A 144,179-nucleotide genomic window follows, 5' to 3' on the forward strand; every position below is an offset into this window, starting at 1 on the left:
GATACCTAGGTACGTAAGGCTCCTATAAAGGAACCTGAGTTTGACTTGGAATATGTAAAGGAAATTTCTATGGAAGCTAAGAAGAGCCTCGTGAACGTCTCTACTTCAGGTAATAAGGATCAACCAAAGATGGGCCTGGGCCCTTTTATGCTAACTACCTTTTTAGAGACATGTATGAAACTACTGCGTGACAATAAGGCAGTCAAAGGACTACAAGACTACAAGAGTTGATCGCTAGATGCACAGGATTGGGTGAAGCACGCAGAGTTCGAAAAATGGGGAAGCATGCTTTGTGCACCGGAAGGGAAATGCGGTTGACAACACAAATTGGCGAATATGAGATGGATTGGGTAATCTTAGACCTAGGTTTGGACGTGAATGTGTGACCAAAGCAGACTTGGGAATGCATGGGCAGGTCCGTGTTGCAATGGTCTCCTATTCAATTACGGATGGTGAACCAAAAAAAGATCTTGCCCATGGGGAGATTACAAGGGGTAACAATGGATATTGAAGGTGCGAGCACATAGATAGACTTCAAGGTAATAGAGATTGTAGATGAAAGTAATCCTTACCCCACGTTGCTAGGAATAGACTGGGCCATGGATATGAATGGAGTCATCAACCTAAAAGAATGGATTATGATATTCGAGAAAAGGTCCCTACGCGTAGTAGTTTCACTGGATCTCACTGAAGGAGAACGCTACACTGAACCCGTGCATGACGATGGAGGCGATGAGGAGTTGGATTGTATCTACAAAATAACCACGGGAAACCAGGATTGGCTAAATCCGACTGCAAATGGAAGAGTCTCATGGGAACACGCAGAGTCCTACTTTTCGGATTCAGACGAAGAAGATGAACAATGGCACAATCGGTTGAGTGGAGTGACGATGCTAAATTGTAATATGATGACCAAATCACTGCATTGCATAACAGTTATTGGGCCACTAGTTTGTCATATTATTATCACTCTTTAACGCCTATTTCATCAATTTCTACCATTATTTATCACATCATTTATCATACTTTATCATATAATTCCATTTTATAATTATTTATGCTCTTATGGATAAATATTATTTCTTCTCCTTTATTTTTAATAAATTGATTATTATGCATGTTTTTACCAATGATGGTTTATTAATAAATTTGTTGTAACTTCACTCACCATTTCAGCCTCCAAGATATTTTCCAGATTGCAGATTTGATCTCCAACTCATCATTACATGTGCCAACTCAGAAATTCGCTGGAATAAGAAGTGACAGTTTTTCATTGGACATTTCGAGAAAATGGAGAAGAATCTGGAAAATCCGAAACATGGGTTTTGTTCACAATGGACCAAATTAGTTTTGTGATGACCAATTTTCCCAAATATGGCCCATATTAAGAGAAACAAAATTTTCTTTGAAGAAGTTTTCCTCAGATTAGTTGTTGCGGCCAGTTTCCAAATTATCCTAGTTGCAATACCAAATTCGACTTGTTCCTGTTGAATGCTGATGGAAAGATATTTCAGATATGATCTTGCTGATCAATTTTTTGTGAACAATACAATTTGTAATGGGAATCATATTGTAATCATATCTTTTGTAACTTCTATCTGTTCTCTATGTATTTAAATGAGAATAGAGATCAAAGAGGGGGATATTATTATATGGATTATTAGAGATTATTAGAGATAGGATAGGAGGAAAGGGGATGGATCTCTGTTATTTCAAATTATAATTCTAATTTACAGACTTGTGTTGTGAAGAGAATGTGATCATATTGTAATGTTACTCAACTCCAATGATTAATGTATAATTTGAGGTTAGTTCGCCTTATCTGAAGTAAACTAGTAGTGTTCGCTGGCAGCTAAGGGCCTAGCCTCTGGTGGATTTAACTACCTCCTTTGCGCCGTACATTTATGATTCTCGCAAGTGCGATTGTTTGATAGTTTTCTTACTTTATGTGATTTGATTTCCTTCGCTGATTATTGTTTTCTAGTATTGACAGGATATCTCTACTTTATATGATTTACAGCACTGTTGATTTCGTTTACCTTCATTATAGTTTGAATTACTTTCGAATTGATTTAATCAACTGTAAATGGTTTAATTATTGCTATTGGACTCTCAAATTGATATCATTGCTATTTAGATTATTTAATGAGGATTGAGTTTAACTTAGATTAAATTAGTTAAGAAGAGATGAGTTATCACTATTGTACTCTCAACTGATGTTGTTGTTACTTGCATTGCTGTAAGATTTGATTTTGTTAGAGGATTGAGTTTTCTTTATTTGCAATTGGAATTTATCAGGTGCATCCATTTACTCTTGTATTTAAAGATCTATACTGCAATTTAGGAAACATTACTCTTTTGGATTATAGCGTGCACATATTGTGTATACTCTTCAAATAAGAGGACTTGCCCAGGTTGATAATTAATGTGGGATAAATAGGAGTTTTAAAAGGCACCTTTTAACACCCAACATTTTTCCGGGGAGAGTGTTACCATGTCATAGAGAGTGATGTATGTTTTGTTGCTGGGAAAGATTTGGGTATTAAAAATGGAAGGTAAGAACCTACGTAACGAGCAAGTAAAGTGCTTGCTCCTCCGCCCACTTTTCAACACAATTGCATAGAAGTTGAAGTAGGTGTTTGATGTTTGTCTGCAATGAAAGAATTGGGTATTAAAAATGGAAGGTATGAACCTGCGTAACGAGCAAGTAAAGTGCTTGCTCCTCCACCCACTTTTCACCAGAATCTCGTAGGAATTGAAGTAAGAAATTTAGAGGTAGGATTTTTGAAAAAAAAATCTCATAATTCCACTCAAGTGGTGATGTAAGCACCACCCATTTCACTAACCAGTTGACAAGAACATTTGAAGGAGGAGCCTTAAAGAAACACATGAATAACATCTTCTATTATGGTAAGAAATGCTTCACATTGCAACTTTTGAATTCCCTATCAAAGATCTAGGAGGAGTGACAAAAATGCACATAATTCCCCCATCTTCTCTACCAAATTTTCATGGTTTGACAAATGAAGATCCAGATACATTCCTATTTGAGTTTGAAATACTTTGTAGAGGATATGATTATTGTACTAATGATCAAAGGTTGAAAGTGTTTCCTCTTACTCTAAAAGGAACAGCTCTCCGATGGTTCATGAGCCTAGGTGGGAACTGCATCCAAACATGGGAGGACATGAAGAACATATTCTTGAAGAAGTGCCAAGACTACTGCAAATCCAATGAAGATATTTTCGATATGATACAAGGGGAAGATGAAAGCCTAGAGGACTATGTGGGGTGATTTTGATACAACCTTCAAAAATCAAAGCATAAGTATTTGGAAAAAGAGATCTTAAAAACACTCCTTCTTAAAGGAATCAAAGATGAATTTTCAGAACTCTTAAATCTGATAGGAAAAGGTGATGTTTTCTAGTTATCATATGATGATGTTTGTGAATTGTGCATAAGGTACTCAAGAGTAATCTCCAAGGCTGGTAAGAATTCTAGAGACATTTGTTCTTTCTTTTCCAAATCTGCTACAAGAACAGGAGATATATGAGCTGAAGTCAATTTTTTATTTGAACATTTTAAAGCTGATTTTATTAGCTCTCCAAATTCACAATTGGATGTTTTGCAGGTTCAGAAAAATCAAGAATTTGATGAAGTGTTTTGCCCTCATTACCGAAAGTAGCATCCCGTAGATAGTTATTCTTCCTTATCTAGGATGGAAGTAGCATATCAAAGAGATGAGGAAGCTGCAACAAGGTCAAAATCATGGGAAGCATGGCCTACAGGTATGATTCAAAACACTTCCTCTCCATTCTCTTACTTGCATAATCCATTATGGAATGCTCATGTGTTAGGGCAGCCATGTCAATCTCAATATAACCCCCACAAATCTTGTCTACAAGTTTGGCATGGTTCATCTTATGATTACATGACTACTCTCCATCTTCTTGTAGCATAAACACATCCTCCATATTCTTCACCAGCTCTTCCAAAACATTTTGCTTGCCTATCAAAATCATCCACTCAACCCAATCAACTACATCATCAAAATGCTCCATTCTGTACACAATTTCCTTCTCAACTCATTCCACACCCTCACCACAATAAACCAGTACAACATGCTTACAGTGTTGAACTGCAAAATTTATCCACCCTTCCCACCCATTCTATCTCACATGTACCATTGGAGAAAACTTACAATGAGATTCAGAATGTTTCAAATTCAAAAATTGTAGAAGTTATGGAAGAAAATGAGGTTTCTTCTAGTCTGCATCAACAAGTCGTTTTAAAAGATCAAGAACTTCATGATATGATGGCTATGGGAAATCAAGAAAGTAAAGGATATATTGAAGATTGGTTTCACTCCATCATTTGTTTGCAGCATCACTCCATACTTCAACAATTTTTGATACCATCTTTTCAAGGGAAGTTGGCTTCTCATACCCTAATATTTATTAACATGCATTTTTCAAATTTGGGTATGTGCATACTTGAAGCCTTATTTCGAAAATGGCTCCACTGGAAGTACACTTATATGTAATCATATTAATTTTTCAAATTAGAATATGTTAGTGTAGAAATTAAAAAATAACAAATAAAAAATAAAATAAATGAGGACATAATTAAATACATTTTGTTTTATGTAAAAATAGTTGTTTTTGTTGCAACATGCTGTGTAAATCAACATCGGTGATAAATATTTTAACTCATTTGTGTATGTAGATGAATTATAATGGAAATAAAAATTCTACAAACATTCATATTCAATTTTATCACCGATTTAAAAAAATTCTTGAATATCATATTTTTTTTGCTTGTGGGCTTGATGAAATTTCTGAAAACACAATCGGGATAGTCATGTTTTGAGGGACGAAAGGGGAATATTTTAGAAACATATTTCTGTCCTAAGTAGCCCTTGATGTCTAATTTCCAACCCAATTTGAATCACTCAATTTGGATTTGAAACGAAAATTTCATAACCAAAACATTGACAGGGTGTCTAGTAGGCAGCTTAGGAATAGAGTTGGGACAGTTAGTTTTTGGAGTTCTAAATGACTATATTTCCAAAAAATATTTCTATCTTAAGTATCCCTTGATGTCTAATTTCCAACCCAATTTGAATCACTCAATTTGGATTTGAAATGAAAAGGTTATAACCAAAACATTGACTAGGTGTTTAGTAGGCAGCTCAAGAACATAGTTGGAACAATCCATTTTTGGAGGCCTAAATGACTATATTTTGAAAACATGTTTTTAAGTTATATTATCATATGAATATAGTTTACAAGGAAATTTGAATCACTCATTTTCGATATCGTATGAGAAGGTTATGACCAAAATACTGACTATCTATCGTAAATCAGCACTCTTAAAACTCTATTTTTCCGGCTGTTTATTAGAGTATTTGACCTATCAATTCTTCTTGTTTTCAAAAAATGTTTCTATTGGAGATAAATAAATGAATATAATTTCATTTCCAATTTGAATCATTCGAATCCATCATCAAACAAAAAAGCTATGCTTAAAATATCCACTGTTGGTCTAAGATAAGTAATCGAAAATGACTCTGTTATGCAGGTTGTTCTAAGTAAAATTGACATATCATATCATGGAATTAAAAAAAAATATTTCTATTGGTGATATGAATTTTAATTAGCTCTCATTTGGCTTTTTAATCACTCAAATTAGACCAAAAACAAAGGAGTTGTGATTAAAACACTGCTGGTTAGTATAATTGGCCACTACTCTCCTGCAGGTAATAAATACATTTTACTTTGTTATTTTTTCCGTGGATTTGTTTTATAGAGTAACTACTTGTTAGTTTTTTTCATAATTCTTGGATCAGGGGAGCCCGATCACCTCTCTTTCTCCATGATTTAATGTTTTATTTCAGGTAGACACTCGTTTTTTGCAGGTCTTAGGAGAATAAAGAAGGTCAATTTATGGACGAGCGATTCTTGAAAGAAATTTGAATGAAACAAGGGCATTTCATCCAATTCATTACCTAACAGGTTCATACAAAAGAAATGAATAAATGAATTCCATTTGAAGATTCATGTCACTACTGCCAATACATTTTTCCAAGAGATCATCTTTTTCCATTGACAGATTGATATTCCCTTAAGAAATAACATCGTAGTTGTTGTAACTTAATTTATTTATTTACATACTATTTTAAAAAAAAATGTTGTTTCTTTTCTAATTTGTCTTATGTTTTTGTGTTTCAGTTGTTGCTTACTTCAAATTGTAGTTTCCGCTCCATTGGCAATTGAATGACGAGGACCCCACCATGCAAATTCTTGTTGCAGAAGGTCACTCTTTGATAGCACTAGTCCCATAAAGAATTTATTTTTGAAACTTGTACATACAATTGTTTTTTCTTTCTATTTGATTTTATTTGCTTTTTGTTGTTCCCTATAAGGAACAGTTGTTGTTCCCTCTAGGGAACAACAGTTCCGTTTGGATTTGTTTTCTCGTTGTTCCCTCTAAGGAATAGTTGTTGTTCCCTCTAGGAACAGCTACTGTTCCCTCTAAGGAACAACTGGTGTTCCCTCTTAGGAGCAGCTGTTGTTCCCTCTACAGAACAACAGTTTTGTTTGGACTTGTTTTCTCATTGTTCCCTTTAAGGAATAGTTGTTGTTCCATTTAAGGAATAGTTGCTATTCCCTTTAAGGAACAGTTGTTATTCCCATTAAGGAACAACCATTGTTCCCTCTAAGGAACAGTAGTTTCGATTGCATCTGTTTTTCCGCTATTCCATTTAAGGAACAACCGTTGTTTCCTCTAAGGAATAGTTGTTGTTCCCTCTAAGGAACAACAATTTCACGTCCAATTATTTTTTCTTTTCGTTGTTCCTTATAAGGAACACCTGCTATTCCCTCTAAGGAATAGTTGTTGTTCCCTCTAAGGAACAACGGTTCCGCATGCATTTTTTTTATGTTCCCTACAGGGAACAACACTTTTTTGTGTGTTTTTTTGTTGTTCCCTATAGGGAACAACACTTTTTCACATGCATTTTTTTGTTGTTCCCTACAGGGAACAACATTTTTTTTGTGTATTTTTTGCTGTTCCCTATAGGGAACAACACTTTTGTGTGTATTTTCCTTTGCTATTCCCTACAAGGAACAACCTTTTTTCGAATTTTTTTGTTGTTCCTTCAAGGGAACAACACTTTGGGAGTATTTTCGAGAACAACCCTTCCTTCCTCTTGTGGGATTATTCCTAGTTCATCTCAACCACATTTTACTGATTCCCTTTCATGGCATGAAGTACACTACTTTTATGAGGACAAGAATTATGGATTTTATTGAAGCGAGTTAATATCATTCACGTTATGATCTTTAACAGGACAACTTCTTGATGATAGATTATTTTCAAAAGGGACACAATTATTTATATACTACTTTACTGCATTGTTTTCTGTTGTACATGACATTGATTGATCATCTTAATACCATGCTGGTTCCACCCTTCCTGGTTATAATCTTCTCAGTCTGTAATAAATGAGATTATGAGTATATTTTTTTCTATTGACATATTCAACTTCTTCCACCATCCCTACTCTTAAGGCGTACTGATGCTCCCTCTATTTATCATAAAAATGTGTAATAACAACAAAATTTTGCCTACAGATAGAGGATAGGGGATCTCATTAAGAGCCAACCTACCATGTTCATAAGGTTGTAACAAAATGACATTCCCATTATGGCCACCACATGAGGGTTATGATCCATTGGATAGCCAAAATATCCTTGGAACAGGAGGTATCATCACAAGCCAACCTGATCACTTTTGCTACATCCCAGTGAATGGTAGTGTGTTTATCTGGTTACCACCTCAGCACATTGACCTCTTTTGTAAAACAACACTAGAACTCTCAATTTATACATTGAGGATCCTGGCTCATACAGGTTAAAAAGCAACCCTGCCAAGGCTATGGATGTCTGCTGGTAGCAGAGGCTCTGCTTATGGTATTGAAGTTATATCTTATCATCAATTATTACTATAATACCCTTTTCTTATTCTCTCTTTGTATCGAAGAAGTTATTTCCTTAATTTTTTTACCTGTTTTGAACCTTTACGAGTGAGAAATTGTTTTTCGATCAATCGCATCATTTTCAACTAGAATACCGCCAGCAAAGCATCTTTTTGGCATGTTGTTGTCCTTTTTTTTCGCATAACTTATCAACAATACAAAGCATCTTATCTCTTATTCATAACTATGTTTACACACTCTGGTCTCATTATAACCATACCTCTCGCCGTCCTATCATTGATATGTGTACTATGCTTCATTTAATGTCGTATTGTTCATTCCTTTGCCTTGCTATCAGCACAACACCTTTCATATGCTTTTTGGTCATGGAATCCATTTTCCAATTGGAGGGGGGAACGTATGCATTATGGGATAGCATGCGATATAATTGTTGAACTCTGCCATAACTTGATGACTTGATAAAATATTAGTATTACATTTATACAAAAGTTTTTCTGATTCAAATTCTTGCATGCATATTCTCTATTGCTATTCAAAACTAACACAATGGATTCAAGAAAATTGCATGCCAAATAGTGAATTGTTTATAGGAGAACAACAAGTATGGGCGGAAACTTTATTCGCAGAAAGGCCACACTATTGCAACTGACAGAATAGGCTCTAGAAACTCATGAACGCAAACAATTGTTCAGACATGATGTGCTTGCCTGGATTCCACCTTTTGCATCACTTTCACTATCCGCTCAGCCTACATCAGCTTCAACAAATGCCAGTCCATACATGTCATTCCACATTTTTCTTTTCGGAGGTAAAACTTGAGGTAAAATAGCATAATTTTCAGATTTATTATGAATTTAGGAGAATTTTATGAAAATCCATTGAGCATTATTTACAATTATTCATTCCACATCTTTACCAATTCCCATTTTTTAAAGACATAGCTTCTTTCAGTTTTAGGGAGTGTGCCTTTCATTTATTTATTTATTATGACCATGCCATTCATATTTTTTTATCATCCATTGATCTTCTTATTCATTCTCAACACCTCCCTTATTCCGTGTTGTTTTACATCAAGCATAGATTTCAACAGATGGTCGTGACCATATCAATTTGTTTTCTAGAATTGCATGAGGGCATGCTAATTTTCCAGTTTGGGAGAGGAATTGCTACACATGATGAATGTTTTCTACTTTATTTCTCATTTAAGGCATATAATTTCATTTTTATATAGTTTAGAAATTGATTGGCATATATCTTTAAAACTATGAAATAAATTCTTGTGATTTCTGGATAACAAAGATGTATCATTAAAATACACAAATCCAGATAATTTCAAGTTAAATTAGTTCATAAAATTTCAGAAATCATGCACTATCACCTACAGCCATTTTGTTTATATCTCATGATCCGTGCATCAAAACGATCTCATTTTTGGATCATAGAAGCCTTAATATAGTAGAAATCTACTTGCAAAATTTCAGCAAAATCTGGTTCGTAGTTTTTGAGAAAATGGTTAATGGAGTTTGTTGTTACCTATATCATATTTTGCTACAACTTCATATACATATAGTTTAACGTCAATGTAAAAATTGTTACGAATTCATCAACATTGCTAAAATTGAATATTCATTATTTGAGGAAGAATTCATTTGTTCCATCCATTTCATGAGTTGGGATGAACAATTTTTGTATTATTGCTTGGTTAATACAGAGACTTTCAGTTGCATGAGGACATGCAATATATTCAGTTTGGGGGTATGTTGGGCTCCTAGTTTGTCATTACTATTATCACACTTTAACACCTATTTCATCCATTTCTACCATTATTTATCATGTCTTTTATCATACTTTGTCATATAATTCCGTTTTATAATTATTTATTCTCTTATGGATAAATATTATTACTTCTTCTTTATTTTTAATAAATTTATTATTATGCATGTTTTTACCAATGATGGTTTATTAATAAATTTTTTGTAACTTCACTCACCATTTTAGCCTCCAATATATTTTCCATATTGCAGATTTGATCTCCAACTCATCATTAAATGAGCCAACTCAGAAATTCGCTGGAATAAGAAGTGACAGTTTTGCATTGGACGTTTCGGACAAATGGAGAAGAATATGGAAAATCCAAAACATGGGTTTTGTTCAGAACAGACCAAATTAGTTTTGTGATGACCAATTTTCCCAAATTTAGCCCATATTAAGAGAAACAGAAGGTTCTCTGAAGATGTCTTTCTCAGATTCGCTGTTGCGGCTGGTTTCCAAATTATCTTAGTTGCAATACCAAATTCGACCTGTCCCTGTTGAATGTTGATGGAAAGATATTTCAGATATGATCTTGCTGATCAATTTGTTGTGAACAATCCAATTTTATAATGGGAATCATATTGTAATCATATCTGTTGTAACTTCTCTCTATTCTCTGTGTATTTAAATGAGAACAGAGATCAAAGAGAGGGAGGTTATTATATGGATTATTAGAGATTATTAGAGATAGGATAGGATAGGATAGGAGGAAAGGGGATGGATCTCTGTTATTTCAAATTATAATTCTAATTTACAGGCTTGTTTTGTCAAGGGAGCGCAATCATATTGTAATATTACTCAAGTTCAATGATTAATGTATAATTTGAGGTTGTTGTTCATTCGCCTTATCTGAAGTAAACTAGCAGTGTTCGCTGGCGGCTAAGGGTCTGGTCTTTGGTGGATTTAACTACTTCCTTTGTCCCATACATTTCTGATTCTCGCAAGTGTCATGGTTTGATAGTTTTCTTACTTTATGTGATTTGATTTCCTTCGCTAATTATTGTTTTCTGGTATTGACAGAATATCTCTGCTTTATATGATTCACAACACTGTCGATTCCATTTACCTTCATTGTAGATTGAATTACTTTCGAATTGATTTAGTCAACTGTAAAGGCTTTAATTATTTCTATTCGACTCTCAGATTGATATCATTGCTATTTGGATTATTTAATGAGGATTGAGTTTGACTTAGATTAAATCAGTTAAGAAGAGATGAGTTATCACTACCGTACTCTCAACTGATGTTGTTGTTACTTGCATTGCTGTAAGATTTGATTTCATTAGAGGATTGAGTTTTCTTTAATTGCAATTGGAATTTATCAGGTGCATCTATTTACTCTTATATTTAAAGATCTATACTGCAATTTAGGAAACATTGCTCTCTGGGATTATAGTGTGCACATATTGTGTACACTCTTGAAATAAGAGGACTTGCCTAGGTTGATAATTAATGTGGGATAAATAGGAGTTTTAAAAGGAACCTTTTAACACCCAACAACTTCCCAGGTTCGAGATCTACCAACCTATAATGGATTGATAATGGTGGATGAATTCTTGAAAAAGTTTGAGAGTGTAGTACAAGAGCACCAGAGGTTCGATGCATTAAAGTGGGTGTTACTCGCAACACCTGCATGTTGGTGGGGAACACATGAAGGAAATTTTGAAAACTGGTGCGACTGTAGAAGGATGATGCAGCTAAGGTTTGGGAATCCAGAACTATGAATAACAAAGAAATATGATGGATGCGATAACCTGCGCATACACCTCACAAAATGGACCAAAGCCTATGGCGAAGAGCCCCAGCTTGAATGGGTACACTTATTTCATCATACCCTGGATGTCATCCCAAGAAACTGGTATACTGAGACAGAAGTCTGACATGGTACGGAGAATGGGATACCTTTCATGAGGGATTTTTATTAACATTCTTATTTGAAAACCAATGGATGGATACTATTGATGATGCACTGCAAGTTGTGAAAGCCACCATTTTCAAAATACCACAGGAACCAGAAGAAATAGTTCAACTAGTATGGTCACATCAGTTAAGCCATGCCCTAGAATGTTACAACATGCAAGTTGAGGATGATGATGATGACCCCCGAAACATTAATATTCCGAGAACATAAGGGAGTTGTGAAATTCAAGGACCATCAATTGAGGACCCCGACATCACCATGCCACTGCAAACGAAACAAGTGAACATTGGTACAGATGCAGAGCCAAAGTATGCAACAGTTGGGAACTATTGGGATGATGCGACGGTGGATAAGGTTGTCGAGTTACTTCGTGAATATCAAGACTTATTCCTGACAAAAATAACAGAGTTAAAAGGGATCCTTGGCAACCTAGGGATGATGAAGATAACTTTGAAACCAGACGCAAAGCCAGTTAAGCAACATCCTTACCGTTTGAATTCGAAGTATGAGGAAAAGGTCCATGAAGAATTGGACAAAATGCTTGCAGCAAGAATTATTGAACCAGTGGAATATTCGAACTGGGTGAGTCCTATGATAGTGTAGGAGAAAAAACAGAAGGGTGAAATTCGAATCTGCATGGACCTCCAAAAATTGAATGATGCCTATGTTCACGATCCATTCCCGACACCATTTATAGATGAAGTCCTGGAGAATGTTGGTGGATAGGAAGCATACTCATTCATGGATGGGTTCTCAGTGTACCATCAGATCAAGATCATGCCAGAAGATAGGAACAAGACAACCTTTGCGATTGAATGGGGATGTTTTCAGTACATTGTTATGCCCTTTGGGTTGAAGAACATGCCAATGGTATTTTTGCGTGTAGTAGTGGCAGCGTTCAAGGAATTCATCCATAAGTTTTTGGAGATTTATTTTGACGATTGGACTATATTTGGTCTAGTCAAGAAACATACAGTGAGCTTATGATTGGTGCTGGATACTTTCCGATGACACCAGATTGCGCTAAATCTTAAGAAGTGCACCTTCCTCGTACCCTTTGGAAATTTGCTCAACCATGTGGTCTATATACAAGGCATGATGGTGAACCCGGTGAAGATTGTTGCCATACTCAATCTGCAAGTGCCACAAAGGGTCAAACAACTATGCACCACATTGGGGCACACTGGCTACTATCGAAAGTTTATTAAGGGCTATGGACAAATCACGACACCAATGGAACAATTGTTGAAAAAGGACACTACATATTATTAGAATGATGATTTTAAGAAAAGTCTGGAGATTCTCAAGGAAAAGATGGCATCCGCCCCCATTTTGGTTTTCCCAAAATGGGACATTGAATTTCATGTACATGTTGATGCGTCATATATTGTGTTGGGCGCTGTACTCACGTAGGAAGGAGCAGAGACATTGATCACCCGATTGCATTCGCAAGTCGACAATTGTTCAAAGCCAAAAGGAACCACTCTACTACTGAACATGAGGGATTGGCAATGGTATACGCGCTCCAAAAATACCGCCACTATCTACTCGGGGGGCACTTCAAGATGTATACTGATCATTCCGCGTTGAAATACTTGGTGAACAAGACTGTGTTGGGGGGGGTGCATTTGTAGATGGTTGTTAGTATTTCAAGAATATGACTTCTAAGTCATCGTAAATCCAGGACACCTAAACACAAGCCCAAATCACCTGTTGTGAATTGAGAATGGTGAGGAACCAACCAATTTGGAGGAAGGATTACCTGATGCACAACTCTATGCAGTGCGTGTCGCGGATGGCCACTTTGAGGATATAATCCACTTCTTAACCACAGGGACCGTGCCACAGGGATATTCAGTTCAACAGAAGAAAGAATTAGTGGTACACGAGGTGGATTTTACTGTTATCGCAGGGAACCTCTACAAAATGGGAAACGACGAAATATTACGAAGATATGTACCTGAATTTGAAAGATGACAGATCCTCACAAAAGCACATGGGGGGCTGCAGGAGGACATTATGCGGGACGGGTGATAGCACAAAAGATTCTTTGCACCAGACTATGGTGGCTAACCCTACATCAAGACTCGAAAGCATACTGTCAGGCCTGTGACATATGTCAATGGACTAGGAAACCATCGCGAAGGGATGAGATGCCACTCAATCCATAGATGACACTACAACCATTCGAAAAATGGGAAATAGACTTTGTGGGGCCTATCACCCCTTAAGGGAAGATGGGTGCATGCTACATCATCATGGTGACATAATATTTGACTATATGGGTGGAAGCACAGCGGGTTAAGGGCTGCACGGCCGCTATAGCTGGGAAATTTTTATTCGACAATGTCTTGACACAGTTTGGATGCCCAAAAATTTTAATGAATGACCAAAGAACACACTTCCTAAATGAAACTATCAGTGCACTTAGTGAAGAATTCCATGTGTATCATCAGCAAAGCATGCTATACCATCCACAAGCAAACAGGACCGTAGAAGAATTCAACAAGATTCTGGAGACTGTGTTGACCAAAGTATGTAATGCGCAGTGAACCGATTAGGATTTACGTATATTTGCTGTGTTATGGGCATACAGAACCACATGCAAGAAATTGACGAGGCAAACACCGTTCAAGTTAGTCTACAGCAAGGAAGCATTCATGCCAATGGAATATATTGTACCCAGTTTACAGATAGCAGTGATGACCAACATGGTAGACCGCGAGGCATTGGAAGAGAGACTCGCGTAACTCGAAGAACTCTAGGAAGAACAGTTTTTGGCAGGATTCCATCAACAGGTACAGAAACAGCGCAAGAAAGCTTGGCACGATCGCCATATCAAGTTGCATATGCTCAAAGTAAACGATTTAGTAATGTTGTATGATAGCAAGTTCGAAAAATTCCCTGGAAAACTCTGAATGCATTGGTTGGGACCATATGTAGTTAAAGGGCTCAGAGATGGAGGTGTGGTTCAACTCTGTAAGCTTAATGGGGAGCCCTTCCCAAGAAGAGTAAATGGAAGTTGCATGAAGCTCTACACGAGTGGGCTAGTTGTCTGATTAACCGACCGATGTACTGTCTCAGCTCTCCAAGTGGTTGAAAGAAGGTGCGGGACTATAAACGAGTCTGTAGGAGAGCTGCATAGAAATAGGGTTCCATGTAGGGTGGATTTATCACAGAAATCGTGGTCACGCATAAAGAGATGCACTGCTGCGCAGAAATGTGGGAAGGTGACCGTTGAGGTCACTGTTCATGACAAGATGGTCAATCTGAGACAACAAGGAGTGGACGGTGGAAATTTAAGACACGGAGTCAAAACTGGATTTGAAATGATCTCCCATGAATATCACATTAATGAGCCAGAAAAGGAGGGAACGACCGAATTTGAATATCAGTCGGCCTATAAATCACAGCTGGTCGTCCACCGAACAAACCATGGCACCTTGAGACTTAAGTTATTAAGCTATCTGATAGATATGGACCTATCCAACTTTGATGCTTTGAGAATAAACCCTGTGATTGTAACATTGCCAAAAGAGATGCAAGACCTTCGGGATAGCATAATGCCTATAGCCAAGGTCACTTTGCCGAGCCCAACGCCAGTGGTGGAAGATATACCATGAAATCCTAGAAAGATAATAGGATTGGTCCAGATGTCGCTGCGAAACCTGTGGTCTAGTAAGAGATCTATGAAAGATAAGGGAGAGATGGTGAATCTTGGGATAAAATACAGAATTCCATTGAAAAGTGCACCCTGAGTCATGTGCCCATGATGAAACTTGAAGATTGGGACCTCGCGGGCAGCAACATCTCTCTTGCAAAAATGCAACACAAACTTCAGCAGACATTGAGTATATGGGACCAGAGATCACAAGATTGTTGCTCTTGCACACAGAGTTCATGGTTTTGGCATCTCAACTAGAGCTAAAATCCTATGAGGGGTTGCTTTGTGTTAACCAAGCAGAGCAGAATGAGCATTATCGGTTACGCAATTTAGTAGGGACAATGGAGTAGGAGCTTGAAAAAGTGTTGCAGGAGGCAACGATAGAGCAACAAAGCATAGTGCGTCACTCACAGGGATGGTGGTCCATGAAGCCTTAGCAGTGTGTCTCGCTGCACCAACAACTGACTTGGGACGAATCATGATGGTTGTGTTGGGAGCCCGTTGGGCAGCAGATCCCCTACGTAACAATTTTGGGGCTTAAAGCCCACATTTTTGGGTATTGGTATTGTAAAAGCTCCATGAAGTGCATAGAGTGCAAATTTTAATGAGTCAAGTCTAAGGGTAGTCTGCCCTAAAATATTATAAAATAATCTAGAATGTATAAATAAGAGCAAGGCTCTAAGTGTAAAAGGTAGCTTTTTGGAATGAAAGAAGTAATATGGGTGTTTGAATGCGGTATTAGATTTGAGTCTGTAAGTCTGAGTTTTGGGTTATAGTAGGAGATAGAGGCTCCACAGCTGTGTGCACGGACCCCTGCAGCTATGTGCACAGAGAAGGAAGTGGATTGTAACTGAGAAAAGGTATTAATAAAGATAAGTTGGTTTTGGAATATTTCGTATCTGTTCTATATTCTGGCTTATGTGTCTATTTACAGTTTAATTGAATGCATGTTTGTTTATGTTAAATAATAACTGAAAGTATTGTGCCTTAGTAAGTTAACTCAAGATTCCAAAGTAATAATTAAGCACGGAAAAGGTAAATTGCACTGCACTCGTCTTCCAAATCATGAGAAGGCAGATACTCTGAACGGATGGTTGCAAGGAAGTAGTGCAACACGTAGGTTCGGTTCACAAACTTCCAGACCTCATCAGGACATTGCTAGGGTGTAGAAACCTAGTTCTAGTACCCTCCCATACTACCTCAGGTGAGACCTCAGTCCGCGCTCCGCAGATTGTTGCCGAAAGGGCTGGTAGTTTCGGGATTTGTTTGGCTAAACATTTCTGAACCTGGGTTAGGCCTGAATAAGCCAATAGAACAACCTCTCTTTCCCTCAAAAAATACTTCTTTAAAGAATAAACCCTCCAAAAATTTTCATACACTTGAAGTTTTTAGCCTACTTATGATCCCATGATCTGTCACCTCAAGTTATTCATAATCACTTCATGGTCAGTTGATGTTTCCTAATATTATAACTATTAAAGTCTCTTACTTCCACATTCTTATCCTTTTGATGTATCCTCAAGCGCACCCTCTTCTAACAGGCTCACTAGTCAATGTTTACCCTTGAAAGACAAGCTTTGTGAAATCCTTGAGAGTAGCTATTTCACAATCTCTTAAAGTAGTGTTCACGTAGTGACTAGATACAATGACTACATAATGCCTACTGATAGTGATTGTGCAATTCATAAAGACAATGATTGCAGAGTTCATAAACATAGTGACTACACAATTTTTTTTTATAGCTAATGTGAAAGAGCATTCAATCCTATGAGTCAGTCATTCTCTTTCTCTTAGTTACAATCCCAGTAAGTTTCCTCAAACTACAATTTTTGCATGATTTTTCTTTCATGAGTGTTGCTTTCCCTTTCACAACATTCAATTTTTCTTTCTTTCACTTTCACAAGTGTTTTTTTTTCATTCTCTTCACTATAAAATGTGCTACATTCATTTTCTTTAGATTTTGCAAGTGTCTTTTTCAATTTTCTTACTGTCGTAAGTGTTACTTTTGATTTTTTTGCTCCTACATGTGTCACACTTTGGCACATCACTAGAGGTAGCTATAGAGAAATATTATACATTATTTCATCATATATATTATAAGAATATGTGTTGGACACACTCCCATAGCTTAGTGCACTTTCTAGATGCAGTTGAAACTCCCATCGTAATTTGTAATCTAAGTTTCACAAATTGAAGTTTCAACGGTCGCACTTAGAAATAATTGTTGCTTTGTTATTAATTCAATGTAGGCATGTGGATTTTGAGTTTTGTAGCATGTATTGATGTTATTTGAGTGTGATATCATCATTTCATGGCATTTTTGTTCTCTCTTGTCTCAATAATACCACACCCATCCATTTTTGGAGCTTCTATTATCTTTGAAAGTTGTTTAATGATTGACCAATATTTATTCCCCTTAGAACTATGAATTGCATAGTATTATCTCACATTGAAACACCCTTGCCTCTTGGAAATTCTCATTGTGTAGTCACTTCCTCCAATGATCGTGTATTGTGTAATCACAGTGCACAATCTCTACATGTTGTCTCCCAAAACTGTGAAATTCTCTCTCCTAGTGAGTCTTCCATTATGCACTGTGAAATCTTAGTCAACAATTATGCCTCATTGTCTCCCTGACCTATGCATTATTCAATAACATGGCTTAGTCTTCCCTAAACTATGCATTGCACAATGACAGCGAGCAAGTCTACCTCAATACATCACTGTCTCCCTCAACTGCACAGTTTTTTCTTCTAGTCCCTTAGCCATTGCGCATTGAAAAATCATAGTGAGAAATCATTCCTCACTATCTCACTGAGTTGTTGAACTACACGGTCCTTTGTTTCTTGTCTTCCAAAATTGAACACTATGTAATCACAGTAAGCAAGCCTTCTCCCTTGCCTCATGATTTCCTCAACTGTGCAGTTATGCTTCCTTGTCCCTTAGTTACTTTGTATTTCATAATCACAATGACTAGAAATCCATTACTTCCTTCTAGAACTGTGAACTACGCAATCGCTGAGCCTCCTCCTCAGTCTGGCACTCTTCCTAAAACTCCATCAAGGAAATGCATAAAGAAAAAGATAGAATAGGAGAGATCCAGGTTGATGTCATCTTTTCATGAGTGAATTCCATCACCAGGTATTATATCTTGACATGAGAGGATGGTACTAAAGGAGGATTCCAAGAAGATCATGAAAGAACCCACTTGTGAATTTCAAGAGACAAAGAGACTATTAAGCAAGAAGATGAAGGGACACTAGATCATGATGGAAGATTGAAGGTAAAAATCACAAGGAAGGCTCCATATCATCTAAGCTCTAGCAGGATGAATATGAGAAACATACAAGTATTATCATGAAGATACAAGGTAGGTCACCAAGAAGAGGCTACAAGAGAACACTTGCAGAGAAGAAGCACTAGAAGAACCATCATGAAGACATGAATAAATATTGGAGTATGAAATAATGGTGGAAACTCATGATGAATTGGAAGGTTCTAATACTCACCTAAATCCTTTGGCAATTTAAGATGAATACAAGTAGAGATCCATCACCACGGAGTCAAATGTATAATAGCATGGAGAAAGACATGGGCTAGACACATCAGAATGAAGTTCCATATCATCAATGCCAAGTCATGGCTTGTCCAATTTTTATCACAAATTCATATGTGTCAATGTATCTTACCACATAATTTGTGGAATATAATTGTTGTAATTTCAAGAATGAGAAAATATAAAAGATGTGGAATACCAAGGGTCCCACATGGAATGTGAAAAGTCACAAGAAAGTTCTAAAGTCATGTAGAAGCTCAAAGGTCACATAGGAATTTAAAAAGTCATGATAGGAGATCAAGAGTCATGAGGGAGGTCAAGAGTCACATGGGAAATTAAAGTTCACCTGATCTGTTATAAATAAATTCTCATAACCCAAGAAAATGGAATTTTGGCACTGTACCTCTTCACATTGGCATAGGAGAGAAGATATTTCTTTGGAGGAGCAAGTAATGACTTAATGTTCCACTATTGGTACTAGTGTGGTAGTATTGTAATTGTGTATCTTGGGGATTTCACTTAATATATGAATCTATCAAAGTTATTTCACTTTCATGCATATGTCGTGAGTGATTTTGAGACTATTCTTTCATTGGTTACAGCGTTTGTTCGCTTTGGTATGTATCTTGATTAATGTTTCTTGTTACCTGTTTTTATGATGATATTTGTCTTGTGAACTTATTTGTAGGTTAATTAACAATCCTCTTATTCTATTTTGTGTCTCTTTTATGATAGTACTATTACTTTTCTTCTATAGGCTCACTCTGTCTTTCTTAGCCATGAAAGAACCTTATATTCATTGGAATTTTATGCCTCATAGTGTCAACTTACTTGATTCTTTCAAATATTTTTTTTGTATAATCTCTTATGTTGATAATTGTAGTCAAGGAAAATTCCTAAGAGTAATGGCAACTCACCGTATTTCCAGCTAGGGCTCCTACTCCAATTGGTATGAGGTCTAATTCAAAATTCATATTGGGGGGCCCCCTTTGTTGATGGCTTTCCAACATTGTCAACAAATCCCTATATATAAATGAATCGTAATGATGAAAGAATTTGAATTTCTATTTTTCAATCAAAAGGAACCTTTTTCACAATCTAGGATCCTCTATTCCTAGAAAAATATAGGATTATTTCATGAGTTTCTTCCTATGGATGAAGGAAATTCCCAAGGTGTGTTTTCAATAACATTGACAAGAACATCATAAGTCACATATCATTGAGAGTACAACACAACTTCTTCCAAATACGGAATCCGAACAGAGTCTAGAGCACAAATATAAATCCATATTCCCACTACTAAAACCATATGCATTCCATTTTCTTCCACCCAATTATTAAATGAATTCAAGAAATTATTTTGTATACACCTAATGAAGACATTGTTGCAATATTTAATATTAATGGTTGCATGAGGATCTTGTATGTGACCTATTGACGGTGCTAGAAAGTTGTCAACCAAGGGGATCTCCTTGATATGAAGTCCCAATTATACCTCACACAATTTGGTATAGGAGTCTCATCTAGTATATAGGCCTTGTTACCAAATACTCAAAGATCTTCCTTGGCTCTAGCTGTCAGCACAAGACAATGATGCAATGGTATCTTTGAACAACAAGGTAAGTGTGCCTGGTGAGTATGCATTGAAAATGTGTCAATGTTCTCTTACTACAAAAGGAGGGAGAAAAGTGAGCCTCTAAGTGAGAGGAAGAGACACACGCAGACCAGGGAAGTCTTTCCAACATCCAGTGAAATAGTCCACAATGGATTCGGAAATCATTAAAACCAAAGTACAAGGAAAGATCCATCCACCATCCAGCAGAATAGTCCACAACGGATGTGATGGTCATTATAACCAATGAGCGAGAAAGGTTTGTCTAGTATCTTGGGGAGTAGTCCACAAGGATGAGATAGCAATGATAACCAATACAACACATTCCCAACAAGGTAAGCACTAAAACAACCAAAGTAGTTCAAATATCTTAGTACATGTGAAACAAACATGAATAACAAATGCTTAAAGAATATTATTACAAACATCCATAAGTTATGCATTCAAACATGTTGGCCTAAGAGGCTTCTGTATTAAGAAAAATTTCCAAGACACATATTTACATCATACATCACTAGCCCTGGGAGTGGGACATTGGAGCCACTCCTCACTCCTCAAAGAACTCACTGAACCTCTCTATACTTTGTGTGAGGAGCCAAGGTGAAAATCCCCTCTTCATACAATGAGGCGGTTATATATAACCAAGGGTGATGCTTGACCCTTCTAATTTTTGGAATACCGTAATGACTATTCAACTTTCTATAACTCTTCAACTCACATGAATCTTCATATTCATGTGTGTCCATTAGACTTCCACTTTACATTACATTCGGTTTACAATAGACATAGCCCATAATAGTGATGTGGCCTTTGACGACTCATGACATGACTTAACATGGCACTACTGACATGGACTACCTTCCTGAGGTGGTGATGTCAAGCCGTTGTTACTACTGAGTGATAGATGTGTTCTTGGATGTGCTTTCTCTTCTCCTCCACATAGCTTGATGACGCATGGTCTTCAACGATCCTTGTTCTTGAGAGGTGGTTGCATGCATGTGTTACTTTTTCTTGTACTTGATAAAATTCTTTGTCCATCTAGTCGTAACTGAGTATTCTAGCATGTTCGCTCCCTCTTCTCCTTATTAATCATCTCACCATGATCTAACAGTGTAAATGTTCCTGCAATTCACTCATGGGATGACATCAAATCCAAAAACTCCCTAGTCTAAGATGATGCACTGTTATCCATGGACTGGACCCGTGACAAGAGAAAAGCTCAGAAAGAGGCCCAGTAACTATGCCTTACGTAGTTCCAGGTGATAGGGAGGGACACTGGTCAATGAGATTACGCAAATCATAGCTCAGGCTTGGTTGAGGAACTCCTAACCACAATCTTTACTGTCGAGAAAAATTTCAGAGAGGCCACTCGGAGACATGATTACGCAGTTGATATCATCAGTGGCTACTACAAGATGGGACCCTAGGAGGCAAGTCTGCATAGTTTTTAGAGGCAGGACTGGGTAGTAGAGGGGTCTCGAAGACTGATTTACAAATTTTTTGAGATCAGTGAGTTCCAACTAAGAGATGACACTGGGGAGAAACTTATGTGCATTTATGGGAGGCAAGGTAAGCTTGGTCCTCTATGCATTGTGGGGTTCCAACAGGCAGGGAAGAACCTTGATGATTGGTCTTGCAAAATATGCAGTTTAGGTCAGGCTAGGAGAAGTTACCGTGCAATTATGTGGATGAAGGCAGGTTGCTCAGCTCTCAAATTGTGCAGTGAAACTGACCTGGGGGATAGTGACTATGCACTATGTAGTTCCAGGCAACAAAGCTGCATCATCAAGGGCTGAGACTACATAGTGCATAGTTTAGTCGAGGTTTGGTGAAAAAGAGTTTCCCGATTGGAGGATTTTCGAAAAAAAAAAAAAGCGAAGTGTGGGTGGCAAGTGAACTTATGAGGAACTTGAGGTTGTGATCACACACTTAGAACAATTCAATGACACAACAACATAGACCACCAAAAGAAAATACAAAGCATTATCCTCTGCAATACTTTCTAGAACAAAAAATGATAGGTGCAACACTTGATATAGGCCTTAGGATGATTGTGACGACACTTGTGTGACAATGCTTAAAACTTTATATATGAGTGCGAAAAGTGTTTACATGGATGGGAAAAATTGTATACACAAATACAAACCTTCAAGGTCACTAGAAAGGTCCGTAAACATGACATAGCAACCAAACATGCCCAAAATATGTGGCCCAACAAGCGAAAGGGAGCAAGACACTTAGCATAAACACATGGAATGGTTTTCAGTGCTTGCAACAATGCATGCCATTGAATACAGAGTGATATGAAAATGATAAGTGTCCTTCATGCTACACTAAGAGGTGTATTTGAAAAGTATGTGATTTTTTTTACATACCTACCCTCCAAATGGTTATGCATCAGATGGAGTTTTCATGCGGTCCTGATCTTCTATCATACCCTAGGTTCTTTGGTATCCTTTTATTTTCTCCTCAGTTCCTTGAGAGTCATCTAGCATATCATCCATCTTTATGTCCACTGAGAGACAAAATTTCACAGTTTAAGCGTTCAGTGACTGCTTTAGGATGAAGCCCTGGGAGGACACATCTGCGCAGTTCCAGGAGGCAAGGTGGATTGGACATTCGAGATGCCTGAGGAACAAAACTGCACAGTTTCTGAAGAAAGTGGGTTATGGCTAAGGGAAGGACACTGGACGAAACCACTGTGTAGTTTTGGATACCAAGGGAGGCTGGGCTCTCTGCACATTTTGCAATTCCAACATGCAATGGAAAAGCTTCAAGGTTGCAGATGCAAAGTGCGTAGTTCAAGAAATATGGATGTGGCTAGGTTGCTAGGGAAAATATGGAATTAGCTAAGTTCGGGATTAATGGAACTGATGTGAATAGTGATAGAACTTGACTATGATCACACACATGAATACTTAGTGATACAACATAGACCATCCAAAACATATAAAGACATACTTCGCTTATTGCAACAACCTTTGTGGCAACTTACGACAAGTGTAGCTCTGACAATAGACTTCAGGAGGGTAAAGGTGAAACTTGTGAAAGAGTGCGTGAAATGAGTTTGAAACACATATATGTGATGAGAACAACTCATTCTCACAAATATTTCCCCTTGAAGAAAAACAAACTTCCCTTTGCATGACAAGTGATAATCCCCATGCCCGAAGATGACACATGTTATATAAAGATGAAAGCATAAACAACTCTTAAGATTTAGAATGGGATCTTGAAATCATGAGCTTACCAATTAGGGACTAAGGAATGAATGATCATAGGATCCACAGTAAGCTCCAAAATTCAAGTCTAGGCCAAAATTTTGGAGGGTGTTATAGATGCTACAACATTTGGTGACACACTAGTTGAATCCAAATCCTTTGTCTTAGTTCCCTTTCAGTGTAGGGGCTTGGTCCTTAAGGGATTATTGATTCATCATGCAGATTACTTTGGCTTCCCTAATTACCCCATGGGTAGACATGGTCCCCTTTGTACCTTATGAATTGAACACAGCATAATATTCAGCCAGATCATAGTGTTTCAAATTCTGAAGGGTAGTTTAGCTCGCGAGCTTAAGATTTTCAGAGCATAGGTTTTCATCTCTAGTGTCGATTTGTTGCTAGTAGGCCTAGACAGTACCTCGATGGAGTCATGTAGGAATACAAGCATTTATCCACTTCCAACGAACTTGGATAGTACCCCAGTGGAGTTTCCTTATTCACCTCTCTACGCAAGAATCCTTTCCCATCTTTCACATTTATTTATTTATTTAAAGAGAACTTTGCATCGACACTTATTTATTTTGGGGTGGAAGAGGTATCCTCACTTATTGAGAACAGGAGGGTTTTTCCTTCAGATAATCATATAAATACCTCTTATTTAGTTTTTCTCATTTATCTTTTCCCCTCCATTTCTATTAGTTAGATAAGCTTGAAAACACCAAAGCATAAAACTAAGTATAGGCATGAGGTTCCCAAACTGGACATGAGTTCATGGTTGGACCAAATCTTTCCTTACAAATAGATTGTATTTTCAGTCAGAACTTCATCATCCAAAAGATACAACCAATTACAAGGAAGACGGACACAAGTCTAGCCAAGCACTGTTGTGTCACAAGACTCTTTGAACTTCAGCCACACACACACTTGGAAGCCACAATGTAGCAAGGCATAACACTTATTCGTGTATGATGAAAACCAGAAGGAAAACTCAACAAGGAAGAAAATAAAGAAAAAAGAAAGAAAACATGGAACCAGGAAACAAAATCAAAAGACAATAGAAAAAAATGCCGAAAGAAAATGTGTTGTAGTATTATAACAAGGAAACAAGGATGGACTATGGATAATGAGTGAAGAATGAGTGCAAGAAAGGGAAAGTTAACGATGCATCTAATCCTACTCCTAACCTAATAGCTAGATGGTCAAGTTTACGTGTAACAAAATCTACAATGAAACCACCATAGTCACTCCTCATCTGCATCCACAAGGATATGAATGATTAAAACAAATATAAAGTAATGTGCAACATAAGATACAAAAACTTGAAAAAATTTCACAGGAAATAGAAGGTCCTACCTATGGGAAGCCAAATGTGTCATAAACATTACTTTCATCCTATCCACATGCTTACCTTTTCGATGAATAACATTTTTCAACAAACCTCGAAAGCCTCTTGCATATGTCTCCTCGTCTACACCGATCTTCTTAGCAAGAGCGAGGAAGGATTGAAACTTGATGTCTGCAATAGAGCTTTCCAAGTAGGATTGTTCCATCCATTCAACAATTGGATTGTAAAATTCATGATGGCCCTCTTGAAAGCCTCATGATCTTTGAAAATATGAATTTTTTATTTGAGAAGCCGGATCACAATGGGAATCTTGCAAGGGAAAATGGATCGGATCATTCATAGCAGTCATGCCAAGACAATGAGGACCTACCATAACCATCAGAGAAGGCTGAAGTGCCTCACCTACTTGATAGAAATATGAATGGAGAGATGTTGAACAATGATGATCAAAGAGTGTGAAACAAATATCATTAGATATGCGGATGAGAGAATGATAAGATGAATGACAATCACCCAAGATAGAGAAATGGTTAGATGAGCTTATTGAAACATCAGATTCCCAGTTTGTGATGAACAAAGAAAGATCAATTTGTACAATCTTGCAAATGCTCCGAACAATCGAACCAAGTTCCTTGCAAGCCAAATATGACAGACCACCTTCTTACAACTAGTGCCCACTTGTATAAGCATCATAGTCATTAAAAGAGTTTAAAAAGGATGCTAGCACCATGAATGCATGAAATTGGTTGAGGCATGGTGAATGGAGAAGAACTTGATTAATGTGACAACTTGTGCATTGGTTGTCACTCAAGAGGATTTATGGTGTGATGAGAGGACGTATTTACAATATAATATCCGCAAGAGGACTGGGGAGCTGACCATTAAGGGAGAAATTCAATAAGTATAATTCTTGCAAGCAAAGATAGTCATTGAGATGATTAACTTCACAATTCCATGACTTCATGAGAGATGGAAATTCCCAACCTGAGTTTGATGTGAAGGATTTGAATGAAGGAAAATGAACTATAACAGATTCTTGAATTTGGTGAAAAGTAAAATCTTGAAAATTCAAAAGATTGCACCTGAAATACAAAAAAAAATTCATGCAGAAATCTACATCGATTGAAACCATGCATACTGACAAATTGTGCAAGAGAAACCAGATCTAATTTAGTTCGTGGGGATTACTAGAGTTAGAACATTCTGACATAACCATAAATTAAATTTGAAGTGCCTCAACTCCCTCGTAGGTCCTGGAGCTTTCCTGGATTATAGCATCACATTTTGAAGCTTGAACCATATCATGCATGATTTAACGGTAGTTATTGTTGCTAATTTGAAATTTTCTTACTCGATGGAATCCATCTCTGTCATAGGTATCACTAGACTTTTTTACTTGAACAATAAAATTACTCAATTGGAGAGGCTCTTATGATAGTACATTCAAAGATAAATTAATTGGTGGGATCTCATGACAAAAATTATTTGAAGAGTTGTCTTCATGTAAAAGAAGAGATGATGAGGGGTGGGAAGAGTTTTCTACGATTTGACTATTTTCAATTTCATCATGGACAACCTCACTAGCTTGTGTCAATTGAGGAGATAACTCATCAGATAAAGAAACAAAAGAACATCGAGTATCCTTGTCACAAGTGAATGTATTGGGAATGGTAAGACACAAAGGATAGTGAGGTGAAGGGGAAGTTTTGATATGAACATCTTCTTTGACCGAAGTGGATTCTAGATCCAAATTAAAATCTTCATGAGGAACTGCAAGATCATATGATATGCTTGGGCATTCTTCATGACATACAGAAATATAGTTACCATCATTGGGATGATTACTGCCCAAGGCTAGGGGTTGATTGAAAGAATTGATTGTATTAGCATATCGAGCGTCATTCAAGAATCGAAACTCATTTTTTTAACACAAAAGATTTCGAAATAGAGAGAAAGTTCCTTCACCTTTCTCCTCCTGTACCTGCATAATGTGACTACCTTGTACCTGATCGCAATTTGAGCTAGTAGATTAAGAATCAAGAGAATGTGAAGAACCAATTGGTGAAGAAAATTGATCAAGTAGGTCATGGTACAAAGGTTCAAGATGTGAAGAAGATATAGGATAACAAAAATATGGATTAGCCTTAAGATTAGATATGTGAACGGTAACATGCTCTTGCATAATTGTTGTGGGGAAAAATGCCTATTTAGGACGATCCTATCCACCTAAGGTGTGACAGCACCTTAGCAACAAACGAATACAGCTACTATGATTTCTTCCTTTATGAAATGTGAAAGAGAGGAGATCGGCAGACTTACCGTTGTCTTGCGGTTGTCCCTCGAACTAGATCCTCTTTCCTTTGTGTGTCCACAGCTACTTGCCTCCTCGCTTGATCAAGAGAACAGCTACTTGAAGCCCACAACATCACAAGAGAACAACTACCTGTGACAAGAGAACAGCTACTTGCAACAAGAGAAGAACACAATACAAAGGCAAATACACATATTCATAAATGATTCAGGATTAGAAGTAAATCAAATATACCAATGCAATCATACAAAATACACTAGCATATAGGAAAGAATCAAGATAGCTTTATTGAAAGTAACAGGGTTCAGGAAGTGATACAACCCATAGGGCTCCAATCCAGCATCTCCTTCCCAGCAGAATGGAATTCCTTCTTCAGCTCCTTTCAAAGCATAACACACCCAATGTTTCTAGCCACAAACCAATAGAAATTCTTTACAAATACCAAATTCTAGCCTCCCTAGACCTCATGAGAGAGATCTATATATAGGAGTTTTAGAGAGAGGATGAGTCAGCTTGAGGCTGGCATGAAGCTGACTAGTGTCCTCTCCCACTTCAGTTCTTGAGTCCACTTGGAGGTTCTTGCTTCCACTTGGAGATTTGGAACCTCTTAGTCATCACCAGTCGAATTCCCTGATCCAAGTGTCATTTTGGAAGCTTCCTGGGCATTGACACCTTGAGAAATGACTCTGCCACTTGTCCAAACTCGCTCAGCGCAGGTAGCCTTCTTTGCAGTTGACATTCAACGCAGGTAGACAGTGGAGCAGTTGACATTCAGCACAGATGCTCAGTGGAGCAGTTGACATGATCCAGAATTGCCTTGTTTTTGAGTGTTTTCAGGTGGAGAACTTTTGTGAATTGCTGTGGTTACTTGGCCTTGTTCCTCTAGGGGTAGGAACAACATGTTTAGGGACTTTGGATCCCTTGATTATTGACATTTCATGCTCAGTGATGCAAGGCACAAAAATGTCTATAACAGTTGCCCCCTAAAGTATGAGGCTATTTATCAGGTGAAATGCTTTATCCAGGAGGGTCCGAAGTTCATCCATCTGCTGGGAGGAGACCTGTAATAAAATACAATGCAATACATTATGATTCATACTGCTTTCATGATCTAGCTGAGGCAGGCATTCCCATGCTCAGCTTTATAAATTCATTTTAGTACATAGAACAGACGATCGTCTGATGGTAGACTGATAATTTTGGTGAAATTATCATCCTTTGAATAGGATGATCATCTGCTGCAATGATGTACATGTCAAATGTCTTTATTTTTCCTGAATATATATCGCAGCCCAGATGGATGAAACTAGATCCGGGGTCTTCAAACTCGTTCGATCTTCACTCTAAGTACAAGTCGATCCATGTGAGAATTGCGCTGAAGTCGAACATGGAAAGACCTCACTTGATTACCGGTCAATGATGTAAACCGTTAACAAGTGCGAGAGGAATCACCGATAATGATAATGACCCTCAAGGTACTGCAGTACAATTCACGTGGTGTGAATAAAGGACTTGGCGTCGAACACCACGCAAAATCTTCTGGTCGAAGGTCATTGATGTATACCTGTCGCCGGAAGTGAGAAACTTGCCATTGAGGCATGCAAGCTTCAAAGTACTGAAGGGGTTGTTCCTAGATCAACTCCTTGGATAGTGAGATGATGTCGACAAGGAGCGATCCGTCAAAGGAGGGCCTTAATGAATCCCACATCAGTGACACGGAACGGAGCTAATGATTTTAGTGGAGGTGAAAACAATCTGTGACATATGATTCAGGGTGGCGGTCATGAATGGATGAAGGATAATGTATGGCAGTGGATGGGACCCGGTTGACTCTTTCTGAATGACTTCTCTTGAACATATGGTGACACTGATACGATGGATTGGTAGCATTACCCCAAATATGGATGGTATGGTGAGACCATGGTGATGTGACTGGTGAATGAAACAACCCAACCCGATTGTGGTACGGAGGAAAAGTGTCATGTTCAAGAGCGACCTGCTACCATCAAAGTTTTCTTGATCTTTCCCAATTTTTCCCTAGTCATTGCTGACCAGTACCTCTTTATTTTTGTCAAGCTTGAGGAGGATAACATATGCTTGTTCTATAACCTGCCCTTCGGGCAAGCCCATCGCTATGTTTTAACGAGCCTAGCGATAGGGAAACGCGTTCTCGTCCAAAGACAAGTTTGTCGCTATTTAATCATTTTAACGAGTCTAACGACAAGGATAACTCGGTCCTTTTCATTTTTAGAGAGTCTGAAAAGGTACATAAAGTCAACTCCAAAATTCCTTTTTCGTCATCTAATCCCTTAAGTCCGAAAAAGTATAAAACAATACAGAAGGGATGAGTTTTTGATAACTTTAATGAGCCGAATAAAACAAGCACTCGACCTTTTTGTGCAATAATCCCTCAAGTCCAAAAAGATTAAAATCTAGAGGAGGGATAGCTCTTCCGGTCACTTTAACGAGCTGGAAGGCCAAAACTCGGCAATCTTTTCATATTTTACGAGTCAGTTGAAAAGAGCTTAAAGAAGACTCGTCTTTTGAGGAACGAGTGATAAACAGGGATAGCAACTGATTCCAGGTACAGGTTGGAATTTTCCAATCACGGTAGTGTCACAAGGATGGCTAGGTGAAATCACTCTTCGCAGCTGTTCCTCAAAATGGGTAAACAATCATATGGAGGTGAACGATCGGCCAAATGAAAAGTGGAGGTGGTAGGTGCACATACGACCAAGGCTTTTATGGCTGATAAATTTACGATCACAGTGGTTATTTACCAGGATAGGTTCATTTTTTAGTTAAAAATGAGCTTAAACTCTGGAGGAAACATTGCTCACTGCTTATATTTATTTTTTAACGAGCATGAAGACCGCGTTAAAACTGCTCGGATCTTGCGTTTATTTTTTAACGAGCATGAACTTTATGCTAAAACTGCTCGATTACCCAGTCATAAGATAAGAGTGTCTCACGAAAGATCCCATTTTTTATAGAGCTTGCGCCTTACCGAAGCTATGCTCACTCTCCTTTCTTTATGCAAGTTCGGAAACGGTTAACCAAAAAAAACAGATAAATAACTGCTCTTTCCTTGCACTCCAAAAGGTTTGCATGCCCCCAGGTATAAAATACAATTTCAAGGTTGCCCCTCCTCCTTCTCACCTCTGCTTTTCTTTGGGTGTTCACAGCTACTTGTCGTCTTGCTAGTCCAGTTTTAACGATACTTGTCTTCTCGTTAATTTTAACGGGTCTATACGGTACTTGTCTTCTCGTTAGCCCAACTTTTAATAGATTTTTCACAAGATCGCAAGAGAACAACTACTTGCGACAAGAGAGCAGCTACTTGCGACAAGAGAAGAACACTACTCAAAGACAAAACATTTGTGTTATGGAGGGAGGCTTACCTCTTTCTGGTTACCCAAAGATTGTTCTGTTATTTTTCAACAAAACACTTCTTCGGTGATGTCTACCGAAATAAACAAAGGTGAGTGACGACCCTCGCCCTCTCACATAACTTTGACAAGAGAACCCTATTCTAGAACAACCCCTGTTCCAACCACGGACGGGGTACGGACTAGTCATATTCTCTCGCGGAAACCTACCCTATACCCAAAGTTTCCCTACCGAAGCAGGCCAGGATGCATGCCCCCTGGGTTCCAGTCATATCCTCCCGGATTACTCGCGCTCATCAGGAGGACGGACCGTGGGTTGAGACACTTCTTGCATGAATAGACCATTTAGGGATGGCACATGACTATTTGCGATGTGTGATCCGGGAAACGAAAGTTGGTCCACGAGCTTGAGCATTCTTCCTTCATGCGGAAAACACATTACTCTAAAGAGTGAGGAGACTACAGCTCCCATGCAATATATATAGTCTCGTCCAAGGAGTAGGTTATAATCCAAGGGTCCTTGAACGACCATCACGTTCATTTGAACGGTCTTCCCTTTCAATGTTATAGGCACATTGGGGAGGATCCCTAAAGGTCGACTGGTTCCTTTATCAAAACCTGATAGATTTCTCATCTCAGGTAAGAGTGCTGGCAAACCAAGCGCTCTCCAAGCAATAGAGGAAAGGATACTCACAGATGCCCCCTCATCAATGATAGTGCCAGCCATTACCATTCTATATATTTGACAAATAATTTTGAATGGTATACTCGCTGGCAACCGGGGTCTGCCTAGTTGGTTCCAATCGAAGGACACAACCAGGTTGCTTGGTGGTGGGACCGAATATACGACCGGATAGCGCTCTGATGAACTTCCTTCCTGCGATAAAGGAATGGTGGCATTGCCCCTTTGATCATCAGAGTTAGTGCTGATGAAGAGAATCTGGACAGTGTCATCTTGATTCTCCTCTGTGACAGTGTCATTCGAAGATGGAGCCTTTGAAGGCAAAACCGGGTCAACTGCCGTATCAACCTTTTGACTTTCGTCAGGCATGGATCCAGATGGTTCTTCTTCAATGACAGGCGCTTCGGCTGACCACCTGAGTGGCTCAGCCGGATTCTCAACTAGTGAGGGACTCGGCAGGAGTCTTTGATATCCAGGAGGAAGATTCGCTCGTAAAATCGGGCGATCTTCCAGAACTCTTTTTGCCTCGTCTAAGAAGGGACAACGGTGGATGGCGTGATCGCCTTCACACAGTCTGCAGGGAAATTTAGTTTTCCCGCTCTGTCCTGGAGCTTCACTCCCACTAGTTGACGGTGAGCAGTCGACATGACTATTAGAGGTCGATGCTCCCGAATTGTGCAGACGGGGGGACCAGTCTCTTAGTATCCGCGGGATACAGGGACAATCTCTATGGAAGTGGTCTCCCCTGCATATGATGCATGGCGATTTAGGCCTTACGAGTGCGGTGTGTGGATTTTTGTTAGATGACACTTGTTTGCCCCCAGTCGCCTTAGGCTCCTTCTTCTTCTTTTCTTTCTTCTTCTTCTCCTTCTTCTCCTTAGGAACCCGATTTTTTGATCGACCAGTTCCGTCAAGCGAAGAGGAAGGAGGGGAGGAAGATGAGGTGGAAGGCTGGGAGGCAACTCTTGTCTGATCTAACTGTTGACTCGACTGTTCAGGAGTGGTGATATTCTGAACGACATTGGTCGAAAAGAGCCAAACTGGTAGGCCAATTGTTAGTCCTGGAAGCGACAATGTGGCCATGTGGGGCGCACCAACATCTCCCCAAGAGGAGAAGGGACTAGGATTTCCACCCAAGGGAACTCCTTGGTTGGTGTGCTCCATCTTTTCAACCTAAAGATCAACGCAGGATTAAAGGGTGATTGTTCCGTTTAAAATAAATTGTTAACGACACTTTTTAGACACAACTTGCTTTTTCAGTTTTAAAGAGTCGAGAAAAAGCTAAAGATGACTCTAGTCTCCTTCGATGTTTTAACGAGCCCGAAGTTGCAAATGCTCGGGTGGACTTTTTCTGTTATAGAGTCTGAAAAAGGCCAAAAGAAACTGCTCTGGAGATCTAGGCAGAGGGTGTGCCAAACTTTTCGCAAAACCACAGAATACGTTTTACGGTACGGGTGGTCGATCTTCGTGAATGCTGTGTTCACTGCATTGCGATCAGTAGGGCGGCCGACATGGATTCCTAAGGATAAAAGATATATACCTATAGGGGTCTCCCAATATATACGCGACGGTACGTGGGAGCACAATCCGTATTAGTGCCACCGACTCTCAGGAGGAATCACCCACCTTCTTCGAGATCGACAGTCACTATGTTTAACGACGCCGGAACACGTCTCTAGCCTAGACCTCTATGTTGTGCATTATGTTACAAAGCGTTGTTAGGTTCATTCAGTTTATTTTAGGTTGATCTTTTTAAAATTTGCCTTTCAAGGTTCACCACGAGATGTATGATACAAATTCCTAAATGCAGTCTAAGATGATAAGCAAGCTTTACAATCTTTCAACTTTGAAAATCCTAGCTACTAAGGGAAAAGAGAGCGACTATCTTTTGTCAAAGAGCAATCAGCACACTCTAATGCACTTTCCCTAAATCCAACATGCAAACTTATCAAATGCAAAATGCACAATGCAGGTGTTTGTTTTCACTTTCTTAGTATAAATGCCTACAAAGAAAGCTTTTTGCACAAATCTGAATTTGCTTTTAAAATGATCAATACCAACAAGCTCACTCTTTTCGAAAACAACAAGGGTAGAAGAGATTACAATCACTTTGCTATTTTTCGAAATAAAGACTTGTTTTGACACTTAAAAGACACAAATTCAAACCAATAAGCAAAAGTAAAACTATAATCAATCTGAACAAACAGCCAATGAACTCTCTTCTAAGATCACTCTCAATCAGATCTGAATCAAAGGCTACAGAAAGACTACTTTACTCATGCAAAGGAAGACTGTAAATGACGCCACAAACACATAAAAACATTCACAATCTTTTTGTACAAAAATGGGGCGGAATTCAGGCAAAGAAAAGGGGTTATCAGGCTAGTACCTATGCTGGTTAAAGGCTGCAAAAACAGAGATCAAAACAGGGCAAGAAAGGACAAAGAACCCCAGCTGCACAAGGCCACACTGGTTCAGCGCAGGTCCAACACTGTCAGTTTGACATTCAACGCAGGTAGCCCCTTCGGGACCTGCGTTGAAATGCACACTGCCTTCACAGTGCCTGCGCTGAAGAGAGAAACTCTCGTTTCTCTTGGTTTCTGGGTCACAAAATGCTCAAAAATCAACTGTTTCGGGCCAAATCAGAAACACAAGCAAGGTATAAACAGAGGGATGCTTTGATAGGGTACTAAAGACTATCACAAGGATCAATCAAATTGTTTGTGGATCTAGTTTAAATCATAGACAAGTCCAACCACTGGCTCAAAGCAGCAACTTTTTACTCTGTAGTTCAAAGTTGCTGTCAAGTCTATGAAATAAACAAATGATGGAACACAAATGAAATGAATAAACAAGTTCTTCCCCAGTGGAGTCGCAAATTTGTTGTGGGGAAAAATGCCTATTTAGGACGATCCTATCCACCTAAGGTGTGACAGCGCCTTAGCAACAAACGAATACAGCTACTATGATTTCTTCCTTTATGAAATGTGAAAGAGAGGAGATCAGCAGACTTACCGTTGTCTTGCGGTTGTCCCTCGAACTAGATCCTCTTTCCTTTGTGTGTCCACAGCTACTTGCCTCCTCGCTTGATCAAGAGAACAGCTACTTGAATCCCACGAGATCACAAGAGAACAGCTACCTGTGACAAGAGAACAGCTACTTGCAACAAGAGAAGAACACAATACAAAGGCAAATACACATATTCATAAATGATTCAGGATTAGAAGTAAATCAAATATACCAATGCAATCATACAAAATACACTAGCATATAGGAAAGAATCAAGATAGCTTTATTGAAAGTAACAGGGTTCAGGAAGTGATACAACCCATAGGGCTCCAATCCAGCATCTCCTTCCCAGCAGAATGGAATTCCTTCTTCAGCTCCTTTCAAAGCATAACACACCCAATGTTTCTAGCCACAAACCAACAGCAATTCTTTACAAATACCAAATTCCAGCCTCCCTAGACCTCATGAGAGAGATCTATATATAGGAGTTTTGGAGAGAGGATGAGTCAGCTTGAGGCTGGCATGAAGCTGACTAGTGTCCTCTCCCACTTCAGTTCTTGAGTCCACTTGGAGGTTCTTGCTTCCACTTGGAGATTTGGAACCTCTTACTCATCACCAGTCGAATTCCCTGATCCAAGTGTCATTTTGGAAGCTTCCTGGGCATTGACACCTTGAGAAATGACTCTGCCACTTGTCCAAACTCGCTCAGCGCAGGTAGCCTTCTTTGCAGTTGACATTCAACGCAGGTAGACAGTGGAGCAGTTGACATTCAGCGCAGATGCTCAGTGGAGCAGTTGACATGATCCAGAATTGCCTTGTTTTTGAGTGTTTTCAGGTGGAGAACTTTTGTGAATTGCTGTGGTTACTTGGCCTTGTTCCTCTAGGGGTAGGAACAACATGTTTAGGGACTTTGGATCCCTTGATTATTGACATTTCATGCTCAGTGATGCAAGGCACAAAAATGTCTATAACAATAATGTAGGAGTGAGTCTTCATTGTAGGCTTCCTGAGCCATTCTGGAATTTCCTCCATTAAAGCAGGAGAATAATGAGAAGATGCGCTAGATATTCGGTTCGCATATTTCCCAGTTCAACAATCACCGCAAGGAGGCACCCACATTGGGACTAAAAAGTGAGGAAAAAAGAACAAAAGGGGTAGTAGGCTCCTCGTCTGTGATTTGAGGTGCCTCATGATCCGTAAGAGCTGGGGAAGAAGGGAAAAAAAGATGTTTAGGCTCACTGTATAAGGAGACATGAACCAAGAATTTAAACTCTTCTCTCAAGAAATGTGAGTTCAATTTTTTTCAGGAATTTCGCAACAGAGGTGAAGAAAACAATCAGAAAAATATTCAAATGACTTGTCAAGTTTCATTCTTAAATGATGGATTATTTAACAAACATCTTGGTGGTCATACTTATCGAAGGCTTTGTGAAGCTTCTAGAAAATATGAGTGCATGAATGGATAGAAGTAATGGGTCATGTATGACACCATTAACTAACATGACCTTTAAATGTGAGGGTAAGTAATCTAGCTATGACATATTTGGAGTCTATTTTGTGCAAAGACATAGATGGATAACTTGAAATAGATGTTCACAAAAGGTTGATGCACCCTCACCATTGAGCTTAAGTTTGGAGAGGTCATGAATAAATTCCATGGGGATGGTACAATTAAGATCTTTAGAAAAACATCTTGGAAATATGGTTCCAGGAAGAGTCATTTGAAAATAAGAGATTCTAATCATACTCTATGGGCACAACTTATCATCTAGCCCTTCTTCTAGCACCATTTTGTTGATGGTGTTGGAGATCAGTCGACCAAGGGGATCTCCCTGATATGAAGTCCCAATTATACCTCACACCATTTTGTATAGGAGTCCCATCTGGTATAAAGGCCCAATTTCCAAATAGTCAAAGATCTGCCTTAGCTCTAGCTATAGAGCCTCTTTCCTATGCTAAGACTCTTCGCTCTTAGCTCTCACAGACCCATTACATTAATTACTCTTCAAAACATATCTGAAATGAACTAAGAACTGCCTCAGACTCTTCTAAGACTTCCCTTTTTATACAATCCCATCGTCTGCAGACCAAGGGTGGATCTCATACAGCTGACACAAGTTACATAAACTAAGGGTGGAAACCCTTGATTACTCTTTACATCTTCGTGCTTTGTGCCCACAAAATGTCGAGACTTTGCATTATTTTTACAAAACTTTGGCCTTTAACCCCAAATCTTGGGCTTTTAACCCCAAAATTGACCCTACGGGACCCCTTCCCAATAGGCCCCCAACACAAATCTGGTGACTCACCCCCAAGTCACTCTACTGGTGTGGATATCTTGTCATGAATACCTCCTGGCTCCACCTATAATATTGCAACCTTGATGGTACACTACATCACCACCTGCTTAACCTGCTCAACCAGCTGCTCTGTTGCTATTCTTATGCTATCTTCCTGTATTTTTTGTTGTGTTTCCTACAGACTAGACAATTTTCCTTCAATGGAGGTTGTGAGCACATAGGCTTCATCTAGATAAGGTCCTAATCTGGCCTTCAATACTGCCTCCTTGCGCTGTGCTGCGTCCACCTGTTCCTTCAGTGCCTTTGCTTCCTACAGCTTCGCCAACCTCTAAGTGATGGCGACATTACACATCATTGCTTTGACCTCTTCATATCTCTATCGTAGATCCCTTGCATTTATTTCTAGCCGCTACAGATTGGGATCTTCTTGCATGTTGGTAACTACTTCGAGTGACTGCTTAAAGAGCGAAGTGAACTCCTTCATTATGACATCTACTACAACAACTGCATCCTTGACAGCCGCCTCGTGCTGCTCTCTGACTTTTGGGGGATTCAAAGGCTGGGCCCTCAACTCGAGCTCTGTGATCTTAAGGTTCAGCTCAAACTGAACCTTAGCTAGCTCTATCCTTGCATCATGTACACCTGCAGTGAGCTTCTGAATTCTTGCATTGACTGGCGCATCTTCTGGGATATTCAGCTCTAGAACAGTTGGCATGCCTCAACTACTACGGTTGTGGTGCACTCATTCTTCTATGTGATCTTCTTAAGGAGATCAAGCATGGTCGTCTTCTTAACAGACATTTGGGCATTTTTTACCTTCTTCTCGTTGATCACATTCAGCATGCTCTGCTCTCTGGCCTGAAGTTTCACGATCACATCGTCTTGCAAGGTGTGAAGGGCTTCACTTGGTAGCGTGGCCAAGTTCAACCCAACCTTCTTGAGAGCGCTGATAGTGGCCTTGTTAGCTTCCACTTCTATAGTTAATGCTCCATCCAATAGCATGACGACTCGGGGATCCAAGGAGCAAACCAACTCCACTACTTCTGAGCTCCTAGGCACCAAGCTAGTTGACGCCGTGCTGCATAGTCCCACACTGGTCTGCACTTGAGTGGCCTAGATCTATAGCTCATGTAGACCTGTATGAATGGCAACCAAGGCTTACTTCTACTACTTCTTGAACTGCTGTAGCAATTCCGCAGTTTCGTCCCTCACTGTGTCCCCGATATCATTTAGATCTCCTTCAGTCAAAGTGATCAGGTCAAGTGATGATTTACTGGCCTTAGACTTCTTTCATGGACCTACCTTTTCCTACTCCCTAGTGCGCTTAACCTAAAATGGCATTGTCTTCAGGTCTACACCTCCCTATTTGGATTACTACTCTTCTTCCTCCCTCTGTGGCGAAGGAGATTTCTGACTTTTGTCAGAGTCATGCTCTTCCTCTTATTCCTCCTCTTTGAACTTCCCTTTTCCTCCTATCGACCAACTACTACATCTTCAGCCAGGCGTCTTCCTTCTTCTGCTTCGTGGCGGACTTACTAGACCCAGATGACAAGTCTGAAATCATGCACCACTCTGATAGCCAACCCTCCAGGATTGCTGTGATTGCATCGTCTATTGCCAGGTATGGAAGATCATACCATTTTTGCTCAGGGTCCTTCCGCATCCGAATGGAGACACAGTGGAAGTTCACTTTGAAATCCACATATCCTGACAACTGCTCAAATACAATTGGGGAAACCTTAGTTTGCAGTTTATCACGGCATGGATGCTTGCCTCCATCAACACCCAAAAGATTTTAGCGTACTTGACCTTCACGGTGTCCTTGGTGGCCTAGAGCGAAGCGAACTTTGCTGCTTTAGGTAGATCTCATTCAACCGGAGGAAACTGGTTGTCCTCCGGTAATTCTTATGCAACCAACACATTTGAGAGTAAGATCTAGGCGTAATGGAAGGTCTTAATCTTGTCTTGTGCTTCTCTACAGTTGGCGAGGAACTCACGGCAGACGTAGTGCGCCCAATTAAATTGTATGCCCTCTGCGTGCTGGCCCACTAATGACAACAGGTGTCGGCACTTCATTTGTGCTACACTTCCTCATTATTTTCCTAGCCAAAATTTGGCTAGTGAACTTCATCACAAGGTTGTTTATGCTAGAAATTAAGTATCCATTCGGTTTCTTAGTGAGCTTGAATTTGTCCTTCATTCTCACAGCGAGGTCGCGCTCGCCTGTCTTTTCGCCAAATGCCATGGCTAGATTCAACCCTGAATATAATAACAACATGACCCTATGGATCAACATATTTGTGATGGGTATCAGTTCTCCTAACCACAGACACCCATTGTGCACTAAGCATAGCAACTGTTTGATCACCATCAAGGTCATGGGCACGCAGTGGTAATAGGGCACCCATAGCAAGTTTAATAGTCCTTCCCTGTCGACCCCTTTTATCCATAGCCGCAGCTCCAGCGTGGTGACACCTGAATCTTTATAAAACACACAGTCATAAAGATATCAGTTGCCATGTGGGGGAACCTCTCTGTGTCTTCCAAGTCCCAATCCTCCAGCTTGAAAGTGGGAATGCGCACCAAGCGCAACCCTTCGAACGTGATCTAATCTAGCAGCAACAAGGTATTTAGCAGAAATTTCATTACATCTAGGTCCTTCGGGACCTTCACCTTACCTTGGCGTGGAGGGATGTACTCGAGTAGCTTTGAGATAGGGTCTACACCCTCTACGTCAATGTCCTCTATGCCCATATCCATATCTTCGGTGCCCTCCTCAGATTCTAAGTCTACCACCTTGCCTTTCTCCTGCATGGTGATCTTTCCCTTCTGGTGCTTTCTTGGCAACTCATGTACTGGATATGTTACTTTTTGCTTATCCTTCTTTATCTTGGGACCCTCTTTGGGTGGTGTAGGCCTTGGCCTAGGTGACCTTTGCGATTTTGGTACTTCTGCGGGAACTTCTATACTTGCAATCTCAGGGGCATCTCCCTCAAATGCCATTGATCCCCTATCACTTGCGGTTTCCACAGGTGCCAACATGAGTCCAGTAAGAATCTCCTGGGTTGCTTTAGGAAACTTGTCAGATACTAAACTAGCCACCAAAGCCTTGAAATAGTCAAGGTTCATGCACTCTTGATAGCTCAACACCTCAATTCTCAGAATGCAAAGTGTTTTTCATTGGGTGGCCATCTATAATTTATAGGAAAATTCGAATTTGAATCTGACCGTTCCCCCCAAAAACCGCTCATAAATGCTATATTGGTAGAATATTTTCACATATCTCGCTCTTAAATTCCGACTTAAATGCCACCCCCGACTCCACTTAGCCATTTTCCCATTTTCAACTCATGAATAGTGACCATAATGATCACTTTCTGGCTACCATGCACAATATCTCCTTTTATAGTGTAGCTCCCTTCGTGCTTCTATCGACACTGTGACATTCCTCCCTTCTATGTAGTTCCCTAGTCACGCAGCTCTATAACTGAAGCAGTGTAGTTTATAGTCCCGCGCCTCCTTTTAGTTGCCTAGAGTGCTAAGACTGTGCCTCCACCATATAGTCATATGGCCAGAGTGCTAAGACGGCTAGAGTGCTAAGACTGTGCCTCCACCAGCACAGGCTTGTTAACCAAGTATTTTACTGTAGAATGGTCTGTATACATTTTAAAGTGTCCACCTAGCAAGTAGTGTCTGAACTTCTGGAGCACGTACACCATAGCCAAACCTCCGCGTTCTATCGTTGAATAATTCTTCTCAACTTTAGAAAACTTCCTACTCACAAACGCTATAGGGTGATCCAACTCTCCCTCACCAACATGTGTCAGTACTGCCTCGAGTGCAATACATGATGTGTCCACATGCACATGAAATTCCTTCTTCTAATACGTGAAGACTAGGATTAGCATGCTAACCATATTTTCCTTCAACACATCTAAGCTTTCCTAATAGTCTTCATTCCAACAAAATGTAGCATCCTTCTAGCTTCTCCATCGGTGTGGTAATCTGGGCATAGCTTTTGATTAACTTTCTATAGTATCCTATATGCCCCAACGTTGCACGCAAGTGTTTCACACTTCTTCGTGCCTCCAAATTAATTGTAACTGTGGTCTTAGTAGGGTCTACCATCAATCCTTTTCTGCAAACCACGTGACCCAGAAAGATCCCAAAAGGGACACAGAATAAACATTTCTTCAAATTGAGCATGATCTGCTACCTCCGACAAGTATCCAGCATCAAGCATAAACTAGCTACATGGCATTTCACCAGCCCAAATACCGTCCAATCATCAAAATATACTTCAAGAAACTTGTTAATGAAGTCCTTAAACACCATGATGACCACGCACGAAAAGATCGCCAATGTGTTCTTCAACCCAAAAGGCATTATGGTATACTGGAAGCACCCCCACTCCATGGCGAAGGTCATCTTACTTCTATCTTCTAGCACAATCTTGATCTATGGTACCCCGAGAACCCATCCGTGAACGAATATGCCTCCTGTCCTCCTACATTATCCAGCACTTCGTTAGTGAATGAAGTTGGAAAGGGATCATGTATGCAGACATCATTCAAATTCCTGAGATCTATTCATATCCTTATTTCATCCTTATGTTTCTTGTCCTAAACTACTATTGGGCTTACCTAATCAGATTCTTCAATCGGTTTAATAATACCTGCGGCATGCATTGTATCCAACTCTAAGCCGACCCTTTCTTTATACTTCGAATTGAGGCGGTAAGGCCTCTGCTTGATTGGCTTTGTGTCTGGTTTTAGTGTAATTTTCATAACCCCCAGGTCCCCTATTATCCCTTTTAGGTCTAAGAACTTCGTAAGGAACAAGTGCTGGTATTTGCAAGAAATTCAACTACTTTATCTACTATTGCATCATGCTAGTAGTCCCCAATCTTTCTAAACTTCGGCTCCAACTCTGTCCCAATATTTACTTGTCTTGCTTTTAGTGGTGCATGATATCAGGATTTTTAATTTATGGTCCTTCAACTTCGTGGTGACCTTTAGTCTCTGGGATGTTAATGTTCCTCAGGTCCTCGTCCTCTTCTTCGATAGTCACATTGTAGCACTCTACCACATGGCTCAGCTAGGTGGTCCAATCTGATTGAATTAAGTCCAAGGCATCCTGCGGTACTCCGAAAATTTCTGCCTTAACTTCCTACAATGCCTCATTAATATTTCCAAACCCATCCTCAAAGCTAAATGTCATCAAAAATCCCCATCGCAAAATGTCCCTTTCTTTAGTGCTATGGTAGAGTTCTGTCTCCAAGTACCAGTTCACCGGTATTACATCCAAAGTATGACAAAATAGGTGCACCCATTCAGGTTGAGGCTTCGCTCCATAAATGTTAGTCCATTTGGCTAGGTGATCACGTGGGTCATTACTTCCATCATACTTCTCTGTTAGTTGTACTTGTGGGTGGCCAAAGCATAATCTCATCATCTTTCTGTACACGCGCCAATCATAAAAAATGTCTTTGTGCATACCCCACCATCTCACAGGCATAGCACATAGTACCTAATCCAAGGCCTGGAAGCGATGCTTCTCTGGCACTTCCCTTTCTAATGCATCCAAAAAGTTATCGACATCAGTTAGACCATCATAGTAAGGTAGATTTCTTACCTCTTACGATACATAGTGCAATGACTTGGTCATCATAGTACAGCGTAGCGTAGATACTTCATGTAGTCGATTTTACTAGTGTTCGAACTCCTCATCTAAATCTGATGTGTAGGAACTTTCATGGTCCCAAGCAATGCATCCATTTGATGTTGGATTCACCCAATCCTGATCTCGTGTTGTTATCTTATAAATCTGGTCCAAATCATCATCACTTTCATAATCGTGGACCGGTTCAGTATAGTGTAGTCCTTCTGCAGGGTTTAGAGGCATTACTATGCAGAGTGATTTCTTCTCAAATATCATCTTTTGCTTCTTCAAATTGATTACCCCATTCATTTCTATGGCCCAATCAATCCCAAGGAGTGCAGGGTAGGGATTGTTGTCATCCACAATCTCTATCACTTCAAAATTGGCCAATGCACTCGCACCCTCAATATCAACTGTCACTCCTTGCAATCTTCCCATGGGGATGATTTTCTGCTGATTTTCCATTCTTAACTAAATCAGAGACCACTATAGTGTAGGTCTCTACATCCTCTCCCATGTCTATTTAGGCAAGACATTCACATTTGACCCCAGATCCAAAATTACTTGATCCATATCATATTCTCGTATATGTGCAGTGAGCCTCATCTCATGCCCTATTCTTGCCTTATGCTTACCAATCTTCCTAACTATGTGCAGTCCATCAGGAGCATTTTCTTTCCTGGCACACTTATTTATCAGTTCCTGTAGTCCTTTCACAACCTTTCTATTGTGAAATAGCTTCATACAGGTCTCCAAGAAAGTAGTAAGCATGGAAGGGTTCATCTCTTCAGCTGGCTTGTCCTGACTTCCTGAGGTAGAGGCCTCAATGAAGATTTTCTTTGCTTCCATAAATGTTTCCCATGCACGCTTCAGGTCAAACTCAACCTCCTTTTCTGGAGCTTTGCAGATCCACTCACTTTCTTTAGGATGCTTCCCCTTATCTTCGCCAGTCATCATCCCACTCCACAACAAAATATTTACCTTGGGATCCTCTTTGCGAGACTCGACCCTCATCATATGCAGGTTCTTAGTAAGATGCCGAGGCTATGCCCCCTTTCCACGTATCTTAGCTAGCAATACTGGGCAATATTCAGTTGCGTGGTTAAACTGAGTACAATAGAGGCATGGCAGACATGTTGGATTTAGGAAATCTCGCATGTAGTGTCCTGGTCCTCCATAGTTGCAATAAATGACTTGTCCCCGACCTCTACCAGGTCCTACTCCACCTTGGCCTCATCAGCGCCCCTGATATTCACCTCGCGCTCCCCCAACACCTTGGTTCGGAGGTTGTGTTTCTACCTACACCCTATATGCAAGTGTTCTATCCATCATTAACTCGTAACTATGGCAATTGCGCTCATCATGACCCACCGATTGACAGAAGTTGCAGAAGAGTTGTTGCGGTGTCTGTACGAATTTCTGCAACAAATGGAAATTGTCTATCACATGTATTCTAGCTACCTAACAGATAACACACCATAGTTTGGACCCTGTACTTGGCCTTGTTGGAGCTTCCGGCCTCAGAGGCATTGGTCCCCCTATTGCAACATAATTTGCAAAGACTGGACAATGATATTTGTCATGCCCCTAACCTTTGCACTTCAGGCACCAAACTTCTTCGCACACCTCTGGCTGAGTTATTCTATCTTTCTTCAGACTCTGGATTTCTAGGCAAAGGTTCTGCAATTACACATGAATCTGCTGAACCCACAAATTAGCATCTTGCATCGGTGTCTCAGGCAATCTCATCGCAATTTCCAGAGCTTCTACCTGGGTCCCAATCTTTTGTTGTGATAGTGCAACCCTTAGATGAGGTAGGAGTGAAGCCACAAACCATTCGTGGTGCAACCCATCTGTCAGATTCATGTTGGCTTCATGGATTGTACACTTCAATATTTGATCCAGATCCTAGGGTGTCTCGCTAGGATTCATCATGATCTCTTTGAATCCCACAAATTATTGTAGTTCAGACTTAGGTATACTAAATTCCTTATTCAGCAGGATCTGAATATTTGCTAACGCAGATGTCAGGTTATCAGTGCAGTGCTTAATGTACCACATTAGCGCTTGTTCCTAAAAAGCACTAACCAACACTTCTTTCTTCATTTGATCATATGTGATACCCTAAGCTTCCCATACAACCTTTGCAATGAACCAAAATTGGTCCGGATCCTCATTTCCCAAGCCCTTAAACACAGGTAGCTTTATTGAGTTCGCCATACTCAACGGTGGTGTTGGTGTAGGCAAAGTGTATGCGGTGGAGGTGAAGATGGAAGCGGTGTGGGTGGATGGGGTATTCGTAGGAACCCTTACTTTATCAACTGAACAACGCTCTGTGGGGAAGCCTATTCTACTTCCTCATCATCACTTAGAGGAGGTTCAATCAACAGGCTATATTCAGGGTCTGTTTTGCCTCTGTTCCTGAAGGTCTTTCCTCTTTGTGTAGCCCCAAACATCAAGGTAGCTGCATAACCTTATTTTCACACAAGATCATCTTAATCTAGGTATTTAAAGACTTTAAATACTTACCTTGTGACCCCTTGAAGAAGTGACGCTCTGCTTTGCTGTAACTAACCAAGGTATCGACCGCAAACTCTATCATGAACCCTCATATGATACAACTGAGCCAATGATAAAAAACGTGTGTGATCTTATCTTTAGAGGCTTCTAATCTTTACACTAACTCCAAGATCTAGACTATTAGACCATCAAGCCTCTACCTTCCTTGGCCATCTACCAATTTCGCGACCCACTCATACAACTCGACTGGGAAGGAACAGAAGAAGATCTTGTGCATCTATTTGTACATATATATGTCCAACCACTATTCTTTCATCAATCACTGATTATTGTTCTCTTGTGCCGTGAATTTGTAGATCTTTCTATCCAACTAGTCTTTGATCTCCTTCTTAGTTGATTCCAGTGATGCAACATCACACATCTCTTTATGCAAATCCTGGTCCCGGCAACTAAACCAATTTTTGGCTTGATGGGCCTTGACCCAGGTTCAACGTTAATTAGCCAAGAAAATCCCTACACTATTGGCCCTTTCGACATCAATCCATGGAGCGTGGACTGAAGTCTCACTCAAAGCAGTATGGGGTGATGCAGGAACCAAGTTTCCACACCTAGAGATGGTAGTGATGTCATTTCTATGCTAATCCTTCCTTCACACAGATCGATAATATTTTTAGGGCTTATCGATATACTTCTCTTATTCGGCTTTGAGGCCTTCATGAAGGTCTGCGATCGTCTTTTGCACACCCTAAACATGCAATTACAACACTTACGCACCTCTGTAATTACTCTTACCACTGTATTTACCCAGATTAGCTTAAATAGTGGATAAATTCAACATGCATTATGATTATCTTCTCATAAACAGATATTCCTACTTATGTTCCTATAACAAATTAAAACACATAGATTTGCGCATCAATACAAAATTAAATCATAAACTCAATATTCAACATAACATAATCGCATGCATTCATAATAGGAGTAAAATAGCTCATACAGGTAATTCCAGAATAATTCTCTATTGATGTTTAGATCTCCTTTACAGACTCTAACTACCATGCACACACAACTACAGGGGTTCACGCACACAGCTATAGACTTCTAACCCAGGCCTCTACGCACACAGTTGCAGAGCCTCTTTCCTATGCTAAGACTCTTTGCTCTTAGCTCTCACATGCCCATTACATCAATGACTCTTCAAAACATAACTAAAATGAACTAAAAATTGCCTTAGACTCTTTTAAGACCTCCCTTTTATATAATCCCATGGTCCGCGGAACAAGGGTGGATCTCATACAATCAACAAAAGTTACATAAAATAAGGGTAGAAACCCTTGATGACTCTTTACATCTTCACACTCCATGGCCATAAAATGTAGAGAATTTACATTCTTTATACAAAACTTGGGCCTTTAACCCAAAAATTTACCCTAGGGGACCCATTCCCAATAAGACACGCGAAACAGGACGGTTTGTCCAACATCCAATGGAATAGTCCACAACGGATGTGGTGGTCATTAAAACCAAACTATAGGGAAATATATGTCCATGTTCTAGTGAAATAGTCCACAATGGATGTGATTATCATTATAACCAATGAGCGAGAAAGGTCTATCTAGTATCCCATGGAGCAATCCACAAGGATGAGACAATAGTGATAAACAATACAACACATTCCCAAAAAGGTAAGAACTAAAACAACCGAAATAGTTCAACTATCTTAGTACATGTGAAACAAATATGAATTAAAAATTCTCAAAGAATAGCCTTATAAACATCCATAAGTCATGCATGGAAATGTGTTTTCCTGAACATGCTTTTGTATTAAGAAGAAATTCCAAGACACATATTTACATTATACATCACTAGCCCCAGTAGTGGGACATTGGAGCCACTCCTCGCTCATCAGAGAGCATACTGAACCTCTCTATGCTTTGTGGGAGGAGCCAAGGTGAAAATTCCATCTTCGTACAATGAGGGGGCTATATATAACCAAGGGTGATGCTTGACCCTTGTGATTCTTGGACTACCCTCATGACTATTCAACTTCCTATGAATTTTCAACTCACATGACTCTTCATATTGATGTGTGTCCATTGGACTTCCACTTTACATTACATTCGGTTTACAATAGACATGGCCCATAATAGCAATGTGGCCTTTGAAATCTCATGACATGACTTGACATGAAACTGTTGACATGGAATACCTTGTTGAGGTGTCAATGTCAAGCCACTATTGCTACTGAGTTATAGATGTGCTCTTGGATGTGCTTTCTCTTCTCCTCCACATAGCTTGATGATGTGGGGTCTTCAATGATCTTTGTTCTTGAGAGGTGGTTGCATGCATGTGTTCCCTTTTCTTGTACTTGATAAGCTTCTTTGTCTATCTAGTTTTAAGTGAGTCTTCTAGCATATTCTCTCCTTCTTCTCCTTCTTAATCATATCGCCATGATCTAACAATGTACCTAATCCTGCAATTTTCTCATGAAAAGACTCCGTCAAATCCAAAAACACCCCAGTATAATATGATGCACTATTATCCAAGGAATGGGTCGTCAATGGGCCACAAGTTGGGAAAGAGGGCCCAATAACTACACATTGCATAGTTCCAGGTGACAGGGAGAGAGATTGGTCACTTAGACTACACAGAGCGCAACTCAGGCTTCGCTAAGGAACTCCTGAGAACAACCTTCACTACCAGGAAAAATTGCACAGAGGTCACTAGGAGACAAGATTTCATAGTTGAGACCATCAGTGGGGGTTACATGATGAGACTTTCAGAGGCAGGTCTGTGTATTTTTTAGAGGTAAGGCAAGATTGGGTAGTAGAGTGGAATAGAGGACAAATCTATGCATTTTTTGAGATCAGTGAGTCTCAGCTGAGGAAGGACACTAGGGAACAATTTTGTGCAGTTTTGGGAGGCATGGAAGGCCAAGTTCTTTGCACATTGTGGGTTTTAAGCAAGAAAGGGAGGAAGATTGATGATTTTTCTTGCAAAATGCACAGTTGAGGTCAGGCTAGGACAAACTACTACTTAATTCTAGGGATGAAGGCAGTCTGCTCAGCTATGAAATTGCACAATACAACTGTACAGGGGTATAGTGACTGCACAGTTCATGGCAGTAGAGTTGCATCACTAAGGGCTAAGACTATTCAATGCACATTTCATTCAAGATCTGTGTCTAGTGAAAGAGAGCTTCCTAGTTAGGAGAATTTTCGTAAAAAAAAAAAAAGGGCTAAGTGTGGGAGGAAGGTGAACTTGTGAGGAACTTGAGATTATGATCACACACTTAGCATTCTTTGATGACATGACAACATATACCACTAGAAAAGAAATACAAAGCATTATCCTCTGTTATACTATCTAGAACAAAAAATGACAAGTATGACACTTAAAATAGGCTATAGGACGACTGTGATGACACTTGTGCGAAAGTGCTTAAAACTTCGTGTATGAGTGCGACATGTGTTTACATGGATAGGGAAACTTGTACACACAAAGACCAACCTTCAAGATCACTGAAAAGGTTCGCAAACATGACATAACAACCAAACATGCCAAAAGATGTAAATTGGTCCAACAAGCAAAAGGGAGAAAGACACTTAATGGAAACACATGGAATGGATTTCAGTGCTTTCAACCATGCATGTCATTGAAGAGAGAATGATATGAAAATAATAAGTGGTCCTTCATGCTGCACTAAGAGATGTACTTCAAAAATATGTGCTTTGTTTTCCATACCTACCCTCCAGAGGGTATGCATCATATGGAGTCTTCATGCAGTCCCAATCTTCTATCTTACCCAAGGTTCCTTGGTCTCCTTATCTTTTCTCCTCAACTCCTTGAGTGTCGTCTAGCATGTCATCCATCTTCGTGGCCATAAAGAAACAAAATTGCATGGTTTAAGCGAGTAGTGACTATTGTGGGATGAGGCCCTGGGAGGACATGTCTACATAGTTTTAGGGGGCAATGTGGACTCGGCAGCCGAAATTCCCGAGGGAAAAAAGCTACACATTTTCTGAAGACAATGGGTTTCAGTTGAGGGAAGGACACTGAAGGAAACCACTGCGTAGTTTTGCATGCCAAGGGAGGCTAGGATTTCTGTGCATTTCATAGTTCCAGTAGGAAAGGGAAAGGATTGAGGGTTGCATATGGGCAGTGCACAGTTCAAGAAAGCTGGATGAGGCTAGGTTGCTAGGGAAACTTCAGAATTGTCTAAGTGTGGGATCAGTGGAGCTAATGTGAATAGCGATATAACTTGACTACCATCACACACTTGAACACTTAGTGATACAACATAGACCATCCAGAACATATAAAAGCATACTTCACTTAATACAACAACCTTTGTGGAAGCTTACGACAAGTGCAACTCTGATGACAGACTTTGGGAGGGTAAACACAAAACTTGTGCAAGAGTGCATGAAATGAGTATGCAACACATATATGTGATGAGAACAACTCATTCTCACAAATATTTCCCCTTGAAGCAAAACAAACATCCCTTTGCATGAAAAGCAATAATCCCCATGCCCAAAGATGACACATGCTATATACAGATGAAACTGTGAATGAATCTTAAGATTTAGGAAAGGAGCTTGAAATCTTGAGCTTACCAATAAGTGACTAAGGAATGACCGATCATAGGATCCATATTAGGCTCCAAAATTCAAGTGTAGGCCAAAATTTTGGAGGGTGTTGCGACCGCTACAACATGACCTCAACACCTGGGATTTTTGTTGGATGATTTTTATTAAATTCTCTTATCTACAATCAATATGCATATGTATAAGAGTATATATCCACTCCTATGTAAATCTTGTAACACGTCGCTAATTTTTTCTTCTTAAAAAGTTGTGAGGGAAATATCAGGTTTTTTTTTATTGAATTGCAAATTTAAATGAACCCCCTTCCAATTATAATAACCAAATCCTATGAACAACCTTATAACCTACAATCTCTCATCTTAATATCTATTCAAACCAATAGTAGAATATCTAGGTAACCAAAAGGTAGAATAATGTTGTGGTTTGTTAATTAGAACTTGAAGATTCCACAAATCTATTTTGATTCTCAAACCACAGCTGAGAAACATATTTAATATAATGAGTAAGTCGAATAGTATCAAGCTCCAAATCACAATGATATTTGAGAATCATTGGCCATAATTAACTGGGCCAAGGTGCGATGTGATTGGGAATACCAAAGGTAATGAGATCACAAATTGCAGTTGCAGAAGGTAGAAAGGGATCCATTATTATTTGTTGTAATGATATGCAATAAGAGGTAACCACATATCAAAAATGAGAAAAAAGCATTAGTGAGGGGTAAGAATATTTCTTTGTTTTCAACTGATGTGATTGAAGGACCGAAATTTGGTGAGCTAGATCACATCTCCATTTTTCAATATCACATGCATAACTTCCTGGATTTTTTATTAAGTGAAAAGGATCCTTCATTGCTGGAAATGAATAGTAATATTGTTGTTTCTTAGTGATGTAGTGTGATTAGCCTCCAAGGGTCTATCCATATCAGGCCATACTTATGTTGTTCCTGCAAGTCTTTCAAATAAGGAGTAAGGATGATTCCCTTTATGCATTTGTCTAGAAGAAATCAGAGAATGAATTTTACCTCCACCACCCAGAACTACATGAATTGTGGCATGAAAGGTTCATGAATACTAAGATTTTTATTGAATCACACAATAATTCTGATAAATATGACAATGATCTCTCATAGTTGTGAACATTGGAAAATAAATGAATGTAGACCTTATGCCTCTGCCAAAGTTTTCCGTAAATCCCTCTTCCCATTAGTTCTTTAAATTCTCCATGAATAACAGTCCATGAATTTGAGGAATAACCAAGAACTCAATGTGAAATCAATATTATCCAAGCTTTCTTTTATCTTCCATCAGAGGCTAAACATTCCTCGATAAATTTGTATTGTTATGATACTTATCACCAATCATGTTATGAATCTCCAATACATAAATGGAACATGCCATAGTAGGTGGTATACCATGGTTTAACATCATTAGTTGTTGGTATATGAAATGTGGTTTCAGCTGGCACACCACATTATCCCCCTTAAACTGTGCTCTTATATAATAAACTGGAATCAAGGAAATCACCCTCATGGTTGAAACTAGCTAATGTGTGTGGACCATGTGATTATGTTGTGCAGTGATACCATTGTGACAGGTATCCATTTACATAAGACAAATTTCTAATATGAAGCACTATGTCAATATTTACCAAGTCCTTAAGGAAATAATTAGTAGTATTTAGAGTTCTTGGTTGGTACTTACTATATGCATTAGAACCATCATTCTCTTCTTTCCCCATGTCACCAAAAATGATTCCAAGGTTCAAAGACTCCTAGCCAAGATATGAAGATGTTTTAAAATATTTTAGCTGGCCCCAAATATATGACCCATTGACTAGCCTATGTCTAATCTTGTAGTAGTATTTGGTGTTTGGCCATAAATATTTCAACATACCATGTGTATGAAACCATGGTCTTTTTGACCAATTACACTCAAGTTGACCTACAAAAGGAAAATGAATATGCATCCAACATGTTGCAGGTGTATGCCAATTTTTAAGTTACTAGAATGAACTTTGACACTTCTCCAACAAAACCCTAATCAATAGGTATTTCTTCTTATTAATGGTGTTGGATCCACCAACGTTTAGGAGATATCCATGATATGAGGTCCCAATCAGACCTCACACCGTTTAGTGTAGGAGTCCCATATGGTATGATGGCCTGGTTGCCAAATAGTTAGGGATTTTCCTTAGCTCTAGCTTTTAGCACAAGAAAGTGTTGCAATGGTACCTTCAAAAAGCAAGGTGAGTGTGCCTGGTGATTATGCAATGTAACTGTGTCTAGGTTCTCTTACTGCAAAAGGGAGTCGAGAAGTGAGCCTCTAAGTGAGAGGTAATAGTTCCACATAGAAAGGGACACTCGCAAACCAGGAAGAAATGTCAAGCATCTAGCAGGATAGTCCATAATGGATGCGGCAGTTGTCAAAACTGAAGAACAAGGAAAGACCCATCTACTATCTAGTGGAATAGTCCACAATGGATGTGATGGTCATTATAATCGATGAGCGAGGAAATGTATGAAGAGTATCCCGCAAAGTAGTCCACAAGGATGAGACAACAGTAACTAGCATTACAACACATTCCCAACAATATGAGCACTAAAATAATTGAAATAGTTCAAATATCTTAGTACATGTGAAACAAACATGAAATATAAATTCTCACAGAATAGTATTACAAACATCCATAAGTCATGCATGGAAAAGTATTGGCCTAAAAAGGCTTTTGTACTAAGAAAAAGTTCCAAGACACATGTTTACATCATACATCACTAGCCCCAGTAGTGGGACACTGGAGCCACTCCTTGCTCCTCAAAGAACTGACCAAAACTCTCTTTGCTTTGTGGGAGGAGCCAAGGTGAAAATTCCATTTCTCATACAATAAGGGGGTATATATAACCAAGGGTTGGTGCTTGACCCTTGTGACTCTTTGACTTCCCTCATGGCTATTCAACTTACTATGACTTTTCAACTAACATGACTCTTCATATTAATGTGTGTCCATTGGAATTCCACTTTACATTACAATATACATGGCTCATAATAGTGATGTGGCATTTAACAACTCATGAAACAACTTGACATGACACTGCTGACATGGACTATCTTGCTGAGGTGGCAATGTCAAGTCGTTATTGTTGCTGAGTTATAGATGTGTTCTTAGATGTGTTTTCTCTTATGCTCCACATCGCTTGATGATGTGGAGTCTTCAATGATATTTGGTCTTGAGAGGTGGTTGCATGCATGTGTTCCCTTTGCTTGTTCTTGATAAGCTTCTTTGTTGATAAGTATTCTATCATGTTCTCTCCTTCTTCATCATCTCACCATGATCTAATAGCGTACATGTTCCTGCAATTCACTCATGACATGATGGCATCAAATCCAAAAACTCCCTATTCTAAGATGAAGCATTTTTATCCATGTATTGGGCCCAAGCTAGGTGATAGGCTGAGAAATAAGGCTCAATAACTACACATTGCGAAGTTCCAGATGATAGGGAGGGAGGTTGGTCACTGAAGTTACGTAAAGCGCAGATCAGGTTTGGATGAGGAACTTGTTGTGCTATCCAACAACCCCCCATTTATTAATAGTGATAGTCAATATTATATTAATAAATGGGGACCCTTCAAAAAAATCCTTCCAAAAATAAGTTTAGCATTTAGGCATTTTTCTTGTTAATTTTTGGAATAAATCAAGATATCAAGATAAAACCTTTTGAAAAAGATAGCAAATCCTCGCCTTTTCGTGTATCATGTGATCAAGCATGTCAAAAACCTTGCTATCCACCAAAACTAGTGAAAAGGAATAAAAAATGAAAACCGCACCAAAAACCTCAAAACTATCGAGTTTCCCATGTGAACTAAGTTCTAAAGCATTTCTTAATAAAATAAGGTCCACATCACAAATCACTACTTACAAAGGGTGCGCCTTAACAAAGTATCTTAAACCATGCGATATGCAAGATTGCGATGACGCAATCTCCGTTATCGCATCACATTAGAATGCTTAAGAGGAACCAGAAGCCTTATCACCATGCGAGATTGTGAAATGCGATTGAAGACCCGAACCCGATTCCGAAATATGTTATAAACAGGCACTCAAGTACGCTACTTAAGGAAAAAAGCGATTTACATAGAAAATCCTAACAAATAAGCTATGCTTTGAAACCAATAATGAGTGGCCCACATTTCACATCCCGCATAAACTAAATAAATGTTAAATAGAGTACAATAATCACAATGCGATAATGCGATTTGTGATATTGCATCACAATCACAAAATCGACATTTTCGTAGTTTAGAGGCTTGCCACCCTAAAAATTTCTTCCCTGACTTCCAATGAAAAGCATTAATGAGCAATAAAGCCAGGGATAAGAAACCATTAGTGGGCATTTAGTAATGGTTAATAGCATTTACATTTGAAAGAAAGTTCAACGTGATACGATATCTTCTCGCCTGCATTCAAATAAAATCTCCTTTCTTGTCACCTTTTCAAAGTTATCTGTATTATTCATTCTTAGGTTCATTCTTATCTCTGTATATCAGATAGCGTCTGATTTGCTCCATTTTCAGGAAAAATCCACAAAAGAGTCATTGGGAGAAATGGAAAAGAGGGGCAGGGTAGCTGCATCTGAGAAATCATAAATGACTCCCTTATTCTCTGATACTACATGCAGTAGAGATGGAGGAACCTCTACGTTGGAAACCATGTATGATTTATTAGAAGAAGAGCAACCAAGACCTCTGGTAAGAATGGCCACAGTTGATGGTCATCCTTCCTTAGACACCTCCACCTTTGAGATGGTGTGCTCATTTCTACACCACATAGCCGCGAGACCAAAGATAATTCTGTATACAAATATGGTCAAGTGGCTAATTAATCAGGTGGATGTCTCAGACAGAGAATTTAAGAATAGCAGGTAGGAGGTTATGGGATATTTTTCACCAAACAACCTGTGACTTATGTACAATCTACCAGGGCCACAGATGTTCTACAACAAACAGTTCCTAGAGAATTTTCTTAAGGAGAATTAAGGCCCAGCAAACGTTATGCAAACCTGGGCGTAAAATGAAGGAAATATCAAAAAGGATAAATCGGTTATGTATTCTATAGCATCTATATCTCCCCCTCATAATTTTGCAGCAGCCATGCTATGTAGAATGTTCGGCAAGCCTGATAGTACCAAATTTTCCCCAGAATGGTTGCCATTACTAGATGTAGTGGTAAATGCAACAATAATGAACTGGACCTAGATTTTGTCTAATAATTTGGTGAAATCCATAATAGAGTATAGGATAAAGAGGAGTATCTCTTCTAGAGTTTACCCTCCATTTTTCATGAGTGCCTATATAATCGATGCTATCTATTTTGGTTCCAAATTTCCTATCATGAGATGGAAGTGGACTATGAAAGACCCACTTCCCATTTATATATATATCATAAGAATATGTGGGAGTCTCTGTTTCACCCCCATTTTTATAGAATTTATCAAAGATTTATGTTGCCTATTCATAAACAGGTATGCAACAGGAATGCCCCTAGATTTTCTAGAGAAGCTGAAGTAGATATCCTACCTATAGCCAAATGGTTTGGGGAGGAGACATTTACATATATCAGAGTATTCGGCAGCATTGCTTCACTACATGTCCTCCCATACTATGTCCCTGGTAAGTTAATGGCTAAGGAGATAGCCTACCAAACAACAAGAGAAGGTAGGCTAAGCAAAGGATTGAAGAAACCAAAAAAGGCCATTTGGCCTACATTTCCATTGCAATGTGGTGTGTTTACACTACATGATTATGGACATGCATGCAAGGAAGCAAAGATTATGAAATCTCTAAAATTGTCTAGATTTCCAAGAAGACAGTATGACCCAAATGGCACCATAAAAGACTTCACTATTATGGTGAAAGTGAAAATATTCACCCATAAGGAAGATGCATTTGATGACCTCTTCCTACAAAAAGAGACATTTTCGGGAGTAAAGCATATGGCTTCACTACTTTTTTCCCCAGATGATCTTAAGGTCTTCCACGAATACAAAGAGAGGAGATTATTACAGGTCCCATTGTACCTTTTACAGATTGAACCAATACGGGATCCAACTCCTAGTGTAAGCTTAGAGGAAAGCTCCAGAGAAAATTCTAAAGATAATTTCAGAGAAAAGTCCCAGGAGAAGTCTACCCATGAGTCATAACACTCAAAGCAATAGTCCTAGAATGGGGATAGTAAAAGCAAAGAGTCGGAGAGAGACACATCCGGAACTACAGAAAAAGTAGACGAGAAAACCTCGGTGAAGAAATAGGCTGAAATTCACTCTACCTCCACCCAGTCGGCTAAACCTCTAGTTGTTGATTTGGAAAAGGAATGGGAGCATTTTAATAAAAAGCTCCATACAGAAGAACAAACATCTGAAGTACAGATTCCACAACACAGATCAACCCAAGAGGTTATAGTGGAAAAAATTGTAAGTACTTAAGATATAGAGCTCATTCCTGCCAACCCCACTTCTGAAATTGTTTTAAGAATTGAGGAAATTCCTCCCTTAGATGTTTTTTATAGCCCTACCCATAAATATGTCATCAAAAGGTAGAGGAAGAAAAGAAAGTTGGATGTTGTAGCTGTTACCACTGCCGACAATGAACCAATGGATATTGTCTGGAGAGATTCACCCATGGACCCATCTGAGAACCTTACGAGACTGTTGCAATTTGTGGGAGCCTACGCTATGACAACTATTGATAAAGCAACATAGGCTCAAATGTTGTTAAGAGAAAAAGAAAAAAGGTCCTGCTGTTGGATCAACAATTAGAGAAAGAAAAATCTAACCAACAAGAAGAGTTACAAATTGCCAAACTATAGTAGGAGGTTGAACAGATGAAAATTAAACATCAAGCTAGCCTAGCAGAAAAGTATGCGCGGATTCAAGCTATGGTAGAGAATTATAAAGATAGTCTACAAATTGATCAGTTCGTAAAAGAACCAGTCAACATTAACGCCCAACTAATGCAACAAAAGGAACTTCTGTGCCAATAAATCTCGCAAGTAAATCCTCACTGCGAGATCAGTGATAAGCTAACAAGCCAAGTCATCGACATGAGGCTTGAGTATGATGAAATCCATAAAATGATTTTTAAATTTATCACCTGGCAAGAATCAGAAGATGGGAGAAATGTTGATTTGCCAAAAATGGAGGAGTCGCATAAAGAAAGTCTACTTGCAGACTTGGCTTCTCAGCTAAAGCAAGAAAAAATAGCAACAACAGTCACAACAGCAGCAACAAACAACATCATTGAATCCATTAACAAAAATCTACGTGGTGCCAGCCTGGTTGCTGAATCTATATTAGGATTTCTTCCAAATGCCAATCAACTTGAGCAAGAATGGAGACAAGCATCAAAGGAGAGGGAGGAGGTGATCAGACAAACGAGCAATTTGAACTGGGAATCATACTAGCAATTGTTAGTCAAGCCATATAGCCATTGGATGACCCTGTGTTTCCTAACCACTTCCACACAGAAAATGGTGCTAACACTGACAGATGTTGTATTTACTAGACAATTGAAATCTATGATAAGCCAATTGACATAGCTCAAACCAATGACAAATATCTGCGATCTTAAGGATCAAATGCAAAGGAGTTAGTCACCTAGTTTTATTTCTATTTTAGTTTCATTTCGCATAATCTGAGGAAGGTTGTTTAAGCCTCCTCATCTATTTTTGTAATAATATATTTTAGGACCTACAATTTTAGTATTTAAACCCCTCTCATGGATTTAGAGAGTGGTCCACAAATTTTATCAGAAACATTCTTCAAAACATGTACTTCTATACCTTTGAGGAGGTTCTGGTAGAATGAATGGAACATGATCTATTTTCTTTTATATCTAGCATGTTCTACTGAAATTGCACTTTTTTACTCTTATATGATGTTGGATTGGTTGGAATTAGATCGATATTGCTGAAACACATGAGTAGAACTTATTACAAATGGTACTTTTATCTTATGATTTTGTTTTATTTATGTATCAAGGAATAACTTTTCTTCAATTGCTCTATGTATGAAAGTTTGAATTTCAGTTAGCATTATTGTACTTTTGCATGGTGTTCACTTTAATTTCCTGTTGAATACGTGAGTGATTCTATATGCGATATATCTCTCACAATCATTTTGGCTAACTATTTATCCAAAACAATTATTGTTAAAATGATTTCATCTATTATTGTAGTTGAATTATCTTTATTACCAATTGCTATAGGACATTATTGTAGATCACAAATCATGCTTTTATTCCAGGTATAGTTATAGTTAGATAATGTTTAAAAATAGGATATATGCATGTGATTAATAGTTTAGATTGGATTACACTTAGTTAAATCATTCCCCCATTACATCATATATCACCCATCAACACTACTAAAATCTCTTCTTGGGAAACTAGTCCCATTATCCCCTGTCGGAGCCACTACACCAAACAAAAAAGGAGCTTCCAACCAAGGTCCAGACTGGGTGGTTTCCCCCCCATGTTGTAGGAATGATTTTTGAGGCTTCAACTTTTTTGGAACTAGAAGGAGGGCCTGAACTATGAATGGCAAGTAAATTCAAACCAATAGGCCATTCTAAGAGTATAACTCCCTCACCCTCACCTCCAACTTCCCGATCACATTCTAAATCTCTGAATCCTAAGTGAGAACTTGTAAACACACCCTCAACCCACTGCCGAAATTCCACAGAAATTGGATCATTCTTCTTCTATAGAAACCCTTGAGGTCCAATCTCTGATTCATAAGTTACAAGGGATTTTGATATCTCAACAAGAATCTGAATTATCCCAAGATAGTGTTACTTCTTAGTTTCCCTCATCTCAATGGTTAACTAGAGAACATAGTGAAAATTTTGGGATTCCCCCATTCGAATTCCTTCTGCCAAGCCGTAAGAGAGCTAAGAAGACACCATATTAATCTCATAGTGAGGCTCTTTCATCATCCCCTCAATCATCTTCATTCATTCGATCTATTTTATCACAAGATAAATCACCCACCTCACAACTCCATATCATGATTTACATAGGTACTGGAACTCAACCCTCCTCTACCCAATCACCTTCAATCACTGGAACATATTCTTCTATGCAGACACCAACAATGGCTCAAAATCCTCCAAGGCCATGGACAAATCCAGGAGCTATAAGAATGGAAGGACCTTTACATCCATTACCAACTCATCTCAAAAAATGGCTACCAAAGTTCAATCCTGATAATGGCCTACTAGCTGAGGAACATATCAACAATTTTATGTTGTCTATTAATTTAAATGCAGTAGTAGAAGAAGATGTAGTTGTAAGATTATTTCCTTATACTTTACAAGGATCAACAGGATCATGGTACTTCTCATTACCATCAAGTTCTATAAATAGTTGGGATGCCTTTCAAGAGCAGTTCCTAACCAAATTTGGAGATGACAGATCCATAGCTACCCTAATCAATGATCTCTCCAATTTGAAAGTCGAACCTAAGGAAACAATTAAAGACTTCAACTCTCACTTTAATAAATTATTGAATAAAATACCAGCGACATCCAAGCCCAACAATGAAGTCCAAAATGAGTGGTACATCTTTGCTCTCCTTTTGAATACAATTATTTTCATCGATAGGGATTCCAAACTAACTTTAGCAGAAAACATGAAAGAAGTAATAGTTGTAGAAAAACGAATTTTAGCCTTAGATAATAAGTATGCTTTAGAAGAATGAAAATCCAATAAAGTGACTTTTGGGGATGAATCCAAGAAAAAAGAACCTAAAGATCCTTTTGATCTTGAAGGTTTACAAAAGGCCCTCAAAACCATGTCTAATGAAATGGTTGATATCAAGAAACAAGTAGCAGAGACTTCCTCAAAGAAATCTTTCATACCATATTAGAGGAGTTCCCCTGTTGACCCTAAGCCTCCAAATGCTATATCAAATGATGAATTAGATGGAGAGGAAGATGAAGTCTCAACAACTAAAGAACAAATAGACGATGAGGAAGTGGTTGAGTTACAAGGGATGTGGGATTTCATCCTTCCCAATGAACAATCACAAGAAGCCCTGCTTGTTGCAACCCAAAGTAGAGGCTCTGTTGATTCACCTCAAAAAAATTCAAAGAAGAACGTATCAACTCTGGCTCCCAAGGATAAAACAACAAGTAATAATTCTCCATCCAAATCTACCCAAACGGCTACTCTTCAATCAAATTCTTCACCTCCAGCCAAGACCATGATAGTATCCGATGAAATGGAATACAAAATTGTGGATGATATGAAAAAGACTAGGGAGAACATTACCTTTCATGAGATTAGCAAGCTGAAACGTCAACAGAAGCTGCTATTCAAAGAACTCAAAGCAGTCCCTACTTCACCTCTTCCTACCGTCGTACTCTCACAAACTGCCCAAGAAATGGGAAGGCCCCATAGTACGTCACTAGACAGAATCGATCCTACCGATGTTTCTCTAATTAGAGGAAGATCTAAATCCCGTACTCCTCCATTTTTGTTGACTTTCGAAGCTTTCAACAAAAATCTACACAATTGTTTAGTTGACTCTAGAGTTTCATCTAATATTTTACCAAGAATAGTTTTCACGAAATTGAATGTTCAACCTCAAAAATCCATTGTGTGCATTGTGTAGTTAGACCGATCCCAAGTCGAAGTAATAGGAGAAATTAATCAAGTTACCATTATAATTCCATCGAACCCTAAAGTATGTCAAGTCATTGACATTCTTGTAGCTGATATTCCCAAGTTCTACAACTTAATCCTTAGTAGAGATTGGTCATAGAAACACCAAGGTTATTTTTTGACTAACTGGTCTCACATGTGGGTTCCCTATAATGGAAAGCCAAATAAAATAATGGTTGATCGCGAAAAGCATCAAAAGTATATTGTTATGAATTAGAAGGACAGAACAAACCAGTCACGTATAGTAGCAATATCATCAGAAACTACTCAGTCAAATCATTTCTAGGAAATTTTAATGCAAATACTTCACCTTTCTTGGAAAATTTAGTTGTATCACAAGTTGAAAACCTTTCTCAAACAGATACTTCTAAGTGTATAAATTTTGTAGATAAACCTATAGTTAGCTCTTTATTTTGGAAATTTATTTTTGACGAATCTAAATCCAACGATGGAGCAGGAGCAGATGCATATTAGTTAGCCCAGAAGGGGAAAAAACTATGTTAGAATGTAGGCTTGAATTTTATTGCACAAACAACACTACTAAATATGAAGTGTTAGTTCAAGGCCTGTATAAAGCCATTGGCCTTAATATCAAATACCTACAAGTGTTTGGGGATTCAGAAATTGTGATAAAACAAGTAAGAAATACTATACACTATTTCTTTGTACATTTCAAAGATTATCAATCATTAGTCCAAGATCTCACTTCTCATTTTACAACGTTTAATATTTCCCCTATCCCTAGACTCCAAGACACAAGCGCTGACCTTTTGGCTAATGTGGCCTACAAGCTCATTCCACCAGGAGATTATAGTCCCAGTCGATTTTCTATTGAATTGATTTTTAGGCCTTCTATGCTCGACAATTTCACTAATTGGCGAGTCTTTAATAATGATTCAGATATCATAAGCTTTTTGACATCAAAAGGTTCTTATGATGACCAGATAATCGATGAAGATCAACATGACGACCAGCTTAAGAAAGACACAACAATAAACGCTATACCTAAGTCTGTTGTTAAGCTAGAAGACTTATATGACCTTAACAAAAGATTCAAAAGACCGACCAACTCAAAACATCAGAATTCAACTTTGAGGTTTGAATTGGTTAATCTCTGAACTGACTTTAAACCTCAAAATATCAATCTAGTTTTTGGAATTACGTTAGATGAAAAATAAACCTTTATACAATTGTTGAAGAAATATAAGAATGCCTTTGCTTGGAACTATGAAGATCTTAAAACATACGAAACTTCTATAATTCAACATACCATCCCCATGACATATGATGAAAAACATGTGCAGCAGAAATTGAGAAAGATTCATCCCAATTTAGAAAATCAGATTAAGTCTGAATTGAATACGCTGCTAAAAGCCAAGATTATTTTCCTGCTCAAACATTCTAGGTGGGTCTCCAACCTTGTCCCAGTCAGAAAAAAATGGTGATATTTGAATATGCATAGACTCCCACAATATCAATAAAGCTTGTCAAAAGGACAAATTTTCATTGCCTCCTATGGAACATATATTGCAATTAGTTGCAGCCTTAGAACTAATGTCTTTCCTGGATGGATTTTCAGGTTATAACCAAATTCTAGTACATCCAGATGACTGCATAAAAACTACATTCAGAACCAATGGGGCACCTACGCCTATCAAAAGATTCCATTTGGATTAATCAGTGCTGGTGCAACATTCCAAAGAGCCGTGGATATAGCTTCCAAAGGTTTGGTAAACATGTTAGTCGTAATCTATTTAGGTGACATAATTGTATAGTCCAAAAAATATGCAGTAATCATCTGAGAGATTTAAAACAAATCTTTGAACGTTGTCAAAAGTATAGAATTTCTCTTAATCCCAAGAAATCTTTCGTTGCGTTAAGTGAAGGAAAACTCCTTGGATTCATTGTATCCAAAGAAGGGAGTCACATAGACCCTGATAGAATAAGTGAAATTCCTGAAATTCCTTTACCTCATAACAAAAGGTCTATGCAATCTTTCCTAGGGCAAATAAATTTTGTTAAAATATTTTTCCCTGAATTTTCATGAATTGTTTTACCTCTTCAATCCATGATTAAGAAAAATTCTCTTTTTAAATGGGGACACACACAGCATGAAGCCTTTGATTTGATTAAAGATGCAATCATAAATGCTCCCTCTTTGGCAACTCAAAATTTTTCTAATCATTTCATTTTATATGCTTTCGCTTCCGAGAAATCATATGAAGCTATATTAACACAGGTCAATGATGATAAAGCTGAAGCACCAATTTCTTTCTTTAGCTCCAATTTATAGGGGGCTGAATTGAACTATTTAGATGTTGGAAAACAAGACTTTGATTTTTTCAAATCCATAAATAATTTCAGACCCTTCCTCCTCAAAACCCACACAAAGGTAATAGTACCATTCTCATCAGTAAAAAAGTTGTTAATAAAAAGGGATGTAGGTGAAATGAGAGAAAATTGGGTTACGACATTGCAAGAATATGACATCGAAATCAAACCAGATAAAATTGTAAAAGGTCAAGGTTTTTGTAGAATGTTAGTAGGAGCATCCAACTTAATAGCACTACAAGATTTAGGTAATGATATACAAGTATATGAGGTAAGCCTTAATGACCCTAAATCTAGATATGTTGATATCATTTTTTATTTAAGAAATGTGTATGCCCCTCCACAACTAAATTACCAAAGAAAAAGGGCTTTGAGGCTAAAAGCTATACAATATCAAATCATCAATAATGTGTTATTTAGAATAAATTATAGCTTTGTTTTGCTTAGATGTCTTGAAAAATTTGAGGTGAAAAAGGTTTTGCAGGAACTCCATGAGGGGTCATCTGGTGGAAATTTTGGAGGGGACACAACCGCACATAAAATCCTGCATGCTAGCTATTATTGGCCAGCCTTATTCAAGGATGCACATAGTTATGTAAGGAAATGTAAAGTTTTTCAAACAGCTACAGGAAGACAGAGGAAACTCGTGCTACCATTGCATCTAGTCAACATTGAACACCCATTTGAACAATGGGGACTGGAGATAATAGGTGAGATCATTCCTCACTCTTCTAAGAAGCATATATACATTCTTATAGCAACTGATTATTTCACAAAATTGGTGGAAGAAATTCGGCTTAAGGTAGCCAATTATGAGAACATTATTGAATTCATCGATCAGTTTATTATTACCAGATTTGGTCTACCCTCTGCCCTTATGTTTGATAATGCATCTTATTTTTCAAGCAATGTTATGACAAAATTTTCTCTTAAAAGAGGTTTTAAACTTAAATACTTTGCTAACTATTATCCTCAAGGAAATGGCTTAGCCAAATCTACAAGCAAAAATCTCATAAGAATTATTAAATGAACCATTGATCAAAGTCAGAAAAACTGGCATAAGTCTTTAATATTTTCTCTATGTGAAGATCTAATAACACAAAAGGCCTCCATAGGCACTTATCCTTTTAATTTGGTCTATGGGAAAGAAGTTTTCCTCCCAACAAATGTAGCTATTCCCTTACTAGACCTAGTTCAATTTATTGAAGAAACTCCTTCCTCTTCTATGCAAGTGAGCCAATTACAAATCCTTAAGCTTGAAGAAGAAATGGAAAAGGCCAAAATTACACATGCACATAATCAACCGTTAGTCAAAGCTTCCTTTGATGCTAATTTGTAAGTACAAAATCCTTTCAGCTCAGAGACCTGGTATTAAAATGGGACAAAGCACACAAGGAAAAAGGTACGCATATCAAGTTCCAATGAATGTGGCTTGGCCCTTTCAGATTATGGAACACATAGGCCCATCAACCTTTTTATTACAATGTTTATTAGGCAAGAGAGAATCTCTACTTGTTAATGGGAATATCCTTAAGAAATATTTTTCACAGAAGATCGCCTTTTCTATTCCTTGTATATTATTGTCTTTTCTTTTTAGGAAAATAAAAAGTTGAGTAGAATTTACTTTTGGCTTTACAAGTAATAGTCTCTCTTATATTTTGACTTTTCTCTTGTATAAGTAAAGATGGTTAAGAAGATTATTTTTTCATTTGAAACATGAGTTAAGTTTTATCGCTCTAAGATTACTTATTCTCTACCAACATTATTTGTCTTTTGCTAAACCTCGACTTTATAAAAAAAACCTTTGCTCTACCATCAGTCAAGAAAAGTATCTTAAACAAAGAAAAGTCTCTCTTCCGAAAAGCATCTTCAACTCTACAATTGCCATACAGAAACTCTTAAGAAGTCAATGATTCTCCCCATCTACTAAGCTTTCATCCTCAGAGTGTAATTCTAAAATATGCTTAAACTTAAAGGATACGATGTCTCATCACGAGCCATCGTACCATGATCATAGGGAAATAACTAGTTGACATTACCAATACTGCATATCAAAATAGGGTAATGACTTGAGATTCCATCAATCAAAAGACAAGGGGTCTCATCAACAACTAGCTTTTTCAGCCAAGTTACAACCAGTGAATGGCATTGTCAATTTTGGTCACCAAACCAAGACAATGGCCTTTGAGGAGTAAAATGAAAACTTTAAAGAAAAGAAAATTATTTAGAAAAACAAGTATATAAATTTGAACTTATATTTAAGGATTTCATTCTTATCTAGATGGGATACTAAATCATTGTTGGTTAAAAGGTAACCCTGTAAAGGCTATGGACACTTGCTAGCAGCAGAGGCTCTACCTATGGCAATTGAGTATGACAAAAAGCTGATCTGTGAGATTCCCCTTGTTTTTATCTTTAAACAAGTAATGATTGATGTAGACAAAGAAAATTTCATATTGAAGAGGATGATCGAAAGGGTGATAGTTAAGTAAATGTTTTTGTATTATTCATAGTAATATTTCTTATCTTATATTTGTAATTTTTATTTTCTAAAATTACCTTTATTTTGGAAGTTCTTAGAAATTTCAAAAAACTGTCAGAGATAACTAGTTATTCCAAGTGAATTGCAAATTGTTGTGCTATTCAACAACCCCCCATTTATTAATAGTAATAGTCAATATTATATTAATAAATGGGGACCCTTTAAAAAAATCCTTCCAAAAATAAGTTTAGCATTTAGGAATTTTTCTTGTTAATTTTTGGAATAAAGCAAGATATCAAGATAAAACCTTTTGAAAAAGCTAGCAATTCATCGCCTTTTCGCATATCGCACAATCAAGCGTGTTAAAAGCCTTGCTATCCATGAAAACTAGAAAAAAGCAATAAAAAAAAGAACACCGTGCCTAAAACCTCAAAACTATCAGGTTTCCCATGTGAACTAAGTTCTAAAGCATTTCTTAATATAATAAGGCCTGCATCACAAATCACTACTTACAAAGGGCGTGCCTTAACAAAGTATCTTAAACCATGTAATATGTGAGATTGTGATGATGAAATCTCCCTTATCGCATCATATTAAGAACACTTAAGAGGAACTCGAAGCCTGATCACCATGCGAGATTGCGAAATGCGATTGAAGACCCAAACCCAATTCCAAAATATGTTATAAACAAGCACTCAAGTCTGATACTTAAGGAAAAAAGGGGATTTACATAGAAAATCCTAACAAATAAGCTATGCTTTGAAATTGATAATGAGCAACCCACATTTCGCATCCCGCAGAAGCTAAAGAAATGTTAAAGAAAGTGTAATAATCATAATGAAATAATGCGATTTGTGATACTGCATCGCAACCGCAAAATTGGAGTTTTCACAGTTTAAAGGCTCGCCACCCTAAAAATTGCTTCCCTGACTTACGATGCAGAGCATTAATGAGAAATAAAGTTGGCAATAAGGAACCATTATTGGGAATTTAGTAAGGGTTAATAGCATTTACGTTTGAAAGACAGTTCAACGTAATATGATATCTTCTCACCTGCGTTCAAATAAAAAATCCTATCTTGTCACATTTTCAAAGTTATCTAAATTATTCATTATTAGGTTCATTCTTATCTCTTTATATCTGATAGCTTCTGTTTTACTCCATTTTCAGGAAAAATCCATAGAAAGAGTCATTGGGAGCAATGGCAAAGAGGGGCAAGGTAGCCACATCTGAGAAATCAGAAATGGCTCCCTTATTCTCTGATACTACATGCAGCAAAGATGGAGGAACCTCTACGTGGAAAACCATGTATGATTTATTAGAAAAAGAGCAATCAATACCTCTAGTAATAAAGGCCACAGTCAATGGTCATTCTTCCTCAGATGCCTACATCTTTGAGATGCCATGCTCATTGCTACACCGCATAGCTGCAATACCAAAGATAATTCTATATACAGATATGGACAAGTGGATAATTGACTATGTGGATGTCTTAGACAGAGAATTTAAGAATAGCAGGCAGGAGGTTATGGGATCTTTTTCACCGTACAACATGCCACTTATGTACAAACTGATAGAGCCATAAACATTCTACAACAAACAGTTCCTTGAGAAATTTGCTAAGGAGAATGAAGACCCAGCAGACGTTACGCGAACCTGGATGAAAAATGAAGGCAAGATCAAAAAGGATAAATTGAGTATGTATTCTACAACATCTATATCTCCCCCTCATAGTTTTGCAACAACCATGCTATGTAGAATGTTCGACAAGCCCGATAGTACTAAATTTTTCCATGAATGTTTGTCATTAATAGATGTAGCCATAAATGCAACAATAATGAATTAGGCCTGAATTTTGTTTGATAATTTGGTGAAAGTTGTAATAGAATATAGGACAAAGATGAGTATCTCTTCTAGGGTTTACCCTTCATTTTTCATTAGTGCCTATATAATGGATGCTATCTATTTTGGGTTACAAATTTCCTATCCTGAGATGGAAGTGCAATGTGAAAGACCTACTTCCCATTCATATATATCATAAGAATATGTGGGAGTCTCATTTTCACCCCCATTTTACAGAATTTGTTAAGGAGTTATGCTGCATATTCATAAACATGTCTACAACATGACTGCCCCTAGGTTTTCTAGAGAAGATGAAGTAGATATCCTACATGTAGCCAGATGGTTTAGGGAGGAGACATTACATATATCAGAGTATTCATGAGAATTGCTTCACCACATGTCCTCCCATACTATGTCCCTAATAAGTTAATGGCTAAGGAGATAGCCTACCAAATAGCAGGAGAAGGTGGGATGAGCAAAAAATTGAAGGAACAAAAAAATTCCATTTGCCCTACATTTCCGTTGCAATGTGGTGCGTTTGCACTACATGATTTTGGACATGCATGCAAGGAAGCAGAGAATATGAATCTCTGAAATTGGCTACATTTCCAGGAAGACAGTATCACCAAAATGGCACCACCAAAGACTTCACTATTATGGTGAAAGCAAAAGATATTCACCCACAAGGAAGATGTATTCAATGACCTCTTCCTACAAAAAGAGAAATTTTCGAAAGTAAGCATATGACTTCACTACTTTTTTCCCCATATGATCTTAAGGCCTTCCACGAATACAAAGAGAGGAGATTATTACAGGTCCCATTGGACCTACTACAGATTGAACCAATAAGGGAGCCAACTCCCAATGTAAGCTTAGAGGAAAGCTCCATAGAAAATTCTAAAGATACTTCAGAAGCAATGTCCCAGGAGAAGTCTACCCATGAGTCACAACACTCAGAGCAATAGTCCCAAAATGGGGGTAGTAAAAACAAAGAGTCCGAGAGAGACACAACTGGAACTACATAAAAAGCATCCGAGCAAACCTCGGCGAAGAAACGAGCTGAAATTCACTCTACCTCCACCCAGTCGGATAAACCTCAAGTTGTTGATTTGGAAAAATAATGGGAGCATTTTAATAAAATGCTCCATACAGAAGAACAAACATCTGAAGTACAGACTCCATAGCACAGATCAAATCAAGAGGTTACATTGGAGAAGATTGTAAGTACTCAAGATATAGAGCTCATTCCTGCCACCCCACTTTTGAAATTGTTTTAAGAATTGAGGAAATTCCTCCCTTAGATGTGTTTTATAGCCCTACCCATAAAGTTGTCATCAAAAGGTAAAGGAAGAAAAGAAATTTGGATGCTGCAATTGTTACCACTCCCGACAATGAACCAATGGATATTGTCTAGAAAGATTCGCCCATGGACCCATCTGAGAACCTTACGGGACTGTCGAAATTTGTGGGAGCCTATGCTACGATAACTATTGATAAAGAAATAGAGGTTCAAATTATTCTAAGAGAAAAAGAACAAAATATCCTGTTGTTGGAATAATAATTAGAGCAAGAAAAATCTAACTAACAAGTAGAGTCACAGATTGCCAAACTACAGCAGGAGTTTGTACAGATGCAAATACAAAATCAAGCCAGCCTAACAGAAAAGGATGCAAGGATTCAAGCTATGATAGATAAGTATAAAGAAAATCCACAAATCGATCAATTTGTAAAAGAAGCACTCAGCCTTAATGCCCAACTAATGCAACAAAAGGAACTTCTGTGCCAAGAAATCTCACAAGTAAATCCTTACTGTGAGATCAATGATAAGCTAACAAGCCAAGTCATCGACATGAGGCTTGAGTATGATGAAATCCATAAAAGGATTTCTGACTTTATCACCTAGAAAGAATCAGAAGATGGCAGAAAGGCTGATTTGCCAAAATTGGAGGAGCAACATAAAGAAATTCTATTTGTAGACTTTGATTCTCAGCTCAAGCAAGCAGAAAGAGCAACAGCGGTCGCGGAAGCAGCAACAAACAACATCATTGAAGCCATTAATGAAAATCTACATGGTGCTGACCTAGTTGTTGAATCTATACCAGGATTTCTTCCAAACGCCAATCAATTGGAGCAGCAATGGAGATAAATAGCAAAGGAAAGGGAGGAGGTGATCAGAAAAATGAGCAAGCTGAACTGGGAATCATATAGGCAATTCTTAGTCAAACCATATAGCCAGTGGATGACCTTGTGTTTCCTAACCACTTCCACATAGAAAATGGTGCCAACACTGATAGATGTTGTATTTACTGGACAATTGGAATCTGTGATTAACCAACTGACATAGCTCGAACGAATGACAGATATCTGTGATCTTAAGGATCAAATGCAAAGGAGTTAGTCACTTAGTTTTATTTCTATTTTAGTTTCATTTCGCATAATCTAAGGAAGGTTGTTTAAACCTCCTCAACTATTTTTGTCATAATCTATTTTAGGACCTACAATTTTAGTATTTAAACCCCTCTCATGCATTTAGAGAGGGGTTTAGAAATATTATCAGAAACATTCTTCAAAACATGCACTTCTGTACCTTTGAGGAGGTTCTAGTAGAATGAATGGAAGAGGATCTATTTTCTTTTAAATCTGGCGTGTTCTACTGAAATTGCACTTTTTCACTCTTAGTTGATGTTGGATTGGTTGGAATTAGATCGATATTGTTGAAACACATGCGCATAACTTATTACCAATGGTACTTTTATCTTGTGGTTATGTTTTATTTATGTATCAGGCAATAACTTTTCTTCCATTTCTTTATGTATGAAAGTTTTAATTTTGGTTAGCATTATTGCACTTTTGTATGGTGTTGGCTTTAATTTCCTATTGAATACGTGAATGATTCTATATGCGATATATCTCTCACAAACATTTTGGATAACTATTTATCCAAAATGATTATTGTTAAAATGATTTCATCTCTTATTTCAGTTAAATGATCTTTATTACCAATTGCTACAGGACATTATTGTAGATCACATATCATGCTTTTATTCTCGGGTATAGTTATAGTTAGATAGTGTTTAAAACTAGGATATATGCATGTGATTAATAGTTTAGATTAGATTAAAATTTGTTAAATCATTCCCTTGTTACATCACATATCACCCCATCAACACTACCAAAATATCTTTTTGGGAAACTAGTCCCATTATCCCCAATCGGAGCCACTACACCAAATGAAAAAGGAGCTGCCAACCAAGGTCTGGACCGGGTGGTTTTCCCCCATGTTGTAGCAACGATTTCCGAGGCTTCAACAAAACCCTGACCATAGTCCTCACTATCGGGGAAAACTATGCATAAGCCACTGGGAGACAAGATTATGGAGCTGAGACAATCAATGGTCGATGCAGGTTGGGACCCTAAGAGGTAGGCCTACGCAATTTTCAGAACCAGGGTAGGACTGGACAGTAGAGGGGCTTGGGAGGACATGTCTGTGCAGTTCTTGATATCAGTGAGTCTTGGCTGAGGGAGGACACTGAGGAGACACTTCTGCACAGTTCTTGGAGGCAAGGTATGCTTGGTCCTCTTTGCATTATGGGGATCCAATAGGCAGGGAAGAATCTTGATGACTAGTATTGCGAAATACGTAATCCAGGTCAGTCTAGGAGAAGTTACTGCACAATTCTAGTGATGATAGCAGGTTGCTCAACTATGGAATTGTGCGGTGCAACTACCTTGGGGGACAGTGACTGCACACTTCTCAGTTATGTGCAGCAAGGTTACAATACTGAGGGCTGAGACTGTGCAGTGCACAGTTCAGTTGGGGTGTGGTGAAAGTGAGTTTCCCAGTCATAAGGTTTTCAGAGAAATAGCTATTTGCGGGAGGAAAATGAGCTTGTGAGGAACTTTAACTTTTTATCACACACTTAGAATACTTGACTACACGAAAACATAGACTATTGGAACAACAAGACAAAGCAATACCCTCTATGAGACTATCCTAGAACAAAAATTGACAAGTGCAACAGTTAAGATGGACTTGGGATGATCGAGACGAAACTTATGTGACAGTGCTTAAAACTTTGTGCATGAGTGTGGTCGATGTTTACAAAGCTAGAACAACTTGAATATGCAAAGACCAACCTTTGAAATCACCAAAAAAGGACTGCAATCATGGTAAAGAAATCAAACGTGCCACAAGACGACAGTTGATCAAACAAGAAAAAGGGGTGAAAAGACTCTTAGAAAGCTCATGAAATGAGGTCAAGTGTTTGGAACCATAAAGGGAAAGACCAAGGAAGGCTCTGAAATTTAATTGCAAGCCAAAATTTTGGAGGGTGTTGCAGCCACTACAACACTTCCTTAATCCCATATCCACTTTTTCATGTAACTTCCATCTCATTCCACGACTCTTCCTAGTCAAGATGAGGATACAAAGGTGTTTTCGGCTCTACAAAACATTTTTTGCCAGAAATCACCAACAATTTTGGTTGCAAATGGGATAGAGTAGCCCATAAGTGAGACCAATGGTGTAGATTCATCAGATTGGCTACAAGCCTGGAATTAATCCAATGCTTGAATGAAGCCCCATATCACTACATTTCTCCTCAACAAAAGTTTTTCTTTTTTATTTTAGAATTGAAAATTCCAAGAAATTGGTTGTTTGGTTACTTTTTTAGTGATATAAAAAAAATAGGAGATCCACAAGTACATCCAATATTTGGAATAGTTTTTTCTATCTTTAAATTATGCCCTCTCATAATATAATTTTATCATGGCTTCCTCAGCCTCATCAAGCTTTCTTGTACTCCTTGTAATATAAGCACAACCTCACTCCTAATCCTTGTAGTAATAGTGCTAAAAATATCTTCCTTTGGAAGGAAAATTCCTTAATGTTTGACATGTGATAGTATCCTTCCTTCTCACCCTACACAAGTGAATGATTTCTCCATTTAGAAAGTGTTGTCGTTGCAACAAACACCCTCTAAATATTTTCCTACACATGAATTTTAGGGCCTAGAATGCATATTGCTATCTTCTATTTCATACTCACTTCATGGTCGATTGATGTTTTGCTAAGAACTCAAGTCTTCGTTACATATTCTAAGTGTTAATGTCACTTTCTCATACATGCTTAGTCATTGAACAATTCATAAGTGCACTTATTTTGATGCAAGCTTAAATAGGCATTGCACAACCATTGAAAGTGAGGATTATCCAATCACTATTGATAGTGAATGCACATTCCATAAATATAATAATTTGTGCAACCTATGTCAATAGTGAGTGTGCACTCTTCATTGATAGTCTCCCTCTCACTTTGGTTGCATTTGTACTTATATTTCAGTGAGTCTTCTCAACTGTCACTTTTATGAACTTTGGTTTTCATTAGTGTCACTTTCACTTTTGTGACTGTCATTTTTGCTTGCTTTCATTTTAACAAGTTTCATTTTCACTTTATCTTCACTCTAGCATGTCTTTCTTTCACTTTCTTAGGATTTTGCAAGTGTTTGTTTCACTTTTTCTTACTATCACCTTTTGGTAAGGAAAGTATCGAAACTAGTTAGAGGAAGTCATTTGTACATTCTCGAAGGGTAACTCTAATGCATTTTCTTGTACCATTACATTTGATCTATCACAGTGACATTCATCAAAATCATTCCCCAAGCCTTGATCATTGTTTTGTTAGTTTTTTTACCTGTTTCACAAAGTGTATCTTAAGTGTGACAATTGGAAATAAGTGTTGTTCCACTGTCATTTCGATGAGGGAATATTTATTTTTGATGGTAAATTATTCATTATCTAGTGGTTGTTCATCTATAAGTGTGTCATCATGTTTGATTCAAGTTTTCATTCCATCTCTCTACTCTCTGGTCCCACACTTAGTCATTTTCCAGAGATGACCCTTCCATGATCAACATTCCTCTAGACTACCTCATTGAACTGCACATTATGCAGTCTAAAGCCTTAGTTAGCCTATCTTAACCCCTTGGAACTAGGCAGTGCACAGTCTCTCATCCAAGGACTACAAACTATGCAATCATAGTGCTCAATCAGTCTCTTTCTCTTGGAAACTGTAACAATCCTAGGTTAAAAGTTCATGTAATAAAATTTGATAAAGGAAAAATAAGCCCAGGGTCAAGGGACACTTATTCGAAGTTGAATGTTGGGAAAAATATCCTAGTGGGCATCACTTGATGTGTTTATGGATAAGGGGAAATTGCAAAAGGAAATGGTAGAGGATTTGGAAAGGAAAAAATGCATTATTGATATTTTATTTATGAAATAGAGGAAATTAGGAGAAAACGGAGGTGAAAGGTCATAGGTTACATGTGAGGAAGAAAATGAAGAAAAATAATGGAAAATTGAAGAAATTTGAGGCAATAATAATAAAAAGACATCAGAGTATTAGTTGGGAGCCTTTCTTCAATTCAATTTTGGAATTAGTTTTCAGACAGGAGAAGAGCAACAAGAGGAGAAGGAAACCAAGCAAGCAAAGAAAGGACAAGTAAAGCAAAGGAAGGAAAAGGAAAGGAAAGGAAAGCAAGGATCAAGAAACTTCAACAGGAATACTTGTAGATAATAGGTTACATATATGATTTCCTAGTTGGTTTTGGCATGCGTGATATGTGCATTTGGTATCTAGTTCTCTTGCTTTCTTTGGGATGGGTTTTTTCAGGTTTGAAGTTGATTTTATCCTAGCCTTGCCATTTTTGGATAGCCATGGTGTGATGGGGTTGTTTTCAGTTTAAGCTTTGGACTACCAGAAGGTTTTGGATTTGGTTGAGGTGGTCTGAAAGAAATTACCAAAGGCCTAGGAATCCCTTAACCGGTAATGGTAGGATTGATAGTAAATCCCAAGGGTGGAGACAAGAAAATTCCTCAAGGTATTAGAGAAGAAATTCTGAGGCATCCAAGCTCGGTTTGGTTTTGTAATCTCAGAACCAATTCAGGTGAGGTAACGATATGGTTAGGGTGGAGGTGGTTTAACCTCTGGATTCCCTTGCTTGTTTATGGATTGATTTATCCCGTGAGATCCCACATTCATGCTTGGAATATGGCACAGGGGTGATCGGGTGAAAGAAAGATTTGGTTCAGCCAATCTATGGTTGTGTGATACATGGAAGTCTCAAACCTAGTTGGATTTTTCCTATGTTTGTTAATAGCTAAGTTCCTCTTGCTTTTGATGATTAAATGTACTTTTTATTATGTGGCTTTAATGGATTTTCTCTCATTGTTATTTATCTAGTTATATGTCAATTATAAGCATGGTTATTTGATAGTTCTTAGTCATGGCTCCTTTCATGATTTTACTTGTAATTGAATGAATAATTAATGCAATACCTAATTGATGTTATGAGAACTAATGTGAGAAGGCATTGACCCTTCTTGTTAAACCTCAGATCAATTTTCAGATCATTATGTTTAGATTTTCATTCACGACCTTTAGGTTGTAGGTTTACCAAGTGTTTGACAGAATGTCAGTTCCAGATGGGGAAGCTCATGTCAAGTCTTAGTTTCATTTTTGTTTTACAACTGTTGTTTCAATGTATTTTATGAGTTTTGGAAGTTTCATGGAGTTCTAGGCAGAGACTGGGTGTCCTATCCCTAGAAAATAACCTTAAATTTCGCAGTCGTTGGCATAGGACTGGAAGAAAAACGATATAGTCGAACTTAAGAAGGCTCATGAGAGTGACTAGAGGCTCTAAGTCACTTGAATAGGCTTGGAAAAGGAGTGACTAGGGCTCTAACTCAGTGAAAAGGAGAGTCATCTCAGGGGATGGACACTTTGAGGGATTGGGTTTCTCCTAAAGGTCCTATAGCACCTGAGGGAAGTTATTAAGCTCTCAAGTTTTTGACTCCATTTCCTTAAGGTGATATAGGAGGTTGATTCTTATCATATTTAACCTCATCTCATGTTTACCCTGGGAAAGCTAGTGAAAGTGGGTGCTGGACATGGAATCCCCCACAACATGTTTTGGGCCTCAAAGCCCAAGTTTTGGTCAAATAATGTTGTAACATTCCGTGAATTGCGGGTGTGGATTGCAAAATGTATATTGAGTCATAGGGTTGTTAGCCATAAGTTTTGTAATGTAATATCATGTTGGCCTACCCATGGTCTGTGGACCATGGGATTGTATAAATAGAGCGAGGCTCTAAGTTGTAAAGACAAGTACTGGAGATGGATTAATTAGAATGATCTAGTAGCTGACAGAGAAGAAGTCTAAGTGTCTTGGGTCGTAGTATTAGGAAGAGGCTCTATAGCTGAGTGCGCAGAGGCCTAAGTAGAGTCCGTAGCTAAGTGCGCGGACCCCTTCAGTTGAGTGCGCAAGGTGAACTTGAGTCTGTAACCAAAGAAGAGGATTAATAAAGAGAAATTTAATTCCAAATACTGTGTATCTATTGTTGTATTACTTTCTATGCATTTATACTATTTTGTTTATTGTTGGGTACCAAAGGACCCGCGTAACAGTGTTGGGGCTCAAAGCCTACAATTTTGGGAAATGTATGGTAAGGACCCTGCGAAGTTCATGGAGCATGAATTGTAAATGAGTCTAGTCAAAGGGTTGTCCACCCAAAAATAATGTAAAATAATAGGAAGTAAGTCGGCTTGCCCATGGTCCGTGGACCATGGGAATGTATAAATAGAGCGAGGCTCTATGGATAGAAGTCAGTTTTTTGGTATGTACTTTTGGATCTGGAATATATTGGGTTTTTGAAGAAGAAAGTTTTGAGCGTTTGTAAGTCTGAGTCAAGGGTGTTGGTTGATAGATAGAGGCTCTGCAGCTGTGTGCGCAGAGGCCTAGTAGAGTCCAGAACTATGTGCGCAGACCCCTGCAGCTGAGTACACATGGTGGATCTAGATGTACTGGTGAAGGAAGTGAATAAAGATAAGTTGATTCCAAAATTTTGTGTTAAATCTGAACTATTGCAGATCTGGCTAATTTATGGTTGATATAACTTTTTGATCTATGCACGTATGCTTATGTTATGAATCTATGTGAATCTGTATCTTTTCTGGGTGCGCGAACTAGTTATTTCTATTAAATGTTTGCTTAAAGACCATAAAAAGTAGATCTAGTCTATAAAAAAACACATTAATAAAAGGAGTCTCTTGGGTTCGGATCTACATGGAGCAGAGTGGCGCGAAGGCCTAGAATGGTGTGCAAACCCTCCAAACCACATCAATACATCCCAAGGGTGCAGAAACCTAGTTCCACCACCCTCCCCTGCTACCTCATGTGAGACCTCAATCCGCACTCCGCGGGCTGTTGCCGAAAGGGCCAATAGCTACGGGACTTGTTTGGCTAAATAACTCTTCCGATCCTGGGTCAAGCCCATATAAGCCAACAAATGGTTCCGTTGCTGGGACCGGGATCTGCCTAAGGGATGTCTAATGTCAGAACACTGGAATCCTACAAAGAAAGAGCTTGAAGATTGGCTAGATTAGAAGCTTCATGAGTTCGTGGTTCAAGGAAACAGAAACTTGTGGATATTAGAAGAAGGATGGTTGGATCATTACATATACACAGATATTCATGAAATCTTCTTCATAACATTCTCAATAGAGTTGTACGAGTGGATTGTGAGGTTAGTCGACAGTGTGGGAAGGTGCAGACTAGATCAACCTATTGTGTGGACTCTAGAATTGGTACATAGGCTACAAGCATCTAACGATAAAATCGCATGTGCAATAGATCACTAGTTGGATCGGGTAATAGGAGGGTTTATTACTGAGTTCGCAATACACTCAACCGTGAGTTATGGTGAAGCAAAAAAGGTGCTTTCTCCAAGGACTGCGGGATAAGTACATCAAATCATTGAATACTTGGATTAAGATGCTATTGTGTGAAAAATAGATTATGCACATTTATTGATGTCTGGCGTAACACGAAGCGGAAGAGGCTACCGAGGAACTGAAGGATTAGAGAACAGTTCGCTAATTTCTATTTCATGGGAAAGCGAGGAGGAGCTTGCGAGGTTCTCCCCAAGAAGCACGATACGGTTGATTAAGCAGCGCTTTCCACTGATACCACCTCCATCTACGCCATCACCTACTTCACCAATGTCAAATCTATCTTCACCCACTCCACCTCCACCTCTTCCACCACCGAAGGTTGGGATGGCAAGCATAGTCAAGTTGCTGGTATTTAAGGTGCAGGAAATGAGGAACTAGGTCAGTTCTGGTTTGTGGTAAGGGCTGTATGGGAAGCCCAAGGCATAACAGATGATAACATCAAAAGGGCTACCCTGGTTAGTGTTGGAATTTTGATGCATGTGTTGTACTTGATGGCAACCCACTCATAGAAGAACATCTCACTTACATATAACTGGATCAATCTACAGATGTGACTAAATGCATGGGATGCAGGACAGCTCAAAGGAATAAGGAGATCAAGTTCTAAGTATGACAAGTTAGCTTTGCCATCAAGTCCAAAGGGGGATATTGTTGGCATTATGAGACAAGTGTTGTCCTTGATGGAAAAATGATAGATTATAGTGCAACAGGTCAGTAGCAAAGAATTGATGATCAAACTACAAAGAATGAAGAAAGAGGAGTATATACGCAGGATCACTATATACCAAGTAGGGTATACATGCAGGTTCACTATATACCAAGTCGCGTATACGCAGGTTTGCTATATTCCAAGTAGGGTATACACACAGGTTAACTATATACCAAGTCGCGTATACGCAGGTTCGCTATATACCAAGTAGGGTATATAGGCAGGTTCGCTATATACCAAGTCGCGTATACGCAGGTTCGCTATATACCAAGTAGGGTATACACACAGTTTCATGCATGGAAAAGCGCGTACATGTCGGAAAGCTTACTTTTGGTCCGTGGTAGTTAGTCCTCGGTATTTGAACCTATGGTTTTGGACCATGATATCACGACAAGTGTGTTGATCCCAAGTATTGGACTCTTGGTATTGATTTATTATGGTTTTGGACCGTGGTATTGAGCAAGGCCTAAGACTATAAAAGGAGAAGAAGATCATTAGGCAAGGGCATTGGAAAAGTCTTGAATATCTGATGAAGGATGAGATCCAGTATGCAGGTTATGGGTTGATGATGCATTGCTTGATCTGAGCTAAGGAGGGATCTCATCGGTTGATGGAGAACAATATTTAAGGATAGATCGGGATCAAATGGTTTGAAATGAACTATCTCTATATGATTAATTATGTTTATTCTAGATCTGTATACTGACGCATGTAATGATTTGAACTGGGTATAACTTAAGTTTGAAATCGCTGCAAGTCATGATTGAATATTTATAGATCTGTACGCAGGTTGGCTTTGGTGTAAGAACATATGTACGCAGGTTGAGTTCATTGTAGTAGCATATATCTTTCGAGCTATGATATTTGAAGTTACAGGTGGTTTTGGTTGTTGAAGGGTTCTGATGACAGTTTAAAGGTGTCAGTATTTTGCATATCTTGTTTGGCTGATTGTGTTTAGCTTCAGTATTGATGGATGAGAACTAATATTGGATCAGGATCATAATGACTCATATTTATGAGATCTGATGGACTAGATCTGGATGCTAACACATATATTATCTTTGTATATGTCATGATCTGGTTATGTCTGAAGTCAGGAAGTGCAACAAAGTTATGAATAAGTGATTAATGACATATACGCTGGTTCATCTTGATGAAGTTGCGTATACACTCAGGTTCGGCACTTCCAAGTAGCGTATGCACTCTGATGCATGATTTTGATGGAACAATTGGTTCTGATTGTTATTGCAGAGTTCTGCTCTGTGTTCTGGTGACTGTGTTGTTGACAGGGTTTCAGTGTTTCAGTGATTTAGAGATTGATGATGCTAGTATTGATTGTTTTGTGCTTCAATGATAGTTATGGGTCCAGTATGAAAATTTGATGAAACGTGGCCTTCAGATTATAGTGTTGTGCTTCAGGAGTATCCAGTCTGCAAATGTATGAAACGTGGTAGCTGGAGGAGAAAAGAGTGTAGGCCGGTGCCTACGTACTAGTATCTTAGCTAGTACAAGGGCAAAGGGGGTTGGAGCTCCCTTCCAGGAGAATCTGGAGAATGAGAGAAGGTTGTAGCCTTCTGCAGGTTGTAGCCTGCGTGCTGGTAAAGGACTACACCAGTACATTGTAAAAGAAGTTTCTTAATAAAAGAAGATAGAAACGAATTGCAGCAGGTGGTTTTCACCCACATTGGGTTTCCAACTTATATCATGGTGTTCATGTGTGTTGCTTATGTGTGTTGATCTATCTGTTTTACTGCTACTGTTGACTATTAATATGGCTAATAATGTTCTGAGGCATCCATTGAAGATCACATAACTGAATCATGATTTTAATGGTTATACGCTAGTTGCAATAGACACAGTCGCGTATATACGCGAATATAGTTGTTGGGTCCCTATAATACTAGTGATTACCCCATTACTATTGTAGTTATACCCCCTATTTATATTGTTGTGCCCCTATTACCCCCATATTGTTATTTCTGTGCCCCATAGAATACCTCTATTGTTATTTTTGTGGCTTTATATTATTATTGTTAGGTCGGCTAGATTATATTGTGACTCCTTGGACTCCTATATATAGAAAGGAGGTTTTGTCATTTGTATCATCCAAGAATAGTTCATTTATGTAATGTAAAGGAGGTTGCCCCCTCGAAGAGGCTGAATTCTAAGGCGTGGATTTATCTTTTCTATCTTTTCTTGAGCTGGGTTCATAACATTTGGTATCAGAGCTTTGGATTCTAGGGTTTCGCTGCTCCAAAGGTCATCGTGGTATTTTCGCTATAACTTTTTTTCTGTGACGTTTCAGAAGTCGCAAAAAAAAACCCATTTGAGAATAATTGGCGCTGAACCTTGGGTCCAAATTTCAGAGCTTTTCGCGCGATATTTTCGGAGATATGATCTGAGGAAGTTGGCCTTTTTGCAGACTCCTGAATTACATTCAAAACAGGTGACCTGGGGAAAATCGTCATAACTCTCTCTCTGAGGATCGGATTGAAATTTCGTAAAAAGGTACAGAAAAAGGACAGACTGTAGTTTCTTGTATGTGTGTTTCAGATTCAAAGGTTGAAACAGTGACTCGTGGCACGTCGTACAAGTTCGCTCTACTGAACCAGTCTAAAAGCAAGTCACTGTGGGAGATTTCACATAACTCTTCCTTGGAGAATCCAATTTGGCTCAGACTTGTGGCATTGGAAAGAGGACGCAGAAGGCTACTGCAGGTAGCAATTTCAGAATTGGATGATCCGAAATTACAGAGATACATCAGATTCAATATCAGGCTTCTATAAAGTGAAAAAAGGTGTGTAGTTATTTTTTTAATTTTTGTGTAAGCTTGGTTTAACAGAATTCAAAGGGCATAGTAAAACATTATTATCGGTAACTGATGCCCCGAGGAAAGAAAATGCAAACACCTAGTAAGGAACCTGAAAGCTCTAGCATGACTCATGAAGAAGAGGAAGAAATGCTACATGATATATCAAAATTACAAGAACAAGTGCAACAAATGTCACGCTCACAAAAGCTAACAGAAGCTAAGATAAGTGGCATGGAATCTAAGGTAAATGGCGTGGAATCTAAGATAAAGGGCATGGAAGCTAAGATGGATGGCATGGAAGCTAAGGTGAATGGCATGGACGCTAAAATTGATGGCATGGATGATAAGATGGATGAATTGAAGAAGTTGCTACAAGAAAGGGTCACTAATGGTGAAAAGGTAGTAAAGGAAACTCATGATGAGAACAAAAGAAATGTTAATCATGATTCCATAGACTCTAATGTTGGATCGAAGACTCACCATGTTCCAAAAATCGATATGAGGAAGTTTGATGGCAAGGATCCCGCCACATGGATATTACAGATGGAGCAATTCTTCACAAAAGGTACGTATGGCAACTTTATATTTGGAACCAAATCAGTTTGTATGGTATCAATGGCTTTGTTCTCGTAAACAATTTATCACTTGGGCAATTTTTACGGAAGAATTGATAGCACATTATGAGGATACAAAAAGCAACACTTTTTTTAGCCAATTGATAAGTCTCAAACAAAAGGGTTCAATAATGGAGCACATTGAGGAGTTCCAAAAATTGAACATAAGGGTAAAAGATATTCCAGAGGAGCATAGGATTGATGTGTTCATAGGGTCTTTAAAGGATAATATCCAACATGATGTGCGCCTTTGGGAACCTGATTCATTAGAGAAGGCATTCAGGTTAGCAAGAAAAATGGAAAGCAAAATTATGGCAACTAGGAAGCATACCGTTCACAACTATAAAGACGGAAGTGTTGTTGCCCATAGTCTTCCACAACCTACAAGGTTGACACCACAACAATTGGAAGAAAAAAGAGCAAAAGGGCTTTGTTACAATTGTGATAGCAAATACACAAAAGGTCATAAGTGTGCTGAGAAGAAATTATTCTACATAGATTGTGAAGAGGAAGAAGAAAAGGAGCAAGAAAGGTCAAAAGAAGAGGATATATTCCAGGAACAAAGCCTAGATGAAGAACAAATAAATCCGACCATATCTTGTAATGCATTGGCGGGAATTACCACTCCTCAAACCATCAAGATAGAAGGACAAATCAAGAAGAAAAAGGTAATAGTGTTGATTGATTCAGGAAGCACCCACAATTTTATTCATTGTAGGGTAGCAAAAGAATTGAATTGCTTCCTATATCCAGCACCAGAGTGTCAAGTGATGATTGCAAATGGAGGAACAATAAATTGTTCTGGAAAGTGCCATAATATCAAGCTATCCATGGGAGAATATGTATTGACTAGCCCAATGCTTTCCATTCCAATGGGAGGTGCTGATGTTGTACTAGGAGTCCAATGGCTACAATCCTTGGGTACAATAGCTTTTAATTTTCAAGAACTTTTCATGAAATTTTCTGTGGAAGGAAAGGAAGTTGAATTAAGGGGTATTGCAGGGAAACCAGGAAAGATAATCAGCTCTAATGGCATGACAAAGCTTCTAAAAAAGGAGCAAAGAGGTGTAATTGCACAATTATGTTCGCTAGATGTTTCCACATTGGAATCATCTATTTCTCCAGATCTCCAAAAAGTCCTGGACAATCATTCCAAGGTATTTGAGACTCCCAAAGGTCTCCCACCTATGCGTGATCATGATCATGCTATTCATCTGATTCCAGGAAGTGTTCCTCCAAACATCAGGCCGTACAGATATCCATATGTCCAAAAAAGTGAAATTGAACGTATGGTTGCAGAAATGCTAGAGGCTGGTATAATTCAACCGAGTCAAAGTTCTTTCTCAGCTCCAGTAGTATTGGTGCACAAGAAGGATGGATCATGGCGCATGTGTCCAGATTATAGGGAGCTCAACAAGCTCACTATTAAAGATAAGTTCCCCATTCCTGTTATTGATGAATTACTGGATGAATTGCATGGATCAATTTACTTCACCAAGTTGGATCTTCGTTCGGGATATCATCAAATCAGAATGAAGATTGAAGACATTCCGAAAACAGCATTTAGAACTCATGAGGGTCATTATGAATTTTTGGTCATGCCTTTTGGCCTTACCAATGCACCTTCAACATTTCAAGGTTTGATGAATTCAATTTTCAAACCATTCCTTAGAAAATTTGTGTTAGTATTTTTTGATGATATACTAATCTACAGCAAGTCTTGGAAGGATCATGTTGAACATGTTGACAGGGTGCTACAACTATTGGAGGAGAAACAATTATATGCAAAAAGATCCAAATGTTTCTTTGGAGTCCAGGAGGTGGAATATTTGGGTCATATTGTATCTCATGAAGGAGTTAAGGTAGACCCTAGCAAAATTAAAGCCATTAAGGAATGGAAAATCCCCACATCCATAAAGCATCTGCGAGGATTTCTTGGGTTGACAGGGTATTATCGCAAGTTTGTTAAGAATTATGGGAGAATAGCAGCACCTCTAACAACATTATTGAAGAAAGATTCATTTTCATGGACTTCAGAAGCAACAAAGGCCTTTGAACATCTTAAAGAGGCAATGTGCCAAGCACCGGTCTTAGCTACACCGGACTTCACAAAAACCTTTATTGTGGAATGTGATGCTTCAGGAAATGGAATTGGTGTTGTTCTAATGCAAGATGAAAGACCCATTGCTTTTGAAAGTCGTCCAATCAAGGGAAAGTTTTTAAACAAAGCTATTTATGAGAAGGAAATGTTGGCAATACTCCATGCACTTAAGAAATGGCGACCCTACCTAATGGGAAGACACTTCAAGGTAAAAACGGATCATGATAGCCTTAAATACTTTTTAGAACAAAGATTATCCTCTGAAGAGCAACAAAAGTGGGTCACAAAGATGTTGGGTTATGACTTTGAAATCATCTACAAAAAAGGGAAGCAAAATGTGGTGGCAGATGCACTCTCAAGAAAGGATGAGGATGTGGAAGCATTGTTGTGTGCCATTTCTATTATCCAACCAGATTGGATAAACGAAGCAAGGGAGGAATGGAAGAATGACGAAGAAGTGTGGGCACTTATTCAAAAGCTACAACAAGATTCCAGTACTTCTGATACATTTAGCTGGCAAAATGATTCGTTATGGTACAAAGATCGCTTATACCTCTGTAAGAATTCCCAGCTAAAACAAAAGATTCTTATGGAATTGCACACTTCTCCCTTAGGAGGGCACTCAAGATTTTTAAAAACTTACCACAGGGTTAAGAAGGAATTTTTTTGGGATGGCCTTAAATCAGATATTCAAAAGTTTGTGGCGGAATGTTTGGTTTGCCAGCAAAATAAAGTTGAAACAATTAAGACACCAGGTCTATTACAACCTTTATCCATTCCAAGCCAATGTTGGGAGGAGGTTTCAATGGATTTTATCACAGGTTTACCCAAGTCTGAGGGAAAGAGTGTCATCATGGTGGTAGTTGACAGACTTACCAAGTATGCACACTTTTGTGCATTATCACATCCATTTAAAGCCAGTACAGTTTCTACTGCATTTATGGAAACAGTTCAAAAGCTACATGGAAACCCAAAGATTATTGTAAGTGACAGAGATCCCATTTTCACTGGAAATTTTTGGACAGAATTATTTTCTTGTCTTGGTACTCAGTTAGCTCATAGCTCATCTTATCATCCTCAATCTGATGGGCAAACTGAGATAGTAAACAAATGTTTGGAAGGATATCTTCGTTGCTTTGTATCTGATAAACAGACACAATGGGTCAAATGGTTGCCTCTAGCTGAATGGTGGTATAACACTTCCTTCCATACAGCAACAAAAATGACCCCATTTATGGCACTTTATGGGTATCAACCACCATCCATCACATCATATTTAAGAGAAAATTCTAAGGTTCAGGCAGTGGAACATCACATCGAACATCAAAAACAAGTCCTCCAACTCTTAAAGGATAACCTCGTGTTGGCACAAAATAGAATGAAACAACAGGCAGATCAACATCGCAGTGAAAGAAGTTTTGATGTAGGTGATTGGGTATTCCTACGGCTACAACCATATAAGCAAATGTCCCTAAAGCAAGCTAAGAAGGATAATAAATTATCACCAAAGTATTATGGTCCGTACAAGGTGTTGGAAAAGATTGGTACTATGGCATACAAATTGGAGCTTCCTGCAGCTTCTCGATTGCACCCAGTTTTCCATGTTTCATGTTTAAAGAAGGTTATAGGTGACAAGCTCCCAATTCAAACAATATTGCCAGAACTTGACGAGGAAGGAAAAATTATATTGGAACCAGAAGCAGTCACAGAAACAAGAACTCGACAGCTACGAAATCGATCAATTTCAGAGTATCTTATCAAGTGGAAGAACTTATCCGCTGAAGATTCCACATGGGAGGATGAGAATTTTATGCAGAAGTATCCAGAACTGCTCAAGCGTTGAGGACAACACTTTTTTGAAGGAGAGGGGCATGTTGGGTCCCTATAATACTAGTGATTACCCCATTACTATTGTAGTTATACCCCCTATTTATATTGTTGTGCCCCTATTACCCCCATATTGTTATTTCTGTGCCCCATAGAATCCCTCTATTGTTATTTTTGTGGCTTTATATTATTATTGTTAGGTCGGCTAGATTATATTGTGACTCCTTGGACTCCTATATATAGAAAGGACGTTTTGTCATTTGTATCATCCAAGAATTGTTCATTTATGTAATGTAAAGGAGGTTGCCCCCTCGAAGAGGCTGAATTCTAAGGCGTGGATTTATCTTTTCTATCTTTTCTTGAGCTGGGTTCATAACAATAGTTAACTGAAGTAGCGTATATGAATCTAAGTATGAAAATGAAAAAGTTTTATTGATTAGATAATACTGATTCACCCCCCCTCTCAGTATTATTTCCAACAATTGGTATCAGAGCAGGTCCTTTGGTAGAAGCTTGATCGCTTGAAGGAGATCCGTGGAACTATGGGAAAGAAGCTTAAGAAGAAAGCACCTAAGAAGAAGAAGACATCTCAGAAGAACTTTGACAGTGGGAGAATCGATTGGGGATTAGGTATAAGAAGCTCTTCAGATTCAGAATCAGATTTAGAATCATTTCAGAATGAAGATGAACTATCAGGTACAAATTTGCTATCCTCTGATGTTCCAGCTATCTATCCATTTGGAAAGGATGGAAGTGATAACGAAACAACTGAATGTGCTCTTATGGGTGAGGAAGAAGGATATCAAATGGAGGCAGAATTTAACAGGTTGACAAACAAAATTAGTGAACAAGAAAGACATCTGAACATAAAGAGTGGTGCCCTCAAAGAAGCTGTTACTAGACTAAAGGCTCAACGAGAGTTATTCAAGGACAAATATCAAAAGTTGCAGGATGAAGTAACATCTCTAAGAGATGAGATCAATGAAAGAAGCACAACCATCAAGAAACTCAGAGATAGATCCAGTTACTATGAAAGTCTTTAAGCCACAATCCGCTCGCTAAATGAAGATCTTGAAGAATCAAAGAAGCGGAATAAAGATCTTCTCCAAGCTAATGAAAAACAGGTAAACGAAGTTATCAGCTTAAAATCTCAGCTAGAATGTGCCTGTAGAATTCGTCAAATGTAGCAGGATCTGAATGAAGAACAAGAAAAGGAGATTCTCAAACTAAGGCATCAGTTGGAAGAAGGAAGGAAAGTTGAAGAAGACATGAAGAAGCAATATCTTGAAAAGGAAGAACAACTTCAAGATGAGGTAAATATCTTGAAAGGTAAATTAGAAGAAAAGGATAAACTGTTGCGATTTCAAGATAGTACTAAAGCCTTGGATGATATTCTTAATAGTCAAAGGTCTCCTGCTATCAAGATTGGTCTTGGTTTTCATGAATCTATGGAAGGTGAATCTAGTTCACAAGGTGAGGCAAGGAACTCTAAAGAGAAATCTAAAATGATCAACAAGGAGATAAGAGAGATGAAAGGTCAACCCCATCAACAATCAAGGAAAGAGATTCTTCAAAGAAAATCTTTTACTCCTAACTATGGAAGTAATAGTCGGCCATTTACTCAGATGAATAATATTGAATGTTATGAATGTCATAATCTTGGACATGTTGCAGCTAGATGTAGAAGAAGAATGGTTCAAAATCATCACACGGAAAAATCATCTCATTCCAGGTACTTTAATGGATATTGTTTTTCTTGCAATATGTTTTGTCACAAAGTTGCTGATTGCTACAAGAGGAATAAGAAACATGTAAGATGTTATGCATGCAACAAGCTTGGACATACAACAAAGGAATGTAGAAACAAAGTACGAGCACCATACCAAAAGAAGAAAACATCATCATGCTTGAAGATATGGAAGAAGAAGGAAGTACAGTCAGAAAGATATGGCATAGCACAATATAATCAGACACAACACAGCACAGACATAACAAAATCAGGGGGAGTTGAAAGTGTAAAACTTTAGTGTCCTGAATCTCATACGCAAGTTTCTTAAAGGGAAGTCGCGTATATACGCGAGTTAGACACTGCAAAGTCGCGTATATGTCAGTCTGAAGAAAATGCAGTAGGGACAGGTTCAGGAAAAGGATTTGTTATGTTTCAGTCCATTATTTTCTCTGTTTAATAATGTTTACAGTCTGCTGAGGATGTGTGGAAATGTCTTGATACTTGTAAGATGTTTAGAAGGGTTTGATCCTAACTTGATGATGATGATGTCTTGATGCTTATTGCTAATATATGCATGATCAGATCTAACAGTAAACAGATGGCTCGGGTTGAGAGGGAACATATTCCTTTGATAATGCATTGTTGGCATTTAGTCCTTGGTGATGATGCTTATATGGCTAAATGATATATCTTGCTATGATGTGGTTGTGAGTTGTCTATGATAAAATCTCATATGATGCTTGGGGTTACATAGTAGATATTCAGATCAGATTTATGGTTGATTCTTTGATGATGCATATATGGTGTTTACATGGTGATCTTCATAAGGACAAGGAGAAGTACAAAGCTTGAATACACATCTTCCTCACTTGATGATGAGTCACTCATATATTGCTGTTGTCATATGCATAAAGATCATACAGTTATGATGCATGCACTCATGTGGATAAGGATTGTTGTTGTTGATGATATCAAGAAGTTTTGTCAAAAGAGCTTGAGCTCAAGATACATAGTGCTGATACATGGATGACTACTCAAAGTCGCTTTGTTGGAGACATGATGATGAGTTTGTATCTATATGATGATAGGTTGATACTTACATATGTTGATTGATGCAGATGTTCCCAAGTAATGATACTTGGATCATGTAGAGCTTGATATTGATGAAATGGCTATTGTGGTTTCACATATGATATAATGTGAATGATTTCATGATGATGTTTTAAAAGGATGAGTTGACAGGACATTTACATGTTGTTGATATGGAAATTGGTGTACGCAAGTTGGATGAGGGGTATCTGCGTACATACGCCGATTTATGCAGGTACAGATGCGTATATGGAGTTTTTGAAGGAAATTAGCAGGGACAGACTCTGGTTGCAGAGAGTCTGATATGGGTCTGTCAGAGTCCATCTGGCACAGGTTCAGGGGGAGCAGATAATCTTCTAATAATGCATTGTTGGCATTACCTTAGAAGCTCTTGGTTCTAGTACTCAAGCTGTTTTTGATTCAGGTGGATCAGCTGCAGAAAGAAAATCAGAAGGAGAACATGATTGCTGATATATACAGTGATTGACAGATGTTGCTGATAGTAGTTATTGATGATTTGCATAGTCTTGATATTTCATCTCTGTGTCATATATCTCTTTTGTGGTATCTCTTTCATGGTGTCAAGGTCATGTAATGGCCTATATTGGTTTCCCCACTATGCCTGGGATGAAGATGTAATGTAATTGGTTGTCATATGTAAACTTTTGATGTATCCCCACTTGGTTGGGAGGTTGATCCCCACTTGGTTGGGTGAAGGATGTATGTATGAGTCTTTGGTGCTAGGAAGGTCACTTATGATGTATAGAGTCATGTTCTTTCTTGTAGAACATCTTTTTGTAGACCTTGCTTATAGTCAGGGGGAGCATGAACAGCTCACTTCAGCAGAGCAGAGACTTCAGCATGTACTCAAGGGGAGCATGGACAGATTGGTACACCTTGGCATATACAAAGGGGGAGCTCATTCAGAGATTTCATCAGATACTCAGGGGGAGCATGGACAGCGGAATGTTCAGCAAAGGAAGAGAATAACTTGGTCCGCCCTTTGCCCTTAATGTCAAAGGGGGAGAGTGATTAGTGATTTGGTGTTGTTGCCATCAAGTCCAAAGGGGGAGATTGTTGGTATTTTGATGCATGTGTTGTACTTGATGGCAACCCACTCATAGAAGAACATCTCACTTACATATAATTGGATCAATCTATAGATGTGACTAAATGCATGGGATGCAGGACAGCTCAAAGGAATAAGAAGATCAAGTTCTAAGTATGACAAGTTAGCTTTCCATCAAGTCCAAAGGGGGAGATTGTTGGCATTATGAGACAAGTGTTGTCCTTGATGGCAAAATGACAGATTATGGTGCAGCTGGTCAGTAGCAAAGAATTGATGATCAGACTACAAAGAATGAAGAAAGAAGAGTATATACGCAGGATCACTATATACCAAGTAGGGTATACACGCAGGTTCACTATATACCAAGTCGCTTATACGTAGGTTTGCTATATACCAAGTAGGGTATACACGCAGGTTAACTATATACCAAGTCGCGTATACGCAGGTTCGCTCTATACCAAGTATGGTATACACACAGGTTCACTATATACCAAGTCACGTATATGCAGGTTCGCTATATACCAAGTAGGGTATACACGTAGTTTCATCCACGGAAAAGCACGTACATGTCGGAAAGCTTACTTTTGGTCCGTGGTAGTTAGTCCTCGGTATTTGAACCTATGGTTTTGGACCATGATATCTCGACAAGTGTGTTGATCCCAAGTATTGGGCTCTTGGTATTGATTTATTATGGTTTTGGACCATGGTATTGAGCAAGGCCTAAGACTATTAAAGGAGAAGAAGATCATTAGGTAAGGGCATTGGAAAAGTCTTGAATATCTGATGAAGGATGAGATCCAGTATGCAGGTTATGGGTTGATGATGCATTGCTTGATCTGAGCGAAGGAGGGATCTCACCGGTTGATGGAGAACAAGATCTAAGGATAGATCGGGATCAAATGGTTTGAAATGAACTATCTCTATATGATTAATTATGTTTATTCTAGATCTCTATACTGACGCATGTAATGATCTGAACTGGGTATAACTTAAGTTTGAAATCGCTGCAAGTCATGATTGAATATTTATAGATCTGTACACGGGTTGGCTTTGGTGTAAGAACGTATGTACGCAGGTTGAGTTCATTGTAGTAGCGTATACCTTTCGAGCTATGATATTTGAAGTAACAGGCGGTTCTGGTTGTTGAATGGTTCTGATGATAGTTTAAAGGTGTCAGTATTCTGCATATCTTGTTTGGCTGATTGTGTTTAGCTTCAGTATTGATGGATGAGAACTAATATTAGATCAGGATCATAATGACTCATATTTATGAGATCTGATGGACTAGATCTGGGTGCTAACACATATATTATCTTTGTATATGTCATGATCTGGTTATGTCTGAAGTCAGGAAGTGCAGCAAAGTTATGAATAAGTGATTAATGACATATACGCTGGTTCATCTTGATGAAGTTGCGTATACACGTAGGTTTGGCACTTCCAAGTAGCGTATGCACTCTGATGCATGATTTTGATGGAACAGTTGGTTCTGATTGTTATTGCAGAGTTCTGCTCTGTGTTCTGGTGACTGTGTTGTTGACAGGGTTTCAGTGTTTCAGTGATTTAGAGATTGATGATGCTAGTATTGATTGTTTTGTGCTTCAATGATAGTTATGGGTCCAGTATGAAAATTTGATGAAACGTGGCCTTCATATTATAGTGTTGTGCTTCAGGAGTATCCAGTCTGAAAATGTATGAAACGTGGTACCTGGAGGAGAAAAGAGTGTAGACCGGCGCCTACGTACTAGTATCTTAGCTAGTACAAGAGCAAAGGGGGTTGGAGCTCCCTTCTAGGAGAATCTGGAGAACGAGAGAAGGTTGTAGCCTTCTGCAGGTTGTAGCCTGCATGCTGGTAAAGGACTGCACCAGTACATTGTAAAAGAATTTTCTTAATAAAAGAAGATAGAAGCGAATTGCAGCAGGTGGTTTTCACCCACATTGGGTTTCCACCTTATATCATGGTGTTCATGTGTATTGCTTATGTGTGTTGATCTATCTGTTTTACTGCTACTGTTGACTATTAATATGGCTAATAATGTTCTGAGGCATCCATTGAAGATCACATAACTGAATCATGAGTTTAATGGTTATACGCTAGTTGCAATAGACACAGTCGCGTATATATGCGAATATAATTAATTGAAGTAGCGTATATGAATCTGAGTATGAAAATGAAAAAGTTTTATGGATTAGATAATACTGATTCACCCCCCCTCTCAGTATTATTTCCAACAGTTAGCGTGTTGTAGGACCGCACGTTGACATGGTATATGAAGTACTCAACTCATCATCCAAATCAGGAATAATAGTGTTCCAGGATGCGTTGAACAAAGAATTTGGTAATCCAAAATTAGAGACAGAGTCGGTCATTAGGTTCAAAGAGATAGTGATGTTACCGGATGAAACCCTGTGGGATCTGGATCAGATATTAAAGGGCACAATCCGCGAAGCTAACATGACATTGACGGATGTGCAACACTGCGGGTGGTTTGTGGTGTCCTTAACACCACATCTAAGGACAACGCTATCAAAACAAAAGATCTCAACCCAAGCCGAAGCATTAGAGATTGTGATGAGATTGCACGAAACCCCAATACAGGATCCGGGGTTGGGAATTCAACAAATCCACATGCAATTACAAAACCTATGCTTAGAGATGCGATGTTTGAAACAAGGATAGGCACCACAGTTAGAAGAGCGCAAAGAAGTATGGTGTATCAAATGTAAGGGCTAGAGACACGACAAGGAACACTGTCCAGTCTTTGCCAACTATGTGGTGGTGGGGGTGGCCAATACCATTGCGGCTAGAGGTTCAAGAAGGGCCAACCACAGTGCCCACACTCTGGTGCAAAATATGCCAAGAAGGAGGAAACCATGCCACAGACAACTGTCATCTATTACAGAATCTAAGACAGGCCCCCCCCAACGGTTATTTTTCAACTTTTATAGGACGATGGGCCACGATGAAAGAAACTAACGAAGTTACGAGATGTTGATGGATCGAACAGCTACTTATAAGATGCAGATGGAGGTGCGTGGGCAAGATCCTGCCACAACAATAGCACGGGGCAGATTCCAAGGACGCAGATGGGTCCGAGGGGGAATGGGACCTGGGGACGAATGAGAACAATTGATCTGCTATAATTATGGAGGACCGGGGCACTACGTGTGGGATTGTATGAACCCGACTAGAATCTGTTGCCCATACTATTACCAATTAGACCATGAAACAGTCGATTGCCCCACGCTAATTGCGCAGATGCAGGAAAAAGGAGTGCTTTCAGCTACCCCCACACAGAACGTCCAAATGATGAAGGTTGAATCATGTGTGGAAGACCCTAATTTGAATATGATGCTTAGAAGTGGTGAAACTATGGGAGAAGATAAAGGGAAGCAACCAGAGGATGCATGGGTTCGCAAGGCTCCTGCGAAACAACCAGAGTTTGACTTGGTGTGTGCAAAGGAAACATTTTATGGAGGCCAAGAAGAACTTCGCAGAAGCTTCCATTTCGGGTAGCACGGACCAAACAGAGTCAGAGAGGGATACTTTTACGCTAACTACCTTCTTAGAGACAGTTGTGGCTAGCAACAACCCCCCTTTTATTTAGTATGAGTAATAAAACTAAATAAATGGGGACCCTTCTAAAAAATGAAAAACTAGCACTTATATTTCCCTTTGAATAAAACACACTATCATAAACTTAGGAAAAACATCCACAAAACCTAAAAACTTAAGTTTTATGATAAGTTTCGAATAAAAATGTTCTATTAACTATAAAAAATCACATCGAAAAAGGGTAGTGAAGGACATCATATAAACAAACTTTCAAAATTGCGAAAACACGATGATACGAGATCGCACGCCTTAAAGACTCATCGCACATCGCAGCTTTCATATGTCACAAGTACCACCTAAGATAAAACATCTAGATCCTGTGATATATGATAAAGCATCTCGCAAATCGCATCTTGTGGTCGCATAAGGAAATAAATGATTGTTAACAGAAAGGATGAGCGATATTGCGACCTGCGATATTGTGATCTGTGATATTGCGAAGCAAATTGCAAAATTGTTTTATCACATATCAGCAAGGCTCATTCTTCAATGAAATATTTCTCGTAATCCGATACCATGTTATGGGCATTAATGTCAACTTAGTGGTTTATTGATGGTCATTTATGAGATAAGATTTAGATCTAATCGAAAGGCTATTTCACATAGGGTGATATATTTGATATGATTTTGGAATTAAGAGCTTTCCCGTCACCTTATCTCTTACCATTATTCTTTCCTTGTAAACTTGCAGGAGTAGCAAGTAGAATAATATACACAGCAGTGTACAGAACGTAATGGGAAAGAAGGGAAAAGCTCCAGTTGCTGAGGAAAAAGAGACGATGTCCTTATTCATAGACACCACTTGTACTAGAGATGCCGGTATATCCACTTGGGAAGGCATGTACAGTCTGCTAAGAATAAAACCCCAGAGTTATGGAAGTTAAAGTGACAGTAGACTCATGTTGGTCATCTGAAGCCTCAATTGCTGAACTTGCATGTTCATTCCTGCATCGAATAGCGGCAAGGCCTAAGATACTTCCATATACAGACATGGTCAAGTGGGTATTGGATAGTGCTGATATAACAGACAGACATTTCAAGTCTCGAAGCCAAGAGCTCATTGGGTCATTCACTTCATAGGATTTAAGGCTTATGTATCATTTACCAGAGCCGCAGGCAAGCTACAACAAATAGGTCATGGAGAAGTTAGCCAAAGAAAATGAGGATTTGGCGGAGTGCACTAAGAACTGGTTGGAAAAGGAAGAGCCATTGAAAAAGGACAAATGTGGTATGTACAGTACTATTTCCCTCTCCTCCCCGTATTGTTTTGCTTCTGCTATGCTATGTAGACTATTTGGAAGGCTTGACATCAACAAGTTTTCATCCAAATGGCTACCCCTATTAGATGTGGCCACTAACACCACTATTATGGATTGGGCCCAGATATTTTCTGATAATTTAGCCTCTGCCATTCAGAACTACCGGTTTAAAAGAACTCCCTCTCAGAGGATTTATCCTCCTTTCTTTTTAGCTGCTTATGTTATGGATGTAATCTGTTTTGTTTCCAGGTTTCCTTTAATGGGTTGGAAGTGGACTATACAAAATCCCTTGCCCATTCACATTTACCATAAGGAATTGTGGGATTCTAAGTTTATCCCGTATTTTTACAGAATTTGTCATGGAATTATGTTACCTCTTCACAGAATGTTGTATAGTAAGGACGCCCCAAGATTTTCCTCCGAAGTGGAAGTTGATATTCTCCCTATTGGAAGATGGTTTAGATAAGAGTTTTTCACTTACATCAGAGTATTTGGAAGCATTGCTTCCCCTCATGTGCTATCCTTGTATGTTCCTGATAAGTTATTGGCTTGGGAAATTGCCTACCAGACCTGCGAGGTGGGAGGAATGAGCAAAGAATTGAAAGACAAGAAGAAGGCCATCTAGCTGCAATTTCCTGTGGCCTGTGGGGCCTTTTCACTATTTGATTGAGGTCATACATTCAAAGAAGTAGACAACATGCTGAGTCTACGACTGTTTAAATTTCTAGGGAGACAATTCGATCCCAATGATGTCATAAAGAATTTTACTACAACTGTCAAGACAAAGGTATTTTCTAAAGAAGATGATCTCTTTGATGACATTTTCCAGCAGAAAAGCACACTAAAAGACATTTCGCATCTAGCTCAAATTCAATTTCCCCCAGTGGAATTCCAAGAATTCAAACTATATAGAGAGAGGAGACTAGCAAACATCCCCTTGGATAAGTTGCACTTAGAGCCAATAAGAGAGCCAAATCCCAACGTTAGTTTAAGTGGAAGCTAAGGTACAAAGAAGTATAGGTCTAAGTCTAGGAAATAATCACTAGAACGCTCTAAATGGTCCGAGAGTGACCATAATAAAAGTGAAGGGTCAGTCAGAGATACTGCCCAATCTAAAGAGCACCTAGAGAAACAAGTTTTGATGACACCAAAGGTGAAGGTTCCCCTTCCCCTCATCTAGCCACCAAAGCCAGTGAGAACTGAGCTGGATAAAGAGTGGGAAACATTCAATGAATTGATTAATACTGAGGAGCAAAATATGAAGACACCTGAGAGTACAGTGTAGAAAATGACAGATATTGTCATTGAAACAGTAAAAAATACTCCAGAAATAGAGCATATTCCCATAACCCCATCGTCTAAAATCATGCTGAAGATAGAGGAGATTCCTCCTGTAGATGTATTTTATAGTCCGCAACACAAAGTAGTGGTAAGAAAACAGAAAGAAATGGAAATTGGACAGCGTGCTCTCACCTGAGGCAAAGCAGCTAGATGTCCTTTGGCGAGACCCTACCATTGACCCTACTAAAAATTTGACTAAGTTATCCTAGATCGCAGGAGCCTATGCTTCTGCTACTATTGATAAAGCATCCGAGGTACACCTATTACTTAAGGATAACGAGGAACAAATCCAAGTTTTGCAACAATAGCTACAGTAGGCCAATGCCAACCGAGAAGCAAAGGAGAAGTTAGAAAAATTACAACAGGATTTTCAACAGATGCAGCTGGGGTATCAGAGCAATTTGGCCGAAAAGGAAAATCAATTATAGGCCATGCTAGAATTGCGTAAATATGACCTCAAAATCACAGAGTTTGTCTCAGAAGCCCTTGCCTTGAACGACCAACTCTTGCAACAGCAAGAGGTACTATGCCAAAGAATATCGCAATGGAGCTCCCATTGTGATATGAGCGATAAAATTACAAGTCAAGTCATGGATTTGTGACTCGATTATGATTTAATTGATAAAAGAATTTCTGATTATTTTATCTGGCAGGAATCGAAGGAAGGAAATAAAGCAGGTTTTCTCAAAATCAATGAAGCCCACAAAGAAATGATGTTCCATAAGTGGGATGCACAGATTAAAAATGTCGAACAGGCAGCAGAAGAAGCAGTGACAGTGGTAAACAACGTCATTGACTGTGTCAATGAAAACCTATATAGAACAAACCTGATATCAGAAACCGCTCCATGGTTTCTCCCAAAGGCATAGCAACTGAAGACATATTGGAGACAGAAAGCTGAGGAAAAGGTAGAGTCCATCAAGAAGTTAACCAAGTTGAATTGGGACACTTACTGGCAGTACTTGGTTAAACCGCATAATCAATGCATGACTCTTAAGTGCCTTACAAATTTTTCCGAGAAGATAGCACCAACACTTGCCGATTTTGTTTTTGCAGGACAAATAAAATTGGAAGTCGGCCAACTGATGCTCCTCAAGCCGATGTTGAATGCTTGCGATCTCAAATAATAGATGCATAGATAGTTGATTTCCAGATACAGTTTTAGTTTTATTTTTTATTTATTTTTGCCTTAGATGAGGACGGTCATTTAAACATCCTCCTATATTTTTGTAATAAACTATTTTTAGTATTAGTTAGTAGTATTTTAACCCCTCTCATGCATATAAAGAGGGGTCTTGAAATTCATCAAAAATGTTTCCTCAGAACATGCACTTCTGCACCCTCAAAGGAGGTTTTGATGAATGAATGGAACGAGATTTATTGATATCTTTGTTTAATGTCTGCTACTAAAATGCATTTATGTACTCTTAGTAGATATTGAATTAGGAAGAGATACATCTATATTGCTAAAGCTCATGAGTAGAACTTGTTATCAATGGTACTTTGATCTCTTAATGATTTCTACTTATGTGTCAAAGTAATATTTTATGTTCAATTATTTATATATGAAGGCTTGAATGTTTGAGTTATCATTTGTAACATTTATACGGTGATGACTATTCTGTTTATGCTTAATGTATGAATGACTTATTATGCGATATGCTTCTCACAATTGCTTCGGCTAATTTCTTATATGAAACAATTCATTTTTAATGAATTATTTTCTAGTAGTGATTAAATGATCTTTATTACCAATTACTGTTAGAAACTATTTTAGATCGCATAAGTGAAAGGTTCAATCCCAGGTTAGTTTTAGAATTAGATATTTATGTTCATTAGAATATAATTACATGTTTTAAATTAGACATAGATTAAAAGCATTTTATTAAAAATCTTTAGAAAGGGAAACATCAATTCTTATCATCACACACAAATTGGGAAACTAGTCCCATTATCCCTAGTTGGACCCCACCATCCCAAATGGAAAAGGAGTTGCTTTCAAGGTCTAGACCGGGTGGGTATCCCCCTTGTTGTAGACCAGATTTTTGAGGCTTCAACATATTTGGTGCTAGAAGGAGGGCCCGAACTATGAATGGCTAGTAAATGTAAATCTAAATACCATTCTGAGAGTAAATTGCCCTCAACATCTCCCCAGACTTCTCCATCGCATTCCGAGTCTTTAAATCTTAAGCGAGAAGTTGATAAAACAACAATCACTACCACAAACTTGAACATTTCATAAAAATCTACTATCAAACCTCCTGAAGTTGAGTCTTTAATCCATAAAATTCAAGGATTTTCCATATAACTGCAAAATTCTAAAATATCTGAAGGTAGTGTGACTTTGCAATACAATCCTTCTCATCCTGTTACCAGATTACAAAGTGAAAATTTTGGTATCGAACCAACTGAATTACCTCTACCTAAAAGGAAAAGAGCAAGGAAGTCACCTCAAGGGTCTGATAGTGAGACTCTTTCATCATCAACATCCATTCCAACTTCTCCATTGCAAAGTCAACCATCCACCCCTCCACTTCAAGTTGTTGTCCATCAGAGTACTGGAACTTTAACATCCTCATCCCTACCACAAGGAACTTCATCTGCACTTTCCTCTGTTAGTAGTTCAACGATGGATCGAAACCCATGGAATAATCTAGGGGAAGTCTAAATGCCTGTGCCCTTGAGTCAATTACCTGCCCATCCTACAAAATGGCTGCCCAAGTTTAATCCTGAAGCAGGCATGCTAGCAGAAGAACACATAAACAACTTTATGTTATCGATAAATTTAAACGGAGTTACAAATGAAGACATTGTTGTTAGATTTTTTCCTTATACTTTACAAGCAGCAGCCGGATCCTGGTATTTTTCATTACCATCAGGGTCCATTACTAGTTGGGACATTTTCCAAGAGCAATTCTTGAATAAGTTCGGCGATGATAGATCTACGACAACATTGATCAATGATCTATCGAATCTAAAGACTAAATTAAGAGAACCTATCAAAGATTTTAACTCATGTTTCAACAAGCTTTTGAATAATATTCTGACCGCTTCCAAGCCTAGCGAAAAAGTTTGAAGTGAATGGTACATATCCGCTTTACCATCGAACATAGCAATCTTTGTTGATAGAGCTGCCAAGACAACATTGGCTGAAAACATGAAGGAAGCGATAGCGGTAGAAAAATGTATCTTAGCTTTAGAAAAGAAAAACGCTGTCAATGAAAGAAAATCTAAGAAGGTTACTTTTAGAGATGATCCTAAGAAAAAGCAATCAAAAGACCCATTTGATTTAGAAGGATTGCAGAAAGTCCTAAAAACCATGTCTAACGAAATGGTTGACATTAAGAGACAAGTAGCAGAGACTTCTTCTAAGAAACCCTACAAGCCTTATAGAAAAAATCCTTCAACTGATTCAAAGCCTCCCAATGCTATAACAAATTCAGAATCTAAAGGAGAAGAAGAGGAAGTTTCTAATGAAGAACCTACTGATGAAGATGAAGTTGTAGAGATACAGGGAATGTAGGACTTCATTCTTCCAGACGAAGAGGATCAAGAGGCATCACCAGTCAGTACCAGGAGTAGAAATAAACTCAATCCTCAACAACCTAGTTTTAAACAGAAGAGCGCAAACTCAACATCTAAAGATAAAGTTGCAGGTAAGAAATAATCACCAAAAGTGACTCAAAAAAGCCCAGTCCAATCCGATTCCTCAACTCCATCTAAAACACTGATTATTCCTGATGAGATGGAGTATAATATCATTGAAGACCTGAAGAAGACTAGGGCTAACATTACTTTTCATGAACTGAACAAATTAAAACATCAACAGAAGCTACTTTTGAAAGAGTTATATGCAATACCTGTTGCACCTCTTCCTTCCACTATAACCTCACAAGCTTCTCATGAGATGGGAAGACTTCCAACTAATATGGCAAATAAAATTGACCCAAATAATATTGCTTTAATTGGAGGTAGGTCAAAATCCCATACTCCCCCATTCCTTCTTACTTATGAAATTTTCAATAAAAACTTGCATAATTGTTTGGTAGATTCAGGAGCTTCATCTAATATTTGGCCTAAAACAATATGTGCAAAGTTAAACGTCCAACTTCAAAAATCTGCAGTATGCATAGTTCAGCTAGACCGACCGCAGGTTGAAGTAATTGGTGAACTAAATCAAGTTACCATAAGCCTGTTATCTAATCCAAAGGTATGTCAAGTCATTGATATTCTAGTTGCAGACATTCTTGAATTTTATGGTTTAATTCTTAGTATGGATTGGTCTGAAAAGCTTCATGGATACTTTGCAACCGACTGGTCACACATGTAGCTCCCTTACAATGGTAAACCAAATTAGATAAAGTTTGAGTGAGAAAGACACCAAAAATACATAGTGAAAGAATTGGAAGGAGAAAATGAGCCTATATCATACAAAAACAATATAATTGGCAACTATTCTGTTGACTCTTTCTTAGGAAATTTTAATGCTCCTACTTCGCCTTATTTAGAACATTCTATTCTGTCTCAAGTAGAAAACTTTTCTCAAACAGATAATTCTAAATGCACTAATTTTGTAGATAGTCCTGTAAATACTTCTTTATTTTGGAAATTATTTTTTGACGGATCTAAGTCTAATGATGGAGCAGGAGTAGGATGTGTATTAGTTAGTCTAGAAGGGAATAAAACTATGCTAACATGTAGACTTGAGTTTGATTGCACAAACAACACTACAAAATACAAAGCTTTAGTGCAAGGACTGTTCAAGGCAATTGGACTAGATATCAAGTATCTACAAATCTGAAATTGTTATTAAATAGGTACGAAATACTATACATTGTCTATCAGGTCACTTAAAGCATTATCAATATTTAGTGCAAGATCTGACTGAATTTTTTATAGCGTTCAATATTTCATCTATTCCTAGACTCCAAAATGCTAGTGCTCACCTCCTGGCTAATGTAGCTTCCAAGCTCATTCCCTCAGAAGACTATAGCCCAAACAAATTCTCAATCGAATTGATCTTTAGGCCCTCCATCCCTGATAATGTTACCAACTAGAGAATTTTTAACGATGATCGTGATATTGTAAGTTTCCTAACATCAAAAGGATCTTACACTAATTAGATAATTGAGGAGGACCAACATGACAAGAAGTTACAACTAGAGAGCACTAATAATGTTATACCAAAATTTTTAGTCAAGTTGGAAGACCTATATGATTTGAAAGACCAATTTAAAAGGTCTACCAATTCAAAACTTCAAAGTTCAACTCTGAACTATGAATTAGTAAATCTAGGAACGGATACCAAGCCACAGAACATCAACCTAGGTCTTGGCCTAGCCCCTGAAGAAAAATTAACCTTTTTTGGCTCTTGAAATAGTATAAAAGTGTCTTTTCTTGGAATTATGACGACCTTAAGACTTATGACACTTCAATCATTCAACATACTATCCCAATGATAGCTGATGAAAAACATGTCCAGCAAAAGCTGAGGAAGATCCATCCTAATCTGGAAAGTCAAATTAAATCTGAGCCTAATAAATTATTGAAAGCCAAAATTATTTTTCCCGTTCAACATTCTAGATGGGTTTCCAACTCGGTTCCAGTTAGAAAGAAAAATGGAGATATTAGAATTTGTATTGACTTTCGAAATCTTAGCAAACCCTGCCAAAAGGACAATTTTCCCCTACCTCCTATGGAACAAATATTGCAAGTAGTTGCAGGATCAGAATTAATGTCCCTTTTAGATGGTTTCTCTAGCTACAACCAGGTTTTAGTTCATCTTGATGATCAGCTAAAAACCATATTCAGAACCAAATGGGGTACTTACGCATATCAAAAGATGCCTTTTGGGCTGATGCTGGCACCACATTTCAAAGGGCCATGGATATCACATTTAAGGGATTAGTAAACAAATCAGTGGTGATTTACTTGGGTGACATAACAATATATTCTAAAAAATGTGGTAATCACCTCATACACTTAAAGAAGATATTCCAATGTTTTCAAAGGTATGGGATTTAACTTAATCCAAAAAGGTCCTTTTTTGCATTAAGTGAAGGAAAACTTCTTAGATTTATAGTGTCAAAATCTGGAATCCATATTGATCCAGATAGAATTAAAGAAATTTCTGAAATATCCTTACCACATAATAAGAAATCCATGCAATCCTTCCTTGGCCAGATTAACTTTTTTAAAAGATTTGTTCCGAACTTCTCAAGGATTGTGTCACCATTACAAGCAATGATCAAGAAGAATTCACTCTTTAAATGGGGTCAAGTAGAGTATGAAGCATTCAAGTTGATTAAGCAAGCGATTGTCAATGCCCCATCCCTAGCAACTCTAAATTTTTCCAATCCTTTCATTTTGTATACATTTGCCTTTGAGAAGTCATATGCTGCAATACTCACTCAAGCCAATCAAGACAAGGCGGAAGCCCCAATAGCCTTCTTTAGTTCAAATTTACAAGGGGCTGAATTAAATTATTCTGACGTTGAGAAACAAGCTTATGCTGTTTTCAAAGCAATCAAACATTTTAGACCCTTTCTTCTTAAAACCCATGCAAAAATCATAGTACCATTTCCAGTGATAAGAAATCTCTTAGTATAGAAAGACATGGGTGAAAAGAGAGAAAATTGGGTCACTGCCCTACAAGAATACGATGCTGAGATCAAGCCAGCAAATATTGTAAAAGGTCAAGGCTTTTGCAAGATGTTGGCTGGAGCATCGCTTATTTCTGAAATACCATCTCCAAATCAAGAAGTACAAATGTATGAGGTAAGCCTAAACGATATTGAATCGAGATATGTTGATATCATATTTTATCTAAAAAATGGATATGCTCCTTCAAATCTGAATTATACAAAGAAAAGAGCCTTGAGATTGAAAGCCAAGCAGTATCAACTCGTAAACGATGTGATTTTTAGGATGAATTATGATTCTATTCTCCTTCGATTTCTTGAGAAATCTGAAGCTGAAAAGGTGTTACAGGAACTCCACGATGGACCAGCAGGTGGACATTATGTGGGAGATGCTATAGCACATAAAATTTTGCGCGCAGGATACTATTGGCCTACACTATTTAAAGATGCACATAGCTATGTAAGGAAATGTCAAGTTTGTCAAACTGTTGCCGGAAGACAGAAGAAACCATCGTTGCCATTGCAACCAGTCAATATCGATCAACCCTTTGATCAATGGGGATTGGATATAATAGGTGAGATCGTTCCTCACTCTTCGAAATAGCATAGGTACATCCTTACAGCTACAAAGTATTTTACTAAATGGGTAGAAGTATTTCCTCTCAAGACAGCTAACGCTAATCATATCATTGATTTCATAGATCAGTTCATAATTACTAGGTTTGGTTTACCCTCTGCTTTAATGTTTGACAATGCATCATATTTTTCTGGCAATGCTATGGCTAAATTGCACTTAAAAGAGGTTTTAAGCTTAAATATTCTGCCAATTATTACCCACAAGGGAACGGGTTGGCCGAATCAATGAATAAAAACTTAATCAGAATCATTAAGCAAACCATTGATCAGAATCATAAAAATTGGCACAAATCTTTGATCTATGCTCTGTGGGCAGACTAAATAACTCAAAAAGCCTCCATTGGCACTTCTCCATTTAATTTGGTTTATGGGAAAGAAGTAGTTCTCCCAACTCATCTAGCAATTCCTTCTTTGGCCTTAGTTCAATTTATTGACAAAACACCAACTTCATTTTTACAACTAAGACAATTGCAGATCCTTAAGCTAGAAGAGCAATGAGAACATGCTAAAATTACACATGCTCATCATCAAGCATTAGTAAAGGCTTCCTTTGATTCAAACATGGTATCTAGGAAGGATTTGCAAATTGGAGAGTTAGTGTTGAAATGGGATAAGGCTCACAAAGAAAAAGGCAAGCATTTTTAATTCCAACAAATGTGGCTTGGCCCATTCCAAATTGTCGAAATCATAGGTCCATCAACTTTCATGTTGCAAGATTTAGCAGGGAGAAGGGAATCCTTACCTATTAATGGGCAGATCCTTAAAAAATACTTTCCATAGAAGATGATCTCTTCTATTTTTGTAAATTATTGTTTATAGCTTTATTTTGATAATAAAACAAGTTGTAAATGGTTACCTTTGGAATTCACGAAAAAGATAGGTGTTTCTTTTAAAAACAAAATTTTCGCTTGTATAAATAGAACTAATTTGGAAAAACAATCATTATTATTGAAAGATACAGTCAAATATTACAAGCTAGAAAATTTACTAGTTTCAGCCTTATGAATTTTGATATAAACAACCTTTAGTAGGAATTTGTTTTATATCAGTCATGAAAAGCATCAATAATAAAACGAAGGTTCTCTATAGAAAAGAAGTCTACAAAAAACTCTATAATTGTCATCCACAACTATTCTTAAGGAACCAATGACTTCCTCCCCTCCTAGGGAATTACAAGTTTCAAGGATTAATCCAATGATACACTATAGACTTAAAGAATAAGAGGTCTCATCATGAGCCGACTTATCATGATCATAGATATTATAACTTGCTGACATTGCCAAAACTGCATACCAAAATAGGGCAATGACTCAAGATTGTTGCAATCAAAAGACAAGGGGTCTCATCACGAGCCAGCTTTTGCAGCAAAGCTATAAATCAAGTGAATGGCACTGTCATAACTTGGCTACCAAACCAAGACATTGTTCTTTAAGAATTAAAAGAAAACAAAAGAAATAAGTGTGGATTTAGATTTATCTTTGAAAATTGTATATTTCTCCAAGTAGGATACAGGATCATTGATGGCTAATAGGTAACCCTGTCGAGGCTATGAACGCCTACTGGCAGTAGAGGCTCTACCTACGACAAATGAGTACACTTAAACTGATCTACACAAATGTCTTTGTTTTTATCTTTATAAAACTAAGTAGTTGCTGATGTAAGTACAATGACTAACTTTGGGAAGAAAATGATCAAAATTAGCAAGGAAGAAACAAACTACCATTAATGGCTAAAAGCATTATGCGCTTTATATTTCTATAATAAAGTTTGATTTTCCAGAAAAATTTTCTATTTTGGAAGTTTTAGAAAATTCAAAAGATAATCAGAGATAATTGATTCTTCCTAGTGAATCGCCAATTGTTGTGGCTAGCAACAACACCCCTTTTTATTTAGTATTAGTAATAAAACTAAATAAATGGGGACCCGTCTAAAAAATGAAAAACTAGCACTTATATTTCCCTTTGAATAAAACACACTATCATAAACTTAGGAAAAACATCTGAAAAACCTAAAAACTTAAGTTTTATGATAAGTTTAGAATAAAATCGTTCTCTCAACAATAAAACATTGCATCACAAAAGGGTAATGAAGGACATGATATAAACAAACTTTTGAAATTGCAAAAACGTGACGATACGAGATCGCACACCTTAAAGAATCATCGCACATTGCAGCTTTAATATGCCACAAGTACCACCTAAGATAAAACATCCATATCCTACAATATGCGATAAACCATCTCGCAAATTGCATCTCACGTTCGCATAAGGAAATAAATGATTGTTAACGAAAAGGATTAGCAATATTGCGACCTATGATATTGCGATCTACAATATTGTGAAACAAATCACAAAATCACTTTATTGCAGATCGGTAGGGCTCATTCTTCAATGAAATATTTCTCATAATCCGATACCGTGCTATGGGCATTAATGTCAACTTAGTGGTTTATTGATGGTCATTTATGAGATAAGATTTAGATCTGATCAAAAGGTTGTTTCACATAGGGTGATATATTTGATATGATTTCGGAATTAAGAGCTTTCCTATCACCTTATCTCTTACCATTATTCTTTCCTTACTTGTAAATTTGCAGGAGCGGCAAGCAAAATAATATACACAATAGTGTGCAAAACGTAATGGGTAAGAAGGGAAAAGCTCCAGTTGCTAAGGAAAAAGAGATGACACCCTTATTTACAAACACCACCTATGCCATAGATGCCGACATATCCACTTGGGAAGGTATGTACAGTTTTCTCAAAGAGGAAAACCCCAGAGTTATGGAAGTTAAAGCGACATTAGACTCACACGGGTCATCTGAAGCCTCAATTACTGAACTTGCATGTTTGTTCCTGCACCGAATAGCGGCAAGGCCTAAGATACTTCCATACATAGAGATGGTCAAGTAGGTATTGGACAACACTGATATAACAGACAGACAATTCAAGTCTTGGAGCCAAGAGCTCATTGGGTCATTCACCCCACAGGATTTAAGGCTTATGTATCATTTACCAGAGCCTCAAGAAAGCTACAACAAACAGTTCGTGGAGAAGTTCGCCAAAGAAAATGAGGATTTTGCGGAGTGCACTAAGAACCGGTCAGCAAAGGAAGAGCCATTGAAAAAGGACAAATGTGGTATGTACAGTACCGGTTCCCTCTCCTCCCCATATTTTTTTGCTGCTGCAATGCTATGTAGGCTATTTGGAAGGCCTGACATCAACAAGTTTTTATCTGAATGGCTACCCCTATTAGATGCGGCCACTAATGGCACTATTATGGATTGGGCCCAGATATTGTCTGATAATTTAGCCTCGACCATTTGAAACTACTGGTCTAAAAGAACTCCCTCTCAGAGGATTTATCCGCCTTTCTTTTTAGCTGCTTATGTTATGGATGCAATCTGTTCTATTTCCAAGTTTCCTTTAATGGGTTGGAAGTGGACCATACAGAATCCCTTTCCCATTCACATTTACCATAAAAAATTGTGGGATTCCAAGTTTATCCCGTATTTTTACAGAATTTGTCATGGAATTATGTTACCTCTTCATAGAATGTTGTATAATAAGGACACCAAAATATTTTCCCCCGAAGCGGAAGTTGATATTCTCCCTGTCGGAAGATGGTTTGGAGAAGAGTTTTTCACTTACATCATAGTATATGGAAGCATTGCTTCCCCTCATGTGCTACCCTTGTATGTTCCTAATAAGTTATTGGCTCGAGAAATTGCCTACCAGACATGCAGGGTGGGAGGAATGAGCAAAGAATTGAAAGACAAGAAGAAGGTCGTCTGGTCACAATTTCCTGTGGCCTGTGGGGCCTTTTCACTATTTGATTGAGGTCATGCATTCAAAGAAGTAGACAACATGCTGAGTCTACGACTGTTTAAATTTTCAGGGAGATAATTCAATCCCAAGGATGTCATAAAGAATTTTACTATAGCTGTCAAGATAAAGGTATTTTCTAAAGAAGATGATCTCATTGATGACATCTTCCAGTAGAAAAGCACACTGAAAGACATTTTGCATATGGATCAAATTCAATTTCCCCCAACGGAATTCCAAGAATTAAAACTGTACAGAGAGAGCAGAATAGTAAACATCCCCTTGGATAAGTTGCGCATAGAGCCAATAAGAGAGCCAACTCCTAGCATTAGTTTAAGTGGAAGCTCAGGTACAGACAAGTCTAGGTCTAAGTCTGGGAAAGAATCACTAGAATGATCTAAATGGTCCGAGAGTGACCATAATAAAATTGAAGGGTCAGTTAGAGATACTACCCAATCTAAAGAGCACCAAGAGCAACAAGTTTTGACGACACAACAGTTGAAGGTTCCCCCTCCCCTCATCCAGCCACCAAATCCAGTGAGAACTGAGCTGGGTAAAGAGTGGGAAACATTCAATGAATTGATTAATATTGAGGAGCAGAACACAAAGACAGCTAAGAGTATAGTGCAGACAATGATAGATATGGTCATTGAAATAGTCAACAATGCTCCAAAAACAGAGCATATTCCCATAACCCCATCATCTCAAATCATGCTGAAGATAGAGGAGATTCCTCCTCTAGATGTATTTTACAGTCCGTAGCACAAAGTAGTGGTGAGAAGACAAAGAAAGAAATAGAAATTGGACAGCATGCTCTCACCTGAGGCAGAGCAGCTAGATGTCCTTTGGCGAGACCCTACCACTGACCCGACTGAAAATTTGACTAAGTTATCCCAGATCACAGGAGCGTATGCTTCTACTACTATTGATAAAGTGTCCAAGGTACAACTATTACTTAAGGATAATGAGGAACAAATCCAAGTTTTGCAACAATAGCTACAGTAGGCCAATGCCAACCGAGAAGCAAAGGAGAAGTTAGAAAAATTACAACAGGATTTTCATCGGATGTAGCTGGGGTATCAGAGCAATTTGGCTGAAAAGGAAAATAAATTACAAGCCATGCTAGAATTGCATAAATATGACCCCAAAATCACAGAGCTTGTCTCAGAAGCCCTTGTCTTGAATGACCAACTCTTGCAACAGCAAGAGGCACTATCCCAAATAATATCACAATGGTGCTCCCATTGTGAGATGAGCGATAAAATACAAGTCAAGTCGTGGATTTGCAACTCGATTATGATTTAATTGATAAAATAATTTCTAATTATTTGATTTGGCAAGAATTGGAGGAAGGAAAGAAAGCAGGCTTGCTCAAAATCAATGAAGCCCACAAAGAAATGTTGTTCCATAAGTGCGATGCATAGATTAAAAAGGTAGAACAGGAAGCAGAAGAAACAGTGACAGCGACGAACAATGTCATTGACTGTGTCAATGAAAATCTGCATAGAGCAAACCTGATATCAGAAACCACTCTGGGATTTCTCCCAAAGGCACAACAACTGCAGACAAACTGGAGACAGAAAGGTCAGGAAAAGGCAGAGTAAAACCAAGTTGAATTGGGACACTTATTGGCAGTACTTGGTTAAACCGCACAATCAATGCATGACTCTCAAGTGCCTTACAAATTCTGTCGAGAAGATAGTGCTAGCACTTGCCGATTTTGTTTTCACAGGACAACTAAAATCGGAGGTTAGCCAAATGATGCTCCTCAAGCTGATGCTGAATGCTTGTGATCTTAGAGAATAGATGCATAGATAGTTAATTTCCAGATACAATTTTAGTTTTATTTTTTATTTATTTTTGCCTTAGATGAGGATGGCCATTTAAACCTCCTCCTATATTTTTGTAATAAACCATTTTTAGTATTTATTAGTAGTATTTTAACCCCTCACATGCATTTAGAGAGGGGTCCTGAAATTTGTCAAAAATGTTTCCTTAAAACATGCACTTCTGCACCCTCGGAGGAGGTTTTGATGAATGAATGGAACGAGATTTATTGATATCTGTGTTTAATGTCTGCTACCGAAATGCATTTCTATACTCTTAGTAGATATTGAATTAGGAAGAGATAAATCTATATTGTTGAAGCTCATGAGTAGAACTTGTTATCAATGGTACTTTTATCTCTTAATGATTTATGCTTATGTGTCAAAGTAATATTTTATGTTCAGTTATTTATATATGAAGCCTTGAATGTTTGAGTTATCATTTGGCACTTTTGTATCGTGATGACTATTCTGTTTATGCTTAATGTATGAATGACTTACTATGCGATATGCTTCTCATAATTGTTTCACAATTCATTTTTAATAAATTCTTTTCTAGTAGTGATTGAATGATCTTTATTACCAATTTCTGTTAGAAACTATTTTAGATCGCATAAGTGAAAGGTTCAATCCCAGGTTAGTTTTAGAATTAGATATTTCTGTTCATCAAAATATAATTGCATGTTTTAAATTAGACTTAGATTAAAAGCATTTTATTTAGAAATATTTAGAAAGGGAAACATCAATTCTTATCATCACACACAAATTGGGAAACAGGTCCCATTATCCCCAGTCGGACCCACCATCCCAAATGGAAAAGGAGCTGCTTTCAAGGTCGGACCGGGTGGGTATCCCCCTTGTTTTAGACCCGATTTTTGGGGCTTCAACAAAGACATGCATGAAGCTCCTCTAGGATATCAAAGCGGTGAAGGGATTGCAAGAGTTAATAATTAGGTGCACAAGATCGGATGAACCTCGAATGGTACGGAAGTTGGGCAAGCATGTGTCGTGAACGGGGCAGGAAATGCGGTTGACTGCCCAAATTGGGGACTATGAGATGGACCAGGTTGTTCTGGACTTGGGGTTAGACGCAAATGTCATACCTAAACAAACCTGGGAGCACATGGGCAAGCCCGAACTACAATGGTCCCCTGTCCAGCTGCGGATGGAAAACCAACAGAAGATCTTGCCTATGGGAAGACTGCAGGGAGTTATAGTAGACATCGACGGTGTAAGCACACTAACTGATTTTGAGGTCATAGAGATTGTGGATGACAGTAACCCTTATCCTGCATTATTAGGGATAGACTGGGCAATAGATATGAATGGAGTCATCAACCTAAAGAAACGAAAGATGGTTTTCGAGAAAAAAACTCTCTACATAGTGGTTCAACTAGACCCAACCGAAGGAGCACGTTATACTGAGCCAGTTCGCAATGAGGACAATGATGATGATCCAGGTGGATATTGGTGGCCACCTGCCAAGTCCACCTGGACCCCCACCATTGTCTTTCTCAGCATTTTCAGTTTCCTTAATTATAGCACAACTTACTATTTTTAGCAGTTTTTCGGGTCCTGAACTTCCGGAGCCGTTTTGAGGCCCTAAACGATGTCTTTTGGGGAATCCAGGGGCAACATGGGTCCATGGAATGGACCGATGTTGCCTATTCCAACAATGATAGTGCTCAGATAGATCTTTCTAATGAGCTATTGTATGCGTCAAACGGAGATCATATGCCAAAGTTACGACCCCGGGAAGTTGATGTACCAATTTACCCCAAACAGGGCCCACAGTTTTGGCGTTTCATCTCCTAGGGTTAGGTTTTGGAATGTTAAGGGTTTTCCATTGTTTCTCAACAATAAATAGGCCTTCGAGCCTCATTGTAACACAATTCAGAGGCATGTAGCCATCACATCTCTTCTCAGAGATAAGCTACCATCGCCCTAGCTGGTTTATTTCCATTTCTGGTTGTAAGCATATTTCAGTATTTTCCATTAATGAAATGAAGTATTATTTCCGCTGCATCTTTGTGTATATGGTTATCTCTGTAATTTGTTGCGTTCCTGTTTAAATCTGGATCAGTGGTATCAGAGCGGTCTGCTTTTTCTCTGTTTTTCTTTGCATGTCCCCAACAAGGTTGGGATATAAGGAGTTAGGGCTTGAACTGGTTGAACCTTTGCAAGACCAGCCTCGCAAATCCCGACGACCTCCCATGGCGGACGAGAAGAAAGATGAGGGGGCAGGAGATCCCATCAAAATCTTGCTCGAAGAAGCCCTCGAGCGACAACGGAACGCGATGATGGACAACTTTGCACAGATCCTTCAGCGGCTACCCAGAAGCGGCGCATCGGCTTCCAGCAGCTACTCTGGAAACGCCACACCCTTTAAGGTACAAGTTAATTTTGAAATCCCCATATTCGAGGGTCAGATAGACGCAGATGCCGTAGATAAATGGTTAAATCTGCTAGATGGTTATTTTTCTGTTCATGAATTTTCGATTCGGGAAAAGATTGTTTTTACTCTTCTCAAAGCAGCCCCCCACGTCAAGGACTGGTGGGAAACCTACTGCGAGCAGAAGGATGAAAGTACTGGCTCACTATTTTCAGCCGCACCCACCTGGGATTCGTTCCGGGATGCCATCAAGGAGCAGTACTACCCTGTTGGAAGCTATGAGGATGAATACATAAAGTGGACCACGCTACGGTAGGGAAGGGACCAAGACGTGCCGGAGTTCACCAATCTTTTCCATACCCTTCGCACAAAGTTGGGTATCAAAGATTCAGAGCAACATTTGATACTCAAATACCGTGGCTGCCTGCACAAGTACATCCAGGAAGAAATACAATTCCTAAACATCCCCTCGCTCGGCGCAGCATACCGATATGCCGTCAAGGTCGAGCAAAAGTTTAAACAAAAGAAGCGAGACTTTGGATCTGCGAATCCAAAGCAGGGGAAAGGTGCCCCTAAACCACAGAACAAAGGACAAATCCAAGGCGGGACAGCCCAAGATAACCAGCCGAAGCTGCAAGCAAAGAACAACGTCGCGAAGCCGAGAAAGGACACTGGAAAATGGTGCGAGTTCCATAAGAGCTCCACTCACAACACAAGTGAGTGACAGGCCAAGCAGTCACTGGTGGCTGAGCTAAAGGTCTCAGAATCAGATGCATGTTCCGACTCTGAGTCAGAACCCGATAAGGGGTATGAAAAAGGGAAGCAGATCATTGATGCGGATCCCAGCGCCACTGTTGCTACCGCAAAGATCCAGAAAAATGAACCCGAAGATCCAGAGGAGGAGGAGCGTCTCTTCCACTCCCAGATGTGGTAAAGGGCTCCCCGATACAGTTCATTGTTGATAGCGGGAGTCAAAAGAACCTCATTTCGGCAGAGGTCGTGAAGCGGTTGGGCTTACCGACCACAGCACATCCACAACCATACACCATTGGGTGGCTTCACCAAGGACGAGATCTTCGCATGAGCCAGCAGTGTCGCCTTCCATACAACATCAAGCCCTTCACGGATGAGGTATTGTGTGACATTGCCCCCCCTGAAGTTTGTGATGTATTAATAGGACAACCATACTTGTGGAAGCGACATGCTGTGTATGAATCAAGGCCCCGTGCTGTTATTATTACATTGGGAAATAAGTTGTTCAGGATACCAGAGGTAGCACCACCTGCCGCCATCTCTTTGATTACTGCAAAACAATGCAGTAAGATCATTTCCAAAACCAGGAAATTTGTTTTCCTGATGATACGCCCTCAAGGAAAGAAGAAGACAGTGGCCGCGGCCTCCAGACGGGGTCCCTCTGCACAACAACTACAGATGGACAAGATTGTGGAGGAGTACGAGGACATCTTCACCTCCCCGGTAGGGGTTCCTCTGCACTGTCAAGTCAAGCACTCCATCGATCTGACCCCAGGTGCGCCACTACCCAATGGACCAATTTATCGGCGCTCCGTTCTGGAGAACAATGAAATCAAGAGGCAGATTCAGGAGCTCCTGCAGAAAGGTCACATCCGTCCGAGTTCATCGCCCTGTGGGAGCCCGATCGTGTTGGTACAGAAGAAGGATGGGACGTGGAGACTCTGTATTGACTATCAGGCGCTGAACAAGATCACTGTCCGTAATAGGTACCCGATCCCGCAGATTGATGACCTCCTAGACCAACTAAAGGGGGCGAAATATTTCAGCAAGATCAATCTGAAGTCAGGATATCACCAGGTACCAATCGAACCCTCTGATGTGTGGAAGACTGCCTTCAAATCCAAGGAGGGCCTCTTCGAATGGTTGGTCATGCCTTTCGGATTGACGAATGCTCCTGCAACCTTTATGAGGCTAATGGATGACATCTTGTGGCCATTCACCAACTCCTTTGTAGTAGTATACTTGGATGACATTCTGATCTTCAGCCAGAGTTGGGAAGAGCACCTCCACCACATCCGACAGGTTCTCCAAACACTGCGGCAACACAAGCTATGTGCCAATTTGGAGAAATGCACTTTTGGCATGACCCAGGTTCAGTACCTGGGATACATCATTGATGAACAGGGGGTGCATGTCGATCCAGCCAAGATCCAAGTCATTCGGGATTGGCCCTCTCCAACCACTCTAACAGAGCTCTGCAGCTTTCTAGGTCTTGCCAACTTCTACCGCAGGTTTGTGTTGGGGTTTTCTCATATTTCTTGACCCTTGAGTCAAGTCACCAAGGGAGGGGCTAAAGCAAAGTTCTTTTGGTCTGAATCTCAACAGAAGGCATTCATGGAGTTGAAGGATCGCCTCTGCATGGCACCAGTGCTCGCATTGCCAGATTTACAACAACCATTTGAGGTCGAGACAGATGCCTCTGACTATGCTATTGGGGCAGTCCTTACTCAACATGGGCATCCAATGGCATATCACAGTGAAACACTTTCAGACACAGTCCGGAAGTACCCCACGTATGATAAAGAGATGTATTCCATCGTACATGCCTGCCGACAATGGAAGCATTACATTTTCGGGAAGGAAACGGTCATCCACACAGACCACCGACCCCTGCAGTTCATACAGACCCAAGGGAAATTGCAGAATGATCGCCATCAGAAGTGGTCTACATACCTGCAACAGTTCCATTTGAATATCAAGTATAAGAAGGGTAGCACCAATAATGTTGCAGATTGCCTCAGTCGACCACCGATCATAGCGTTAACCACCGTGCTCAACTTTTGTGGGCATGAGACTTCTGATTGGCCACTTCTCTACAAAAGCAACCCAGAATTCGGCCACACATACCAGACACTCTTGGAGGGTCGGCATGTTGCAGATTTTCACCTCCAGGATGCCCTATTATGCCACCTCAGTCACCTTTGTGTTCCTTCAAGCGAGCGTGCCAAGATGATTTGGGAAGCACACTGCAGTCGGGCTGCTGGGCATTTCGGGGTAGAGAAAACAGTGGCAGTACTGCAAAATTACTTCTATTGGCCGAATCTTCGACAGGATGTTGGGAAGTACATCAGATCATGTACTGCCTGTGCCATTGCCAAACCGACCATTAAGAAGCACGGCCTCTATACCCCGTTGCCTACCCCTAGTCGACCTTGGGAATCCATCTCCATGGATTACATGTCAGGCCTTCCTTCCACTAAGCATGGAAATGACTGTGTTTTTGTGGTCGTCGACAGGTTCTCGAAGATGGCCATTATGATGGCCTGCAAGAAGAATATCACAGCAGAAGCCACTGCTAAACTCTTCTTTGAACGAGTGTGGGTGCACTTTGGGATCCCACCGTCTATCATCTCAAATCGGGATAGTCGGTTTCTCAGCACATTTTGGTCCAGTCTCTGGTCAATGCTGGACACCAAACTCACGAAGTCCACAGCCTTCCATCCTCAAACTGATGGCCAAACAGAAGTTTCAATAGGATGATTGTGCACATTCTGTGCATGTATAACTTAAAGCATCCATGCACATGGGACGAGAGCCTCCCCTATGTTCAGCACAGCTACAACCGAGCTCTTCACAGCTCCACTGGCCATAGCCCGTTTCAGGTGGGTTTGGGATTCCAGCCACTATGCCCCATTGATGTGGCCATGCCACTTGCAGCTACTCACATGAATTCAGCTCATGTCCAGTCCGAAACAGATAAGGCCACCAGCTTCATTGAGCGCATCCAACATATTCGCCAGCAGGTCCATGACATTCTTGAGAAATCAAATGCCAAGTACAAGCAGCGACATGATCAACACCGGGTGCCACATAAGTTTCAGGTGGGCGACAAAGTCTGGTTGCATTTGCGAAAGGAACGCCTTACTGGAGCCTATCGGAAATTGAGACCACTCCGATATGGTCCTTACACCATTACTAAGGCGATGGGAGACAATGCATTCGAGCTCAGCATTCCCCCATTCCTTGGCCTGCACCCAGTGTTCAATGTGGACCGCCTTCGGCCATACTTTCCACCATTGCTAGACACATCCGACATTGCAGAACAGCTCAAACCCACAGAATTAAATTCGGATTGCATGGAACAAGCTGCAACTGATCGGATCATGGACACACAGATCAAGAACACTCGCCAACAGAATATCCAACTATATCTAGTTGTCAAAGTAGGCCAACTCCTTCAGCAGGGCAAGTGGCTCACCAGGGAACAAGTTCAGCAGAAGTTTCCTCATCTCATGGAGGAGCTCAATGCAATGGGGACCATTGCTTCCTAAGGGGGGAGGAATGATCCAGGTGGATATTGGTGGCCACCTGCCAAGTCCACCTGGACCCCCACCATTGTCTTTCTCAGCATTTTCAGTTTCCTTAATTATAGCACAACTTACTATTTTTAGCAGTTTTTCGGGTCCTGAACTTCCGGAGCCGTTTTGAGGCCCTAAACGATGTCTTTTGGGGAATCCAGGGGCAACATGGGTCCATGGAATGGACCATGTTGCCCGTTCCAACAATGATAGTGCTCGGATAGATCTTTCTAATGAGCTATTGTACGCGTCAAACGGAGATCATATGCCAAAGTTACGACCCCGGGAAGTTGATGTACCAATTTACCCCAAACAAGGCCCACAATTTTGGCGTTTCATCTCCTAGGGTGAATGTTAAGGGTTTTCCATTGTTTCTCAACAATAAATAGGCCTTCGAGCCTCATTGTAACACAATTCAGAGGCATGTAGCCATCACATCTCTTCTCAGAGATAAGCTACCATCGCCCTAGCTGGTTTATTTCCATTTCTGGTTGTAAGCATATTTCAGTATTTTCCATTAATGAAATGAAGTATTATTTCCGCTGCATCTTTGTGTATATGGTTATCTCTGTAATTTGTTGCGTTCCTGTTTAAATCCAGATCAGATGATGAACTAGATTGTATTTACTAGATCACTGTGAAGGATTAGGATCGAGTGAATCCGACCACAGACGGATGAATCTCATGGGACCGGGATAGTTCTTGCACATCAGACTCAGATGAAGGGATTGAGCGATCACAGGTCCGATTGCATGAGGTAACAACACTAAATTGTAATATGATGGTTGGATTGATATGCCGTGTAACCATGGAAGTAAGGGACAAGCCAATGGATGAGGATTCCACGCAGGCGGTCGACCAGTGTGAAACGATGATTCTGAGACAAAGGCTGCAGGATGACCCTGCAGAGATACTGTGTGCACTGATTGTCCATCAATGGAGCACATGCCCAAAGATTCGTCGAATGTGGCATGGATATCATAAGCAAGTACGTGCAAGGGTTAGGGGGCAATCCCATTCACCAAAAGCCCACAACAAAGTCAGCAGGGGAACATGGGGAAGTTCACTCAGCGTTCACTCCATAAAATGACCCACTAGGAAACTGTAGATGCCACGGGTTCAATGGGCCTATACCAAAAAGGAGGCACAACTGACAGTGTCAAGTAGTAAACGGACAGGAGCCCAGGGTAATAGCGGGCCTTGCGAAATCGAGAACCTATGGGCACGGCTTCGGAAGAAAAGTGTGATAGTTGGGGAAGGAAGTAGCAAAATGAAAGGTAGCGATGCCCACAAAGGTTGCACGAGTCTGCACCAAAGGAAATCTGGCCAGGTCGGGTATCTCGGAGAATGTAAACATGCCACAACCTTGCTATCATGGTTGTGCCCACACCTATGGAAGGATACACCCCACACAACGACGAACGAAGAAATAATAGCTACAAAGACACTCGGAAGGTGCTCGCATCCTGAGCTAGCAGGGAAGTTTTGAAATCGCACCATGGGTGCGACCACCTAACTAGTTGTAGGAAGCACAGTCCCAGCACCCTAAGCAGTTGAAAGAGGGCGCGGGACTATAAATGAGTGCGTGGGAGGCCAATGCAACAAATAGGTTCTCTATAGAGTCATGTGGGCCACAACATCACGGCGACACCCAGGTGACGACGTTTCCATGCGAAAAAATTGAGAATTGACCGTTAACATCACTATTCAAGGAAGTCAAGTTACATCAGGGAGAAGCGGGTAGCGGGCCATTAAGAAGACAGTTTCGAGCTAGCTACGAAAATATTTGTTGTCTAAATGATGTTAATAAGCTGGTAGTGGAGGGAAGGGATTCACTCATATTTACATGTTCATCTAATAACCTTTGGACGACACTGGGATACTTTAGATTGGAACCAGTAACGACTGGAAAACACTCGCCTGCCAAGGTTTCCATGAGTACCATGGCGAGAACCCAAGCACGGTTCGTGGAAGAACTATGCTCAACCCAGGAGGCACTAGATGAAGCCACTATGGTCCCCGAAGTCCCAAAATCCCCACACACACCGCGGTCTCAGAAAAATAAGCAGCCGATGGGGCCAGTCAAACAATTGCTAAGGTTCAATAAGGTATCAAGAGTTGAAAAGGGCAAAGAAATCACCACCGAACCTGAGGAGGACGATGAAGATTTGCAAGCTTTGATCGATCAGATTGATGCACAAGATGAGGATGAAGAGGGTTCTTTCCAAATCCCATCACGACCCCCATTTATTCCCCCATGGATCGGCACAGTCAAGCTACCAAAGGACGTGGACGCTGCAAAGAATACTCTCCAAACCCCACTTCTTCCGGATGAGATAAGGTTCGATGGGCTGTCGCTGGGCCGAGTCTCGAGTATCAAGTTCAAAGACTGGGACCTTGTAGATAGTGACAAGTTCCCCAAATTGGCTGAAGACAAATTACTACTACAGAAGTGGTTAATAGGTGTGGAGAAGGTGGGGTTACTCAATCTAAGGTCGATAACTCACTATCACCACACAATGCTCACCATCTGTGTTATTCGGCAGTTACTATGTCTGGTACATGATGGGTTTCTTTGGTTGGAGAAGCTGATTTCGATCACAGCTGATTTAGTACATTAGATTACCCACTTGCCAGTAAAAGGGAATGACCCACAAACATAGCCGGAACAAGTAGCGATGCGGGTTGCACCGAAACCATGAAGGCTAAATATAAGTTGGAGAAGTGGAAGCAGGGGTATGTAATAACAAGCATCAAAGACCAAGGGGTGCAAATTGCTACCCAGTTACTAGCCAGTAAACTAATGGGAAAATGTCGTACAGATGAGGTGCCAGCTCCCGTCATTGCACTTGCAGAACAGTGCATGACAGGGGTTCAGTTTAACTAGGCACAATTCTTATGCGATGAGTTTTTGACAAACTATCAGGAAGCACAAGACAAAGGTAAGACATTTTATTATGCATTGTTGCTACTATTAATTCTTTTCATTGCAGGAGAACTGCCATAGGGTAGCCAGTTTCCCAGCATTGAAGACAGCCTACCAGAAGCAGTGCGGTATACATCGCTCTAGGTTACAAAGGATGCAGTGAGGGCTTTTGACATCATGGTTTTTTGGACCTTCATGGAGGGTACTATACGGACATGGATCACTCACAGACCATGAATGTCTCCAACAGTATAAAACACTTTGCAAACCACGCCTGAGTTCAAAGCGGACATGCATAGCTTATATATTCGGGCACGGAAGGATCCAAAGCGAGCATGGGTCACGCTTCCATTCACGGCAATAGATGATGCTATTTACGTGGTGCTAGTAACATGGCCCCTAGAATGGTCTGCCCCAACCAAGACAATACTAGAAAAAATGGCAGCACAGTAGCATAAAAAGGACCTCCAATAGCGACTCACTAACTTGGCAAAAAAGGCCCGTTAGGGCCAACAGGCAGCTTCGGAGAAGGAAGTACCCAAGGAAGTGCTAACCGAAGGAACCACAACATATTAGGACATGGCCTCAGACCACGATATGCAACAGGAGAAGGATATATAGGAACGCACAGACCATCTTACCGAATAAAACCCCGTCAAGTGATTGCGCAGCACAAAATCACCGCACACACACAAAAATTCAAAGACAACCAAAGCTTTAGATAAGGACTTTCTTAATAGTAGCAAACCATGGAATAATGTACCTACTAATGCATTGATAGAACTGATCACCGAGAAGACAACTGTGTTGGGGGAAATCTGAGCACAGTTGCAGGCACTACAAGTACGACTCCCAGGCGGGGTAGGCCTACAATTAACTGAGGGCACAACTGCAGTTGACCAAATGGTGCATACCAATACAATGAACACCTTAGTGTTCTTAGCCAGTGCTATCTTGACAAAAGTAGAGGGGCATGTGCGATGTTGGGGATCGAATCTAGCCGCTCTTCCTAGAGAAGCCTTATACCAACTACAGGATGGAGTAACCACTGAGCTTCATGCCCGGGCAAGCCACGCCCTCCCAATAGTGATGGAGCACAAGGTAAATCTAAAGCAGGTTAGTCTCCAGTGAGACGATTTGATCTCACACACCTAGGAAGTGGAACAGGCTGTGATGGCCACTTGCAGCAAGGTCCCGGAATTAGCTATCCCAACCAAACTTCCAACCACTGACAAGATTCATTGCATGGCCACAGGATTCCGTACGGCCTAGGAGGCGGCCACGAAGGCTGAATGGGAATTAAATCTACAAATTGCAGAGCTAATACTGAAGGCGCAGTCGGCCACACCACCGAAAATCAGGAGCAGAACCATAGTGAAATTCAAGCAGGATTGGAAATGATAAAGGGTGTTGTACGAGATTGCTCAGAACTATTAGATCAGTCCCTCCTTACACTTACCATCCTCCAGGAAGACCCAACCATACAACAAGTAGAAACTCAGGCAGGGGAGTTGCAATAGGCTTATGACACAGTCTGAGGGGCTGTGCAGAAGGTCACTATCATGTAGCGGTTGGCTAAAATGAAGGAGGCCCAGGCTCTCAATACACAAGTTGATGCCACATGGCAAAAGGAGGTAGTGCTTAAGGAACGCATCTAGTCATGGATTGATGAAGCATTCGCCATCTCCACAGATATAGAAGGAAAGATAGCACACATAAAGGTAGTATGTGATCCCAAACAGGTAAATCCAAGTGATACGGATGCATTAGCGGCTTGTGTAGAACAGGTACAGAAGCTAGCGGCCGAGTCTATTGCAAGCACAAGCAACGCATAGGAACTATTGAACAACCTCCATGCAAAGATTACTGCACCATCTAAGTGACTCGGGATGAGTCAGGATGATTGTGTTGGGGGACTGTTGGGTAGCAGAGGGCCTGCGTAATAGTGTTGGGGCTCAAAGCCCGCAATTTTGGGAAAGGTATGGTAAGGACTCCACGAAGTGCGCGGAGCACAAATTGTAAATGAGTCTAGTCAAAGGGTTGTCTGCCCAAAAATAATGTAAAATAATAGGAAGTACGTTGGCTTGCTCATGGTCCATAGACCATGGGAATGTATAAATAGAGCGAGGTTCTATAGATAGAAGTCAGTTTTTTGGTATGTACTTTTGGATCTGGAATGTAATGGGTTTTTGAAGAAAAAATTCTTGAGCATCTGTAAGTTCGAGTCAAGGGTGTTCTTTGATAGATAGAGGCTCTGCAGCTGTGTGCGTAGAGGCCTAGTAGAGTCTGCAGTTGTGTGCACGGACCCCTATAGCTGAGTGTGCAGGGTGGATTTGGATGTACTTGTGAAGGAAGTGAATAAAGATAAGTTGATTCTAAAATTCTGTGTTAAATCTGAACTATTGCAGGTCTGGCTAATTTATGGTTGATATAACTATTTGATCTATGCGCATATTCTTATGTTATGAATCTATGTGAATTTGTATCTTTTTTGAGTGCGCGAACTGGTTATTTCTGTTAAATGTTTTCTTAAAGACCACAAAAAGTAGATCTAATCTATAAACAACACATTAATAAAAGGAGTCTCTTGGGTTTGAATCTACGCGAAGCAGAGTGGCACGAAGGCCCAGAACAGTGTGCAAACCCTCCAGACCACATCAAGACATCCCAAGGGTGCCGAAACCTGGTTCCAGCACCCTCCCCTACTACCTCGAGTGAGACCTCAATCTGTGCTCCATCGGTTGTTGCCAAAAGGGCTAGTAGCTGCAGGATTTGTTTGGCTAAATAAATCTTCTGAACCTAGGTCAGGCCCATATAAGCCAACATTTATCACGTGCACTTATAATACTAAACATAGTTAAGTATAATTGGGCTCACATAGATAAGTTAAGTAATCAGGTAATATTGGGTTAACTATAAGGACTTGGGTAATAACATGAATCGTGCCTCGAACAGGACTACTTGAAGGCAGCATTGCAGGCTGTGAGGTACTGATAGGTGTGCATAGTGACGTGTGTGCAAGGTCAATCTACAGACCACTAAAAATCATCAGACATCTCTAGGGTGTGGAAACCTGGTTCTAGCACCCTCCCATACTACTTTGAATGAGACCTGAGTCCACACTTCGTGGACTATTGCCGAAAGGGCCAGTAGTACTGGGATGTGTTTGGCTAAATCATCTCTGAACCTGGGTCAGGCCCACACAAGCCAACAAATGGTTTCATTTCTGAGACCGAGATCTGCATAAGGGATGTCTGATGTCATGTCATTGGAATCCAACAAAGAAAGAAATTGAAGAGTGGTTGGACAAGAAGATCATAAGAGAAATAAGAGAAGATGAATGACGAAGAAGCGACAGAATAATAGCGAGTCAACAAAGAAAGCGAGAATAAGAGAACAAACACAGTAGATCAGAAGTCAGCACAACAAACATCAAACTTCACGATAGTAATGAGTGAGTCGTCTAAAGTAGACAAAGAGCAACAAAGCAAAAGCTAACCAAACCGACTAGAAAAGCTACCAGAATAGTAAACAGCTAAGAAGCAAGCAGTGATAGCACCAAGACAGTAGCATCAAGACCAATATCATATGGACCATTTATCAATCAGATGAGTTAGGAGATACGACTGCTAGAAGTATCAGTGATTAGGAGGAGCATGGCTAGATAAGGACTGGCAGTATACGACTGTAACAGGAGCGATGCTTCCTAAAAGGACTGCGAGGTAAGTATACAGATTTGGATTAAGATGATATTGTGTGAAAATGGGTTATGTGAATAAATTAATGTTTGGGGCTACGCAAAGTGGGAAGATCTACAGAAGCAGAGGTAGTGAAGAATTAGAAACTAGTCCCTTAATTTCACCCTCGCGGAAAAGTGAGGAAAAGCTCACGAAATTTTCTTTGAGAAGCGCAGTCAGTTTGATAAGGCAGTGAATTACATGCTTAACACCTCCACCTACATTGCCACCCATCTCACCCCCCTCAACTCTATCTCCACCCACCCCACCTCTGCTACCACCATATTTCAGTATGGCGAGTGCGATCAAACTGCCGGTATTCATAGGAGTAGGGAACGAAGATCTAGACCAGTTCTGGTTCATAGTAAGGGTGGTATGGGAAGCATAAGGAGTCATGGATGAAAATATCAAATAGGATACATTGGTTAGCATGTTGCAGGATCACGCATTAACATGGTATATCAATCATTCTAATGATCATCCAAATGTAGGAATCACAGAAATCCAGACTGCACTGAACAGGGAATTCAGCAGGCCAAAGTCAGAGACACAATCAATTACCGGGTTTAAGGAGATCGTGATGCTCCCAGGCGAGACCCCGTGGGATCTGAACCAAAGACTGAAGGGTATGATTCGTGAAGCTTATATGACTTTGACGGATGGACAACACCACACATGGTTTGTAGCATCATTAACAATGCATCTAAGGATGACACTATCACAGCAAAAACTTTCCACCCAAGCTGAAGCTTTGGAGATAGCAATGAGATTGCAAGAGACCCCTATACAAGACCTTGGTCTAAGAGTCCAACAAATCGACGTGCAACTTCAAAATATGTGTCTAGAGATGCAATGTTTGAAATAGGATAGGACACCTTAGCTAGAGGCGCGCGTGGAGGTGTGGTGCATAAAATGTAAAGCCATGACAAGGACCACTATCTAGTGTTCACGAATTACTTGGTGGGAGGAGGGTTGATGCCATTAAGACCTGAGGAAAAAGCAAGACCTAGAATGGTGCCTGCCCTATGGTGCATGATCTGTGAGATAGGAGGAAAACACACTACGGATAATTGTCATCTATTACAGAAGTATACATAGACGTCCTAGGAATTGTTTTGTAATTTCTACAGGTTGGTAGGCCATGATGAACGCACCTGCAGAAGCCATGAACTAATGATGGATTGGACTCCTGCCTACAGGGTGCAGACCGAAATGTGAGCCCTCGACCTAAATGCAGGAATGGCGCGCATTGGATTTTAGGGGCATGGTCGAGGCCGAGGTGGAATGGGACCAGGAAAGGGTCGCAAACAACTAATTTGTTACAATTGTAGAGGTCCAGGGCATTATGCTTGCGATTGTACAAACCCGACAAGGACATCATGTTTGTACTGTACTTAGTTTGATCATGATGTAGAAGACTACCCTTCATTGATAGCAAGGATGTGTGAAAAATGGGTACTCCAGCCCCCTCCAACTTAGAATTTACAAATGATGAGGTCTAAACCGCGCGAAGAAGACCCAATCGTAAACATGATGCTCAGGTGTGGTATGACCACTGGCGATGATAAAGGTAAGCAGTCAGAAGAAAGTGCATGGGTTCGCAAGGCTCCTACAAAGGAACCCTAATTTGATTTAGAACACATGAAGGAGACATTCATGGAAGCTAAGAAGAGCTTCACGGAGGCCTCCACTTCAGGTAGTAAGTATCAACTAGAACCCGGGATAGATCCTTCAATGCTCACTACCTTTCTGGAGACATGCATGAAATTGCTATGCGACAACAAGGTAGTAAAAGCGTTGCAGGAACTTATCACTAGGTGCACAGGGTCAGGAGAACCACGTGTGGTCTGAAAACTTGGAAAGCATGCACTGCACACAGGAAGGGAAATGAGGTTGACTACACAAATCGGTGAATATGAAATGGATTAGGTAATCCTAGATCTCGGATCAGATGTGAATGTACTACCAAAACAAACATGGGAATGCATGGGAAGAACAACGCTATAGTGGTCTCCCATTCAATTACAAATGGTGAACCAACATAATATCTTGCCAATGGGAAGATTGCAAGGGGTAACAGTAGATATTGAAGGTGCGAGCCTACAGGCAGATTTTGAAGTGATAGAGATTGTCGATGACAGTAATCCATATCCTGTGCTACTAGGAATAGACTGGGCCACCGATATGAATGGAGTCATAAACCTGAAGAAGTGCAAAATTATTTTTGAGAAAAATTCACTACGCGTAGTAGTACCGCTAGATCCAGCCAAAGGAGCGCGATACACTAAACTGGTGCACGACGATGATAGTGATGAAAATCTCGATTGCATCTACAATATAACTACGCGAGAATAGGATTGAGTGAATCTAACTGCAGATGGAAGGATTTCATGGGAGCGCGAAAGCCCCTACACTTCGGATTCAGACGAAGAAATAGAGTGCTAGCAGAATCGTCTGCATGAAGTAACAACACTTAATTGCAACATGATGGTTAGATCACTGCGCTGCATGACAACAGAGGCAAGGGATCTACCTACATGTGATAGGTTGATAGTGGTGGATGACTTCCTGAACAAATTTGATAGCGCAGTACCAGAACAACAGCGGTTCGATGCTCTAAAATGGGCACTGCGCACAATGCTCGCAAAATGGTGGGGTACACATTAGGGAAGCTTTGAGGATTGGCACAGATGCAAGAGGATGATGTGCCTACGATTTGGAAAAACACCGCTAAGGATGAGAGCCGGTTACCAGGGGCAGAAAAACTTGCACACCCACCTTTTTTGATTGGTATAGACATATGATAGGCAGCCTGCACAAACACACACCACTCCCAGAATATAGAATCAAACAAAATGCAGCACCTGGAAAGGTGAGGCACGCCAAGGATTATCCATAGAGAAGCATTTGAGAGGGTGTGCAAGGTGTTGAACAAAGTCCACCAGGTGAGACGCATTGGCTGGGACCTACGCGTACTAGAGGTTCGATGGGCCTATAGAACCATGTGTCAAACCTTGACTGCGAAAACAATTCTAAGGTTGAGGAATAGGGTAGGGACTGTAATGTTTGAGGGACATGCAACGATGAATCCATATGTAATAGCACCTACAAGTGTGATAGCGCATGAAGAATAGAAAACATAAATCACAAAGCTACGCGAGGTAGAATACATAAGGGTTTAGGAAGCCATTCGGCAAGGGAACCTTAGACTTCATGAACTCAAACAAAACTAGGTAAGACTAAGGAAGAAAAGCATTTTGATGGATGTGGAGGTCAAGAGGTTGGAAAGCGAGATCAAGCGAGCATGTCTCGTCGATAAACCAAGAATGGAAAGGCAAGGTGTGAATGATCATACCAATGGATTAGAAGGCAATCACCCAGAATTGATCAGTCTATTGCCATGGCTAGGGCCACATATCAACAAATGTAGTGACTAGGGGAATGCATTGCATACAGCAGAGCGTGCAGTGTCGACTATCGCGAGGGAAATTGAGGATGTTCCACAGACTATACTAGAAAGTGAGAAGGATCCTCGCATGGGTGGTGTGACCCCCTGACTAACCATAGGAAGAATAGTCTCAGTGCTCCAAGCAGTTGAAAGGGAGCAGGGGACTATAAAAGAATATGCTAGGGAGCTGTGCGATAAGACAGGTGTGTGCAGAGTCAGTATGTCACAAGGTTCACGCCCACGCACAAGAGCTGCATTGCCACGTGTGTAGGCTAGGAAGTGACCGTTAGTGTCACTATTCATGACGGGATGTACGGTTTGAGGCCAAATGGAGCAGGCAGTGGAAATTTAAGAGAATAGCTATGGGAAAGATTTCAGAAAATCTACCACCAAGAAAGCACTGATGGCCCAGAACTGCGGAAACGGTCGAATTTGAATTCAAAAGGTGTTATAAAACTCGAGGGGCCATCCACGAGACAATACTTGTTCACTTGAGACTTGAGTGGTTGAATAGAACACAGAGTGATGAGCACCAAGAGATATTCAAGACCCTAAGTTCGCGAAAGACTGCATACACTACAGACAAGATGATGGATACCAGGAGAGGTTTGGGCTTTGAATAAGGAACTGCCGGTGAGGCCATGCCGACCCATACAGTACACGATATTCCTGAAGATACTGGGATTCAGCCAGAAATCCAAAAATCACCTCGGATGCCAAGACCATAAAAAGATAAGCAGGCAATGGGACCAGGCTGCATGTCCTTGAGGAATCCGCAGTTTGGTAAGCTGTCAATGGAGGAAAAGGGCAAGGTTGTCACCATTGAGACGGATGAAGAGGAGGAGGACTTACAGGCTCTGATTACTAAGATAGAGAAAGAACAAGATGTGGAGGTGGGCATCCAACCAATGCGCTCTACAAAAAAATTACCCGAGTATGTCCCTCCACTAAAATTGAAAGCTAAGGTACCAAAGGATCTGGATGCAACGAAGAGTGCATTCTAGACCACGCTCCTCACCGATGGAATTACCTTTGAGGGTCTGCTCCTAGGATGTGTACCCACCTTAAAATTTGAAGGCTGGGACCTCGAGGATAGTGAGAAGTTCCCACACTTAGAGACGGAGAGCCTTATGAAACAAAATAAGGAGGGGTCGGTGATCACATTACAATCGTGAAAATGGTTGCGCGGTGTGGAGAAGGCTGGGTTGCTTCATCTGTTGTGCATACCACACTTTCACCACGAACCCATCTCCATTTTCATCATCAGGTAGCTGCTTTTCCTGGTGCATGATGGGTACTTATGGCTAGAGCAGCTTATTCCCATCACGGTGAATCTCATCCACAGAATTTCTCGGCATCCTTGTAAGGGAAAAAACCTCGCGACGATAGTAGGAAAAAGCATTGATTTGGCTATCACAGAAGTTATGAAGAAAAAATATAAGCTCGAGAAGAAAAAGACGGGGTACACTATCAAGCAGTATCAAAGATAAAGGGGTGCACATAGCCACCTAGCTCCTGGCAGGTAAAGTAATGAGAAAATGTTGTGGCGATAAAGTACCAGTTCTGGTAGCTGCATTGGCCGAACAGTGTGTGGAAGGGGTCTAGTTCAACTCGGCCGAGTTCCTCTGCGAAGAATTTTATCAACTGCAAGGAAGCCCAGGAGTAGGGTAAGACCTTCCACTATGCGTGGTTGCTCTTGTCCATCTTATTGGTAGTGGGAGAACTACTGGAGGACAATTAGTTCCACAGCATTGAGTGTGACTTACCAGAGGCTGCGAAGTATGCATCGCTTTGGGCTACCAAGGACGCAAAGCAGATTCGTGATACAAAGATCTTCTGGGTGCTCATGGAGGTGAGCATCTGGATGTGGATTAATAGGTGGCCACGCCTGTCCCCCACAGTGTACAATAGCCTACGGAGCTTTGCAGACTTCAAGGTGGAAATGCACAATATTTACATCAAGGCACGAAAGGATCTGGCGCAGCAGTCGACAAAGCTCCCATTCATAGGCACTGATGATGCGATCTTTATAGTGTTAGGATCATGGCCTCCCGAGTGGCGTGCCCCAAATTTGGTGGAGTTGGAGAAGATAACACCACATCAACTAACCGAGAGAAGGTGCAACAAATAAGTGGTAGCTGAGGTCAGGGCAGCCTGTGAAGCGACATAGGCAGCCGTGGAGCAAAAGAAGGCCACCGAAGCAGCAGAAGCAATAGCGGCTGAAACAGTGTAGGGAAAGGAGGGTCAGGAAGTGTCTATAGGATAGGAGGCAGAGGACACAGACCTTGCAGAAGAGGGCACAGACCCAAGAACCACTTCAACCCAACTCAAATGGCTACGCGTCCTAGAAAGATCGAGTCCATAGAAAAAGGTCAAGGCCTCGAAGCTGGACATTGACCCGATTACATTAACTGAAGGATACCTCTACGACATCAGTGAGATGGTTCACGATGTTATCAAGTAAGTGCTCCAAGAAGTTATGAAGAAGTAGTAGACTACGTTGGGGGCCCTAAGGGCGCAGCTGCAGGAACTACAGGTGAGACTCCTGCAGGAAGGTCCCTTTTCCACCTCCATTGCAACAGGTACATCAAAAACAAAATAGATGCTAACGCAAGGATGGCCAATATAATAGTGTTACCTGATGGAGCACTGGCAGCAAAAAATGAGATCGACAAAGCTGTGTTTGGTAGGAACAAAGGACTTGACCTCAATTTGGCTGTCCTTCCACAAGAAACATTGTACCAACTATAGGATGGAATAATAGCAGAACTCTACGCTAGGGAGGGCTGCATGATATAGGTTCTAAGTGAGCAAAAGATAAACATCAAACAACTCAGCCTACGACATGATGAACTGGTATCATGGACTCAACGATTGGAACAGGTGGTAGACAACACTTGCAAATGCATTCTGGAGCTGGCCATCCCAGCAGATATACCAACAGTAGAGCAGATCCACAGGTTGGCGACCGACGTCCACGAAGCCAAAGCATAAACGACAAAGGTTCAGCTGGCGCTGAATCTTCAAATCACCAAAATGCGGTTGAAGGCGTAGCCTTCCACTCCCCCGGAGGTCAGAGAACCATGCATTAGCGCTATCCAAAAAGGGTTGGAAGAAACTGGAAGTGCAGTACAAGACTGTACGGGTATTTTGGAAAAGCATTTGTTGTCCTCACAGCTTTGTAGGAGGACCCCAACATACAACGCTTGGAAATAGAGGTGCGTAAAATTCAGGAGCAATACGACAGTGTCCGAGGAACTCCGTAGCCAGTAGTCCTCACTCAATGGCTTGTGAAGATGCAGCAAGCTAAGGCACTGAAGGAGCAGGTGGATGCGGCATGATAGAAAGAGACAGTTATCAAAGCGGGAAACCAGCCATGGATTGACAAGGCCTTCAGCATCAAAACATATATCAAAGGCAAGCTTACCCAGATGTAGGGGATGTACGCACTAAGGCAGGCATTTGATCCTGACAAAGAGGCTTTGGAAAAGCGCATGAACCAGGTCTAGCAAATCACAGAGTAGTGCACTGTGGGCCTCCGAGAAGTACGAGGCCAGCTGGAGGGACTTTGTCCCAAGATCGCCATGCCGACAGAGTGACTCGAAGGTGAGTCACGATGTTTGTGATTAGGGCCTATTGGACATGGAATCCCCCACAACATGTTTTGGCGCTCAAAGCCCAATTTTTGGTGAAATAATGTTGTAAGATTCCTTGAATTGTGGGCACGGAGTGCAAAATGTATATTGAGTCATAGGGTTGTTCGCCTTAAGTTTTGTAATGTAATATCATGTCGGCCTACCCATGGTCTACAAACCATGGGATTGTATAAATAGAGCAAGGATCTAAGTTGTAAAGACAAGTTCTGGAGATAGATTAATGAGAATGATCTAGTAGCAGATAGAGAAGAAGTCTAAGTGTCTTGGCTCGTAGTAGTAGGAAGAGGCTCTACAACTGAGTTCATAGGGTGAAGTGGAGTTTTTAACCTAAGAATAAGAATAATAGAGAGATGTTTAATTCAAAATACTGTGTATTTGTTGTTGTATTACTTTCTATGCATTTATACTGTTTTGTTTATTGCGCGCACTTATAATACTAAACATGGTTAAGTATAATTATGCAGTAATTGGGTAATATTGGGTTAACTGTAAGGACTTGGGTAATAACATGGATCGTGCCTCGAATAGGACTACGTGAAGGCAGCATTGCATGCTATGAGGTACTGATAGGTGCGTGTAGCGACGTGCGCACAGGGTCAATTTGCGGGCCACTAAAAATCTTCAGACATCTCTAGGGTGCGGAAACCTGGTTCTAGCACCGTCCCATACTACTTCAGGTGAGACCTCAGCCTGTGCTCCGCAGACTATTGCCAAAAGGGTTAGTATTACCAGGATTTGTTTGGCTAAATCATCTTTGAACCAGCATCAGGCCCACACAAGCCAACAGTGGGTAAATGTGGGAGGATGCGGTTATAAGCTAGTATCAGAGCAGGTTGTGCTCTCTTGGGTAAATTCTGATGTTGTCAGGGCTATGGCTTTCATGCATGGAGTCATGGTATATAGTTGGCATGGCCATGCATGATGTTATTATGTTGTTATGATGATGTGTTGATATGACTATATGGATATGCTTATGATTATAAATGTGCATTCCAATGTACATTGATCTTGTAGTTGAGATAAGCCTCCCAAGAACATCACTAAGGTATGTATTTTATTTTTGTATCTATTTGGTTTATCTAACATGGTACACTTGCAGGAAGAAGAGAATCAAATATGATGAGCAAAATGGTAGATTATAATTCCCATGACTCTTCCTATAGATCAGTTGGGCAACCAAGAGAAGAGCATTCTCTTGGTATAGAAGATACACTAAGGAGCTTGAGGGAAGATATCATAAGTTTCAAGGCAGACAATGACAAATTGGTTGAGGCTCAAAAAGGCTTGCAAGGGCTCATGAGAAGAAAGTAGAGGTTAATGAAACAATCCTTCATGGCTTGTTAGATTTACAAAGACAAGTATAGTTAAGGATCAATCAAGAGCAAGAAGAGAAAACTAATAGAGCCTATGGTAGTAGGCCTTGGTCTGGATACATTTTGGATATAAGGGACATAGTTAGAGGTGGAAGACCATTGGATACACCTGACAAGAGGACTGGTATCTATAGGCATAATTTTAGTTCCTCATCTAGGAAACATCATCACAGTCATCACCATCATCATCCTTATAGGAGGGCGAATGCTTACCTCGGGAGTTCAAGAAAGTCAAGCCTCCTACATTTGATGGAGAAATGGAGAAGGTAGAAGATATAGAGGCATGGTTGCTTGGAATCAGATTGCATAGTTATTCAAAGAACATGAATTCCAAGATAGCCACCTTTAATCTTAAATGGAAAGCAGATATTTGGTGGGAATATGTGAAGAAGGTCAAGGGTATTCAGGAAGACAAGTTGATTTGGGAGGATTTTGAGAGACTCTTCAAGAAGAATTACTTTTTGGAGAGGTATTATGATGATAGAGCTAAGGAGTTTTATAAGCTACAGATGGGTTCTATGATAGATGATGAGTACACTAGAAGGTTCCTAGAGTTGTTGAGGTATGTGCCTTATCTGAAGGATGAGAAGGATAATATTCAGAGGTTCATCGTGGGTTTCCAATAATGTTTAGAGACCATATTGAGTTTGATGAACCTATATTGCTAGAAAAATCCATCTGGAAATTGAAGCATTTTTATGAGAAGTCAAAGCGCAAAGCTGAGCCTAAATGTGACTTGAATGGAAATGAGAAAGTTAAGGTGAAGTGGCCACCGAAGCGGGGAATACCTTAGGATGTAGGTGAGAAATAAAATGTGGTTCCTTACAAGAAGTTCAATACAATTGAGAAGGGTCATGGGTCGCATCCCGAAGAGCAACAGACTAGAGGTGATGTTAGAGGACCATTGGAGTGTTGGATATGTGGCAAAGATCATCATAAGAAGGATTTTCCATTATACCAGGGAGGTAGGCCTCATATATATAGTTCTCAGGAGGTGTAGATGGTTGGGGATGTTCGTCATAGTATTCCTCGGATATATGCAGTTGTGGACAACAAGCAGGCAGATCACTAGGCATCCATTATTGAGATGAAAGGTAACCTCTACGGTCGAGTTATTTCTAGTTTTATTTATCCTAGATATAATTATATTTATGTTAATCCTGACTTGGTGGATAAGTGTGGCTTGAGAAAAGAAGTCCATGCAGAGTATTGGTTGGTGAAATTGGCTATATGTACTAAGTAAAGAGTGCGTCACTAGGTAAGAGCTTGTGCATTCAAGCTGAATGGTATGCCTACAATAGCACATTTGAATGTACTGCGATTGGGATCATATAGTATAATTTTTGGTATGGATTGGTTGTATCTTCAAAGGAACAAAGTAGATTGTTATGAAAAGGTTATTGAGTGCCTGGATGATAATGCGGAAAAGAGAATCTTGCAGGGGAAGAAGAATCCTACATCAGTGATGATGGTAACAATAATGCAAGCTAAGCATGGTTGCAGGAAAGGGTGTGTAATGTTTACAGTTCATATTTCAAGTGAAAAGAGTAAGGATGTCGAGGATGTCGAGATATGCAAGAGGTACCCAGTACTACAACAACATCAAGATGTGTTTGCAACATATATTTTAGAGTTTCCTCCCCACTGGGAAGTGGATTTTCTATTGAGATGGTTTTAGGGGAAACATGAGAATCAAAGGGACCTTACAGGATGAGCACACTGGAGTTGGCGGAGTTGAAGACGCCATTGAAGGAAATTCTTGATAAGGGATACATTATTCTAAGTGTATCTCTTTGGGATGCACCAATATTGTTCATGAAGAAGAAGGATTATACTCTTAGGTTGTGCATTGACTAAAGACAACTAAACAACGTGATGATCAGGAATATATATTCATTGCTGAGGATTGATAACTTGTTCGATCAGTTGAAGGGAGAAACAATGTTCTCAAAGATTGACTTGAAATTAGGATACCATCAGGTACACATCAAGTAAGAGGACATTATTGCTTCAAGATTTCCTTCAAGACTAGGTATGGGCATTATGTGTTTGTTGTAGTTCTATTTTGTTTGACTAACGCTCTAGCTAATTTTATGTGCTTGATGAATAGTGTTTTGCGTCCTTATTTGGACAAGTTTGTTATTGGATTCATTGATGACATCCTTAAATATTCTAAGAATGAGGAATAGCATGTTGAGCATTTAGTAGAAGTGTTGAGGTTTCTAAGAGAACATCAGTTTTATGCCAAGCTTAGGAAGTGCAGTTTATTTCAGATAGAGGTGCACTACTTGGGACATGTTGTCTCTAAGGAAGGCATAGAAATAGATACATAAAAGGTAAGATCTATCATGGAGTGGGAAGCTCTTAGAAATGTGGATGAAGTCAGATCATTCATGGGGTTAAGAAGTTACTATGGGAGGTTCATCAAGAACTTATCACACATTGCCTATCCTATTACATCATTGTAGAGGAAAGGTAAGAAGTTTCAATGGAAAAAGGAGTGTACGACTAGTTTTGAATAGTTAAAGCAGTTATTGATGAATTCCCCAGTGTTAAAGGTTGTAGATTTGGATAAAGAGCTCATAGAGTGTACAAATTCTTAAAAGGGAGGGTTTGGTGGAGTCCTTATGCATGAGGTATAGGTGATATGTTATGAGTCTAGGAAACTAAATGAGAACGAGAAAAATTATTTGACTCGTGATCTTGAATTGGCTGATATTATTCATGCCTTGAAGATGTGGAGACATTATCTTCTTGGCAGGAGGTTTGCATTGATTAGCGATCAGAGCAGGTTGAGATATCTTTTTGACAAACCAAATCTAAATGTTAGGAAAGCTATATGGATGGCCACAATCAGTGAGTTTGACTTTGATATTAAATACATCAATGGTAAGGATAACATGGTAGCATATTCTGTCAGCAAGAAAGTTCAGTTGAACCATGTTGCAGCAGTAAGCTCTTATGGGATAGATTTACATGATTAGATCTTACAGCTAGGATAACAGGATGACATGTACATGAAGCTTATGCACATACTACAACAAGGTATAGGTGACCAAGATGTAGACTATCATCTCATGGCAGATGGCTTGGTGAGATTTAGGGACATGATCTATGTGTCAGATGACAGTAAACTCAAGAAGTGTATCTTGAGGGAGTTTCATGTAAAACCATATTCAGGTCACCTAGGATACTAGAAGACATTGATAATAGTGCAGAAGTTCTACTATTGGCCAAATTTGAAGGAAGTGGCATAATTCATGGTTAGATGTTTGGACTGTTAGCGTGTGAAAGAAGAGTGTAAGCATCTAGGTGGGTTGCTTCAGCCTATTCCGATTTCAAAATGGAAATGGGAGGTCATTTCCATGGATTTCATTACAAGTCTTCCAAGGACATCGGGGTAACATGATTGTATCATGGTTGTGATAAATAAGTTGAGCAAGGTAGCTCACTTCATTCCAGTAAAGTCTATATATTAAAGTAGTGAGGTAGCACAAATATTGATTAGGGAGATCGTGAAACTGCATGTTGTTCCAAAGCATATTGTGCCAGATAGGGATTCCAAGTTCACTTCCAAGTTTTGGAAGGAGATGTTTGTAGGTTTGGGGACAAATTTGGCCTTCAATACAACTTATCATCCATAGATAGATGGACATACAAAGAGGGTCAATAGGATACTAGAAGATATGTTGAGGATGTATGTGGTGAACCAACAGAGGATATAATAGGAGTACCTTCCATTGGTGTAGTTTTATTATAATAACAGTTATCATGTATCACCAAGGATGAGTCGATTTGAGGCATTGTACCGGTGGAGTTGTAACACTCCCATCAATTGGAGTGATCCAGTGAACAAGGTACTTATTGGACTGGACATGTTGGAAAACATGGAATAGGAAATGTAGGTTATAAAGAATAATCAAAAGGTAGCTCATGACATAAAAAAGAGTTATGCAGACAAACACAAGGAATTTAAGGAGTTTTAGGTTCATGAGCATGTGTATTTGTGCATCTATCCCAGGAAGACGTCCTTGAGGATTGGATCATGTTCCAAGTTGGCACCACGGTATTGTGGGCCTTCTGAGATCCTTGAGAGGATTGGACAAGTGGCCCACAGGCTTGCACTACCTCCGACAATGAAATTCCATGATGTTTTTCATGTTTCATTGCTTAAAATATATATAAAGAATGTTAATCATGTTATTGGTTGGTCTGTATTGTAGGTGGAGCAAGAAGGGGAATTTTAGCCAGAACATTAGTGCATATTGTAATGGAAACATCTCATGCTTTGGAACAGAGAAATAAATCAAGTTAAAGTGTAGTGGAAGCACTTTGGGCCTAATGAAGTTACATGGGATATGGCTTATCAGATGCAGGCTATGTATCCTTCATTGTTTTTTGGTGGAGGCAAATGAGCTTTTAGTATTATAGATATTTATGTATGGTTTCCATTGTAAATACTGCCATGAGCTATGCTATAAAGCTCCAATAAGTGGTATGGTTTTCATGTTGTCATGTTTTCCATGATGGTTTTGATTTTGAGCAGGTTTTTATTGTAAATATTACAATGAGTTGGGTTATAAAGCTCCATGGGAAGTATGTTTCTATTTTCAGCATTTTGCTGGTTGTAGGTGTCACAAAACACTGAGGACGATGTTTCATTAAGGGGTAGGAGTCTATAACAACCCTAGGTTAAAATTTCATGTAATAAAAGTTAATAAAGGAAAAATAAGACCACAATTAAGGGACACTTATTCCAAGATGAATGTTGGGCAAAATATACTAGTGGACATCACTTAATGTGTTTATGGCTAAGGGGAAATTGGAAAAGGAAATGGAAAGGGCTTTGAAAAGGAAAAAAGGAATTATTGGTATTTTATTTATGAAATAAAGGAAATTAGGAGAAAACGGAGGTGAAAGGTCACATGTTGCATGTGAGGAGGAAAATTAAGGAAAATAATGGAAAATTGAAGAACTTATAGGCATGCATAAGAAAAATACATTAGAGCATCAATTTGTAGCCTTTTATCAATTCAATTTTGGAATTAGTTTTCATAGAGGAGAAGAGCATAGAGAAGAGAATGAAAGAAAGTAAGCAAAGAAAGGACAAGGAAAGAAAAGGAAGGACAGGGAAACCCAAGGAAGGACTAGGAAAGCAAAGGAAAGAAAGGATCAAGCAAGGAAAAGTTGGATCAAGCAACTTCAACAAGAATAGTTGTAGGTAACATGTTGCAAGTATCATTTCCTAACTATTTTTTGCAAGCATGGTATGTTCATGTTGGTATTTGGTTATCTTGTTGTCATTAACATGGGTTTTGCCTGGTTTGAAAGGGGATTTTATCCTAGCCTTGCCATTTCTTGATAACCATGGTGTGATGGGGTTGTTCTCAATTTGATATTTGGATTTTTAAAATATATTGGATCTGGGTGAGGTGGTCTCAGGAAAATTCGCAAAGGCCTAGTTATCCCTTGAACGTTAATGGCGGGATACATAGTAAAGCCTAAGGTTGAAGACAGGAAAATTCATCAAGGTATTAGAGTATAAATTCTGAGGCATCAAAGCTCAGTTTGGTTTTGTGATCTCAACACCAGTTTAGGTGAGGTCATGGTATGGTGAGGGTGGAGGTGGTTTAACTTCTAGATTCCCTTGGTTTTTTATGGATTGGTTTATCCCATGAGATCCCACATTCATGCTTGGGATATGACATGGGGGTGATCAGCTAAAAGAAATATTTCAATCATCCAATTTATGGTCAAGTGGTACATGGAAGCTTCGTACCTGGTTGCATTTTACCTATGTTTAATAAGAGATAAGTTCCTCTTGCTTTTGATGAGTAAATTTACTTGTTATTGTGTGGATTTAATGGTTATTCTCTCATTTTTATTTATCTACTCATATGATGGTTATAAGCATGGTTATTTGATAGTTCTTAGTCATGGCTCTTTTCATGCTTTTACTTGTAATGAAATGAATAATTAATGCAATACCTAATTGATGTTATGATAGATAATGTGAGAAGGAAGTGGCCCTTATTTTTAAACCTCAGATAAGTTTTTACATCATTATGTTCAAAATTGCATTCATGACCAGTAGGTTGTAGGTTTACCAAGTGTTTGACAAAATGTTAGTCCCAGTTGGGGAAGGTTAGGTCAAGTCATGGTTTTAGTTTTTATTTACAATAATTGTTTCTATGTCTTTTATGAGTTCTATAAGTTTCATGGAGTTTTAGGTAGAGATTGGGCCCTACCCCTATAAAATAGCCTTAAATCTCACATTCATTGGCATATCACTAGTAGAAAAGGGTTATAGTCACACTTAGGTAGGTTCATGAGAGAATCTCGAGGCTCTTAGTTGCTTGTAGGTCTTAGAAAGGGAGTGAATTGGACTCTAAGTTAGTGAAAAGGAGAGTCATATCAGGGGATGGACACCTGGTGGGATTGGGTTGCTCCTGAAGGTCTTGTATCACTTAAGGGAAGTTAGTAAGGTCTCAAGTTATCGACTCCATTTTCTTAAGGTCATATAGGAGGTTGATTCTTATCATAGTCACCCTTAGCTCATGTTTACCCTAGGCAAGCCGATGAAAGTGGGTAAATGTGGGAGGATGTGGTTATAGAAACTGCATAACTTTCTTCTCCAATCAGTATCTTTATGCAAAACATATTGTTTCAGTCATCAATCTATCCTATCTGTCTCACTAAGTTTCCCAACTATATAGCCATTGATCTTCTAGGACTATGCACTGTGGAATCAAAGTGAGGAATCCATTCATGTATGCCTCTTTGAATTTCTCAACTATGTAATCCTAAGTCACTAGTCTCCCATAATTGCACATTTTGCAATCACAGTCAGCAAGCCTTCATCAATATCTCACTAACTTACCCAACTACACAGTTTTGTGCCTCCCTATATCATAGAACTATGCACTGCATAGTTTTAGTGAGAAAGCCCTCACTATTGTCTCCTTAACTCTCTCAACTCCGCAATCTTCCTTTTCTAACCCCCAAATATTGCACATTGTGAAGTCATAGGCACCATACCATCTCTCCTTCCACCTCGAACTGTGAACTTTGCAATATTAGAGCCTTCTCCTCTATCTTGTACCCAGTCTTGGGTCCAATCAATGAATTTCATAAAGAAATTGATACTAGGATATTTTTGTATTGATTTCATCTTTTCATGTGTGAATTTCATCAACAAGTACTGAATCTTGATATGGCAAGATGATTTTTAAGGAGGTTTCTTAAGAGATCATGGAGAAGAAATTTGTGAAGCTAGAACCATGAAGAGATCATCAAGTAAGAAGATGAAGAGATAGAATATCATGACAAAATATTAAGATCAATACCATATAAAGACTCCATATAAATCTAACTCATGGAGGATGAAGATGAAACACATGCATTATTAGTCATGAAGATATCAAGTCAAAGAATTAGGAAGAGAAACTTGGAAATGCCACATCATAAAAACATTCCATGTCATCAATGCCACGTTATGGCTTGTAAAAGTGTCATCATAATCTCATATGTGTCAATGGGTCTTGCCACATGATGTGGAACGTAATTATGCATTACCAAAAATGAAAAAAAATTAAATGTATGGAAGTCCAAGAGACATGTTGATAGGAAAATTCACATGTAGTCTAAATAGTCACTAGGAAAAGTCCAAGAGTCTTTTATAAGTTCAAGAGTCACTTGGAAGTCCAAGAATCATGGGGAAGCTCAAGAGTCATGGGGATATGAACAGTCATTCCTTTTGTTATAAATACACCTTCATAGCTTAAGAAAAAGGATTTTGGACTCATAGACTTTGGAGAGCTAGCCTTGGCTTGTCTAGCTTTGCATAGGAGAGAAGATCATTTTTGGAGAAGAAATGACTTAAGTTCCATTATTGGAGCTAGTGGCTTGCCATTGTAACTGTGTACTTGGGACTTTCACTTAATAACTGGAATTCAACTGAGACAATACATTTTCATGCATGTACCATTAATATTTTAAGACTATTCTTTAGATTTTTATGGTATATTTTATGTTCATATGTACTAAATAAATTTAATTACTTCATTGGCTTTGGTACTTATCTGGTTGAATGTGTGTTGTATTTTATTTAATGATTGTTGTGTCTATGTGAATTATTTAGATAATTAACAAATATTTCCTTTCTATCATGTGCCTCCCTTAGGATAGTACTATTACTTTCCTTCTAGAGACTCACTCTTACTTTCCTCTCATGAAAGATTCCTTTTATACGTTGCAATTGGAATTTCACAATGTCAACTTCCTTGTTGATTTCAAACGTTATGTACATAGTATTTTATGTTATTCATTGCAACTAAAACAAACCTTGAGTTATGGTGGTTGGGTCGATACTCCGGATGGGGCTCCTACTGCAAATGATGTGAGGTATAATTGGGACTTCATATCTGGGAGACCCTCTTGGTTGACAGATTTCCAACACCATCAACAAAAATCTTGAAGGATCAGTTTATTAATGGGATATACCTACAAGCTACAACTAAAGGTATAGCGAAATATTTGATCATATATCTTCTTTAAAAACCATTTTATCTCAATTTTTGTAATTTCTAGTCCTTATATGCTACCAACCATATTATAGTAAAAATTGAGAATGAATATGAAGTCAAGCAAGCAGGCAAGCACAATGTGTTTCATGAAAATATAAAAAAGCATAGCCTTTGATGATAGGCATATCATTTAAGGATTATAAAGAATTCATTCAATAGGAATACCTATTAAAACCTTGAAAAGAAAATGGGGACCCAAAAGTTAGGTATATAGGCTAAACAATTTGGGGGGTGTTGTAACAGTTACAACAATTGGTGAACCACTGGTAAAATCCAACATTTCTTCCTTTGTCCATTGAAAATATAGATTCTTAATAATGGTGCAAGGAAGTATTGAACTGATACTATGGTTGCAACTTTGATTTACCTAACCATTTATAGATATTCCATCCCTCTATCTTACAAAAAGGACCTGCCAGTCCTTAGATACCAAACTCAGATTTCACACCGCAAATCCTCAACAATGACATAGATAACATGATAGATAGATTATTATATTTTATAACATAAGAGTAAGTTTCTAGTGTTGTTCCACTATAAGTGTGCATCCATATCCCTAGCAGAGTCACTCAAGAAATCACAAGTATTGTTTTTCTTCCAGTGAGCATCCATTTCCTCAATGAAGTTGCTTGCATCACCTCTCTATACATAAATTATTTATTATGCCTTTACCCCTTTTAATTTATTTTTATTTTCATACATTTTTGCATTATATAGGTGTTCTTTGTGGCAATGTAGATGAGGGATCTCAACTTATTTTATAGGAAAGAGATAGTCTTTCTTGTTTTGCATAAACTAACTATTTTCTAACTTAGGTTTTTTCTCATGCCATATATCCACATAATATCTAAAACACACAAATAAGTAGTAAAAGCACAAAATTAGAGATGTTCAAGACCAAACCATAAATAGAATTTAGGTTGTATACATAGGTTAGGACCTATGAACTTATTAGGGTTCCCCATGAGTACCTACTCATGTTTTCCTTGATAAAAGATTATACTTATAGCAAACATGTCTAGGACATAGTTTCAATACTAGGGTTTACAGTTAATTGCCTCTTGGAGCAACCATCACATCTCCACAAAACTAGTTTGGGATTCAACATTAGGGAAATATGGGTGAATAATATCCTCTAAGGTTTTGTTTATGTATAGGCTTGTATGAATGAAAGTAGTACTAGGAAGAAATACTAAATGGAACAATGATCGCCTAATGTAATGAAATGAGAGAAAGCTAAATGTAATGGGAAGAAAAGAAATGCATGGAATGAATGCTAAATGAAAAATTAAAGAACAATGTAATGAAATGAAAACAACAACTGAATGTGGAATGAAAGAGAAATACAATGGAATGAACTAACTAGCAAAGCAAATGCATGCATAACTACTCTAGTAAGAGAGTAAAACTAGAACTAACCCTAAACCATATTCTAGCTAGAAAGGAGCTTGGGGTCATCTGAAGTCAAACTTCCAATGCAGCCATCTGATTTTCTCTTGGCCTACAAACAAAAAGATGACAACAATTATAATTAATAAGAAGCCTTGAGCAAAAACACATATACCTACCTTCACAACATGCATAAGAGAATTAAGGTCTTGTCTTTTGGAAAAATAGCTTGCCAAGAAATATTTCTCTATCCATATTGTAATTATATTTGATAGGCATATTGATAAACATAAAAGCCCTAAAATCCTTTTCAAATATGCTCATTCATTAATATTTACTTTTTTATCAAGTAAAAGAGAAATGAGAGGTTTTTTTTGCTTGTAGATGAGTTTTCCTTAAAGGAATCTTCCAACCAATTAATGATATTATCATGATAAACAAAATGATCAACTTGAAGACCCTAGAAATGTTTCAAAGATACGTTTTCATTTAATGCAACTAAGCTATGAAGAGAATATTGTGAGGAAACCCTAATTTAACCTAGTTCAGGGATCTCATTAAAATTATGAAGCCATGACATAACCATCAACGAGAGCTGTAGTGCCTCATCTTTCAAATAGTCATCTAAATTTTCAAATGCTAGGAAATGAAATTTGGGTGGCTTAGTCAGATCAACATATGCATATGGAAAACCATCATCAAATGTATCAACAAGATCATGGTTAATATAATGATAGTTATTAGAGCCACTGATTTGATTAGATGTTTGAATGTTAATAGTTCAATGGTTCAAGACATAATATTCTTCATTGATCAAGGATGGGGATGAATCAACCAAAGGGTTTATTTGAATGGCCTGAATGGTGGAATGGTCTTCTTCACATAATGAGGATTGAAAATCAAAATAGAGGTGGACTAAAAATTGATTGGTTTCCTCTTCAAAATGGAAAACAACACTACCTTGTATCTAATTACAAGCCAAACTAGAAAAATGAGAATCAATAGGATCTAAAATTATTGTTGGTCTAAAATATTCAGTAAAGAAACCAGGGTACAAGGAATAATGATTCAAAAACTCAAGAAGATGAAAAGACTCTCATGGAGAAAACTTGATTCCCATCACATTTTATTTTGATTCTAGATTTTTCACATTCATATCATCTTAAGGATTCAACAGATCAAGGTCCATGTGATGCTCTATGAAACCATTTAAAAAATTAGTATTATCCAAGACAAGGCATTGGTCACAGGAAGGAGGAACACTGATCATATCATTAGAAGATTGAATATAACCAAAATCATCTTGAAATTCATTATCATTATAATCACAAGAAGGCTTACTTATTACAATTTTTGGTTGATCAACTTCAAATGAATTTATAGTTCCTAAAACAAGACAAATTTTCTCTTTTACATGGAAATTTCTTCATTACCTAGATTACTAATGAAAAATATTTCATGGTCGACACAATAAACCATTTCATTGGGTAATGAAGATGAAGGTGGATGAGATATGTTAGGGGAAATCATTTCATCCTCCAAGGCTTGAGATTCTCCTTGAGGCACATCTAAAAAATGAGACAAAAGTTGGCATAATGAAATTTGGGAGCATACTCCTAGAACCATTTGATGTTTGACTCTCAATATTCAATTAAGATTTAGATTCTCTCTCATAAAGGCCAACAAAATGTGGAGAATATATTATTAAATTATTCCAAAATATATATTTTTCAAGAATTTTGTATCAAATATTGATAAATATATGACAAAAATATTTCATTGATTAATTCAGTCTCATTATGATCTCATCAGTTTCTTTAAATAATTTTTCAAATGTATGCTCTTCAAAAGAAGACACAAGCTCATCTAAAAATTGTTAAAATGAATGGATAGATGTGGTTGGCAAGGTTTTACACCATTATTTGATGTGACATTAAAAAATAAGATTGAAAATTCTATATATGACATTGTCATGATGTACACTATTAGAGATACAACTTTCAATAAATTGAAGGATATGTTAATATTCAAAGATTTCACCCTTTCCATCAAACTTATTCACCGATGAGAGTGTTGGGTCCCTATAATACTAGTGATTACCCCATTACTATTTTAGTTGCATCCCTTATTTATATATTATGCCCCTATTATCCCCATATTGTTATTACTGTGCCCCATAGAATCCCTCTATTGTTATTTTTGTGGCTTTATATTATTATTGTTAGGTAGGTTGGGTTATATTGTGACTCCTTAGACTCCTATATATAGAAAGGAGGTTTTGTCATTTGAATCATCCAAGAATTGTTCATTTATGTAATGTAAAGGAGGTTTCCCCCTCAAAGAGGCTGAATTATAAGGCGTTGATCTATATTTTCTATCTTTTCTTGAGCTAGTTTCATAACATTTGGTATCAGAGCTTTGGATTCTAGGGTTTCGCTTCACCAAATAGGTCATCGTGGCATTTTCACTATAACTTTTTTCAGTGATGTTTCAGAAGATGAAAAAAAAACCCATTTGAGAAGACATCGCACTAAACCTCGGGTCTAAATTGTAGAGCTTTTTGCCCTATATTGGCGGAGATATGATCCGAGGAAGCTGGTCTTTTTGCAGACTCCTGAATTACATTCCAAACAGGTGACTTGGGGAAAATCGTCATAACTTTCTCTCTAAGCATCGGATTGAAATTTCATAAGAAGTTACAAAAAGAGGATAGAAGTTAGTTTCTTGTAGATATTTTTCAAAGCCAAAGGTCGAAATAGTGAATTGTGGCACGTCGTACAAGTTCACTCTACTGAACTAGTCTATAATCATGTCACTGTGGGAGATTTCGCATAACTTTTCCTTGGAGAATCCAATTTGGGTCAGACTGGTGGCATTGGAAAGAGGACACATAGGGTTACTGTAAGTCACAATTTCAGAATTGGATGATCAGAAAGTACAGAGATACATCAGAGGCAATATCGATCTCTTACAAAGTGAAAAAAGGTGTGTAGATTTTTTTAAATTTTTTCTTAAGCTTGGTTTGAAAATTTATTTTGAAGGAATTCAAAGGGAATAGTATAGAATTATTATCGGTAGCTGATTCCCTGAGGAAAGAAAATGCAAACACCTTGTAAGCAACCTAAAAGCTCTAGCTTGACTCATGAAGAAGAAGAAGAAATGCTACATGATATATCAAAATTACAAGAACAAGTGCAACAAATGTCATTCTCACGAAAGCTAACAGAAGCTAAGATAAATGTTGTGGAATCTAAGATAAAGGGTGTGGAAGCTAAGATGGACAATTTGAAGATGGATTTGAAGACAGAATTGAAGAGAGACATGGCAGATTTGAAGATAGATTTGACAAATTTTCTACAAGAAATACTTACTAATGGTGAAAAGATAGTAAAGGAAACTCATAATGTGAACAAAAGAAATGTTAATCATGATTTCTTAGACTCTAATGTGGGATCGAAGACCCACCATATTCCAAAAATCGATATGAGGAAGTTTGATGGCAAGGATCCCACAACATGGATATTACAGATGGAGCAATTTTTCGATCTCAATAATGTGCAAAACACACAAAAGGTATGTATTGCAACTTTATATTTGGAACCAAATCAATTTGTATGGTATCAATGGCTTTTCTCTCTTAAACAAAATATCTCTTTGGTAATTTTTAGGGAAGAACTGATAGCACATTATGAGGATACAAAAAGCAACACTTTTTTTAGCCAATTGATAAGTCTCAAACAAAAGGGTTCAATAATGGAGCACATTGAGGAGTTCCACAAATTGAACATAAGGGTAAAAAATATTCCATAGGAGCATAGGATTGATGTGTTCATAGGGACTTTAAAGGATAATATCCAACATGATGTTTTCCTTTGGAAACCTGATTCATTAGAGAAGGCATTCGGGTTAGCAAGAAAAATGGAAAGCAAAATTATGGCAACCAGGAAGCATACGACTCACAACTATAAAGATGGAAGTGTTGTTGCCCCTAATCTTCCATAACCTATAAGTTTGACACCACAACAATTGGAAGAAAAAAGAGAAGAAGGGCTTTGTTACAGTTGTGATAACAAATACACTAAAGGTCATAAGTGTGCTGAGAAGAAATTATTCTACATAGATTGCGAAGAGGAAGAAGAAAAGGAGCAAGAAAGGTCAAAAGAAGAGGATATACTCCAGGAACAAAGCCTAGATAAATAAGAAATGAATCCAACCATATCTTGTAATGCATTGGTGGGAACCACTCCTCAAACCATCAAGATAGAAGGACAAATAAAGAAGAAAAAGGTAATAGTGTTGATTGATTAAGGAAGTACCCATAATTTTATTCATTGTAAGGTGGAAAAAGAATTGAATTGCTTCTTATATCCAGCACCAGAGTGTCAAGTGATGGTTGCAAATGGAGGAATAATAAATTGCTCTGGAAAGTGCCATAATATCAAGCTATCGATGGAAGAATATGTATTGACTAGCCC

At 39.1% G+C, this 144,179-nt stretch overlaps 1 pseudogene; it reads right to left on the bottom strand.

Annotated features, from left to right (window-relative positions):
• Positions 1 to 50,547: 50,547 nt before the first annotated feature.
• On the bottom strand, positions 50,548 to 116,535 carry LOC149151609 (putative inactive purple acid phosphatase 27 pseudogene; annotated as a pseudogene).
• Between the last annotated feature and the right edge of the window lie 27,644 nt (positions 116,536 to 144,179).

The sequence above is a fragment of the Pinus tabuliformis genome, chromosome 9, assembly GCF_031772625.1.
Source record: "Pinus tabuliformis cultivar Carrire ecotype Pingquan chromosome 9, CPIR1, whole genome shotgun sequence".
Lineage (NCBI taxonomy): Eukaryota > Viridiplantae > Streptophyta > Pinopsida > Pinales > Pinaceae > Pinus > Pinus tabuliformis.